Below are 144,179 nucleotides of genomic sequence, written 5' to 3'. Positions count from 1 at the left end.
AACTGTGGAAAATACAGCCTTGTGAGGGTGATGTGTATAACTTAATGAAACTATGAGTCATGCCATGCAGGGGCACCCAAGATGGATGGGTCATAGTGGAGACTTAGTGGAGAGTTCTGATAAAATGTGGTCCACTGGAGGAAGGAACAGCAAATCACTCCAGTATTCTTGCTTTGAGAGCCCCATGAAGAGTATGAAAAGGCAAAACGATATGACACTGGAAGTAGAGCCCCCCAGGTTGAAAGGCATCCAATATGTCCTGGGGATGAGGGGAGCAATAGCTCCAGAAAGAATGAAGAGACTGAGCCAATGGAAATGACACTTAGTTGTAGATGTGTCTGGTGGTTAAAGTAAGAAAAATCTGATGGTGTAAAATATATTGCCTAGGAATTTAGAATATTAGGCCCATGAATCAAGATAAATTGGAAGTGGTCAAGCAGGAGATGGCAAGAGTGAGCATTGACACCTTAAGAATCAGTGAACTAAAATGGTTGGAAATGGGTGAATTGGGAGGAGGGAGAGGGGTTCAGGATGGGGAACACATGTTGATATATGGCAAAATGAATATGATATTGTAAAGTAATTAACCTCCAATTAAAATAAATAAATTTATATTAAAAAATAATTCAGATAACCTTTGCATCTACTACTGTGGGCAAGAATCCCTTAGAAGAAATGGAGTAGCCTTCCTGATAAACGAAAGAGTCTGAAATGCCGTACTTGGGCACAATCTCAAAACAACAGAATAATCTTGGTTCATTGCTAAGGTAAACCATTCAACATTACAGTAATTCAATTCTATGCCCCGTCTACTAATGCCGAAGAAGCTGAAATTGCTCAGTTCTATGGAGACCTGTGAGACCTTCTAGAACTAACACCCAAAAAAGATGTCCTATTCATCACAGGGGAGTAGATTGCAAAAGTAGGAAGCCATGAGATACCATGAGTAACAGACAAATTTGGCCTTGGAATACAAAAATGAAGCAGGGCAAAGACTAACAGAGTTTTGTCAGAACACACTGGTAATAGCAAACACCCTCTTCCAACAACACAAGAGATGACTCTACGCATGGACATCACTGGATGATCAAAACCAAAATCAGATCGACTATATGCTTTGCAGTCAAAATTAGAGCAGCTGTACACAGTTAGCTAAAACAAGGCCAGAAGCTGACTGTGGCTCAGATCATGAGCTCCTTATTGCAAAATTCTGGCTTAAATGGGAGAAAGTAGGGAAAACTGCAAAGCTATTCAGGTATGGCCTAAACCAAATCCTTTATGGTTATACAATGGAGTTTACAAATAGATTTAAAGGATTAGATCTGGTAGACAGAGTGTCTGAAGAACTGTGGATGGAGGTTTGTAACACTGTAAAAGAGGAAGTGACCAAATTCATCCCAGGGAAAAAGAAATGTAAGAAGTCAGAGAAATTGTCTGAGGAGGCTTTACAAAAATAGTTGAGGAAAGAAGAGAAGCAAAAGGCAGGGGGAAAAAGTGAAAGATATACCCAACTGAATGCAAAGTTCCAGAGACTAGCAAGGAGAGATAAGAAAGCCTTCTTAAGTAAACTATGCAAAGAAATAGAGGAAAACAATAGCATGGGAAAGACTAGAGATCTCTCCAAGAAAATTAAAGATATGAAGGGAAAGTTTCATGCAGTGATGAGCATGGTAAAAGACAGAAGTGGTAAGGACCTAACAGAAGCAGGAGAGATTAAGAAGAGCTGCCAAGAATAAACAGAACTATATCAGTTCAGTTCAGTTCAGTTCAGTTGCTCAGTCGTGTCCAACTCTTTGTGACCCCATGAATCACAGCACGCCAGGCCTCCCTGTCCATCACCAACTCCCAGAGTTCACTCAAACTCATGTCCATAGAGTCGGTGATGCCATCCAGCCATCTCATCCTCAGTCGTCCCCTTCTCCTCCTGCCCCCAATCCCTCCCAGCATCACAGTCTTTTCCAATGAGTCAACTCTTCACATGAGGTGGCCAAAGTACTGGAGTTTCAGCTTTAGCATCATTCCTTCCAAAGAAATCCCAGGGCTGATCTTCAGAATGGACTGGTTGGATCTCCTTGCAGTTCAAGGGACTCTCAGGAGTCTTCTCCAACACCACAGTTCAAACGCATCAATTCTTCGGTGCTCAGCCTTCTTCACAGTCCGACTCTCACATCCATACATGACTACTGGAAAACCATAGCCTTGACTAGACGGACCTTTGTTGGCAAAGTAATGTCTCTGCTTTTGAATATGCTATCTAGGTTGGTCATAACTTTTCTTCCAAGGAGTAAGCGTCTTTTAATTTCATGGCTGCAGTCGCCATCTGCAGAGATTTTGGAGCCCAAAAAAATACAGTCTGACACTGTTTCCACTGTTTCCCCATCTATTTCCCATGAAGTGATGGGGAGAAGGAGAGTGAGAGAGTTGGCTTAAAGCTCAACATTTAGAAGAACTATATAAAAAGCTCCTAATGATCCAGATAGTCATGATGGTGTGGTCACTCACCTAGAGCCAGACATCCTGGATTTTGAAGTCAAGTGATATAATATGCTCTAGGTCCATCCATGTTACATATTGACTGTAGCAGTTTAACAGCATCACCTTTTAGGATTTGAAATAGCTCAGCTGGAATTCCATCACCTCCACTAGCTTTGTTGGTCGTAATGCTTCCTAAGGCCCACTTGACTTCACACTCCAGGGTATCTGGCTCTAGGTGAGTGACCACAACACCATGGGTCATTTACTGATATCCGGGTCATTGAAATTTTTTTTTTTTTTGGTATAGTTTTTCTGTGTATTTTTTCCACCTCTTAATATCTTCCCCTTCTGTTAATCCCATACCCAACTTCCAGATGTAGAAGCTAGATTTTGAAAATGCAGAGGAACCAGAGATCAAATTGCCAACATCCGTTGGATCACAGAAAAAGCAAGTGAATTTCAGAAATGCATATACTTCTGCTTCATTGACTTCACTAAAGCCTTTAACTGTGTGGATCACAACAAACTGGGGAAAATTCTGAAAGAGATGGGAATACCAGACCACCTTGCCTGCCTCTTGAGAAACCAGCTACAGCTGGAACCAGACACAGAACAACAGACTGGTTCAAAATTGGGAAAGGAGTACATCAAGGTTATATACTGTCACCCAGCTTATTTAAACTCTATGCAGAGTACATCATGCAAAATGCTGGGTTGGATGAAGCTCAAGCCGGAATCAAGATTGCTGGGAGAAATAGCAATAACCTCAGATATTCAGATGACACCACCCTAATGGTAGTTTATTTTATACAGATCTTTTCCTTCTCATGTTGTTCTTGCATAGAGAAAGAAGTTCCTTTAGCATTTGTTGTAAGTCTAGTTTGGTGGCGGTGAATTCTCCTAACTTTTGCTTGTCTGTAAAGCTTTAGATTTCTCCATCAAATCTGAAGGAGAGTCTTGCTGGGTAGAGTATTCTTGGTTGTAGGTTCTTCCCTTTCATCACTTTAAATATATCATGCCATTCCCTTCTGGCTTGTACAATTTCTGTTGACACATCAGCTGATAGCCTGATGGAAGTTTGCTTGTATGCTGTTTGTCATTTTTCCCTTGTTGCTTTTAATATTTTATCTTTGTCTTTAAATTCTGTCAGTTTGATTACTATGTGTCTTGTTGTGTTTCTCCTTGGGTTTATCCTGCCTGGAACTCTCTGTGCTTCATGGACTTGATTGACTATTTCCTTTCCCATGCTAGGGAATTTTTCAACTATTATCTCTTCAAATATTTTCTCAGGTCCTTTCCGTCTCTTCTCCATCTGGAACCCCTATATTATGAATATTGGTGCATTTAATGTTTTCCCAGAGGTCTCTTAGGCTGTCTTCATTTCTTCTCATTCGTTTTTCTTTACTCCATTTTGCAGCAATCATTTCCACCATTTTGTCTTCCAGGTCACTTATCCGTTCTGCCTCAGCTATTCTGCTGTTGATTCCTTCCAGTGTATGGTTCTTCTGCTGTTTTGTTCTTTAGTTCTTCTAGGTCTTTGGTAAACATTTCTTGCATCTTGTCAATTCTTTTTCTGAGATCCTGGGTCATCCTTGCTAACATTATCCTGAATTCTTTTCCTGGAAGGTTGGCTTTCTCCACTCCAGTTAGTTGTTTTTCATGTGGTTTTGTCTTGTACCTTCACATGGGATATAATTCTTTGCCTTTTCATTTTGATTAACTTTCTGTGATTGCAGTTTTCCTTCATGAGCCTGTGGGACTGTAGTTCTTCTTGTTTCCTCTGTCTTCCTTCTGGTGCATGAGGATAAATTGCTGTTGTTCAGTCCCTCAGTCACGTCCAACTCTTTGTGACCCCATGGACTGCAGCATGCCAGGCTTCTGTCCTTCACCATCTCCTGCAGTTTGCTCAAACTCATGTCCATTGAGTTGGTGATACCATCCAATCATCTCATCCTCTGTTTCCCCTTCTCCTCCTGCCCTCAATCTCTCCCAGCATCAAGGTATTTTCCAGTGAGTCAGCTCTTCAGATCAGGTAGCCAAAGTATTGGAACTTCAGCTTCAGCATCAGTACTTCCAATAAATATTCAGGGTTGATTTCCTTTAGGATTGACTGGTTTGATCTCCTTGCTCTCCAACGTACTCTCAACTTCCTGATGGGAGTGACTTGCAATGGGAAAAAACAGGACCTTGCTCTAGTGAATAGGGCCGTGCTCAGTAAAACTTTAATTCAATTGTCTGCTGTGCTGATGGGTGGAGCTGTGCTCCCTCCCTTTTGGTTGTTTGTCCTGAGGTGACCCAGCCCTGGAGTCTACAGGCTCTATTGTAGGGCTGATGTTGACCTCCAAGAGGGCTTCTGTCAAGGGGCACTGCCAGGACTGCTGCTGCCGGGGAACTGCCAGGACTGCTGCTGCCAGGGCCCCAGTCCTGGTGGTGAGCCAATGCTGACCCATACCTCTGCAGGAGACCCTCCAACATTAGCAGGTAGGTCTGGTTCAGTCTCCTCTGGAGTCACTGCTCCTTTTCCTGGTCCTAGTGCACACAGGATTTTGTATGTGTGCTCCAAGAACAGAGTCTGTTTTCCCCAGTCCTGTTGAAGTACTGCAGTCAAATCCTGCTGGCCTTCAGACTCAGATTCCCTGGGGATTCCTAGGCCCTTTGCAGGACCCCCAGGCTGGGAAGCTGGATGTGGGGCTCAGAACTTTGACAACAGTGTGAGAATTTCTTTGGTATTACTGTTTTCCAGTTTGTGAATCACTGACCCAGTGGGTATCAGATTTGCTTTTACTCAAGGTTGCACCCCTCCTACCATCTTGGTGCGGCTTCTTCTTTGTCTTTGGATGTGGAGTATCTCTTCTGGTGGATTCAGCATCCTCCTGTCAATGGTTGTTCTACAGTTAGTTGCGGTTGTGAGGTGCTCTCACAGGAGGAGATGTGTGTATGTCCATGTGTGCATATGTGTGATAGATCCAAGGGATTGGGTCTGGTAGGCAGAGTGCCTGAAGAACTAGGGACAGAAATTTATAACATTCATTGTATAGGAGTCAGTGACCAAAACCATCCCAAAGAAAAAGAAAAATAGCAAAGTGGTTGTCTGAGGAGGCTTTACAAATAGCTGAGGAATCAAGAGAGGTGAACAGGAAGGGAGAAAGGGAAAGTTATACCTAACTGAATGCAGATTTCCAGAGAAGAGTGAAGAGGGATATGAAGGCCTTCTTAAATGAACAATGCAATGAAATAGAGGAAAACAATAGAATAGGAAAGACTAGAGATCTCTTCAGGAAAAATGGAGATATCCAGGGACCATTTCAAGCAAGGATGGGCACAATAAAAGACAGAAATGGTAAGGACCTAACAGAAGCAGAGGAGATTAAGAAGAGGAGGCAAGAATACACAGAAGAACTATACAGAAAAGGTCTTAATGACTTGGAAAACCATGATGGTGTGGGCACTCACCTAGAGCCAGACATCCTGGAACGTCCAGTCAAGTGGATCTTAGTCAAGTGGGCATTACTACGAACAAAGCTAGTGGAGGTGACAGAATTCCAGCTGGGAGCTATTTAAAATCCTAAAAGATGTTGCTTCTAAAGCACTGCACTCAATAGGTTAGCAACTTGGGAAAACTCTGTAGTGGCTACAAGACTAGAAAAGGTCACTTTCCATTCCAATCCCAAGGAAGGGGAATGCCAAAGCATATTTAAACTGCCATACAATTGAGCTCATTTAACTTTCTAGCAAGGTTATGCTCAAAATCCTTCAAACTTAGGCTTCAACCAAGAACTTCCAGATGTACAAACTGGGTTTCAAAGAGGCAGAGGATCCAGAGATCAGATGGCCAACATTTGTTGGATCATGCAGAAAGCAAGGGAATTCCAGGAAAAAAAAATCTACTTCTGCTTCATTGAATACACTAAAGTGTATGGATTACAACAAACTGTGGAAAATTCTTAAAGGGACAGAGTACCAGATCGTCTTACCTGTCTCCTGAGAAACCTGTTTGCAGGGTCAAGGTGCAACAGTTAGAACTGAACATGGAGCAACTGACTGGTTCAAAATTAGGAGGGGAGTGTGAAAAGATTGTATACTGTCACTCTGCTTATTTAGCTTATAAGTAGATTGCATCATGCAGAAAGCCAGGCTGGGTGAATCACAAGCTGGAATCAAGATTGCTGGGGGAAATATCAACAACCTCAGATATGCAGGTGATACAACTATAATGGCAGAAAGTGAAGAGGAACTAAAGAGCCTCTTGATAGACATCTCATAGGTGTGACAATCAATTTTAAGTCTCTAGCAAGTTAACTTCTATCACATACAAAAACACTATGCTTCAACTTCTCTCCCACACCCACCTCTCCCAGCCAACATTTTATGTTATTGATGTCACAGTTTACATCTTTCATATATGGTGGTGTATCCATTGACAAGTTATAGTAGATTTTCATATCTTTGATATGTTTGCCTTTTAACTTCTATACTAGAGTTTAAAGTGATTTGTGCACCAGTATTACAGTATTTGTTGTTAGTGGTGGTTAGTCACAAAGTCGTGTCCAATGCTTTTTCAACCATATGGACTGCAGTCCGCTAGACTCCTCTGTCCATGGGCTTTTCTAGGCAAGGATACTGGAGTGGGTTGCCATGTCCTTCTCCATGGGATCTTCCCGATCCAGGGATTGAACGCATATCTCCTGCATTAGTAAGCACATTCTTGTTTGCTGAGCCACCAGTGGAGCCCCATTACAGTATTAGGCTTCTGAATTTGACTAGATTCTTACCTCTACAGTGAGTTTTATGCTTTTTCATAAGTTGTTATGTTACTAATTAGCATCCTGTTGTTTCAGTTTGAAAAACTCCCTTTTGTGTTTCTTACAGGGCAGGTCTAGTCGTGGGGTATACACCTGCAGTTTTTGTCTGTCTGGGAAAGGCTTTATCTCTTCTTCATCTCTGAGGAATGACTTTTCTGGGTAGGGTATTCTTATTTGGCAGTGTTTTTCTTTAGCATTTTAAATATGCCTTCCCAGTCTCTCCTGGCCTGCAAGTTTTCTGCTGAGAAACCCCAACTGATAGCCTTATGGGTGTTCCCTTCATGTGAAGATTACTTTCTCTCTTTCTTCTTTCAAGATTTTTCTCTTGTCTTTGATTTCAGACATTCTTATTATGTCTTGGAGAGTATCTTTTCAGATTGAGTCTTTTGGGGGAACTTATGAGATTCATAAACTTAGATGCCCAGATCTCTCCCCAGATTTGAGAAGTTCTCAGCATTGTTTCTTTAAATAAACTGTCTGCTCCTTTCTTCCTTTTCTCTCCTTCCAGGACTCCAGTTATGCATGGATTGTTCTCTTAATGGTATCCAATAATTGACTTAGGCTATCTTTACCAGTTTCTTTCTCTTTTTTTCTTTCTGCTTCCTCTGGCTTGATAATTTCAGATAACCTGTCTTTGAGATCACTGGCTTTTTCTTCTGCTTGGTTGAGTCTGCTGTTGAAGTTCTCTATTGCATTCTTCAGTTCCATCATTGTACTCTTTAACTCTTGGACTTCTGTTTGGTGTTATTTTAATGGTTTTGATTTTGATTTCTCTGTTGAACCTCTCATTTTGTTTATGTATTATTTTCCTAATTTCATTTAGTTTTTAAAAATCTGTGTTTTGTTTCAGTTCACTGAATTTCTTTAAGAGGATTATTCTGAATACTTTGTCAGGCAGTTCATCATTCTCTATTTCCTTAAGGTCAGATATTGGAGCTTTATTCGTCTCCTGTCATGTTTCCCTGATTATTTGTGATCTTTGTGTCCTCGTGTTGGTGTCTGCTCATTTGGAGAAGTTGGCATCTCTTCCAGTTTTTACATGCTGGCTTTGGCAGAGAAAGTCCTTCACCAGTCACCCTGTCCAGAGATTCAGGTCACTCTCTTTCCATCAGTTTTTCTTTTTGCATATGTTAAAATAGATGATTTTAGAGATTTCTACATGCTAAAATAGAAGACTAAAGACTTTGGCTAGTAAGGCCAATGTCTAGGCTTCCTCAGTAATGGTTTCTATTGAGTATGTCTTTTTCCTGTGTTTGGAATTTATTTTCATATATTTTGTATGTCTCCTGAGCTTCTTTTTTTCCCTTGAAAACTACATATTTTGTATAATATATTATGGCAACCATGAAAATCATATGTCTGATCCTCAGTCCCACCCCAGTTTTTGTCACTGTTATTGTTATAGTTCTATTTGTATAACAATTTTCTGAAATAATTACGTAAAGTCTGTATTCTTTGTCATATGTGGCCACAAAAGGCTCTGCTTGGTTAGTCAGTGGTCCATTAACAACTGGACAGACAAAGATGAGTTCCTTAAATACCTGAAATCAGTAAGTTTCCCGGTGTGCCATGGGGCTCTGTGTACCTATTAGGACTTACCTTCAACCCTTCAGTCACAACCCTTCATTGACAATCCTGCCTTAGCCTCCACTTTCTCCTTGCAAGGAGCTTCAAGGTCAGCCTGAATAAGACAGCTTACAGCCTTTTCATGTCTTTCTTGATCATGGGTGCAATCTTATGCACAGCCTTCTACATCCCCAGGAATATATGGGAGCTTATGAAAGCTTTACATGGACATATATATTCTCTAATTTTCCTTTTAACATTTTGGTTATCCTACTCCATCTGTTTATCTACTGCTGGAGGCAGTTGTGGTCCTATTGCCTCTAACAGTTTTTGACAATTGTCCCTGGGGGAAATTTGTTTCCCATTGGGTGAGCTCTGAGTCAGACCAAATAAAGACAACCTTGTGAGTGATTGTCCACCGGGGCTTCCAGGGAATCACCAGACAGGTCAAATAATAACAGTTTTCTGGGAATGGGTCTTTGATGGAATTCCAGTCCTGTTCTGTTCTCTCTGGCAGCTACCAGGCTGTTGGTGTTCACTGCAGTTTCAGGCTGTTGTTTCTCAAAGTTGCCATGAAGCTGGGGACGGAATGGAAACAGGGCAAGTTAAAATACCAGAAAGCTTGCAATTTTATTGCCAGTTTTCTCATTACTTTTAAGAAATAGATAATTTCCCAGAGGTTGTTACTCTTCTCTTTTAACCAATATCATCTTCAGTTTGGGCTTGAAGGAAGGGTAGAGGCTCTCCAGGAAAACAAGGGGGTTTGAGTAAAATATTCTTTGCATAAGAACAGACTTTTCATGGGAAAATTTGTATGCAAGAAAACCTGAGGAAGGAAATAGAACGATGTGAATTCCAAGATAAATAAAATCTGAGCATTCTCAGAATGTACAACAGTGAACAGAGGGGACTTTTCATGTTTCATGCCTGTTTTATTCTCTTCTTTCTAGGCACTTCCCCCTGTATCATGTTGACATCGGGCCTCTTTATACATTTTCTGTGTAAGAGGCACCAGCTGATACTCAGGCTTGCCTCTTTGCTGTTCAAGAGGGGTGAGAGACAAAGAAATAGAAAAAGAAGTTGTCTCATCTTGGAGATAGTGTCTGCCACAAACTTCAAAATAACCTGTAACTTCTGGATCTCTAGAATAATAATGACTACAAAGACAGTGATGATGATAATATAAATAACAGCTAACACCTGCCTAAGTCTTCCTATTTGCCAAGGACTGTTAAAAATGTTGATTGGTTTGGAAATAATATATACCCACAAGGACACTGTGAGGTAGATACTGTATTTTACCCAATGTGAAATGAGGGCCAAATACATTTATTCCTCTCCCTATTCACAAAATTCCTGTGAATTCCAAATCATATCAAATCAGATGTATTGTACTGGCTACTCCAGTACACCGCCACATGTTGCAATTGCCTTTGAGAGATATGATTTTCTGAACGAGTACACAGTTATTGGTGAAACTGTAAAAGAATAAATGCATGTAAGAATTAAAGATTTTAAAATTTAAAAAATAAAAAACTAAAAAAAAATAATTAAAATAAAATTAAAAAAAGAATAAATACAATGTTTCCTCGATTTACATGATCATTTCATATATAATATAGAAATGTCAGTCCATATTGAAACTGTGTAAACTATGATTTGTGGTTATACACAAAATGGAGTTTGTTTCTACCTTGGGATGATTTTAAATGGCTTTTTCACTTCAACTTGTATTCAGTAAGCTATTTGACAACCGTGTTATCTTCCACTTAAGGGATGTTCTGCACATCCCTGATCTTGAACACCAGTAATTCCCTCCCATCTTTTTTTCTTTTTTCTTCTTTAGAGATTGGTTATGGTCTCAGACCTATACTCTCTAATTTTTTAATTTTTTGGGTTTTTGGTCACACTGCACAGCATACAGGATCTTAGTTCCCTGATCAAGGATTGAACCCATGATCCTTGCCATGACCACTGGACCACAAGGCAATTCCCCCCTAACCCCACACCTATCTTTTGACATTCAAAACTGCCCATACACATTTCCAAAACATGCACTAGGGTTGGGAATTATCACTCTATTGAAAGTACTGCCCTGGACTCTGTAATCAATAACTGAAAATCATATCAATTTCAAGCATTGCAATGTCCCAATAAATACTTCCTCTCTCCAACCCACTTCCCAAGTGCCCTGAAACTGACAGTTCAACAAACCCCAATGGGACCTACTCTCCATTAGCCCTGCAAATTTTTACTGTTCTTCACACTTTTTATGTCCTTGTTTCCCTCCTTACCCAGTTTCAGATCAATTATTAAAATACCTCTCCTATGTATATATAACCTCAAATCTCCCTCCCCGTGTTGCCCACCCTCTATCTCATACCAAAGTTCCATTTCTGTCAGATCATCTCCATACCTACTTAAAACCTGTAGCCCTCCAATGCCCAGTTGAATGTAGCTGGAGAAACCATGATGAATGGTATCATCTGAAATCCATGACCATGAATCTCAAGTGGGTCTTTAAAGTTGTCTGAAAATAATACTACACTTTCCTAGTCCAGATCTTTCCAATTGTGGCTGAATATTAGAATAAGATATAAGAGCTTTTAGTAATACCAATGCTGTGAATCTATGTCTAGAAAGTCTGCATTTAATTGGTATGACAAACCATTAACAGCTCTCCAGGTGATTATTTTGTTTGTTTTCTGGTATTTGATTTTTAAAAATTTTATCTTTTTTCTGTTTTATTGAGATATATTTGACATACAGCACTGTATAAATGTATAGTGTCCAGCATAATGACTTTATTTATAGCTACAGTGAAATCATTATCACCACGAGTTCAGTGGTCAACTACTATTTGAGAAGGGAGCCAAGAATATTCATTGAATATTTAATGGAGTAGTCATTCTTCAATAAATGGTGCTGGGACAATTGGATGCTGCTGCTGCTGCTCACAGAAAACTAGTCAATCTAATCACACTAGGACCATAGCCTTGTCTAACTCAATGAAACCAAGCCATGCCTGCGGGGCAACACAAGACGGGCCGGTCATGGTGGAGAGGCCTGACAGAATGTGGTCCACTGGAGAAGGGAATAGCAAGCCACTACAGTATTCTTGCCTTGAGAACCCCATGAAGAGTAGGAAAAGGCAAAATGATAGGATACCAAAAGAGGAACTCCCCAGGTTATTAGGTGCCCAATATGCTACTAGAGATCAGTGGAGAAATAACTCCAGAAAGAATGAAGGGATGGAGCCAAAACAAAAACAACACCCAGTTGTGGATGCGACTGGTGATACAACCAAGATCCGATACTGTAAAGAGCAATATTGCATAGGAACCTGGAATGTCAGGTTCATGAATCAAGGCAAATTGGAAGTGGTCAATCAGGAGATGGAAAGAGTGAATGTCGACATTCTAGGAATCAGGAAACTAAAATGGACTGGATGGGTAAATTTAACTCAGATGACCATTACATTTACTACTGTGGGCAGGAATCCCTCAGAAGAAATGGATTCGCTATCATGGTCAACAAGAGTCCGAAATGCAGTACTTGGATGCAATCTCAAAACGACAGAATGATCTCTGTTCGTCTCCAAGGCAAACCATTCAATATCACAGTTATCCAAGTCTCTGCCCCAACCAGTAATGCTGAAGAAGCTGAAGTTGAACGGTTTTATGAAGACCTACAAGATCTTTTAGAACTAACACCCAAAAAGATGTCCTTTTCATTCTAGGGGACTGGAATGCAAAAGTAGGAAGTCAAGAAACACCTGGAGTAACAGGCAAATTTGGCCTTGGAATGCAGAATGAGGCAGGGCAAAGACTAATAGAGTTTTGCCAAGAAAATGCACTGGTCATAGCAAACACCCTCTTCCAACAACACAAGAGAAGACTCTGCACATGGACATCACCAGATGGTCAACACCGAAATCAGACTGATTATATTCTTTGCAGCCAAAGATGGAGAAGCTCTATACAGTCAACAAAAACAAGACCAGGAGCTGACTGTGGCTCAGATCATGAACTCCTTATTGCCAAATTTAGACTTAAATTGAAGAAAGTAGGGAAAACCGCTAGACCATTCAGGTAAGACCTAAATCAAATCCCTTATGATTATACAGTGGAAGAGAGAAATAGATTTAAGGGCCTAGATCTGATAGATAGAGTGCCTGATGAACTATGGAATGAGGTTTGTGACATTGTACAGGAGACAGGGATCAAGACCATCCCCATGGAAAAGAAATGCAAAAAAGCAAAATGGCTGTCTGGGGAGGCCTTATAAATAGCTGTGAAAGGAAGAGAGGCAAAAAGCAAAGGAAAAAAGGAAAGATATAAGCATCTGAATGCAGAGTTCCAAAGAATAGCAAGAAGAGATAAGAAAGCCTTCTTCAGCGATCAATGCAAAGAAAGAGAGGAAAGGAACAGAATGGGAAAGACTAGAGATCTTTTCAAGAAAATTAGAGATACCAAGGGAACAATTTCATGCAAAGATGGGCTCGATAAAGGACAGAAGTGGTCTGGACCTAACAGAAGCAGCAGATATTAAGAAGAGGTGGCAAGAATACAGGGAAGAACTGTAAAAAAAAGATCTTCACGACCCAGATAATCATGATGATGTGATCACCAATCTAGAGCTAGACATCCTGGAATGTGAAGTCAAGTGGGCCTTAGAAAGCACCACTACGAACAAAGCTAGTGGAGGTGATGGAATTCCAGTTGAGCTGTTTCAAATCCTGAAAGATGATGCTGTGAAAGTGCTGCACTCAATATGCCAGCAAGTTTGGAAAACTCAGCAGTGGCCACAGGACTGGAAAAGGTCAGTTTTCACTCCAATCGCAAAGAAAGGCAATGCCAAAGAATGCTCAAACTACCGCACAATTGCACTCATCTCACATGCTAGTAAAGTAATGCTCAAAATTCTCCAAGCCAGGCTTCAGCAATATGTGAACCGTGAACTTCCAGATATTCAAGCTGGTTTTCGAAAAGGCAGAGGAACCAGAGATCAAATTGCCAACATCCACTGGATCATGGCAAAAGCAAGAGAGTTCCAGAAAAACATCTATTTCTGCTTTATTGACTATGCCAAAGCCTTTGTGTGGATCACAATAAACTGTGGAAAATTCTGAAAGAGATGGGAATACCAGACCACCTGACCTGCCTTTGAGAAATCTGTATGCAGGTCAGGAAGCAACAGTTAGAACTGGACATGGAACAACAGACTGGTTCCAAATAGGAAAAGGAGTACATCAAGGTTGTGTATTGTCACCCTGCTTATTTAACTTATATGCAGAGTACATCATGAGAAACACTGGACTGGAAGAAACACAAGCTGGAATCAAGATTGCCGGGAGAAATATCAATAACCTTAGATATGCAGATGACACGACCCTTATGGCAGAAAGTGAAGAGGAGCTAAAAAGCCTCTTGATGAAAGTGAGAGAGGAGAGTGAAAAAGTTGGCTTAAAGCTCAACCTTCAGAAAATGAAGATCATGGCATCTGGTCCCATCACTTCATGGGAAATAGATGGGGAAACAGTAGAGACAGTGTCAGACTTTATTTTGGGGGGCTCCAAAATCACTGCAGATGGTGACTGCAGCCATGAAATTAAAAGACGTTTACTCCTTGGAAGAAAAGTTATGACCAACCTAGATAGCATATTCAAAAGCAGAGACATTACTTTGCCGACTAAGGTCCATCTAGTCAAGGCTATGGTTTTTCCTGTGTCATGTATGGATGTGAGAGTTGGACTGTGAAGAAAGCTGAGCGCCGAAGAATTGATGCATCACGTTTGTACTGTGATGTTGGAGAAGACTCTTGAGGGTCCCTTGGACTGCAAGGAGATCCAACCAGTCCATTCTGAAGGAGATCAGCCCTGGGATTTCTTTGGAAGGAATGATGCTAAAGCTGAAGCTCCAGTACTTCGGACACCTCATGTGAAGTGTTGACTCATTGGAAAAGACTCTGATGCTGGAAGAGATTGGGGGCAAGAGGAGAAGGGGACGACCGAGGATGAGATGGCTGGATGGCATCACAGACTTGAGGGACGTGAGTCTGAGTGAACTCTGGGAGATGGTGATGGACAGGGAGGCCTGGCATGCTGCGATTCATGGGGTCGCAAAAAGTCGGACGCGACTGAGCGACTGAACTGAACTGAACTGCTGCTGCTGAGTCACTTCAGTCATGTCTGACTCTGTGCGACCCCATAAATGGCAGCCCACCAGACTCCCCCATCCCTGGGATTCTCCAGGCAAGAACACTGGAGTGGGTTGCCATTTCCTTCTCCAATGCATGATAGTGGAAAGTGAAAGTGAAGTCGCTCAGTCGCGTCCGCCTCTTAGCGACCCTATGGACTGCAGCCTACTAGGCTCCTCCGCCTATGGGATTTTCCAGACAAGAGTACTGGAGTGGGGTGCCATTGCCTTCTCTGGGACAATTGGATATTCACATGTAAAAGAATGAAACTAGACCCCTATCTTTCTCCAGGTAATTATACCATGAAGCTGGAGTTAAGAACCAATGCCCTAGCTCATTCATTCTCTTGCTCTCTTGGATGACCCTTTCTTACATTGTCTCTCTCCTCATACCTCTGTCATCCTCTCTCCTATCCTCATTCACTGCCACTGACTTTGTTTTCCACTTCACTAAAAACATAGAGGCAATAAGAGAAGAACATCTACAAACTTCCACCATCATTGCATGCCACCTGTGCTCATAATACTTGGCACTTCGTCCATGTTTTCAAATGAACTCCCAGGGCTTCTATCTAAAGCCATTTCATTCTGCTCATGCACTGGGGTCCCGCTCAATCTTGACAGTTTCCCAAGGAAGTTGCTTTAGAAATTCTCCCACGCACTCCCTCTCTTTCCTTCTTTTTCTCTTTCATTCTTGTCAGTAAACAGACATGCTGTAACTTCTTCCACTTAAGGCCCCCCAGCTGCCATACCATTTTTCTCTTCCTCTTTCTGGCAAATATCCTTCAAATGCACATCTATTTTCACTGTTTCCAAATCCTTTCCTCCCATTCTCACATAAACATACTCTACTTAGGCTTTCTCTCTTAATTTTCCACTGAAACTGCTTGTATCAGGGTCACAAACGACCTCCCTGTTGCTAAATCCAAATGCTTCCCTGGTCTTCATCTTACTTGACCCTCTCAGCTGCATTTGAGGCAATTGATCATTCCTTCCTCCTTGAAACTTTTTCTTCACCTGGCTTCTAGAGAACCACTTTTTTCCTGGTGTTCCTCTTACCTTCTCAGATTTTGCTTGTCTTCTTTATCTTGACTTCTGGATGTGGTTGGCTGTGAGCTCCATATTTAGGCTTCTTAACATCTCTAGTTTCTCTCACTCCCATCGAGAGTTCATCCTGGCTAGTGACTCAGAGCCCTGTCTGGAGCAGGGGTTTTTTGTTTTGATTTTTTTTTTTTTTTGCATTGTGATAAAGTTATGGCCAATTATTTATTCCAGATCCTTTTCTCTGAGTAAAAAGACAGAATCTCACAAGGGAAAATGAACAGACAAATTTTTAACCTCTTCATCTTTTCTCTATATTGCTACTATAGTTAAGACATGACACATAGTATATGCTTGTGTTTTCTTTGTTTTCTTCAATTTTTTATTTGGTTGGTGCTTTTGCCAATTTCCTTTTTACGCTTTCTGCTCATTTGTAAGGTTCTTAGCCTATCTCTTTTTTAAAATGTAATTGATTTACAATATTATATTAATTTCAGATGTATACAGAAACATTAATTCAAAAAGATACATGCATCCTAATGCTCACAGCAGCAGTGAAATTCTGCTATTTGCATCTACGTGGATGGACCTAGGTAACATTATACTAGTGAAATAAGTCAGACAGAGAAAGTCAAGTACTGCATAATATCACTTATATGTGGAACCTAAAAAATGATACAAATGGACACACATGCACACACACACATTTGCCCTATCTTTAACTCTACTCTTGGTGTCTTTAGGTCAGTGGTTTTCAGTGCAAGGCACCTGCACCAGCAGCATCAGCATAACCTGGGAATTTGTTAGAAATTCAGATTTACAGTACCCATCTCAGACTTACTCACTCAGAAACTCTAAATCATAACAATCTGAGTTTTCACATAACCCACCCTCTGCATGTTGCTAATGTATACAAAATTTGTTTGTGTCTCTAATTTTCAGTTACTGTCAGAAATAGAACAGTATATACTGGCTATCCTGTATGAAAGCTGAAGATTTAGTGCCTTTATCCTTCTCATATCTACCCATTTCCTGCCCTCCCTGTAAATGTTTTATTGGTTGCTATCCTCTCAGATTGAGGAACATGTTGTCATGTTGGCATGATTATCCCTATAGCAGCTTCTTCCTTGCCCACTCTTAGTCATACTATATAGGTTAAACACTTAGGTTGTTTGCTATCATTAATATTACAGGGATGCCTATTTGTGCTGTCATTCTATACTGACCAGAAGCATAGTACCTATGTATAGCTTAAATTGCTCCAGCTAGTTTATATGGTTTACTCTCCTTAACATCTCAGCATACTCGCCTGGTTGGGAGACTAGAAACTAGCCAAAAGTAGTGTTTGTACCCCTGTGGTCATGTTTGTGGAAGAGTCTGGCCTGCTTTCCTGGTGGAATTCTCTGTGCTTTGTTAAACTTCTTTACAGTGTTTCTGTTGCGGTCTTTCTTCTCTAAGTACACAGCTTTCCCCAAAGACTGAGGTTAGAAATTTACATGCCTGCAGTAAATCATACCTGGGCCAACGTTACTGGCAATCTGTATGCTGCAATTTTGACTCTGTGGAAGGGAAATCCTGACATTGTGTGAGCTCCTGTGAGAGATTCTCTCCATCCTCAGTGTATGTATTGTGGCAATTAGAAACTTTGGGGAAGTACTGAGATGACTGCATTCACCACCCAGAATCTTTCTGCCCAGAGAAAATCACTGCAAAGATGTTACTGTATTTCATTCTCTCCTTTTCTCCAGAAATGCATGTATGTATGTAGGTATATAGATATAGATATAGCTATCTATAGCTATCTATATAGGTACATACCTACATACATATGTATACATAATGTATTTACACTACCTTTTGGAATAAAAAGAATTTAAAATGCTCTTTTATCATTCAATACAATGAAAAGCTTAATTGTATGGATACCCAAATATCCATAGTCCATCAAATGTTTTAGCATAATTATTTAACTACTTCCCTAATTATTTCTACTATAATTAGTACTATAGTGAATACCTTTGTTCATAAATATTTCAAGGAATATATTTCTCTCATTAAAATAATCAAGTAGAGATTAAAGGTTTAAGATCTGTTACAACAAAATGATATGTGATTCAAATAGAGGTTTGTGGCTGTATTCCACTGACATGTCTCAAGGAGCAAATGAAGAGTAAGTGACAATTTAAGCAAGGTCAGAGTTTTATAGGGTAGCAGGAAAGATGTTCTTGCTGTTTTGGATTAGGCAGCAGTTTTCTTCTTTTAGCTACAAGTCACAGTTGGTGGTTGTTCCTGGTTGTGTACCATGATTGCTTCAGGTGATTGATGCAATCTCAACAAACAACAGAGCAGTATTTTCTGAGAACAGTTTTTGCAAGCCTTGTAGCCAAAGTTTGCAAGGTGGGGGAGGTAGAGAGGAAAGGAAGGAAGGAAAAGATGGGAGAAAAATGAGAGGAAAGGAAAGCAAAGGAAGGAAGGGGAAAGGAGGAAAGAAAGGGGGAAATTGGAGACATTTCATCATGCCTGTTTTAGTCCTTTCACAGTCCCCTTGGCCAAGATGAATTCTTTTTCATTGCTGGACCATCTAGAAAAAGATATAGATAGATATAGATATGGATGTGGATATGGATATAGATATAGACATAGTATGCTGCTGCTGCTAAGTGGCTTCAGTCGTGTCCAACTCTGTGCGACCCCATAGACGGCAGCCCACCAGGCTCCCCCGTCCCTGGGATTCTCCAGGCAAGAAGACTGGAGTGGGTTGCCATTTCCTTCTCCAATGCATGAAAGTGAAAAGTGAAGGTGAAGTCGCTCAGTTGTGTCTGACTTTTCGCGATCCCATGGACTGCAGCCTACCAGGCTCCTCCATCCATGGGATTTTCTAGGCAAGAGTACTGGAGTGGGTTGCCATTGCCTTCTATATTATCTAGACATAGTATAGATATAGATATATTCAGCAAGACTTCTCAGGAGCTAAAGGAATTTCTTGAGAAGAGTTGGAAGAGGCTTGTTCTTTGGCTTTTTGTTTTCTGTAAACATGGCTTGAATCATCTGCTTGGTACTGCTGTTCTTGATTAGATGTGATAAGACTGACTTAATGAGGAGTCACTAGCCCTTGAGGGAAAAAACGTGTAAGGAAGACAGCCCTACTTGGAATCTATAGGAAAAGATATCCCATCCCTACCACCTGAAGCTGACTCAAAATGTCCCGAGAGGTCAGGACAATGTCATTCAGTTATCAAATGTTTTAGTTATCTTCACAGATGTGTTAATACATCAAAAAGGCACAGTAAAGGTTTCTGGGATTCCACTGAATTCTACTTGCAGCAGTTTTCAACAGTGACAGTGCATGTTCTCCCCCTAGTGCCAGAATGATTCCAGTTGATGATGGGAGATAGCCTTTTGTCTGGAGTTTCTGTACTTATCAAGCAAGTATGCCAATACTTTTAATGGTATCAGTGAGTGGCTCCGGTGAATTCATAGATGATGGCATTACATCCAGGCACTGTGTAATTGTGTGGTCTACAGGGTACCCCTCAGGTGGTAGCTGCAGCATAAAATCCATCCCGAGCAATGAAGAGTCCTTCAAAACTGGTGTTTTTTTTTTTTTTTTTTTCTGTCGGCTTCTTCACACAGTTTCTCTTCATCATCAGTGGCAATGGATGTTTTTGAGAAGGGTCTACCTGCCCCTAACCTCAGCTGTTCTTCTGGTTTAGATAATAGTGTCAGATTCATGATCTCCAAAGAAGATTTAGCTTCCGGACCAGGGACCAGGCTTGATCACTCAAGAGCTTTTGTGTAGCAGAGTTTTATTAAAGCATGAAAAGGGACAGAGAAAGCTTCTGACATAGACATCAGAAGGGGGACAGAGAATGCCCCCTCACTAGTCTTTGCAAGGGAGCTATATACTTTTTTAATTGGTTATTACAGTAAATCAAAAGAATGACTCAAGGTTGTAAAGATCTTCCTAGACCAACTCCCATAATTTACATTTTAAGATGACAGGATTAGAACTAATAGTAGAAAGATCTTACCAGACCCACTCCCATAATATACATTGTAAGATAAAATTTAGATAACATTAGATAGTAGGGTCCCTTTTCAGGAGTTAGCCATATGACCTCATCCCATATTTGATAAACATTAGGTAGGAAACCATCAGTTGTAGACCCATTTACTTTCTTATGTGCAGCAAAACAGACATTAAATCAAGATACTGTACGATCAAAGTTGAAAGTCACATTATATCCATAGTTAAGGTACAGAGTGTTACACAAGTCCATCTTAGGATTGCTAGATGTCATTAGATTAAAGAGAGGCATCACATGTGATTGTTGGTGAAGATTTTTTCACAGAGTTGAAGAAAGTCTTTTCCTTGAAATGGAAAAACCCACCATGGGAACCCTTCAACTGATGAAGAGGGGAGCACTCTGCAGACCCAGCAATTAGACCAATTGTGGAATGCAGTGTAAGAATGAGCCCAGGACCAGAAGGCATTGTCTTGAGGGTCAAATGGCAGATTCACGACGTTTGGAGTCAGCAGAAGCAGGCCCATGTAGTTTATCAGGCCCATCTGAAAAGTAAAAGTTAAAAGCATAGAGGATAAAGACATAAAATGACATTGTTTAGTTTTGGTCAGGGTGCCACTTCTTAACTCGAGTGTGGTCCACCCAGGAATCAATTCCTGGCACCTTGACAGTGTGGGAGAAGAAAGAATAACCTGGTAAGGGCCTTCCCAGAGGGGCTCGAGAGATTGCTCTCCAGATCCTGGCTTTTTCAAGACCTCGGTGCCTGGCTCAAACAGAGGCTTATTTGACTCAGGCTGGGTCAGGAGTCACCTCCTGGAATTTCCGTAATGTCTGTTGAAAGGCTGAAAGCTGCGTCACATAGTTAATTCTAAGGCTTCAGGGTCTATAACAATGTCTGTGCGTAAGAAGGGTCTTCCATAGATACATTCAAAGAGGGATAGTGCTTCGTTTTTAGGGGCAGTCTGAGCCCTCATTAAAGCTATGGGTAGAACTTTAAGCCAATCGTCCTGAGTCTCTTAATTTATGTAGATGTCTCTTAATAATGTCATTAGCCTTTTCAACTTTTTCTGAAGATTAGGGTCTCCAGGAACAGTGTAAGTGATACTCTATTCCTAGAGCTTTCGACACCCCTTGAGTTACAGCAGCTTTAAAGGTGGAGCGTTGTTGCTCTGAACTTAAGAGTTTAAGATTGCACTTATATCATGACAAGTCAGTACAGTAAGATTTCGCCCATTCCTTAACCTTGGGCTTTAATGGATACTGCTTTTGATGTGGAAATAGGTGAGGGTGTTTGAGCTTGATAAGGACAAGAAGAGTATTTTGTGCTCGATCCACAGTTTTTCCATCAGCCCACACTTTAGGATTTACATTTTGTTCAATTAATGGGAGAGAAAGAGCAGACTCCGTATTCATGAAAACAGAGGGCTGGACCTTGCTTAGTCTGTCCCTCCTGAGAAGGGGTGAGGGAGACTCTGGCATGATCAGAAACTCGTGAGAAAACAGCACAGAGCCCCAGTTGCAGCTTAAAGGATGACTGAATATTTCAGTCATAGCGTTTGGCTCATCCTGACAGTCCCATTACAGTAGTGGATCAGGAGGAAAGAAGACCAGGGGCTTCAGTGAGCACAGAGAAAGTTGCCCCAGTGTCCAAAAGAAAATCGACTGATTGGTCCCCCGCAGTTATTAATACCTGGGGTTCCTCGGGTGTTATTAGGACAGGAGCTTGTGTGGGGATCCCTGGGCACCTTCAGTCCTGATTGTCCTGAGAGTCTGACCCCTGGGGCCTGTGCCTCTGGGGGCAGTCTCTCCTCCAGTGTGGTCTTTTACAGACCAGACAGGGAGCCAGGGGCGGCTTAGACGCCTGAGAGCAACTTCACTTGAGATGCCCCTCCTTTCCACAGTAATAGCAGGCCCATCCCTTTTCACCTGGGTTTCTCTGGACATTTTTCTCTTCAGGCGGATTCATAGCAGTTTTCATAGCCATCACTAGAGCCTGAGCCTTTTCTTTGGTTCTTTTCTGTTGTCCTTTCCCCTCCTCATATTCTCTACTGTAATATACCGTCTGAGCCAGCTGTAACAGTTTTTTAAAGACTGATTTGGCCCAAACGCCTGTTTTTGTAACTTACAGCAGATATCTGGAGCTGACTGAATGACTGAGTGAGAAAATCTATCTTTTAAGATCATTTCTCCTCTGCACATTTGGGATCAATATCAGGAAACTTGTGGAGAGCCTCCCGCAGTCTATCTAGGAATTTACCAGGAGTTTCCTTCTCTACCTGTTCTATGTCAGCCAACTTAGCATAATTCAGAGGTTTAGTTCAATTTAGAGGCTTAATTCGAGCTCTCTTAAGCTCTTCAATAATGCAATTGACAAAGTGGGTCTGCTCCTATCTCCCTTCCTCTTTGTGATAATCCCAGTCTGGCTCTGCTGTGGGAACTGCTTGGCTCCCTGTAGGGAGGAGGGCTAGCTCGTGTTCCCTCTTTCCCCTTGTCTCACATTCAAGCCATTCATCTCCAAATATAGTAGCTTCCCCCAAAACTCAAGCTCTCGAGTCACAAGTCAGCATCTGTCCCAAGACATACATTACATCTCTCCAAGTAAGCTCATAAAGTAAAGTGAGTCCTGTAAAGGCTTCTATGTACTTTTCTGGATCCTCTAGTCTCCCAGATCTCCCTTTATCTGTTGTACCTCTGGGTAAGAAAAGGGCTTATGGATTTTTATGGATTAGTTATTTTTCCCAATGGGGGCCTCCTGAAGAGGCAGTAAATTGTGTGGCTGTTCCTCAGCCCCTCCAGCTACCCTTCACATACGTTCCCAGGGATAGATTAGAGAAACCTGCTTTTTCTCATCCTCTTCCTCTTTCTCGTATTTCACCCTTAGTTTTGGTTATCTGCATCTTCTCTACTTTGACTGTCTGAGTTCCCATTGAAACCAGAGTAGTCGGAGGCTGCATTGGAACTGGGGTTGTTTGAACTTCTATTGAGACTGAGGCAACCCTTCCTGGAGGGGTGCCTTGACCCTCAGCTTGCTCAGTTGTGATCCATGGATACAGAAGCAGAGGCAGAGTAAGAGGACAGGAGGGAGCTGAAGGCTTTACACCCAAATCTTTACCCTTAGGACTTAAGTCTGGTATATCTCACAGAGAGAAAAAGGGTAACACATATGGCACTTCTACCCATTTCCCTTGTTTTCTACAGAACCGGTCTAGATGTAAAACAGTTTCGTAATTAAGAGACCCTTCAACTGGCCACCCTTATCTGCCACCCTCCAATGGATATTGTGGCCATGCAGATTTGCAAAGGAAAGTCAGGTGTGTCTTCTTTAAGCTCTGGGGGTCAAACTTATCTCAGTTTTTCAGGACACAATCCAAGGGTATGGGGCTGGAACTTTGAGAGTGGAGGAGGAAATGGCAACCCACTCCAGTATTCTTCCCTGGAGAATTCCAAAGACAGAGGAGCCTGGTGGGCTGCCGTCTGTGGGGTTGCACAGAGTTGGACATGACTGAAGCGACTTAGCAGCAGCAGCATCTGTAAGAAAGAAAAAGGTGGCAACCAGCGCCTTTGCTTCTTTCCATCGGAAGTGTCCCTCCCTGTTCTAGATGGGGGTGGAGACAGACTTTCCACCGAAGTTTTTCCTTCCCTGGACGGACTTAGTCTGTCACTTACTGACTCAGGCGCCTTCCCTTCAGCCCACTCATTCTACCATCGAGGCAGGGCAGAGATGCACCGGGGGTAGACCTAGTGATTTCTAGTTCCACACCACCACGACCTTTGTTTGATTTGTCCTTTTCCTCTGATGCCACCTGGGGTGTAACAGAGTAGTTTCCCGGAATGTTTCCCAAGCTGGGACTACTAGGGGAAGCATCCATCTTACGTGTGCCTGTGCACATTCCTGAGTACAGTCCTGACCACAGTAGAAGCAGTGAGTTATAAAGGGACAAACAACAATCAATATGTCCCTTCTGAGTGTCACCACACCAGTGTATGTGACAGCAAAAGAGGTGGTAGAGGGTCGTCCAGTGAGGAAAAAGTGATTTTTGCCCTCAAGCTATTAGGGCCAATCCTTCCAGCTCATTTCCACAGATTCCACAAAAGGAATATCTAAGGAGTTGAGACAGAAGGCACTGGAGAGCTTTCTCTGGTCTGCTAAGAGCTAGCACTACCAAAGGAAGAAGCCCATTGTACTTCCAGTCTGAATTCCTGACCTATGTTCTTAGAAACCTCATGCTCACTAGCAGCACTTCCATCCATGTAGTTCGGAGGCACAGCTATGGCAAGGACTCGCTTTTAGGACTCTGGCCCCATATGGAAGCAGTCAAAAGAGAGATGCTGCTGAAGCTAGAATTTCACATAGTTCCCAAAGGTGCTGTTGGAGCTAGAGTTCCACCTTATTCTCGAATGTGCTCCTAGCAAGTCTGGGTTCCCCATGACTACCAAGCTTGGGGTCTAAGTAAAAGTACACAGTAATGGCATGGATCACAAGTCCCTTGAAAGTCTATGATCTGACAGATTAGGTTAGTAGTTCTAATTCCCCATGCAATTATGAAATGGTCAAAGAGACCAGGAAAAGATGACCAAGAAAGGAAAGTTCAGCCCACGTGCTTTGCCCTTTTCTGGCCACTCCCCTCGCAGGGACGTTGGGTGTCTCTTGGCATTGGCAGGTCGGTATAAACTCCTGACAAGGCTCCCTTTTGGGGGGCTGCCTCAGTCATAACAAGGCACCATGAAACTGCAGAGCAGGGCTCAGTGCTCATTTTGTACTCATTTCAGTACGTCTCTTTTATTCTACATTCACACAGACAGGCACACCAGAGAGTTAGTAAAGTAAAGCAGAAAACGTGTACACTGAGAAAGCAGAGACTAGAGCTCTGTTAGGAGGGATTGGGGGCAGGAGGAGAAGGGGACGACAGAGGATAAGACAGCTGGATGGCATCACTGACTCGATGGACGTGAATCTGAGTGAACTCCGGGAGTTGGTGATGGACAGGTAGGCCTGGCGTGCTGCGATTCATGGGGTCGCAAAGAGTCGGACATGACTGAGCAACTGAACTGAACTGAACTGAAGATCCTGGACGAAGCCCCAAGATGTTAGCTTACAGTGAATGGTATTGGATTCATGATCTCCAAAGAAGAAGATTTCGCTTTGGGAACAGTGCGACTGAACTGAACTGAACTGAAGATCCTGGACAAAGCTCCAAGATGTTAGCTTACAGTGAATGGTATTGGATTCATGATCTCCAAAGAAGAAGATTTAGCTTTGGGAACAGTGACCAAGCTTGATCACTCAAGAGCTTCTGTGTAGCACAGTTTTATTAAAGTATGAAAAGGGACAGAGAAAGCTTCTGACATAGACATCAGAAGGGGGATAGAGAATGCCCCCTCACTAGTCTTTGCAAGGGAGCTATATACTTTTTTAATTGGTTATTACAGTAAATCAAAAGAATGACTCAAGGTTGTAAAGATCTTCCTAGACTAACTCCCATAATTTACATTTTAAGATGACAGGATTAGAACAATAGTAGAAAGATCTTACCAGACCCACTCCCATAATATACATTGTAAGATAACAATAAGATAGTCAGAAGGTCCTCAAGAGGGAGAAACATGTCCTCAAGCAGGATACATTGCTGTTATGTAATTCTTGGTGTGTGAAGTCACTCAGTCCTGTCCGACTCTTTGCAACCCCATGGACTGTAGCCTACCAGGCTCCTCCCTCCATGAGATTCTCCAGGCAAGAGTACTGGAGTGGGTTGCCATTTCCTTCTCCAGGGGATCTTCCTGACCCAGGGATCGAACCCAGGTCTCCCGCATTCCAAGCAGATACTTTAACCTCTGAGCCACCAGAGGTACAGAGTTTAAGCTGAGTTGTTTTGTTGTATTATCATGAGCTCCGGGCTTACAGGAAAAAATGTTTTATGTGACTGAGGCTAAGGAGTGTAGAAAAAACAAACAATCAAACACATTTGTCCTTTTTTCCTCCTTGAGAACTCCAGATCCCTATTTCCTTTTCAAGAACCCCAGGCCCCTCTCTCCTCCTCAGGGACCCTGGACGTCTCATCAACCTTGAAATTGACTCTCTCAGCAGTGAGGCTTGAGCTCTGATCTAAAGAGATAGCAAACTGATTAAACTGGCGAGATTATATGTCTTAAAATGGAAAATGCTAGGAAAGGAAACAGGACCTCATTGGCAGAGAAACACCAGTAGCCATTTGAGCCTCAAATAAAATTCGAGTCATTTGGGGCTCTCTAGGGTATGTAGAAACTTGTCAGAGAATCTAGTTTTTTGCCTGATTTAGGCTATGTGTAGGCTTCTCCTTCAGTAGGGCCTTCAGTCAGAAATGTTTCATCAATGCAAACTAATCTCACAAATTTGGTATTAAAGACCCAGGCTACATGTCTAAAAAGCATGTCTAAAAGTACCTTCTCTGAAGATACATAGTGTAAAGAGTGTTTATTATGGAAAAGTTATTATTGAAGTGCTGACTTGGGAGGAGTTGCATCCTAATCTGCAGTGGTGATGAGAGAAAGACTCCTAGCAAAGTAAAGGACATGTATTTGCAAAGGGACCACAGAGGCCTGGCTTAGAAAATGCCAACAGTTCTGTATATTTGGAAAAGGATAAGAAATGAAAGAGGCAGAAAAAGAAAGGATACAGAGAGGAAGCAGAAAGAATAAAAAGGAGGTTTGGAAACATCTTTTCGATCAGCACTTGGAGGTGACTGTGCAGAGATGCATGAATTCGGACTTGAGGTTGTAAATAATGAGTAGCAGATTTATGATAAAAAAGGCAAATTAATGTAGTGGGAACAGAGATTTTATTCTGTTCTCTTGTGTGGCAGGTATTCACTTTCCAAGGTCATCTGCTTGTTCCGATTTTTGTGGTAACGCTGTCCTCTTTTTGTAGTTGAATACTTTAGGGTATTCCTGGAAGTCCTCAGTTTAAGGTTTTCACTAAAGTAGAAATACCATCAGTCTGAAGTCAGTGTTTTCTTAGCTAGGAAACGTGAGCCAAAAGATCTACTGCTTGTAGCTTGACTGCCGTGTTGGCCATAAAGGGCAACTTAATAAAAGGCCCTTCCAATGAGGCTCCAGAGTTGTTTTTGTTTTTGTTTTTGTTTTCCCCAGTGTCTCTTACAGGATACAAATACTCTTGGTTTTAAGTTGTGTAATGGCAGCTGACTCCAGTACTCTTGCCTGCAAAACCGCGTGGACAGAGGAGCCTGGTAGGCTGCAGTCCATGGGGTCGCTAAGAGTTGGACACGACTGAGCGACTTCACTTTCATTTTTCACTTTCATGCATTGGAGAAGGAAATGGCAACCCACTCCAGTGTTCTTGCCTGGAAAATCCCAGTGACGGGGGAGCCTGGTGGGCTTCCATCTATGGGGTTGCACAGAGTCGGACATGACTAAAGCAACTTAGCACATACTTACTCAGAAGATGGCTCTGACAGAAGGATGGCCTATACCTATTGGGAATGAGTCTGAGTATACAGTATTAGCCCCTTATGAAATGTGGCCATATTTGCTTGTGAAAAAGTGGAGTTCTAAGACACAAGGCACTATGTTCAATCTCATTTTGTCTGCCTGTGACAAACTCATGAGGTGAAAACCTATGCTTGGCAGAGTGAGATGACTGGAAGGCCTTTGATACCAACAGGTGTAGCTTAGGCTATAGTGGTTGTCTTTTCTTTTTTTAATTATTCAGTCACTGAGTCATGTCTGAATCTTTGCCATCCCATGGACTGCAGCATGCCAGGCTTCCCTGTCCATCAACAACACCCAGAACTTACTGAAACTCATGTCCATCGAGTCAGTGATGCCATCCAACAATCTCATCCTCTGTGGTCCCCTTCTCCTGCCTTCAATCTTTCCCACATCAGGGTCTTTTCTAAAGAGTTAGTTCTTCGCATGAGGTGGACAAAATATTGAAGTTTCAGCTTCAGCATCAGTCCTTCTATTGAATATTCAGGACTGATTTCCTTTAGGATTGACTGGTTTGATCTCCTTGCAGTCCAAGGGACTCTCAAGAGTCTTCTCCAATACCACACTTCAAAAGCTTCAATTCTTGGGCACTCAGTTTTCTTTGTAGTCCAGTTCTCACATCCGTCCATGACTACTGGAAAAACTATATGTTTGACGAGATGGACTTATGTCAACAAAGTAATGTCTCTGCTTTTTAATAGGCTGTCTAGGTTGGTCATAACTTTTCTTCCAAGTAGCAAGTGTCTTTTAATTTCATGGCTACAGCGCCATGTGCAGTGACTTTGAAGCTCAAGAAAATAAAGTCTGTCACTGTTTCCATTATTTCCCCATATATTTGCCATGAAGTGATGGGACTAGATGCCATGATCTTTGTTTTTTGAATGTTGAGTTTTAAGCCAGCTTTTTTCACTCTCCTCTTTCACTTTCATCAAGAGGCTCTTTAGTTCCTCTTCACTTTCTGCCATAAGGGTGGTGTCATCTGCATATCTGAGTGAGTGAGTGAGTGAAGTCACTCAGTCGTGTCCGACTTTTTGCAACCCCATGGACTGTAGCCTACCAGGCTCCTCTGTCCATGAGATTCTCCAGGCAAGAATACTGGAGTGGGTTGCCATTTCCTTCTCCAGGGGATCTTCCTGACCCAGGGATCGAACCCGGGTCTCCTGCATTGGAGTCAAATGCTTTAACCTGAGGTTATTGATATTTCTCCTGGCAAACTTGATTCCAGCTTGTGCTTCATCCAGTGTGGCATTTCGCATGATGTACTCTGAATAGAAGTTAAGTAAACAGGATGACAATATGCAGCCTGGACCTACTCCTTTCCCAATTTGGAACCAGTCCATTGTTCTATGTCCAGTTCTAACTGTTGATTCTTGACCTGCATACAGATTTCTCAGGAGGCAGGTAAGGTAGTCTGGTATTCCCATCTCTTGAAGAATGCTCCACAGTTTGTTGTGATCCACATAGTCAAAGACTTTGGCATAGTCAATAAAGCAGAAGTAGATGTTTCTCTGGAACTCTCTTGCTTTCTCTGTGATCCAACGGATGTTGGCAATTTGATCTCTGGTTCCTCTGCCTTTTCTAAATCCAGCTTGAGCATCTGAAATTTCTCGGTTCACATACTGTTGAAGCCTGGCTTGGAAAATTTGGGGTGTTACTTTCCTAGCATGTGAGATGAGTGCAATTGTGCGGTAGTTTGAACATTCTTTGGCATTGCCTTTTTGGGGTTAGAATGAAAACTGACCTTTTCCAGTCCTGTGGCCACTGCTGAGCTTTCCCATTTTGCCAGTGTACTGAGTGCAGCACTTTCAGAGCATTATCTTTTAGGAATTGAAATAGCTCAGCTGGAATTCCATTACCTTCACTAGCTTTGTTCGTAGTGATGCTTCCTAAGGCCCACTTGACTTCGCATTCCATAATGTCTGGCTCTAGGTGAGTGATCAGACCATCATGGTTATCTGGTTAATTAAGATCATTTTTGAATAGTTCTTCTGTGTATTCTTGCCACCTCTTCTTAATATCTTCTGCTTCTGTTACATCCATACGGTTTCTGTCTTTCATTGTGCCCATCTATGCATGAGATGGGAGAAGGCAATGGCACCCCACTCCAGTACTCTTGCCTAGAAAATCCCATGGACAGAGGAGCCTGGTAGGCTGCAGTCCATGGGGTCGCTAAGAGTCGGACACGACTCAGTGACTTCACTTTCACTTTTCACTTTCATGCATTGGAGAAGGAAATGGCAACCCACTCCAGTATTCTTGCCTGGAGAATCTCAGGGACAGGGGAGCCTGTTGGGCTGCTGTCTATGGGGTTGCACAGAGTCGGACACGACTGAAGTGACTTAGCAGCATGCATGAGATGTTCCCTTGGCAATTCTTAATTTGATTGATGAGATCGCTAGTCTTTCTCATTCTGTTGTTTTTCTCTATTTCTAAAAATGCATTGATCATTGAGGAAGACTTTCTTATCTCTCCTTGTTAGTATTCACATGTCTGCATTCAAGTGGGTTGATCTTTTCTTTTCTCATTTACTTTTCACTTCTTTTCTTTTCTCAGGTGTTTGTAAGGCCTCATTGACAACCATTTTGCCTTTTTAAAAACTTAATTTTTATTGAAGGATGATTGCTTTACAGAATTTTGCTGTTTTCTGTCAAACCTCAACATGAATCAGTCATAGCTATACATATCAGTTCAGTTCTAGTCAGTCACTCAGTCGTGTCTGACTCTTTGTGACCCCATGAATCGCAGCCCGCCAGGCCTCCCTGTCCATCACCAACTCCCAGAGTTCACTCAGATTCACGTCCATCAAGTCTGTGATGCCATCCAGCCATCTCATGCTCTGTTGTCCCCTTCTCCTCCTGCCCCCAATCCCTCCCAGCATCAGGGTCTTTCCAATGAGTCAACTCTTCGCACGAGGTGGCCAAAGTACTGGAGTTTCAGCTTTAGCATCATTCCTTCCAAAGAAATCCCAGGGTTGATATCCTTTAGAATGGACTGGCTGGATCTCCTTGCAGTCCAAGGGACTCTCAAGAGTCTTCTCCGACATCACAGTTCAAAAGCATCAATTCTTTGGCGCTTAGCTTTCTTCACAGTCCAACTCTCACATCCATACATGACTACTGGAAAACCATAGCCTTGACTAGACAGACCTTTGTTGGCAAAGTAATGTCTCTGCTTTTTAATATGCTGTCTAGGTTGGTCATAACTTTCCTTCCAAGGAGCAAGCGTCTTTTAATTTCATGGCTTCAATTACCATCTGCAGTGATTTTGGAGCCCAGAAAAATAAAGTCTGACACTGTTTCCACTGTTTCCTCATCTATTTGCCGGTTCCAAATAGGAAAAGGAGTATGTCAATGCTGTCACCCTGCTTATTTAACTTATATGCAGAGTAGGTCATGAGAAACGCTGGACTGGAAGAAACAAGCTGGAATCAAGATTGCCAGGAGAAATATCAATAACCTCAGATATGCAGATGGCACCACCCTTATGGCAGAAAGTGAAGAGGAGCTAAAAAGCCTCTTGATGAAAGTGAAAGAGGACAGTGAAAAGGTTGGCCTAAAGCTCAACATTCAGAAAACGAAGATCATGGCATCTGGTCCCATCACTTCATGGGAAATAGATGGGGAAACAGTGGAAACAGTGTCAGACTTTATTTTGGGGGGGGCTCCAAAATCACTGCAGATGGTGACTGCAGCCATGAAATTAAAAGACGTTTACTCCTTGGAAGAAAAGTTATGATCAACCGAGATAGCATATTCAAAAGTATAGACATTATTTTGCCGACTAAGGTCCGTCAAGTCAAGGCTATGGTTTTTCCTGTGGTCATGTATGGATGTGAGAGTTGGACTGTGAAGAAGGCTGAGCACTGAAGAATTGATGCATTTGAAGTGTGGTGTTGGAGAAGACTCTTGAGAGTCCCTTGGACTGCAAGGAGATCCAGCCAGTCCGTTCTGAAGGAGATCAACCCTGGGATTCCTTTGGAAGGAATGATGCTAAAGCTGAAACTCCAGTACTTTGGCCACCTCATGCGAAGAGTTGACTCATTGGAAAAGACTTTGATGCCAGGAGGGATTGGGGGCAAGAGGAGAAGGGGACGACAGAGGATGAGATGGCTGGATGGCATCACTGACTTGCTGGACGTGAATCTGAGTGAACTCCGGTAGGGAGGCCTGGTGTGCTGCGATTCATGGGGTTGCAAAGAGTTGGACACGACTGAGCAACTGAACTGAACTGAACTGATGGGACCAGTTGCCAGGATCTTAGTTTTCTGAATGTTTAGTTTTAAGCAATCTTTTTCACTCTCCTCTTTCACTTTCATCAAGAGGCTCTTTAGTTCTTCTTCATTTTCTGCCATAAGGGTGGTGTCATCTGCATATCTGAGGTTATTGATATTTCTCCTGGCAATCTTAATAGCAGCTTGTGCTTCCTCCAGCCCAGCGTTTCTCATGACGTACTCTGCATACAAGTTAAATAAGCAGGGTGACAATATACAGCCTTGACGTACTCCTTTTCCTATTTGGAACCAGTCTGTTGTCCCATGTCCAGTTATAACTGTTGCTTCCTGGCCTGCGTACAGATTTCTCAAGAGGCAGGTTAGGTGGTCTGGTATGCCCATCTCTTTCAGAATTTTCCACAGTTTATTGTGATCCACACAGTCAAAGGCTTTGGCATAGTCAATAAAGCAGAAATAGATGTTTTTCTGGAACTCTCTTGTTGTTTCCATGATCCAGCAGATGTTGGGAATTTGATCTGTGGTTCCTCTGCCTTTTCTGAAACCAGCTTGAACATCTGGAAGTTCTCGGTTCACGTGTTGCTGAAGCCTGGCTTGGAGAATTTTAAGCATTACTTTACTAGCATGTGAGATGAGTGCAATTGTTTGGTAGTTTGAGCATTCTTTGGCATTGCCTTTCTTAGGGATTGAAATTAAAACTTACTTTTTCCAGTCCTGTGGCCATTGCTGAATTTTCCATATTTGCATTTGAAGTTTGCATCAAAGTCTTTTCCAATAAATCAACTCTTCGCATGAGGTGGCCAAAGTACTGGAGTTTCAGCTTTAGCATCATTCCTTCCAAAGAAATCCCAGGGTTGATCTCCTTCAGAACGGACTGGCTGGATCTCCTTGCAGTCCAAGGGACTCTCAAGAGTCTTCTCCAACACCACACTTCAAATGCATCAATTGCAGCATGTTCACAGCATCGTCTTTCAGGATTTGAAATAGCTCAACTGAAATTCCATCCCCTCCACTAGCTTTGTTCGTAGTGATACTTCCTAAGGCCCACTTGACCTCACATTCCAGGTTGTCTGGCTCTAGGTGAGTGATCACACAATTGCGATTATCTGGTTCATGAATCTTTTTTTGTACAGTTCTTCTGTGTATTCTTGCCACCTCTTCTTAATATCTTCTGCTTTTCCCTCCCTTTTGAAACTCCCTCCCATCTCCCTCCCCATCCCACCCCTCTAGGTTGATACAGAGTCCCTGTTTGAGTTTCTTGAGTGATAACAGCAAATTTCTGTTGGTATCTATTTTACAAATGATAATGTAAGTTTCCACGTTACTCTTTCCATACATCTCACCCCCTCTGCCCCTCTCCCCATGTCCGTAAGTCTATTCTCTATGTCTGTTTCTCCATTGTTGCCCTGTAATTAATTTTTTCAGTACCATTTTTTAGATTCTGTATATATGTGTTAGAATACTGTATTTATCTTTCTCTTTCTGACTCACTTCACTCTATACAATGGTTCTAGGTTCACCCACCTCATTTGAACTGACTGAAACGCATTCCTTTTTATGGCTAAGTAATATTCCATTGTGTATATGTACCACAACCTCTTTATCCACTCATCTTTTGATGGACATCTAGGTTTCTTCCATGTTCTAGCTATTGTAAATAGTGCTGTAATGAAGAATGGGATACATGTGCCTCTTTCAATTTTGTTTTCCTCAGGGTATGTGCCTAGGAGTGGGATTGCTGGGTCATATGGTGGTTTTATTCCTAGTTTTTTTTTGTTGTTTTTTTTTAAATGATTCTTTTCTTTAATGGTTCTTTTTTTTTCCTGGCTTCTTTTTTTTTAAATTTTATTTTATAAAGGAATCTCCATACCATCTTCCGTAGTGGCTCTATCAATTTACATTCCCTTTTCTCCACACCCTCTCCACTCTTTATTTTTTGTAGACCTTTTGATGAGGACCATTCTGACTGGTGTGATGTGATATCTCTTTGTAGTTTTGATTTGCACTTCTCTAATAATGACACCACCCTTATGGCAGAAAGTGAAGAGGAACTAAAAGCCTCTTGATGAAAGTGAAAGAGGAGAGTGAAAAAGTTGGCTTAAAGCTCAACATTCAGAAAACGAAGACCATGGCATGTGGTCCCATCATTTCATGGGAAATAGATGGGGATACAGTGGACACAGTGTCAGACTTTATGTTCTTTTGCTCGAAAATCACTGCAGATGGTGACTGCAGCCATGAAATTAAAAGACGCTTACTCCTTGGAAGGAAAGTTATGACCAACCTAGATAGCATATTAAAAAGCAGAGACATTACTTTGCCAACAAAAGTCCATCTAGTCAAGGCTATGGTTTTTCCAGTGGTCATGTATGGATGCGAGAATTGGACTGTGAGGAAAGCTGAGCGCCGAAGAATTGATGCTTTTGAACTGTGGTGTTGGAGAAGACTCTTGAGAGTCCCTTGGACTGCAAGGAGATCCAACCAGTCCATTCTGAAGGAGATCAGCCCTGGGATTTCTTTGGAAGGAATGATGCTAAAGCTGAACTCCAGTACTTTGGCCACCTCATGGGAAGAGTTGACTCATTGGAAAAGACTCTGATGCTGGGAGGGATTGGGGGCAGGAGGAGAAGGGGACGACAGAGGATGAGATGGCTGGATGGCATCATGGACTCGATGGACCTGAGTCTGAGTGAACTCTGGGAGATGGTGATGGACAGGGAGGCCTGGTGGGCTGCGATTCATGGTGTTGCAAACAGTCAGACATGACTGAGTGACTGAACTGAACTGAACTGAATAATGAGTTATGTTGAGCATGTTTTCATGTGTTTGTTAGCCATCTATATGTCTTCTTTGAAGAAATATGTTTAGGTCTTTTTCCCATTTTTTGATTGAGTTGTTTATTTTTCTGCTATTGAAGTGTATTAGCTGCTTGTATATGTTGGAAGTTAATCCTTTGTCAGTTGTTTCATTTGCTATTATATTCTCCCATCCTGAGGGTTGTCTTTTCGCCTTGCTTATAGTTTCCTTTGCTGTGCAAAAGCTTTTAAGCTTAATCAGGTACCACTTGTTTACTTTTGTTTTTATTTCCACTACTCAAGGAGGTGAGTCATAGAGGATCTTGCTTTGATTCATGTCAGAGTGTTCTGCCTACATTTTCCTCTAAGAGTTTTATCCTTTCTCATCTTACATTTAGGACTTTAATCCATTTTGAGTGTATCTTTGTGTATGGTGTTAGGAAGTGTTCGAATTTCATTCTTTTACATGTAGCTGTCCAGTTTTCCCAGCACCATTATTGAATAGGCTATCTTTGCCCCATTGTATATTCTTGCCTCCTTTGTCAAAAATAAGGTGCCCATAGGTGCATGGGTTTATTTTTGGGCTTTCTTTATTTTTGGCTTTCTGTCTTGTTCCATTGGTCTATAATTCTGTTTTTGTGCTAGTACCATACTGCCTTGATGACTGAAGTCAGGAAGGTTGATTCCTTCAGCTTCATTCTTTCTGAAGACGACTTTGGCTATTCGGGGTCTTTTGTGTTTCCATGTGAATTGTGAAATTTTTTGTTCTAGTTCTGTGAAAAATGCCATTGGTAATTTGATAGGGATAGCACTGAATTGTAGATTGCATTTGGTAGCATAGTCATTTTCACAATATTGATTCTTCTTACCGAGGAACGTGGAATATCTCTCCATCTGTTCATGTCATCTTGATTTCTTTCATTAGTGTCTTATAATTTTCTGTTTACAGTTCTTTTGTCTCCTTAGGTAAGTTTATTCCTAGATTTTTAATTATTTTTGTTGCAGTGGTGAATGGGATTGATTCCTTAATTTCTCTTTCTGATTTTTCATTACTAGTATATAGAAATGTAAGTGATTTCTGTGTATTGATTTTGTATCTTGCAACTTTGCTGAATTCACTGATTAGCTCTAGTAATTTTCTGATACTATCTCTAGGGTTTTCTATGCACAATATTATGTCATCTGCAAATAGTGAGAGCTTTGTTCCTTCTTTTCCAATCTGGATTACTTTTATTTCTTTTTCTTCTCTGATTGTTGTAGCTAGGACTTCCAGAACTATGTTGGATAATAGTGGTGAAAGTGGACACCCTTTTCTTGTTCCTGATCTTAGGGGGAATGCTTTCAGTTTCTCACCATTGAGAATAATGTTTGCTCTAGGCTTATCATATGTGGACTTTACTATGTTGAGGTAGGTTCCTTCTATGCCCATTTTTTGGAAAAGTTTTAATCATAAATGGGTGCTGAATTTTTCTGCATCTGTTGAGATGATCATATGGTTTTTATCTTTCAGTTTGTTAATACAGTGTATCACATTGATTAATTTGCATATATTGAAGAATCCTTGCATTCCTGTTATAAACCCAACTTGATCATGGTGTATGAGCTTTTTGATGTGCTGCTGAATTCTGTTTGCTAAAATTTTGTCGAGGATTTTTGCATCCATGTTCATCAGTGGATGTCCATGTTCATCCAGGGTCATCAGGCCCATAGTTTGTGTGTGTGTGTGTGTGTGTGTGTGTGTGTGTGTGTGTGTGTGTGTGTGTGTGTTGTCTTTGTCTAGTTTTGGTATCAGGGTGATGGTGGCCTCATAGAATGAATTAGGAAGTGTTCCTTCCTCTACAATTTTTTGAAAGAGCTTTAGAAGGCTAGGCATTGGCTCTTCTCTAAATGTTTGATAGAATTCTCCTGTGAAGACATCTGGTCCTGGGCTTTTTTTTTTTAGGGAGATATTTGATCACCGCTTCAGTTTCAGTGCTTGTAATTGGGTTGTTCGTAATTTCTGTTTCTTCTTGGTTCAGTCATGGAAGATTGAACTTTTCTAAAAATCTGTCCATTTCTCCCAGGTTATCTAATTTATTGCCATATAGTTGTTCATAATAGTCTCTTATAATCTTTTGTATTCTGCATTGTCTGTTGTAAGCTCTCCTTTTTCATTTCTAATTTTGTTGATTTGATTCTTCTCTCTTTTTTTCTTGATGAGTCTGGCTAAAGGTTTGTCAATTTTGTTTATCTTCTCAAAGAACCAGCTTGTAGCTTTATTAATCCTTACTATTGTCTCTTTCATTTCTTTTTCCTTTATTTCTGTTCAGATCTTTATGATTTCTTTCCTTCTACTAATTTTTGGGGTTTTTTTGTTCTCCTTTTTTCCAGTTGTTGTAGGTGTAAATTTAGGTTGTCTATTCAATATTTTTCTTGTTTCTTGAGGTAGGATTGTATTGCTATAAACTTGCCTCTTAGAACTGCTTCTGCTGCATCCCATAGGTTTTGAGTTGTCATGATTTCATTGTCATTTGTTTCTAGAAATTTTTTTATTTCCCTTTTGGTTTCTTCAGTAACCTGTTGGTTATTTAGAAATGTGTTGTTTAGTCTCCATGTGTTTCTGTTTCTTACACTTTTTTTCTTATAATTGATATCTAGTATCATAGCATTGTGGTTGGAGAAGATGCTTGATACCATTTCAATTTTCCTAAATTTACTGAGGTTTGATTTGTGACCCAAGATGTGGTCTATCTTGGAGAATGTTCCATGTGTACTTCAGAAGAAGGTGTATTCTTCTGCATTTAGATGGAATGTCCTGAAGATATCAATGAGATCCATCTCATCTAATGTATCATTGAAGACTTGTGTTTCCTTAGTAATCTTCCATTTTGATGATCTGTCCATTGGTGTGCGTGGGGTGTTAAAATATCCTAAATTGGTGTGCGTGGGGTGTTAAAATATCCTACTACTATTGTGTTACTGTCAGTTTCTCCTGTTATGTCTGTTAGTGTTTTTCTTATGTATTGAGGTTCTCCTATGTTGGGTACATAGATATTTACAATTGTTATGTCTTCCTCTTGGACTGATCACTTGATCGTTATGTAGTGTCCTTACTTATCTCTTGTAATCTTCTTTATTTTAAGGCCTATTTTGTCTGATATGGGGGTTGCTACTCCAGCTTTCTTTTGCTTCCCATTTGCATAGAATATATTTTCCATCCTCTCACTTTCAGTCTATATGTGTCTTGAGGTCTGAAGTGGGTTTCTTGTAGACAGCATATATACGGGTCTTGCTTTTGTATCCATTCAGCCAGTCTGTGTCTCTTGGTTGGAGTGTTTAATCCATTAACATTTAAAGTAGTTATTGATATATGTGTTCCTATTGCCATTTTCTAATTGTTTGGGGTTGATTTTATAGATCTTTTTTCTTCTGCTGTATTTCTTGACTGTATAAGTCCCTTTAAAATTTGTTGCAAAGCTGGTTTGGTGGTACTGAATTCTCTTAACTTTTGCTTGTCTGAAAAGCTTTTTATTTCTCTATCAGTTTTGAATGAGATCCTTTCTGGGTACAGTAATCTTGGTTGTAGATTTTTCCCTTTCAGTACTTTAAATATATTCTGCCATTCCCTTCTGGCCTGCAGAGTTTCTACTGAAAGATCAGCTGTTAAGCGTATGGATGGAGTTTCCCTTGTATGTTACTTGTTGCTTCTCCCTTGCTGCCTTTTAATATTCTTTCTTCGTGTTTAGTCTTTGTTAGTTTGATTAGTATGTGTCTTGGCGTGTTTCTACTTGGGTTTATCCTGTATGGGACTCTTTGTGCTTTTTGCATTTCTTTTTCTTGGGGATGGTTTTGATCACTGCCTCTTGTATGATATGGCAAACCTCTGTCCATAGTTCTTCAGGCACTCTGTCTATCAGGTCTAATCCCTTGACACTATTTGTCACTTCTACTGTATAATCGTAAGGGATGTAATTTAGGTTATACCTGAGTGGTCTAGTGGTTTTCCCTACTTTCTTCAACTTAAGTCTCAATTTTTTAATAAGGAGTTCATGATCTGAGCCACAGTCAGCTCCCAGTCTTGTTTTTGCTGTCTGTATAGAGTTTCCCCATTTTCAGCTGCAAAGAATATAATCGGTCTGATTTTGGTCTTGGCCATCTCTTGATGTTCATGAATAGAGTCATCTCTTGTGTTGATGGAAAAGGGTGTTTGCTATTAAATTAATTATTTAATTTATTTTAATTGGAGGATAATTACTTTGCAATATTGTGGTTGTTTTTGCCGTACATCGACATGAATCAGCCACAGGGGCACATGGGTCTCCCCATCGTGAACTGCACCCCCCACCTCCTCCCCACCCAGTCCCTTCAGGTTGTCCCAGAGTACAGACTTTGTTTCCTGCTTCATGCATCAAACTTGCCCTCATCATCTACTTTACATATGGTAATAGGTTTCAATGCTATTCTCTTAAATCATCCCATGCTCGCCTTCTCCCACATAGTCCAAAAGTCTGTTCTTTACATCTGTTGTCTCTTTTGGCCCATTCCATATAGGATCATCGTTATCATCTTTTTAAATTCCATATATATGCATTAATATACTGTACTGACTGGTGTTTTTCTTTCTGATGTACATCACTCTGTGTAATAGGCTCTGGTTTCATCCACCTCATTAGAACTGACTCAAATGTACTTTTTTATAGCTGAGTAATACTCCATTCTTTATATGTTCCACAACTTCCTTGTCCATTCATCTGCCAATGGACAGCTAAGTTGCTTCCATGTCCTAACTATGGTAAACAGTGCTGCAATGAACATTGGGGTACATGTAACTTTCAATTCTGGTTTCCTTGGATGCATGCCCAGCAGTGGGATTTCTGGGTCATATGGCAGTTCTATTTCCAGGTTTTTAAAGAATCTCCACACTGTTCTCCATAGTGGCTGTACCAGTTTGCATTCCCACCGATAGTGTAGGAGGGTTCCCTTTTCTCCACACCCTCTCCAGCATTTATTGTTTGTAGACTTTTTGATGGCAGCCATTCTGACCGGCATAAGATGTTACCTCATTATGATTTCGATTTGCACTTCTCTAATAATGAGTGATGTTGAGCACCTTTTCATGTGCTCATTAGTCCGTTAGTATGTCTTCTTTGGAGAAATGTCTGTTTTGTTCTTTGGCCCATTTTTTATTGGGTTTTTTGTTTTTTTCTGGTATTGAGCTGCATGAGCTGCTTGTATATTTTGTAGATTAGTTCTTTGCCAGTTGTTTCGTCTGTTATTATTCTCTCCCATTCTGAAGGCTGCATTTTTACCTTGCTTATAGTTTCCTTCATTGTGCAAAAACTTTTATGTTTAATTAGCTCCCATTTGTTTATTTTTGTTTTCATTTCCATAACTCTGGGAGGTGGGTCATAGAGGGTCTTGCTGTGATTTATATCAGAGAGTGTTCTACCTATGTTTTCCTCTAATAGTTTTATAGTTTCTGGTCTTACATTTAGATCTTTAATCCATTTTGTGTGTATTTTTGTGTATGGTGTTAGAAAGTGTTCTAGTTTCATTCTTTTACACGTGGTTGGCCAGTTTTCCCAGCACCACTTGTTAAAGAGACTGCATTTTCTCTGTTGTATATTTTTGCCTTCTTTGTCAAAGGTAAGCTGTCCATAGGTGCCTGGTTTTATCTTTGGGTTTTCTATTTTGTTCCATTGATCTGTATTTCTGTCTTTGTGCCAGTACCATACTGTCTTGATGACTGTAGCATTGTAGTATAGTCTGAAGTCAGGCAGGTTGATTCCTCCAGTTCCATTCTTCTTTCTCAAGATTGCTTTGGCTATTCGAGGTTTCTTGTGTTTCTATACAAATTGTGAAATAATTTGTCCTAGTTCTGTGAAAAATACCGTTGGTTGCTTGATAGGGATTGCATTGAATCTGTAGATTGCTTTGGGTCATATAGTCATTTTCACTCTGTTGATTTTTCCAATCCACAAACATGGTATATTTGTTTGTGTCATTTTTGTTTCTTTCATCAATGTTTTATATTTCTGTATATATAGGTCTTTTGTTTCTTAAGGTAAATTTATTCCTAAGTATTTTATTCTTTTTGTTGCAATGGTGAATGGGATTGTTTCCTTAGTTTCTCTTTCTGATTTCTCATTGTTGGTGTATAGGAATGCAAGGGATTTCTGTGCATTAAATTTATATCTTGAAAGTGAAAGTGAAGTTGCTCAGTTGTGTCCAACTCTTTGCGACCCCATGGACTGTAACCCACCAGGCTCCTCAGTCCATGGAATTTTCCAGGCAAGAGTACTGGAGTGGATTGCCATTTCCTTCTCCAGGGGATCTTCCCAACCCAGGGATTGAACCCGGGTTTCCTGCACTGCAGGCAGATGCTTTACCATCTGAGCCACCAAAGCTTTACTATATTCATTAATTAGCTGTAGTAATTTTCTGGTGGTATCTTTAGTGTTTCCTTTGTAGAGGATCATGTCATCTGCAAACAGTGAGGGTTTTACTTCTTCTTTTCCAATCTGGATTACTTTTATTTCTTTTTCTTCTCTGATTACTGTGGCTAGGACTTCCAAAACCATATTGAATAGTAGTGGGTACCCTTGTTCCTCATTTTAGAGGAAATGTTTTCAGTTTTTCACCATTGAGGATAATTTTTGCTGGAGTTTTCGTCTATGGCTTTTATTGTGTTGAGGTTTGTTCCTTCTATGTCTGCTTTCTCAAGAGTTTTTTTTGTTGTTGTTAATCATAACTGGGTGTTGAATTTTGTCAGAGGCTTTCTCTACATCTGTTGAGATAACTTTATGGTTTTTATCTTTTAATTTGTTAATATGGTGTATCACATGGATTGATTTGCAAATATTAAAGAATCCTTACATCTGTGGAATAAAATCCACTTGGTCATAATGTATGGTCTTTTTAATATGTTGTTGGATTCTGTTTGCTAGAATTTTTTTGAGGATATTTGCATCTATGTTAATCAGTGATAATTGGCCTGTGGTTTTGTTTTTTGTGGTAACTTAGTCTGGTTTTGGGATTAGAGTGATGGGGGGCTCATAGAATGACTTTGGGCATTTACCTTCTTCAATTTTCTGGAAGAGGTTGAGTAGGAATGGTGTTAACTCTTCTTGAAATTTTTAGTAGAATTCACCTGAGAAGCCATCTGGCCCCGGACTTCTGTTTGTTGGAAGAATTTTCATTACAGTTTTGATTTCTGCACTTGGGAGGGATCTGTTCAGATTTTCTACTTCTTCCTGGTTCAATTTTCTAAGAGTTTGTCCATTTCTTCCAAATTGTCCATTTTATTGGCATATAGTTTGCTCACGGTAGTCTCATATGATCTTTTGTATTTCTATGTTGTCTGTTGTGATTTCTCCATTTTAATTTCTAATTTTATAGATTTGATTCTTCTCCCTTTCTTTCTTGATGAGTCTGGCTAATGGTTTGTCTATTTTATTTATCTTCTCAAACAACCAGCTTTTAGTTTTGTTGAGCTTTGCTATACTGTCCTTCATTTCTTTATCACTTATTTCTGCTCTGATTTTTATAATTTCTTTTCTTCTACTAACTCTGGGGGTTTTTGTTTGTTTGTTTGTTCTTCTTTTTCTATTTGTTTTAAGTGCAAAGTAGGGGTTGTTTGTTAGATGTTTCTCTTTTTTTCTGTGGTAGGCTTTTATTGCTATGAATCTCTTAGCACTGCTTTTACTCAATCCCATAGGTTTGTAGTTCACGTGTTTCATTTCCATTTGTTTCTATGCATATTTTGATTTCATTTTTTATTTCCTCCATGATCTGTTGGTTATTCAGAAGCCTTGTTGTTTAGCCTCCATATGTTTTTGTTTTTTATAGTTTTTTTTCCCTGTAGTTGATATCTAATCTGACTGCACTGTGATCAGAGAAGGTGCTTGAAATGATTTAAATTTTCTAAAATTTACTGAGGTTAGATTTGTTGTCCAGGATGTGATCTATCCTGGAGAATATTCCGTGTGCACTTGAGAAAAGGATGAAATCTATTGTTTTTGGATTAAATTCCCTGTAATTATCAATTTGGTCAAACTGGACCATCGTATCATTTAAAGCTTGTGTTTCCTTGTTAATTTTTTGTTTGGTTGATCTATCCATAGGTGTGAGTGGGGTATTAAAGTCCCCCATTATTATTGTATTACTGGAACTTCCACCTTCATACTTGTTAGCATTTGCCTTATGTATTGAGGTGCTCCTATGTTGGGTACACATATATTTATAATTGTTATATCTTCTTCTTGGATTGATCCCTTGATCAGTATGTAGTAGCCTTCTCTGTCTCTTATCACGGTCTTTATTTCAAAGTTTATTTTATCTGATGTCGGTATTGCTACTCCTGCATTCTTTTGGTCTCCATTTGCGTGAAATATCTTTTCCCAGCCCCTCATTTTCAGTCTGTATGTGTCCCTTGGTTTGAGGTGGGTCTCTTGTAGACAGCATATATAGGGGTCTTGTTTTGTATCCATTCAGCCAGTCTTTGTCTTTTGGTTGGAGCATTTAACCTATTTACATTTAAGGTAATTATTGATAAGTATGATCCCATTATCATTTACTTTGTTGTTTTGTGTTCGTTTTTATAAACCTTTTCTGTGTTTCCTGTCTAGAGGAGATCCTTTAGCATTTGTTGAAGAGCTGGTTTGGTGGTGCTGAATTCTCTCAGCTTTTGCTTGTCTGCAAAGCTTTTGATTTCTCCTTCATATTTGAATGAGATCCTTGCTGGGTACAGTAATCTGGGTTGTAAGTTTTTCTCTTTCACCACTTTAAGTATGTCCTGCCATTCCCTTCTGGCCTGAAGAGTTTCTATTGAAAGATCAGCTTTTATCCTTATGGGCATCCCCTTGTGTGTTATTTGCTGCTTTTCCCTTGCTGCTTTTAATGTTTTCTCTTTGTGTTTAATTTTTGTTATTTTGATTAATATGTGTCAATCAAGCCAGTAATCAAGTCCCTAAGTGCTCTCCACAGCTAGGAACATCCAGAGAGATTCACAGAGTTATATAGAGAAGAGAAGAGGCAGAAGAGAGATAGAGGTGACCAGGAGTAGAAAAGGGAGAGTCAAAAGGGGAGAGCACAATGAAGCCAGTAATCAAATCCCTAAGTGAAAATGTATACTGAAGATTATATTCTTAAAGGTAGAAAATTGATAACAAATATCAAAAAGCAAAGGTTAAAAACCTAGAATAGAGGTTAGACTCTCAAAAATACAATATAAAAAAAGAAAAAAGACAGTCACAAAAATTTAAAAAATGTATATGGCAGTTGTTTTTTTTAATCTTTTTTTTAAAGAAACGTAATAGTAGGCTATGAAAATGAAAGTTAAAGAGTAATAAAGAAATAAAATTTCTTAAAAATTAAAAAGTGATCATAGTAAAAATATATCTAGGAATTTATCTGGAGTTGTTGTGGGCAGTGTGGGTTCTGTTCAGTATCAGATAGTCCCTTGTTCTGGCTTATTCTCAAGGTCTATAATTGCCCCTCACATGCTCAGCCTCAGCATTAACTTCAGGGTTTTAATCTGTTGCACCTGTCACTTCTGGAGCAGTTTCCCCTTCTTTACTTTGGCTTCCTCTGTTTGCCAGCCTCTTTGTGTCTAATTTCCGCCCTGACACAAGGGGACCAAGGTGGCCACTTATTTAGGCTCACTTGTTCAGGCATGTACTCCCTGGGTCCACACTGCTCAGGTTCCAGGGTGCTCTGCAAGGGCACTGTCCTAAGTGGGCCCTGCATTTCAAGCACTTCCCAGGTCTAAGCCTCTCAGGTTCTCGGGTGCTCCACAAGGACACAGACCCAGATGAGCTGTGTGTTTTGTGCCCTTCCCAGGTCCAAGCTGCTCCAGGTGCTTGGTAAGTCCACTGTCCCTGGTGGGCCATGTGTCTTATACACTTACCCAGTCCCAGCCAAATGGTTTCTTGGGTGCTCCATGTGGGCACAGTCCCAGGTGTACCATGTGTCTCCTCTGAGGTACTGATCTCAGGCTGTGACACTCCTGACAGATGTGAACCGTCCAGGATCCCAAGAAGACGTGGTTAGCAACTGTCAGCCTGCTCACAGTTTGGTGAAAGATGTGGTCTCTGGGGCTGAGATTGCATTAGCCCCTTACCTTCTGGTTAGGGGGCTCTGGCTATAGCTCTGGCTATTGCACTCTTGTCTCTGTGCCTCCAGGGAAGGAGGGTCCTAAACATCAGCTGCTTGCTCTCTGGTATTTGCTAGGGATAAAAGTCCTTTGTTCTGTGAGCACACCAGGGGTGACCATGCAGCATTACAGCCTTTTGCAGGAAAGGTTCCCCCCCCTTTTTTGGGGGGGTCTCTCTGGCGATCCCATGGTTTGGGTTGCTATGTCGCATTAGCCCCCTCAGATTGTCCTCATGGCATTCAAGCCTTGTCCTTACCCTAAGGACCAGTGGTGCAACCCATGCTTCCCTGCCCAGCCCCCACTCGCATGCTGGCCTACGCAAACCTCTGAGCTGCTCCTCCACAAGTAGTTACAGTTAGGCGTGTATTCTGTGTGTATGTGTGTTTTTCCAGTTGTGTGGCCCTCTGAGATTCCACTGACACACATGTGAGAGGGTTTCCTATTGTGTGGAAACTTCTCCTCTTTCATGACTCCCTCTGCAGGATGGGTCTCTGTACCTAAATTCTATGCCTCTGTTTCTGTCGTTTATATTTTGTCCTACCTCCTTTAGAAGAGATTGGGCTGCCTTTCTTGGTGCCCAGTGTCCTCTGCCAGCATTCAGAAGTTGTTCTGTGGAAGTTTCTCAACATTCAAATGATCTTTTTATGAATTTGTGGAGGGGGAGTGGAAAGTGGTCTCCTCATCCTATTCCTCCACCATCTTGGGACTGCCCCTGGTTGTAAGTCTTTAGAGAATTCAGGCAGTTTTAATTTTAAAGTAGTATCATTGAATGCACACACACGCACACACACACACACATACACATATACACACATATTCTTCCCCTCCCTCCTCCCCCAAGAGTATGAAGGATAGTCAGGATGATGTAGCTTTTGGCCAATGGGAAAGACCTTACAAATTTTTAAATTCTGGTCACAGTAAAATGAGTACCTCTGTCACTACAAAGATGAGTTAGGTATTCTGCAAGTAGGGAAAACAAAAATGTAATAGAATTTTAACCCATTACCTTAGGCAAGTGGAAGCTTCTAGCCATCAGAGGAAGGACAGACAAATTATGGGGAGTTGTGTAAATTTCACTTGCAAATATTCAAAGGATCTTGAGGCTGTGGCTCCTGTCCATGTGCCATCTTTTCAGATTTTACAGATTTATGAATTTTGCAGGTTCAGTATGCACTGGGAATATCCTATTCTATCCAGTTAACAATGTTGCCTCAGAATAATTTTCAAGTCAGTTTACTTCTTGGGTCATGGTATGCAAGTTTTTTGTTATTGTTTTGCTTTCCCGATCTCCAAAGGGGTTTTGTGACCAAAAAGCTGTCTTGGTGACTCCATAACCCACCTGACTAGAGGGTAAACCCGGGTTTCTCCAATATATGGTAAAAAAAAAGAAAGTGGCGTTTGTGCTTGAAGATTGCTCAAGGTTTCATAAAAGCGACCCAAACTGTTGTTAAATTTGCTGAACCTATTGGGCTTGAGTGAGACTAGCCTCTTTAGAATAGTGGTCAATCAAAATGCTTTCTTTTGCTTTCATGGGTTTGTTCCTTAGTATGAGCTTTCAGGTTACATGCCATTCCTTAGGAAGGAGTAAGCCATCTAGTAAAGCTTACACTTGCTTACTATGCTTAATGGGAGTACAACAGCTAGGAAAGAAACCTCAATTATTTTTTCCCTACCTGAAGGGTTAATAGGATAGCAGAGATGTGCCTGCAAACAGGTCTCTCTGCTCGGGCTAAACGTCTTTGCAAACGAGGCATTCTGCCAAAGAGTCTGGACACAGCCTTGAGTTTAATGGTCCCTTGCAAACGAGGGAGCATTCCCTTCTTGTGATAAGAAGGAAAAGAGGGCTTTGGACAGACTCTGCAGTAGACAGAGATTTCACTCCCCTTTGCTATACAATAACATGAGTGCACCTGCACTGTACTGAAAAGGCTTATTCATGCAGTCTGGAATTCTGCCTAGGGGGCTTTTATAATAATAAACTGCAATTAGTTTGTGTAGTTCTGTTCCTCCGGCCGGAGTGTGTATTGTCTGTCTCTTGTGTGTCTCGTGTTTTGTCTTTGTGTCATTTCGCTCGCAACATCTGGCACCCAACGTGGGGCTCGAGTGAAACCGAAAGGGTGAATAACCCCGGGGGGGATTTTAAATCCATAGCAGGGGAACTTTCGGGTAATTCATGGGGAATTCCTCACCCTAGCAGGGGAACTTTCAGAAAATCATGGGGAATTCCTCATCATCATTGCAGACACAATACATGGAGTTAGTCAAAGGACTTCTCCACTCCATAGGCATTAAAGCCTCGACTCGTCAATTGAGTGAGCTCTTTCGCTTGGTAGAGCAATATTGTCATTGGTTTCAATATCAAACTAAGTTACAGTTAAACTTGAAGAAATGGAAAATAATTCAAAAGGAATTGAGAAAGCAACATCAGAAGGGTAATGTGATCCCATTGAACTTATGGACTTTGTGTAGTGCTATAACACAGGCTTTCACCTTGCTCTCTATTGATAATGAAACTAAATCTAATGCTTCAAGGAGGGGAGAAATAATTTATGAGGATGTGTCAGACCTTGGTGGGGCTTCTGCATCGCCTGAAGGCAAGGATACAAATGAGCCTCCTCCTGTAAATGGTGAAACATCTGATAGTTCAGAATCAGATTCAGAGGCTTCTTTGGTTTCATCAGAGGAGGGCAAAGAGATTAAAGAAATGACCCATCTATTCCAGGAATGGTGGAAATCCCGTAAGGAGGAGAAAAAAATCTACACCTTCTGCTCCTCCTTGTGCTTCTTTTTTCCCCACTGCAGTTAATCGGCCCGATGTGGGCAAGGAACATTGTCGGTTCTCCTTTCCTTTGTCTATGCTTCATCATGATGACTTGCCTGCTCCCCCTGGTGGGTTTATCGATCCTCCACAATTATTTCCCATCCAGAGACAGCAAAATGACAATGTGATAAATGTTCAATACACTCCTTTGGAATATAAATTTTTTAAAGATCTTAAAGCTGCAGTAGTGCAGTACAGTCTTCAGTCTCCCTTTGTTTTGGCTATGCTGGAATCATTGGGAAGAGGCAAATTGATCATTCCGTTAGATTGGAAATCTATTGCCCAAGCTGTCTTGGAGGGTACTCAATGGTTGCAACTTCGTAGCTGGTGGGAAGAAGAAGCTAGAAAGCAGGCTCGGATTAATGAGGGACAGAATCCCCCTGGTCCTCTCGAGGACAAGCTAATGGGAGAGGGCCCTTATCAGGATTTAAGAGAACAGGCTCAGTACTCTGATCAGGACTTACAACAAGTCCGCCAGGTCTTTTTACGAGCATGGCGCCGTGTGGTGCCTACTGGCCACGCCCAGCCCTCCTTTGTTAAAACAATGCAAGGCCCCAATGAGCCATATACTGATTTTCTAGCAAGATTGAGGGTAGCTGTGGAATGGGCTGTAGGGACGGATGAGATTTCAGAGATATTATTACAAATTTTAGCATTTGAAAATGCAAATCCTGAATGCAAGCATACACTGGGACCTTTCAAGGGACAGGGTACATCTATAGCTGAATATATCAGAGCCTGCTCAGGAGTAGGAGGAGCTGAGCATCAGGCTAATGTCTTTGCTACAGCCTTGGCCAAAGCTATGAGACCACAAAAGGGAGGTAACTGCTTCCATTGTGGAAAACCTGGTCATATGAAAACAGAGTGTTGGAAATTAAAAGCTGATCAAGGTGCAATTCCTAAAGACAGATCTCTTGCTGGGAAGAATAAGACTCCTCCTGGACTTTGCCATCGATGCAGGAAGGGGTTTCATTGGACTAATGAATGCAGATCTAAAACAGACAAAATGGGCAACCCGATACCGGGAAACTATCCTGCAGGCCTAAGTCCTTAGGGCCCAGGAACAATACCGGGGACTTCTCCTCCTTGCCCTCCTGCCATCCCACCTGCCCCAACCCTCTTCCCTCCCAGCAACCGTTACGAGTCGATGCCCCATTAAAAGGACCTCAGATGATGATTTTGGACTTACGGTCTGCTACTTCAGGGAGTGCTGCTGCTGATTTGCCACTAGCTGATAATGTTCTTTTGTCACCAGGGGGAGGCATTTATAAATTAAAAACAAATGTATTTGGACCACTGCCTAAGGGCACTTTTGGCTTGATATTAGGCCATAGCAGTGCAGCTTTGAGAGGTTTAACCATAATTCCTGGGGTAATAGACTCTGATTATGTTGGGGAAATTTTAATTATGGTCTCTACTTCTAGTCTACCATGCTTTCGTTGTTAGCTGGGGAATGTATTGCTCAAATACTTCTACCTTATCACCCCTTTTTGGCTCTTCCTAATGAACGAACATGAGGATTTGGAAGTACTGGGTGGCATATATTTTGGGAAATGCTTATCAAAGTTTCTCGCCCTGTTCTCTCCTTGATTATACAAGGAAACAACTTTGAGGGACTAGTCGACACAGGGGCAGATGTTTCAGTCATTTCTTCTCAACAATGGCCCCAAGATTGGGAAAAAGAAAAAAAAGCCCTTTAATGCTGATGGGATTGGGCTCCATTGCAGATGTCTGGAAGAGTACCCATCTCTTGCAATGTCAATTCCATAATGGAAGATCAGTGTTTGTTACTTTTTATATTGTAATTATACCTATTAATATATGGGGAAGAGATCTTCTCTCTCCTTTGGGGGCTTCTGTAACCATTCCATCGGAAAACTAGTAGCCACTGCTCAAATTCCTCGAGCACTCCCATTAAAATGGTTAACTAATACTCCAAAATGGGTTGAGCAGTGGCCATTACCACAAATGAAGCTCGAGGTGTTAGAACAATTAGTACAAGAACAACTCCAACTTGGTCATATAGAGCCCTTTACCTCCCCCTGGAATTCTCCTGCTTTTGTTATAAAAAAAGATATCTGGAAAATGGAGAATGGTAACTGATTTACAAGAAGTTAATAAATGTATTGAACCTATGGGAGCATTACAATTGGGACTCCTCTCTCCAGCTCTTATTCCTCAGAATTGGTCCTTAATGGTGCTAGATCTTAAAGAATGTTTTTTTACCATCCCCCTACAATTGCAAGATAGACATAAATTTGCTTTTACAGTTCCTGTTCTTAATCATGCTCAGCCTGTTAAGCGTTATCAATGGACAGTCTTACCACAAGGAATGATAAATAGTGCTACCTTATGCCAAGAATTCGTAGCTCGCTCTTTACAATCCCTCCGTCGAGTATACCCCAGTTATATTCTATATCATTATATGGATGATCTCCTATTAGCAGCTCCTAGTGTTGCTGAACGTGATGAATTCTTTTTAAAAGTACAGGAGGCTTTAAGACTATACAATTTGCAAATAGCCCCGGAAAAAATTCAAAAGGACTTTCCTATTTCATATTTAGGGACAATATTGGAAAAACATAGAATAAGGCCCCAAAAGTTGCAAATTAGAAGAGACCATCTCAAAACCTTAAATGATTTTCGAAAGTTATTGGGAGATATTAATTGGCTATGCCCAGCACTTGGGATTCCTACTTATCAATTACACTTGTTTTCTACTTTAGAAGGAGATACAGCTCTAGATAGCCCCTGGACCTTAACCCCATTGGCTTTACAGGAACTTCAATTTGTTGAGCAATGACTAAATGACGGCTTTTTTACTTACTTACATGCATCTCAACCTATTTCGTTTATAATATTTCATGTCCCTTATTCTCCATCTGGTGTAATTGCTCAAGAAAAAGGATTAATAGAATGGGTTTTCTTACCTAACAGTTTTTCCAAAAAATTGACTACATATATGGATAAATTAGCCTTCCTTATACAAAAAGGTCTCCATCGTATTTTACAACTGTCAGGATGTGAACCACACCAGATTGTTACTCAGTTAACAACTGCTCAAATATCTCGATGTTTACAGTTTAATGAGAACTGGCAAATTTGTCTTGCCTCATATCCTGGTTCATTTTCTAATCATTATCCATCATCTAAATTGATTGATTTTCTCCAGACTAACGCTACGATATCTCATTCCCCAATTTCAGATGTTCCAGTTAAGGGACCCACTATTTTTACAGATGCAAATAAAAATACTGCTGGATATTGGACCCCGGAAAGTTCCAAGGTTCTCCCCACTCATTTTCTTCTGTACAGCCCACTGAATTGTGGGCTATCTATTTAGTTTTGCAAGATTTTCCCCAACTTCCTATTAACATTGTTTCAGATTCTCATCATGCTGTTCTCTCTTGCCTACAGCTTCCCCATGTCTCCCTTCCACTGACCCTTAAAACAGCTATTGACAAATTGTTTTACCAAGTACAACAATTGCTCTTGCAGTGTTCAGAGTTAATTTTCTTTACTCACATCCATGCACATTCTGCCTTTCCTGGACCCTTATCATTCGGAAATGCTACAATTGATGCCTTACTTTATCCTATAGAAGCAGCAAAACAAGAACATCTCTTACATCATACAAACTCCAAAGGGTTACAAAAATCTCATGCTATTACTTGAAAACAAGCTCAAAATATTGTTCGTTCTTGTTCCATATGTGCACCCTTTGCTTTACCATTTACCCCACCAGGTGTCAACATGAGAGGACAACAAGCAAATCAGATATGGCAAATGGATGTAATTTACATTTCTTCTTTCGGACAACAAAAATGTGTGCATCATACTATAGATACTTGCACACATTTTCAATGGGCCACTGCATTACATTCTGAGAAGGCTGACACTGTTATTACTCATTTGTTATCTTGTTTTGCAGTTATGGGATTACCAATTGAATTGAAAACTGATAATGCACCTGCCTACCAATCCGCAAAATTAGCTCACTTTTTATCTCAATACCATATAACTCATACTTTTGGTATTCCTTATAATAGTCAAGGGAAAGCTATCATTGAAAGAGCTAATCGTACCTTGTGTGATTATCTTGAAAAAGTAAAAAAGGGGGAACAAGAGAGATTTATGAAACCTAAAGACATTCTGAATAAAACCTTACTTACCCTAAATTTTTTGAATGTTTGGAGCAAGGGAAATCTATCAGCAGCAGAGGTGCATTTTCAAGGGAAAGAAGAGGATAAGAAGATCTTGAATATGCCTATTTGGTATAAAGATAAAGAGAAAGGTTGGATCCCAGCAACATTAATATATTTGGGACGAGGGTATGCTTTCATTTCTGTTAATAATTACAGGTTTTGGACCCCAGCAAGATTGATCAAAATCAACAATGGCTGATCCCTTTGTTCAAAAATTCGAAGAGCTTACTATGCAGAGAAGCTTTTCTTTCCGTACAAGGGAAGCAACACCTCCTACGTGGGGTCAAATGAAGAGGTTGACCCAGGAAGCAGAGAAGACGTTAATGAAGGTGGGGCAACCTCTGAATCCTACCAATCTTTTGCTTGCCATGATGGCGGTGGTGACATGTCAGGTAATCGGTGTATCGGCAAGTAATCATACATATTGGGCATATATACCTAATCCCCCATAAGTAAGAGCAGTTTCCTGGGGGGGACCAGAAGTGCAGGTATGTACTAATGAGACTGCCTTCTTTCCCCCGCCAGCTTGCGGGGGAATAGAACAACTACCTCATCATAAACAACAATATAATATTAGTAATGTGACCATTGCAGTGGAAGGTATTCCTTTGTGCATAGGAGGACACCCCTTTTGTCTGTCCACCAAGGAACATTCTCATCATTCTTATAATACATGGGGGGTAAAGTATAATAATTACCATTTTGCTACCTTTACTGTGCTTGTTTCCACCAGGGGATTTAACACCTCGACAGAACCGATAGACATTCATAATGGAAAACACATGTCGCTATGTCCTGTTAACTTTTTTGCTCCTTCTCTAGAATCTTTGGAGTGGGAACGTTGCCGAGGTCATTGACCCTTTAAAGTCATGAATTATTCTGAGGCCATCATTGTAGATTGGAGTCCGGATCATGGGCAATTCTTAGAAAAATGGTCAAATAAATCTCTTAGGTGGCATCGTGCAAATAGCACTTTGATGGGTAATGGTAATGAAACAGTTAAATGGCAGCAATTTGCACTTGTCCCTCCTCAATTACAATTGCAAGGATATCCGCACAGTCAAGGAGATATTTGGAAACTATGGGCAGTTTCTGGTAATCTCACTATCTGGTCAGGAAACTATACTTTGAACAGTGGTGACTCTTTGGGTCCATTCCATGTTAATTTACATGTTAATAAATCTTATTCTGCAATGGCATGTGTAAAATATCCTTTTGCATTGTTATATGGGAATTGGACTTGGAATGATACTGTGGGGTCTGTGTCATGTGACTATTGTAATCTAATTCAATGTGTAAATCAGTCTTGGTGGGAAGAATTTGAAAGACAAGCCTATAACTCCAATTTCTTGTTAGTAATTGTTAAGGCTCAGACAGAAGTATGGTTACCTATAAATCTGACTCGGCCGTGGTCTGATTCTTTTGCTGTTTCTCATCTAGTAACCGCTGTACAGACTTTGCTACACTGATCTCGACTTATGCTTGGTGTGGTCATTGCTTCGATTCTAGCAGTTGCGTCAGTAACTGCAACAGCGGTGGTAGCAGGTCTTGCGTTACACCAAGGAATTCAAACAGCTGATTTTCTTCACGACTGGCATAAAGACTCTCATTTATTATGGCAACAACAGCAAGATTTGGATGCACAACTTGCTACGAACGTGCTCAATCTTCAACACACCATTTCCTGGCTTGGAGATCAATTGGCTGTTTTATCTACATGAAGTGTGTTGAAATGTGATTGGAATTCTTCTCAGTTTTGTATAACACCTGTACCATTTAACATGAGTGAAAAGTGGGATAAAGTAAAACGATCCTTGACTGGGCATCAAAATCTCACTACGGAGATTATGGACCTGGAACGACAAATTTTGTCTACTTTTAGCAAGACTTTACCTGACATTACAGGGTCTGATTTGCTGAAAAGTCTTCAAGAGGAAATGAATAACTTAAATCCATTAGAGTATGTATCCTCACTAATTGGGACTACCTTTGGGAACACTGTGTTTATATTACTTTTATGTTGTGTTGCTTTTCTAGTCTTCTGGTGGTGGCGGAAAGGGAAACAACTAAAGTGCAAAGCAGAGAAGATCCAGACCATGCTACAATTTATAAAAGCAAATAAAAAAGGGGGAGATGAAGGGTTAATAGGGTAGCAGAGATGTGCCTGCAAACAGGTCTCTCTGCTCGGGCTGAACATCCTTGCAAACGAGGCGTTCAGCCAAAGAGTCTGGACACATCCTTGAGTTTAATGGTCCCTTGCAAACGAGGGAGCATTCCCTTCTTGTGATAAGAAGGAAAAGAGGGCTTTGGACAGACTGCAGTAGACAGGGATTTCACTCCCCTTTGCTGTACGATAACATGTATGCACCTGCACTGTACTGAAAAGGCTTATTCATGCAGTCTGGAATTCTGCCTAGGGGGCTTTTATAATAATAAACTGCAATAAGTTTGCGCAGTTCTCTTCCTCCTGCCGGAGTGTGTATTGTCTGTCTCTTGTGTGTCTCGTGTTTTGTCTTTGTGACATTTCTCTCACAACACTACGTACAAGAATCATGAACCATTCCAAAGGCCTATCTCTGGCTTTTTTGTGGTAACACAGTATGGTATATGCTCTGTGGGCTGACAGTTGCTGCTGTTGCTATTCAGTCACTAAGGCATGTCTGACACTGTGACCTCATGGACCGCAGCATGCCAGGCACCTCTGTCCTCCACTGTCTCCCAGAGTCGATGTTGCTATCTAACCATTTCATCCTCTGCCAACCCCTTCTCCATTTGTCTTCAGTCTTTCCCACCATCAAGATATTCAACAATGAGTTGGCTCTTCAAATCAGGTGGCCAAAGTATTAGAACTTCAGCTTCAGCATCAGTCCTTCCAGTGAATATTCAGGTAATTTTCCTTAGGATTGACTAGTTTGATCTCCTTGCAATCCTAGGGACTCTCAAGAGTCTTCTCTAGCACCACAATTCCAAAGCATCTATTCTTTGGTATTTAGCCTTCTTTATGATCCAGCTCTCATATCCATACCTGACTACTGCAAAAACCATGGCTATATGGACCTCTGTCAGCAAAGTGATGTCTCTGCTTTTTAATGAATTGTCTAGATTTGTCATTGTTTTCCTTCCAAGGAACAAGCGCCTTTTAATTTTCTGGCTACAGTCACTGTCCACAGTGATTTTGTAGCCCAAGAAAATAAAATCTGTCACTGCTTCTACTATTCTCCCTTCTATTTGCCATGAACTGATGCAGCTGGATGCCATGATCTTGTTTGTTTGTTTTTTTCATGTTGAGTTTCAAGGCTGCTTTTTCACTCTCTTCTTTCAACCTCTATCAAGAGGCTCTTTAATTCATCTTTATTTTCTGCCATTAGAGTGGTATCATCTACATATCTGAGGTTATTGATAGTTCTCCCAGCAATCTTTTTAGTTAGTTTGTTTTTATCCTGACTTTTCTTCTCTTTTGCCTGATTTTGTCCTCACTACATCCTGACTCTTTTCCTTTCTATGGCCTGAATCTGTCTTTCATCAACCTGACTCTTTTCCTCTCTAGGGCCTACTCTGGTCCTCACTACATCCTGACTCTTTTCCTCTCTATGGCCTGACTCTGCTTCTCACTGCATCCTTGATTCCAGCTTGTGATTCATCCATCCTGGCATTTTGCATTATGGGCACTGCATATAAGTTAAATAAGCAGGGTGAAAATATACAGTCTTGTTGCACTCCTCTCCAAATTTTGAACCAGTCAGTTGTTCCATGTAAGGTTCTAACTGTTGGGTCTTGACCCACATACAGGTTTCTCATGAGACAGGAAAATTAAGAATTTTTCAGAGTTCTTTGGGATTCACACAGTCAAAGGCTTTGGCATAGTCAATGAAGCAGAAGTAAATGATCTTCTGGAACTCCCTTGCTTTCTCAATGATCAATGAATGTTGGCAATTTGATCTCTGGTTCCTCTGCCTCTTTGAAACCCAGCTTATACATCTGAAAGTTCTTGGTCAATGTACTGCTGAAAATTAGCTGAAAGGATTTTGAGCATAACTTTGCTAGCATGTGAAATGAGCACAACTGTACAGTAGTTTGAGCATTCTTTGGCATTGCCCTTCGAGATTGGAAAAAAAACTGACCCTTTCCAGTCCTGTGGCCACTGCTGGGTTTCCAAAATTCCTGACCTATTGAGTTCAGCACATTAACAGCTTCATATTTTAGGATTTTATTTTATTATATTTTTTTAATTTATTTATTTTAATTGGAGGCTAATTACTTTATAATATGGTAGTGGTTTTTGCCATACATTGACATGAATCAGCCATGGGTGTACATGTGTTTCCCATCCAGAACCCCCCTCCCACCTCCCTCTTCATCCCATCTCTCAGGGTCATCTCAGAGCACCAGCCCTGAGCACCCTGTCTCCTGCATTGAACCTGGACTGGTGATCTATTTCACATATGATAATATACAAGTTTCAATGCTATTCTCTGAAATCATCCCACCCTCGCCTTCTCCCATAGAGTCCAAAAGTCTGTTCTTTACATCTGTGTCTCTTTTGCTGTCTTGCATATAGGGTCATCATTACCATCTTTCTAAATTCCATATATATGTGTTAATATACTGTATTAGTATTTTTCCTTCTGACTTGCTTCAGTCTGTATAATAGGCTCCAGTTTCATCCACCTCATTAGAACTGATTCAAGTGCATTCCTTTTAATAGCTGAGTAATATTCCATTGTGTACCACAGCTTTCTTATCCATTCGTCTGCTGATGGACATCTAGGTTGCTTCCATGTCCTGGCTATTGTAAACAATGCTGCAGTGAACATTGGGTACATGTGTCTCTTTCAGTTCTGGTTTCCTCAGTGTGTATGCCCAGAAGTGGGATTGCTGGGTTGTATGGCAGTTCTACTTCCAGTTTTTTAAGGAATCGCCACACTGGTCTCCATTGTGGCTGTACCAATTTGCATTCCCACCAACAGTGTAAGAGGGTTCCCTTTTCTCCACACCCTCTCCAGCATTTATTGCTTGTAGACTTTTGGATTGCAGCCATTCTGACCGGCGTGAGGTGGTACCTCATTGTGGTTTTGATTTGTACTTCTCTGAGAATGACAGATGTTGAGCATCTTTTCATGTGTTAGGCATCTGTATGTCTTCTTTGGAGAAAGTTCTGTTTAGTTCTTTGGCCCATTTTTTGATTGGGTCATTTATTTTTCTGGAATTCAGCTGCAGGGGCTGCTTATATATTTTTGAGATTCATTCTTTGTCAGTTGCTTCATTTGCTATTATTTTCTCCCATTCTGAAGGCTGTCTTTTCACCTTGCTTATAGTTTCCTTCATTGTGCAAAAGCTTTTAAGTTTAATTAGGTCCCATTTGTTTATTTTTGCTTTTATTTCCATTACTCTGGGAGGTGGGTGATAGAGGATCCTGCTGTGATTTATGTCAGAGAGTGTTTTGCCTATGTTTTCTTCTAGGTTTTATAGTTTCTTGTCTTATACCTTTAGATCTTTAACCCATTTTGAGTTGATTTTTGTGTATGGTGTTAGAAAGTGTTCTAGTTTCATTCTTTTACAAGTGGTTGACCAGTTTTCCCAGCACCACTTGTTAAAGAGAATGTCTTTTCTCCATTGTATATTCTTGCCTCCTTTGTCAACAATAAGGTGTCCATAGTTGTGTGGATTTGTCCCTGGGCTTTCTATTTTGTTCCATTGATCTATATTTCTGTCTTTGTGCCAGTACCATACTGTCTTGATGACTGTAGCTTTGTAGTAGAGCCTGAAGTCAGGCAGGTTGATTCCTCCAGTTCCATTCTTCCTTCTCAAGATTGCTTTGGCTATTCAAGGTTTTTTGTATTTCCATACAAATTGTGAAATTATTTGTTCTAGTTCTCTGAAAAATACCATTGGTAGCTTGATAGGGATTGCCTTGAATCTATAGATTACTTTGGGTAGTATACTCATTTTCACTCAATTGAGTCTTCCAATCCATGAGCATGATATATTTCTCCATCTATTTGTGTCACTTTGATTTCTTTCATCATCAGTGTTTTATAATTTTCTATATATAGGTCTTTTGTTTCTTTAGGTAGATTTATTCGTTAAGTATTTTGTTCTTTTCTTTGCAATGGTGAATGGAATTGTTTCCTTAATTTCTCTTTCTGTTCTCTCATTGTTAGTGTATAGGAATGCAAGGGATTTCTGTGTATTAATTTTATATCCTGCAACTTTACTATATTCATTGATTAGCTCCAGTAATTTCCTGGTGGAGTCTTTAGGGTTTTCTATGTAGGGGATCATGCCATCTGCAAACAGTGATAATTTTACTTCTTTTTTTCCAATCTGTATTCCTTTTATTCCTTTTACTTCTCTGATTGCTGTGGCTAAAACTTCCAAAACCATGTTGAATAATAGTGGTGAGAGTGGGCACCCTTGTCTTGTTCCTGACTTTAGGGGAAATGCTTTCAGTTTTTCACCATTGAGGATAATGTTTGCTGTGGGTTTATCATATATGGCTCTTATTATGTTGAGGTATGTTCCTTCTAGGCCTGCTTTCTGGAGGTTTTTTTTTTATTATTATTATAAATGGATGTTGAATTTTGTCAAAGGCTTCCTCTGCATCTACTGAGATAATCATATGGCTTTTATTTTTCAATTTGTTAATGTGGTATACCACATTGATTGATTTGCTGATATTAAAGAATCCTTGCTTCCCTGGGATAAAGCCCACTTGATCATGATGTATGATCTTTTTAATATGTTGTTGGATCCTGTTTCCTAGAGTTTTGTTAAGAATTTTTACATCTATGTTCATCAGTGATATTGGCCTGTGGTTTTCTTTTGTTGTGGCATCTTTGTCAGGTTTTGGTGTTAGGGTGATGGTGGCCTCATAGAATGAGTTTGGAAGTTTACCTTCCTCTGCAATTTTCTGGAAGAGTTTGAGTACGATAGGTGTTAGCTCTTCTTTAATTTTTGGTAGAATTCAGTTGTGAAGCCGTCTGGTCCTGGGCTTTTGTTTACTGGAAGATTTCTGATTACACTTTCGATTTCCATGCTTGTGATGAGTCTGTTAAGATTTTCTATTTCTTCCTGGTTCAGTTTTGGAAAGTTGTACTTTTCTAAGAATTTGTCCATTTCTTCCAAGTTGTCCATTTTATTGGCATATAGTTGTTGATAGTAGTCTCTTATGACCCTTTGTATTTCTGTGTTGTCTGTTGTGATTTCTCCATTTTCATTTCTAATTTTGTTGATTTAATTCTTCTCCCTTTTTTTCTTGATGAGTCTGGGTAATGGTTTGTCTATTTTATTTGTCTTCTCAAGGAACTAGCATTTAGCTTTGTTGATTGTTGCTATAGTCTCCTTTATTTCTCTTTCATTTATTTCTGCCCTAATTTTTATGATTTCTTTCCTTCTACTAACCCTGGGGTCCTTCATTTCTTCTTTTTCTAGTTGCCTTAGGTGTAAAGTTAGTTCGGTTATTTATTTGATTTTTCTCTTGTATCTTGAGGTAAGCTTGTATTGCTATGAACCTTCCCCTTAGCACTGCCTTTACTGAATCCCATTAGGAAGGGTTGTTGTGTTTTCATTGTCATTCGTTTTTATGCATTTATTGATTTCTTTCTTTCTTTTTTTTTTTGGAAAAACACCAATACAGTATACTAACGTATATATATGGAATTTAGAAAGATGGTAATGATAACCCTGTATGCGAGACAGCAAAAGAGATGCGGATGTATAGAACAGACTTTTGGACTCTGTGGGAGAGGGAGAGGGTGGGATGATTTGGGAGAATGGCATTGAAACATGTATAATATCATATAAGAAATGAATCGCCAGTCTAGGTTTGATGCAGGGTGCAGGATGCTTGGGGCTGGTGCACTGGGATGACCCGGAGGGATGGTGTCGGGGGGGAGAGGTGGGAGAGGGGGTTTGGGATTGGGAACACGTGTACACCTGTGGCGGATTCATGTTGATGTGTGGCGAAACTAATACAATATTGTAAAGTAAAAAAAAAAAAAAAAGAAACCTGAAAAAACTATTGATTTCTTTTTTGATTTCTCCTGTCATTTGTTCATTATTCAGAAGCATGTTGTTTAATTTCCATATTTTTGTGTTTTTAATAGTTTTTTTTCCCCTGTAGTTGACATCTAATCTTACCACATTGTGATCAGAGGAGATGCTTGAAATGATTTCTTTCTTTTTTTTTTTTTTTTTAATTTACCAAGGCTAGTTTTATGGCCCAGGATGTGATCTATCCTGGAGAATGTTTCATGTGCACTTGATAAATAGGTGAAATTCATTGTTTTGGGGTGAAATGTCCTATAGATATCAATTATTTCTAATGGTCCATTTCCTTGTTTAAAGTTTGTGTTTCCTTGCTAATTTTCTGTTTAGTTGATCTATCCATAGGTGTGAGAAGGGGTATTAAAGTATCCTACTATTATTGTGTTACTGTTAATTTCCCCTTTCATACTAGTTAGTGTTTGCCTTACGTATTGTGGTGCTCCTATGTTGGGTGCAGATATATTTATAATTGTTATATCTTCGTCTTGGATTGATCCTTTGATCATTATGTACTGTCCCTCTTTGTCTCTTTTCACAGCCTTTCTTTCTAAGTCTATTTTATCTGATATGAGTATTGCTACTCCTGCTTTCTTTTGGTCTCTATTTGCATGAAATATCTTTTCCCAGCCCTTCACTTTCAATCTGTGTGTGTCCCTTGGTTTGAGGTGGGTCTCTTGTAGACAGCATATATAGGGGTCTTGTTTTTGTATCCATTCGGCTAGCCTTTGTCTTTTGGTTGGGGCATTCAACCCATTTACGTTTAAAGTAATTATTGATAAGTATGATCCCATTGCCATTTACTTTATTGTTTTGGGTTTGAGTTTATAAACCTTTTTTGTGTTTCCTGTCTAGAGAAGTTCCTTTCGCATTTGTTGAAGAGCTGGTTTGGTGGTGCTGAATTCTCTCAGCTTTTGCTTGTCTGTAAACTTTTGATTTCTCCTTAATATTTGAATGAGATCCTCGCTGGGTAGAGTAATCTGGGTTGTAGGTTTTTCTCTTTCATTACTTTAAGTATGTCCTGCCATTCCCTTCTGGCCTGAAGAGTTTCTATTGGAAGATCAGCTGTTGTCCTTAGGGGAATCCCCTTGTATGTTATTTGTTGCTTTTCCCTTGCTGCTTTTATTTATTTATTTTTTTTTTTAGTTAACCATCTTTTATTCATTGTTGTTAAATGAAGAGTACTTTCATACAGGTTTAACAAAAGGCACTGAAACTTCATTTAACAGCTGTGGCAAACTATCATGAAATAAGAAAGCAATTGGTAACCATACTTTGCAACATGATGTCATTTCTTTTAATTCTAGTAATGAAAATCTTTGCATCTTACCTAAGGGTAATGACTATAATATATGTACATAATTAGAAATTATACAATGAATATATATAGTATATATTTAGAAAAACTCATCTCTCTAACTAGCTGCCATTCAGCTGAATATTCATACTCATCATTCACCACTCAATTCATTCGAAAAGAGACAATATATTGATATAGTTACTGGGAACTTTGACCAACTTAATGTGATAATAACAATCATCATAATAATAGAAGCAATACCAACAAAAAACATAATGACAATAAAAGTATTTTTATTGTTTTAGTTATGGTTTCAGATGTCTAGTATGTGTCAGATACAATGCCAGCCAGACATTATGTGTTTAGTGTGTGTGTGTGTGTGTGTAAAATTCCTAAATCCCAGATAAAACTTATAAGATAGCTCTGACCATGTCCAGTTTACAGGTAAAGAAAATGAAGCACAGGCAAGTTTCCCACCCAAAGTTAGATCTATTCTGGATGGTTGAGCTCTTTTTCCAATACACAAATCATCCCCTTCCAGTCAGTTTGCTGTTTTCTTGGATTTGGTTTCTTCCATGTCATCAATATTCATTTATATCCCTGATATACATATTCATTTGTAAAAGCATTTCCAAAGTATAGATGATAATAACCTATTCTTGGGTTTATAATCATGAACCCTAAATGTTGATATCTAGATTCACGTGGTATTTCGAGATTAATTTGGAATGGTTTCTGTGTACTAATGGAAGAGCCACTCTTGCTGGTGTTTTATCTTATTATAGACAGATTTATTTATTTACAGTCACTGATGGATTATACTCTTTTAGAGGATTAGAGGATATAGAGCTAATTGCAAATGTACTATTAGCTATTTTAATTCATATTACTTCCACTAATTTTCAATTTGCATTAGTGACTAAGATGATTTTCCATTCTCTGAACCTATATTGACACCAAATTAATATCAATGCAGAAAAATGCCCATGTTGAGTACTACTTTCTTAATATGTGCTATTATGTGCTTTATTACAGTTTCTCATTTCCTGCTCTGTCAGTTATTCTAATGTTCCTTCATTTTTATTCAATAGATGCAACGGCTCTCTTATATTTGCTGATGGGTATGTTTCTATCATCTTTCCCCACCAGTGGCCATGGGCTTTTAGTTACCCCAGGAAAATTAAAAAACAACTTCCTGGACACTGTGCTCTTTATCTCTTAATATTCAATAGTATACACAAAATGCCAATCGAAGTTAATTTAGCTTTATCAGATATTCTGCTAATGATTTAGGCACTGTGGCAATTCCCTTCAAGGCCAGAAAATGAGTCCATAAAAAAAGCATATGGGGAGTTTCAGATTAAACTGTAGGTAAGAGCAGAGTAGAAATCAAGGACTACAGTTAAGCTCTCTTGTTCTCAATCCAAGGCTTCTTCCGCTCTGTCTGGCTGTTTCAAGTCCTTTAGCTCCAGTGTTTGCAACAGATTAGCTTGCTCTAGAGATGTGAATTAAAGGGATTAACCATTGAAAAGTTATAGTTTGGGCATAGTTTTGATTTTAAAATTTGGAATCCCTTGTATATAATTGTAGAAATATAGAAATGCAATGAAGTGTTTCTTCTACATTTGCTTAATTGATGTTTTATTGAACAGAAGTAAATGAACTATTTTAACACCCTACATCTCCTTGCTGCTTTTAATATTTGTTCTGTGTGTTTGATCTTCCTTAATTTGATTAATATATGTCTTGGAGTGTTTCACCTTGTGTTTATCCTGTTTGGGATTCTCTGGGTTTCTTGGGCTTGCATGGCTATTTCTTTCCCCATTTTAGGGAAATTTTCAACTATTATCTCCTGAAGTATTTTCTCATGGCCTTTCTTTTTGTCTTCCTCTTCTGGGATTCCTATGATTCGACTGTTGGGGCATTTGACATTGTCCCAGAGGTCTCTGAGGCTGTCCTCATTTCTTTTCATTCTTTTTTTTTTCCATTTTTCCTCTCTGCTTCATTTATTTCCACCATTCTATCTTCTGCCTCACTTATCCTATCTTCTGCCTCCGTTATTCTACTGTTGGTTCCCTCCAGAGTGTTTTTGATCTCAGTTACTGCATTATTCATTATTGATTGACTCTTTTTTATTTCTTCTAGGTCCTTGTTAAACCTTTCTTTCATCTTCTCAATCCTTGTCTCCAGGCTATTTATCTGTATCTCCATTTTGTTTTCAAGATTTTGGATCATCTTTACTATCACCATTCTGAATTCTTTTCCAGGTAGACTCACTATCTCTTTCTCTTTTGTTTGGTTTGGTGGGTATTTATCATGTTCTTTTACCTGTTGAATATTCCTCTGCCTTTTCATTCTTATTTGGATTACTGTGTTTGGGGTCACCTTTCTGTATGCTGGAAGTTTGTGGTTCCTCTTTATTGTGGAGGTTTCTCCCTGTGGGTGGGGTTAGATGAGTGGCTTATGAATGTTTCCTGGTTAGGGAAGCTCGCATTGGTGTTCTGGTGTGTGGAGCTGGATCTCTTCTCTCTAGAGTGCAATGAAGTGTCCAGCAGTGAGTTTTGAGGTGTCTATGGGTTTGGTGTAACTTTTGGCTGCCTTTGTATTAATGCTCAGGGTTATGTTCCTGCATTGCTGGAGAATTAGTGTGATATGTCTTGCTCTGAAACTTGCTGACTCTTGGGTGGAGCTTGGTTTCAGTGTAGGTATGGAGGCTTTTGGATGAGCTCTTGTTGATTAATGTTCCCTGGAGTCAGGAGTTTTCTGGTGTTCTCAAATTTTGGATTTAAGCCTCCTGCCTCTGGCTTTCAGTCTTATTCTTACAGTAGCCTCAAGACTTTTCCATCCATACAGCACTGATGATAAAATATCTAGGTTAATGGTGAAAAGATTCTTCACAGTGAGGGACATCCAGAGAGGTTCCCAGAGTTACATGGAGAAGAGAAGAGGAAGAGGGAGACAGAGGTGACCAGGAGGAGAAGAGGGAGAGTCAAAGGGGAGAGAGCAATCTAGCCAGTAATCACTTCCCTAAGTGTTCTCCCCAGCCCAGAACACTCAAAGAGATTTCACAGAGTTAAGTAGAGAAGAGAAGGGGGAGGGAGGAGATAGAGGTGACCTGGGGGAGAAAAAGGAGAGTCAAAAGGAGAGAGAGCAATCCTGCCAGTAATCACTTCCCTAAGTGTTCTCCCCAGCCCAGAACACTCAGAGAGATTCACAGAGTCAAGTAGAGAAGAGAAGGGGGAGGGAGGAGATAGAGGTGACCTGGAGGAGAAAAAGGAGAGTCAAAAGAGGAGAGAGCAATCAAGCCAGTAATCATACCCCTAATTAAAAAATGGGTATTGAAAATTAGATTCTTAAAGGTACAAAATGGACAACAAATGCCAAAAAAGCAAAGCTTAAAATAAAAGTCTAGAGTAGAGGTTAGGCTGTCAAAAATACAGTATTAAAAATACAAAAAAAAATCAGAAAAATTACAAAATATATATTTATGAAATTTGCTTTAAAAATAGGGTCTTCTTTTTTGCAAGTTTATAAAAATGAAATGTATGTTATAAAAATGAAAATTAAAGGAGTAATAAAGAATTTAAAAATTAAAAAAAATTAATTAAAAAATGACAATAGCAAAATATATCTAGGAATTTCTCTGGAGCTGTTGAGGGCAGTGTGGGGTCAGTTCAGTTTCAGATAGTTCCTTGTTCCAGCTTATACTTCTTCTCAAGGTCCATAGGCCCCTTCCAATGCTTAGTCAATGCTAACTACAGGGTTTTAATCTGTTGCACCTGTCAGTTCCATAGCAGTTCCTCTTTGTCTATTTTGGCTTCCTCTGTTTGCAAGTCTCTTCAGTGTCTAATTTCCGCCCTGACACCAGGGGGCGAAGGTGGTCACTTCTTTAGGCTTATTTATTCAGTTGTGCTGTAGGTGGGAGGAACACTGCAAACCAATATCACTGGCATGTGTGGGGAGTGCTCACAGCGTAGGAACCACACTCAGTTTGCCCCAGCTCATGGCGCATGTGCTTTCCTGGTCTACACTGCTCAGGCTCCAGGTTGCACTGCAGGGGAACTGTCCAAAGCAGGCCCTGGGTTTCGTGCACTTCCTAGGTCTTTCGTGCACTTCAGGTTCAGGTTCTTGGGTACTCCACAAAGGCACAGACTCAGTTTGGCATACATTTTGTACCCTTCCCAGGTCCAAGCAGCTCAGGTGACCAGGTGCTTGGCGAGCGCACTGTCCCAGGTGGTCTCTGTGTCTTATTCACCTCCCCTGTCCCAGCTGCTTGATTTCCTGGGTGCACCCCAAGAGTGCTGTCTCAGGTGTGCTATGTGTCTCCTCTGGGGAGCTGATCTCTGGCTGCGACCCTCTTGGCAGATGTCAACCGTCCAGGATCCCAGGAAGACTTGGTTAGCAACTGGGAGCCTGCTCACAATTTGGTGGAGGATGCTGTCTCTGGGGCAGAGATTGACCCTTGCCTTCCTGCTCTGGCTGTCGCTCACCTGCCTCTCTGCCTCTGGTGGGGGGATAAGCCAGTCTGTAGCCCGCTAGCTCTCCTCTGGTATTCACTCAATCCTTTGTTCTGTGAGAAGACCCGGCTGTGCCTTAGGTTAGAGCTTTTAGCAGGAAAGTTCTCTCTCTCTCTTTCTCTTTTTTTTTTTTTTCTTCTCTCTCTCTCTGGTTATCCTACAGTTTGGGTTATTATCTCATGTTAGCTCCTTCAGATTGTCCTCAGGGCATTCAGGCCTGGTTCTTACCCTAAGCATGCAACCCACGCCTCCCTGTTCAGCCCTGGCTCACCAGTGGCAGATGCAAGCCTCTGGGCTACTTCTCCCCTGGGAGTTGCGATTAGGTGCATATTCTGTGTTGCCTTTTTCCCCCCTCCCAGTTATGTTGCCCTCTGAGATTCCAAAACTCCCCACAGACCTGCAGGTGAGAGGGTTTCCTGGTGTTTGGAAATTTCTCCTTCTTCATGACTCCTTCCCCGGGATGGGTCTCTGTCCCTAACTCTTTTGTCTCTCTTTTTGTCTTTTATATTTTGTCCTACCTCCTTTTGAAGAGAATGGGCTGCCTTTCCAGGTGCCTGGTGTTCGCTAGCATTCAGAAGTTGTTTTGTGGAAGTTGCTGAGCATTCAAATGATCTTTTGATGAATTTGTGGGAGAGAAAGTGGTCTCCCCATCCTATTCCTCCGCCATCTTAGGACCGCCTCCTAAACCTTACATTTCTGAAATAAACCTCATTTGGTCTAAATGCATTGTCCTTTACATATATTGTTGAATTTAGATCACTAATATTTTGTGGAAAACTTGCGTCTCTGTTAAGGATGGTTATTGGTTACTGATTTATTTTTATTCTTGTGTGTGGGGTGTCATGTTTCTGTCAAGTTTTGGTTTCAGGATTCTCCTAACCTCATAATAACAAGATAGGAATTATTTCTTCATCTATTTTTTGAGAAGGTTTGGTAGGCTTTGTATTGTTTCTTTACCTATTGTTTAATAGAATTCACCAGCTCATTGTTTGGTTCTGGAGTTCTAGTTGAGGGAAAAAGATTATGATATCAAACTCAATGTATTTGGAAGATATAAATCTACTTTTATTTCCTCTAATGTCAGTTTGGGTGAGTTATGTTTTTCAATAAATTTTTGTATTTTGCTTAAGTTGTTGGATATATTGGTATAAATTTGTTCAGACCATTCTGTCATTATTTGTTTAATATCCATTAGATCATTTATTGTAGATACTGTCAATTTTCTTAATCAATCTTGCTAGGGGTGTATTTGTTATTTCCCTGGTGGCTCAGTGGTAAAGAATCTGCCTGCAATGGAGGAGCCACAGGAGACTCAGGTTCAGTCCCTGGGTCAGGAAGATCTGCTAGAGGAGGGCATGGCAACCCACTCCAGTATTTTTGCCTGGAGAATCCCATAGACAGAGGAACCTCGCGAGCTACAGTCCTTAGAGTTGCAAAGAGTTGGGTGCGACTGAAATGACTTCATACACATGCACGGGGTTTTTTTGTTTGTTTTTTTCAGAAAACCAAAATTTTGCCTTGTTAATTTAAGCTATTGTTTATTTTCTTTTTTGCTTATGTCAGTCCTTACCTTTATAATTGCCTTTCATCTATTTACTTGAGGTTTAATTTGCTTAACTTCTTCTAGATTTTTAAGGTAGAACATTAGATTCATGGTAAACCTTTTTTCTTTTCTAATATAAATATTTATAACTATAAATTTCCATCCAAAAACCTCCTTAGCTACATCCCACAAAATTTGGTGTTTTATATCCTTATGATCACAATTCAAAGTATCTTCTAATTATCCTTGTGATTTCTCTTTTCAATCCATGGTTTATTTAGAACTGAGCTGTTAAATTTCTAAATATCTTAGAGTTACTGACTTCTAATTTAATAATTTTGTGATCAGACGAATTCTGTAATATTTTCAGTCCTTTTGAATTCATCAAAAGTTCATTTTTTTTAACTTTCAAGCATATCATTTGCTTTTATCATTCCAGGTACACTTAGAAAGAATGTATTTCTGCCATTGTTATGTGTGATGTTCTTTAAATGTCAGCTAGTTCAAGGTGAGAGAAGGAAAGGCAACCCATTCCAGTACTCTTACCTGGAAAATCCCATGAACGGAGGAGCCTGGTAGGCTACAGTCCATGGGGTCATGAAGAGTCAGACACGACTGAGCGATTTCACTTTTACTTTTCACTTTCATGCATTGGAGAAGGAAATGACAACCCACTCCAGTATCCTTGCCTGGAGAATCCCAGGGACAGAGGAGCCTGGTGGGCTGCCATCATGGTGTTGCACAGAGTTGGACACGACTGAAGCGACTTAGCAGCAGCAGTTCAAAGTGGTTCATAATTTTGTCTGGATTTTTATACCCTTACTGTTTCCTCTGGTTGCTCTATCAGTTACTGAGAGATAGGTATTAAAATCTGTAGCTATGATTATGGATTTGTCTGCATTCCCTTTAGTCCTGTTAGTTTTTGATTCATGTTTTTAAAACCTTGTTATTAGGAGCATATGCATTTAAAATTATTTAATTGTTCTATCTTCCCAATGAACTGGCCTGTTTTGTTGTTTTAAATGTTCTTCTTTTCTCTGGTTATCTTCCTTGCCTTGAAGTCATTATTTGTTATTATTATTATTATTATTATTATTAATTTGCTGACTCAGTTTTCCTATGTGTACTATTTGCATGGTACATATTTTTCCATTATGTGTTTTACTTTCTACCCCTCTGGATCTTTACACAAAGTAACTGTTTTAAACAGCATGTAGTTAGGTCTTGTAGTTAGACTTTGACCTAGTCTGACAATCTCTGTTTTTAATGGGAGTGTTTCATACATTTATATTTAATGAAATTACTGATATGATTGGATTTAGGTGTACCATTTTAATTTGTTTTCTATTTGTCTGATCTGATGTTTGATTCTTTGTTACTCCTTTCCTACCTTTTTTAGGTTTTATCAACAATTTTTAATGTTCAATTTTAACTCATCAATGGGCTTTTCACTTATTCCTCTTTGCCTTATTTTTTTATTAATAGTAGTTTCTCTAGGGATTAAAATATGCATGCTTGTCACAGTCTTTATGTGAATGTTGACAATGATGAAGAACCACCATTGAAACAATACCAATTCTGGTGAAGAAGTGAATCAATGTACTGCTTCCACTAGGCCTTTAGTACCACTAGGAAGAAGGCAGGTACAAGAGCATTCACTGAAGCACTGTTGTTGTTTTCTAAAAGGAAAAATAATTAAAACTTGAAGCAACCTATATGTCAATTAGTAGGGGACTAGATAAATAAACTGTGAGCTATTTATTCAATAGAATAGTACACAGAGTGAAATGGAAAAATTAGAACTATAAGAATAAATATAAATTTCAAAAAATGTATTGAATGAAGAGAAATTTGCTGAAGGTCACAAATATATGATATCTTTCATAGGAATTATAACAGGACATACTGTCTATGGTTATATTGGAGTGGGTGGCCTATCCCTCTTCCAGCAGATCTTCCCAACCCAAAATAACCCTAACCCTAACCCTAACCCTAACCCTAACCCAGATCTTTACCAGCTGAGCTACCAGGGAAGCCCCATACACATATATAAATGTACACCAAAATTCTCCCACAAATCCAAAGGCATGCTAAATGCAAAATTCACAGTATTTGTGCCTTCTGCAAGAGATGGAGAGAGGAAAGAATAAAAAGAGAATCAGGAGTTCAAGCTGTATGCTACCATGGAGAACAGTATGGAAGTTCCTAAAAAAAAAAAATAGAACTAACATGTAATCCAGCGATCCCACTCCTGGGCATATACACAGAGAAAACCATAATTCAAAAAGATACACACATCCGAGTGTTGATTGCAGCATTATTTACAGTAGCCAGGACATGGAAGCAACCTGAACTTCCTGATGTTCAAGCTGGTTTTAGAAAAGGCAGAGGAACCAGAGATCAAATTGCCAACATCTGCTGGATCATGGAAAAAGCAAGACAGTTCCAGAAAAACATCTATTTCTGCTTTATTGACTATGCCAAAGCCTTTGACTGTGTGGATCACAATAAACTGTGGAAAATTTGAAAGAGATGGGAATACCAGACCACCTAACCTGCCTCTTGAGAAATCTTTATGCAGGTCAGGAAGCAACAGTTAGAACTGGACATGGAACAACAGACTGGTTTCAAATAGGAAAAGGAGTATGTCAAGGCTGTATATTGTCACCCTGCTTATTTAACTTATATGCAGAGTACATCATGAGAAATGCTGGACTGGAAGAAACACAAGCTGGAATCAAGATTGCCAGGAAAAATATTAATAACGTCAGATATGCAGATGACACCACCCTTATGGCAGAAGGTGAAGAGAAGCTAAAAAGCCTCTTAATGAAAGTGAAGGAGGAGAGTGAAAAAGTTGGCTTAAAGCTCAACATTCAGAAAACGAAGATCATGGCATCCAGTCCCATCACTTCATGGGAAATAGATGGGGAAACGGTGGAAACAGTGCCAGACTTTGTTTTTGGGGGGCTCTAAAATCACCGCAGATGGTGACTGCAGCCATGAAATTAAAAGACGCTTACTCCTTGAAAGAAAAGTTATGACCAACCTAGATAGCACATTCAAAAGCAGGGACGTTACTTTGCCGACTAAGGTCCGTCTAGTCAAGGCTATGGTTTTCCTGTGGTCATGTATGGATGTGAGAGTTGGATTGTGAAGAAGGCTGAGCGCTGAAGAATTAATGCTTTTGAACTGTGGTGTTGGAGAAGACTCTTGAGGGTCCCTTGGACTGCAGGGAGATCCAACCAGTCCATTCTGAAGGAGATCAACCCTGGGATTTCTTTGGAAGGAATGATGCTGAAGCTGAAACTCCAGTACTTTGGCCACCTCATGTGAAGAGTTGACTCATTGGAAAAGACACTGATGCTGGGAGGGATTGGGGGCGGTAGGAGAAAGGGATGACCGAGGATGGGATGGCTGGATGGCATCACGGACTCGATGGACGTGAGTCTGAGTGAACTCCGGGAGATGGTGATGGACAGGGAGGCCTGGCGTGCTGTGATTCATGGGGTCGCAAAGAGTCGGACACGACTGAGCGACTGAACTGAACTGAACTGAAATGTCCATCAACAGAGGAATGGAGAAAGAAGATGTGGTACATGTATACAATCGAAAAATCCTCAGCCATAAAAAAAGAACAGATTAATGCCATTTGCAATAACATGGATGGACCTAGAGATTGTCATCTTGAGTAAAATAACTCAGTCACAGAAAGACAAATATCATGTGATATTGCATATACGAGGAGTCTTAAAAAATGGGGTACTGTGCAAATAAACTTATTTATAAAACAGAAGTAGAGCCACAGATGAAGAAAACAAAGTTATGGTTACCAGGAGATGGGAGGAGGGGTTAAATTGGGAGATTGGGATTGACATAGTCACACTACTATATATGTATAAAATACATAATGAAACAGAACCTGCTGTATAGCACAGAAAACTCTACTCAATACTCCTATAATGGCCTATATGAGAAAAGAATCTATAAAAGAGTGGATATATGTATATGTATAACTGATTCACTTTGCTGTACACCTGAAACTAACACAACATTGTAAAGCAACTATACTCCAATAAAAATTGTTTAAAACTATACAGGTTGATTGTAAATGAAAATGTTTTAATTAATATTTTAAAAATATTCTGTGCACCTCTAGTTCTGAGAGAAGACGGAGTAGACACACTACTCCCCATTCCTCTCACTCAGTATAGCTAAACATCCTAGACAAATTATACACACACATGTGCGCTCAGTTGTGTCCAACTCTTGGCGACGCTATGGACTGTAGCTTGCCAGTCTTCTCTGTCCATGGCATTTTCTAGGCAAGAATACTCGAGTGGGTTGCCATTTCCTCTTCCAAGGGATCTTCCTGATCCACGGATCAAACCTCTATCTCCTGCATTGGCAGGCAGATTCTTTTTTTTTTTTTTTTTGGCAGGCAGATTCTTAATCAATGAGCTGCCTGGGAAGTCTTATTTATATATAAACAAGACTCTGAAAGGGAACGAGAAGAATACTAACTAGGTGGGAACCTTGGGACTGAATAAACAACAGGGTGGCAACTGCCCTGGCTTTTCCTTTTGCCTCATATATCCTGGACTGGGGTGCCAGAGCAGGCAGCAACTTGGAAATGAGAGTGAACACAAAGAAGGAAAGCTTGCTCTCACTAGTCAGAAGACCAATGAAAGGGACAGCCTAGGAAGACCACAAAACTTTTAAATAATAACTGCCTTACTCCAGCCAAACACCACTACAGAAATAGCAGTGGCCACACTCCCATTCCTGCCCAAGAACACTGGGTTGGGAATCTAGATTTCTGCCCTCACATGGCTGCATGAAGGTGCTCCAGCCTCCCTCCCTCTTTCCTGTGAAAGTGGTGTCAAAGAAGGCAGAGTGGAAAGCCAGACCATTAGTCCATACCAAACAAAAATGAGGTGACCCTCACCCTCTCCGCTGGAATGGTGTCAGAAGAGGGCTAGTGGAGGGTCATGACATATACCACTACTGTAGTAGGCAAAACAATACCTCCCCAAATATGTCTGTGTCCTAATTCCCAGAACCTGTGAATATGTTGCGTTACATGGCAAAGTGGAAATAACTTTGCAGATGGAGTTAAAGTTGCTAACCAGCAGACCTTAAAATAGGGAGATTTTTCTGGATTATCTAGGCAAACCCCATGTAACCACATGAGCTCTCCAAAGTATAAGTGAGAGGCAGAAGAATGGGTAAAGATTCTACTGTGTGCTGTGCTTAGTTGCTCAGTCATGTCTGACTGTTTGCAACCCCATGGACTGTAGCCTGCCAGGCTCCTCTATGCATGGGATTCTCCAGGCAAGAATACTGGAGTGGGTTGCCATGCCCTCCTCCAGGGGATCTTCCCAACCCAGGATCGAACCCAGGTCTCCCATATTGCCAGCAGATTCTTTACCATCTGAGCCACAGGTGGGGTTTTCTGCCACATCAAGCAATTCTCAGGCGCCAGCTGGGTATCCTAAAATTCAACTCAATTCTGACACTATCTATCTGGGGACAGGGTCAGGTTCCACAAGTTAGGGCTTTGGTCCTACAAGACTGTTCCCTCACCCCAGTTCAGACACCAGTCTCGAGTCCATGTTGTCACCTGGGCTTCTGATCCACCAGCTATAGATTGGAGAATCCAACAACTCCCTCCTTGGATTTGATAGTGGCTCACAGAACTCAAACATTTTACTTACTAGGCTACATGTTTGTTGTAGAAGCCTATAACTTGGGAACAGCCAGATGGAAGAGATGCATAGGGCAAGGCATGGGAGAAGGGGTGGGTGCGTTCATGCCCCCTCTAGGTGCCCTACTCTCCCCACACCTGCAAAGTGCTCACTGTTATGCCCAAGTCGCGAAATCACCCAATGACCACCAGGGAGCCGATATCCAATGCAAAAGCAAGAGAGTTGTTATTACCAAGCTCGAGCTGGGGCTCCCACCGATACTGACACAGCGGCTATAGGGGGGAGCCCCGGGTTTTGGATTACATTGCTTATATAGGGAGTAAACATGGAAGAAAAAGGATTTCTAGGTAGGGGAATGTCTGACTGGTCATTTTCTTTCAAAGGGTTGTGTGTTGGTTCTTGATTGGTCCCTATTGTCTAGGTAGACCACAAATTCCTGAGTGTTAAGTCAGGAGATTTTGGTCTGGGGTCTGATTGGCTCATGGGCAGTGGGGTGAGGTCAGGGAATTTCCAAAGGCTCTTTTCCTGGAATCTTACAAAATGGAGTTTTTCTATTAACAAAATGGAGTAGCTTAGATTCTTCATTCCCCTCTTCTCTAGGATCCAGGACAGACCCAATCATGGGTCTGAGGTCAGCTCTATATTGTCTCCCGCTAAGGGGACTGTTGGCAAGGCTATATATTGGGATCTGAGCACCATGAGCTGCACCGCGTTGATGCGGCTTTTAATGAAGGCTAATTTGTTTAGTAAGCATGGCCCGAGGGTGAGTAGCAGTAACAAGATAATCAGGGGCACTACCAAGGAAGATGTGAGAGTTGTGAACCAGGGGGATGAGTTGAACCAGGATTCAAACCAATTTTGAGACATTTCTCTTTCTCTTTTTCTCTGACTCAGCCCTTCTCTTATCTTGGCCAGGGACTCCCTGACTACCCCCGAGTGATTCACATAAAAACAACGTTCTTCCCCTAACGCAGCACATAGGCCCCCTGAGAGACTTCATACTCAAGATACTTCTTGGGAATTGGGGTGGAGGTTTCTTTCTTCTGTAACTTCTTCTGCTGTGCATGGGCATAGGCCTGCCTAGCAGAGCAGAAGTCTGTCTCTACCTGATCTAAGTTGGGGTTTTCCACATCTGAAACCCTTGTTCAGTTCAGTTCAGTCGCTCAGTTGTGTCTGACTCTTTGCGACCCCATGAATCGCAGCACGCCAGGCCTCCCTGTCCATCACCATCTCCCGGAGTTCACTCAGACTCACGTCCATCGAGTCTGTGATGCCATCCAGCCATCTCATCCTCGGTCGTCCCCTTCTCCTCCTGCCCCCAATCCCTCCCAGCATCAGAGTCTTTTCCAATGAGTCATCTCTTCGCATGAGGTGGCCAAAGTACTGGAGCTTCAGCTTTAGCATCATTCCTTCCAAAGAAATCCCAGGGTTGATCTCCTTCAGAATGGACTGGTTGGATCTCCTTGCAACAGCAATTTAGTTGGCCCCTCTCAGAGATAAAATAGACAAGGGCCAAACAAGAGACCTAACAGGATGGTCATCTCTGGTCCCTGGAAACAGAAAGCAACATTTGGCGTGAGGGTTGCAGGGTTTGTGACCCCTTCTGATTGGCTGGTGGTGAGGCAACAGAGCTGTGCTCCAGGAATCTTGTGTTCAGTCTGAAGTTACCATCTTCCACCTGGGTGGGGGCTCAAAGACATTGTTATGCATATTTCTTTGAGTAGGAACCAGGACTCTGTCTGGAGGCTGTACCAAGTTGTTGATTGTTTCTGTTTTTGTATCCCTTCCCTTCCCTGATTAGCAATTGTTTGAATCCATGCTTTGGAATTCAGGGAAGGTCAAGGAGGCTGAACAAAGTCTATATCCTACAGATAAGAAATGGAGAACACAGAACAGATCTGTACTCCAGAGCCTCACAGAGTCCCGCTCAGTTTTAATTTTAGGGAACTGGGCAACTATGACTGTGATAACTTACTGTCAAAATGGGGCATAGGACTGCCCCAGCTTGGAGTATAGACACTGAATTGAAAGTATTTCTGAGTTCCAAGTTCTAGATCTGAGTCTTGTATGTTTAAAATCTGAATCCCTTGGTCTGCCATTTTGGTGTAACAGACCCAATTAGAAGTAGTTGGAGGAGTGATAACTGGAATTTAGTAGACAAAATAAATCTTATTTCTTTTTAGAAGAATAGGCCTAAAACCCAGTCTGGACCTGGCACTTCAGGGAGACTTGTAGCCATGTAGCCAGTTGCCTAGTTTTATAAAAAAAAAAAAAAAAAAGTAAGGTTACTAGCTTCCAGCATACATTGTTTTGAAAATGGTGGCATCCAAGCCTGACACGACTCAGAAAACTCAAGTGTTTAGCAATACAAGGTATAATCTGAAGTACACTCATAGCATCACCTAGTTATCTCCCAGGATATCTGAACCATAGCTACTCTATTTTCACTTTTAATTGTAAACTTTTCCTTAATAGCCAAAGCATATTTCACCGTTAATGACGTCAGTGTTTCTCTAGGTACGAGAAGATGCAAGAATTGGGACTCATAAAATCTCCTGAAAAGATCTAACTATCTGAAGGCCTGTTCTGCCAGTTTTTTTCCAGAGCACGGAGTGCCTCATTCCTGATTTCCACCCTGAACTCCTTTCAGCGGCGTTGAAAGTCAGTAGTTGCGGCAGCCATGATTTAATCTTTGTAGGTGTAGATGGCGAATGTCAGTCTTCAGTTGGCAGAGCCCCTTTTGCTCATAAACTTGACCATGATTTTGAGGGGGGCATTTCATGACCATTTTATCCCATGGTGCTGAGAATGTCCATTCTCAGGTTTGGCAAAGATTCTGTTGACAGGCCACTCAATGTGCTGTTACTGGATTAGGCCATAAAACAGTATCCAAAATTCTCTGGACCACCTGTCTTACTAGCTTCTTGGTCCAGGAAAATATTCCCTCCTGTTGCTTCTTGCCATATCTAGAGTTACACTGTTACCATCATCGATCTCATATGGGACTATATATTATTCTATTAGAGGTCTCACACACATATTTGACAGTGTAAGAAACAGCAATTTTGTAAAAGAGGTGAAATACAAATAACATAGCCAGCAGTATTAGTAAAGTCACAAGTAAGACTTATGTTAAGAACTTCCATTAGATGTAGCCCAGTATATCTTCAGGTCATCTGACTTAGTCTGCCCTGTAGAATCTTTATATTCCAGGGAAATTATATATTGGCACCATCTATAAGGCACATAGCCCAGTTTTCTAGTGTTGAAATGAAGTGAAGTTGCTCAGTCGTGTCCGACTCTTTGCGACCCCATGGACTGTAGCCTATCAGACTCCTCTGTCCATGGGATTTTCCAGGTAAGAGTGCTGGAGTGGGTTGCCATTTCCTTCTCTAGGGGATCTTCCTGACCTAGGAATCAAACCCAGGTCTCCCACATTGCAGGCAGACGCTTTACCGTCTGAGCCACCAGGGAAGCCCCAATACTGGAGTAGGTTGTCACTTCCTCCAGGTGATCTTCTGGGCCTGGGGATCAAACTCACATCTCCTGTGGCTCCTACATTGCAGGTAGATTCTTTACCACTGAGCCATTATCTTTAGTATGATTTAATTTTTTTTCCAACACAGAGGAGACTTTAAACCTACTATAGCCTGGTGTTATCTATATAAATCCATCCCATAATTGTGGGAGATTTTCCCCTCCTTTGTGGAAACTTTTCTTGTTCTGATTGAGCGTGGTAATAGAAAAAAGCTCAAATTTATAGCCAGAGTCAGAGCAGGCATTATTAATTGGCCCAGTGAGGAGATCCTATCTAGTAATATCACAGTGACCTGAATATGACTATAATTTTTTAAGTAAATTTTCTCAGGGCCAACCAGTTAGAGTCTGGTAGTAGAGAAATTCACCAAGGTAACCCAGAACTAGACACAGGTAATTGGCCACAAACCCAACAATTGGATTGATTTTTTTTAATTTTTTTTTATTTTTGCTTTATTTTACTTTACAATACTGTACTGGTTTTGCCATACATTGACATGAATCCACCACGGGTGTACATGTTAAAACTAGCATAGGATCAGACCTATGATAGAAAAGCATTTGACTTATATGCAAAGGTCTAAGAAGTCAAGAAAACATAAATGATCATACGAATCAGGTCCAGCATCTTGGGGAAGCTGTCTACCTCTGATGTCGTCGTCTTCTCATCCTGGTATAGTGTAGTTTTCCTGATTAAAAAAAAGTCCTTCCATCCATGTTGGAGACAGTCCCTTAAATTATGTTTTTTTTTTCCAGTCCTGGTTGCAGGTCATGAGGCATCTGATCTTCATCCAAAGATAGATTACTGGGATAAGCTTCAGAAACAAACTTAGGGCGTTCAAGAATTCAATTAAATTTTACATTAATATCACATAACAGCAAAGAACTATCTAAGAGATGAGTCCTACTAGATGCAGACCTCCATTAACAAACTGGTATTTAACATTTTGAAATATCTTTTTCTCCTTAAAGTTACCCTTATTTTTATTAAATATAACCAAATTAAGGCTAGTTTGTTTGCCAAATAGGTCTGTGCTCACTAATTTTGGTCTGATGATTTTTATAACCATAATTGATTATAGGCTTTTTATTTTGCTGAAACACTTATAGAGTCTCAGACTGAACTTTTAAAATAAAACAGGGCTGGGAAACTCACACCAAAGGCTTATCACAGATTTTGCCTAACAAATCTAGGTGAATTCTTCCCTTTTTAAGGTCTCAAAAATTTGAGATTTTTGTACCCATGAGATAACCTTCCTCACTCATTTGATAAACTTACTGGAAACCTAAGAACTTCCAATTTTTGGAGTCAGATAGAAAATATAATTGTTTTGTTTATGATGTTTAATTTTACCAAAGTATTGTCATAATTAGTTTGAGAGGAAGATTTTCCCTACTCCCTGAAAACATAAGATTCAAACCCATAATTTTTCAGATAGAAACCATAAAAGTTATAAGCATATTCGCTGGTTCATTCAGTCCTTTTGTTAACTTTTGCGAAGTCATCAGGTTTTCTATTAAAATACCAGGACATATCAGAATGTTAAAAACTCCATATAATTTCTAGGATATCTGTATTAGTAATTTTACCATACATTATAACATGAGCGGATTTATTACTCATTTGATAATCTTTTCCATGTAATTTAACCAACCAAATAAACACAGTTTAATATCTCTCTTTGGGATGTTCCAGGGGCCCTCTGAAGCACCCCAAAGTTAGCTAGAGATCAAAAGGACTTCAAAAGAGTTCTATTTAGGAAGTTTTATCAAAAAGATCAATTAAAAGCATTTAAAACATTTGGTCAGATTTAGTCAATGTTGAGGGGTGTATCATTTAGCTTGTTGATATGTCACAATAGGCCTAAATACCAAGGCTCAAGGTCTAGTGAAAGTCAGCTCTGCCATCTTGGACCTAGTTGACTCTTACCAGTTTTTTTTTTTTTTTTAATGGCTGTGTCATTCTTAACAAAAATCCATTTATCTAACTAATTGTAGCCCAATTTTAGAAAATCCTGATCATGCATAACTCTTTTTAGTATTTTATCATACCCTTGCTAAGTTTTTTTTTTTTTTACTGAAAACATACTTCTTACTTTCTTTTAGCAACCAATAACTAACTTTTATATTAGCATTTTATAGATTGGTGAGCATAAATACCAGCGATAATTTCTAAAACCCTTGCTTTCTTAGAACATTTTAGGATGGCACCAAACATTATTCATTTATAGTCCCAATCTCTTTAGTTTCTCTGTAAAAGAAAATTACTATTTAGTGTTAAATGTTTCAAAATCTTATTTCATTTGGAAATAAACTAACTATTCAATAGACTTTCAACACTTAGCACAACCCTTAGAAATTTAAGTTATGCCAATCTGGAGAGACAATTTTAGACAGATATTTTTAAAGAATAATTACTCTTAATAGGGTTTATATAAAAGCTCATATCTCATTTACATTTTTTAGAAGTTTCTTCACCTGAAGTAATTTCCTTGTTGACAAACTTGTAACAGATATAATATTTAACTTACATTAAACCTAGGTACAATGAAAATATTCTACTTAACGTTAATTACTCTAAGACATGTCTATATTAGATAGGTCAACAAACAAACATTAATATCAGATATTTAACATTGAATATTTCCCAGTTCACATGAACCTGGAATTTATTGTTTAATTTAGAATTACTTGATTTGTAAGTGCTTACCTTTTTTTAAGCCAAATAAATAAAGCTCATATACAAATTAACCTCAAAAATATTACCCAGAGACAGAGACATACCAAGACATATTTAGACAGACACAGTGCAAGATCTAGCTTCAAGTCTTTTTTCCCTTTTTCTTCAGTGTCAGGAGTTAGTGATGGTCTAGATAAGTGTTCCTGAGAGCCCTGGTCTCAAGGCACAGGGAAAGAAAATCAAGTTCTAACAAAATGGCAGCAGGTCTAAACCACATGGTGGCCAAAGCAAAATTTCCTTCTCCAGGGGATCTTCTTGACCCAAGGATCGAACCCAGGTCTCCCATATTGCAGGCAGATGCTTTAACCTCGGCTCCACCAGGGAAGCCCTTAAATACAAAAATACAGTCTCTCAGAAAACCTCCTATAGAGACACAGAACTTCAGATCGAAGTACTAACATCAAAGATTTCAAGGGAGGAAAGGAAGCCAGGTTGAAAAAGAAGGAGGAGGAGGCGGATGAGGTGGGCAAAAGGGGTGGCCTTACAGATGTCTCCTGCCACCTACAGATACCCAGGCATTACAGGACTGTTCCCTGGGCCTCCAGAGAAGGGAGGACTGGAACTCAGCCCTACCAGAAATCAGAACGAGAATTCGAGTTCTCTGCCAAGAGGAGGTGATCAGTCTCCAATCCTCAGCTCAGGCTGAGGGCCCTTTGACCAGATTCCTGCGTCCAGGACTGGGGGACTAGAAAAACAGGGAAGGATAGGAAGGGTTAAGGAGAGGAAAGAGAGGGAAGGGGAGAGAGATCAATAAACTCTCTTGTTCCTTACTGATTGGGGCACTCTGGCCAGTTGTTTGTGTCAGGAGGAGACCAGGCACAAAAGGGTCCCAGTTGCGGCCGCTGGGTCTGGTCCATTGGCAGGCAAGCTGGCCCCTGAGTACCCCGAGTGTTCAGGATGTCAGTCTTGGCGAAGAAGAGCCCCACCAGAGTCACCATTTGTTGCAGGAAGAGGGACCCCTTCCAGGGCCTGAAACTGGGCTCTTGTCTAACACTCGGAAATGAATTCTCCGAGGAGACACATGTGCTGACAAAGCAAGAGATTTTATTGGGAAAGGGCACCCAGGTGGAGAGCAGCAGGGTAAGGAAACCCAGGAGAACTGCTCTGCTGCGTGACTCGCAATGTCGGGTTTTATGGTGGTTCTGGGAAGTGGTCGGACACTCGGTGTCTCCTTTAGACTTTTCCCGAACTCTTCCGGTTGGTGGAGGCTTATTAGTTCCATATTCCTTATCAGGATCTCCTGTCATAAAACAACTCATGCAAATGGTTACTATGGTGCCTGGCCAGGGTGGGCGGTTTCAATCAGTGTGCTTCTCCTAACAACTCCCCCCTGCAAGATGGGGTATAGCGGCACCGTTGGTTCAGGGTCCTTGGGATTCTTCAGGTTCTTTCCTACATGTCGCCAACACCTGAGTGGTAGAAAATCCCTGTTGAGGCAAAAAAGGTTTTACCCAAGGAGGGGGGCGCAATATGATATTTTCCCATACTATGATATAGGGAACTTGGTCAGGGTGTCTGATCTGCGGTTGGAAGATGATATCTCGGACTCGGTATACAGTTCCCAAGTCAAAGGTGCCTTCTGAGGGCCAGCCTACATGGAAGGTCGGCCATTCTGCGCTGCAAAAAGTGATTAATTTATTCCTTTTAATTTCTACACTGAGGTCATGAGACAAGGATAGAGGTGTGGGGCTAGAATGGTGTTGCCCCATCGTCCCTGGATCAGTCAGATGTTGGTAAATTAACACAGACAATACGAACAGCCACACAGACAGACAGACAGACAGGAGAAATACACCTCCGGGAGTCCGGAGGCAAAACCGAAAGACGATGGCCTCTGGCCGTTCAGCGGGAGCAACCCGCTATTGTCTACAGAGAACAGGGACACTCCATCCCCTCCGAGAGGGTCAGGGACGTCTCCCAACGACCCCCACCGGTGACCCGTCGGCACGTCCACCTGAGTCATATACCAGTCTCAGAAAATAGGCCCTGTCAGAAACGAAAAGAAAGACAGAAAAAAGCTTACCGGTTGCAGATGACTCTCCAGATTGGTCTTCCCGTGGAGCTGGTGGGAAATCCCAGACGAGCCCCCAAATGTTATGCCCAAGTCGCGAAATCTCCCAATGACCACCAGGGAGCCGATATCCAATGCAAAAGCAAGAGAGTTTTTATTACCAAGCTCGAGCTGGGGCTCCCACCGATACTGACACAGCGGCTATAGGGAGGAGCCCCGGGTTTTGGATTACATTGCTTATATAGGGAGTAAACTTGGAAGAAAAAGGATTTCTAGGTAGGGGAACGTCTGACTGGTCATTTTCTTTTGAAGGGTTGTGTGTTGGTTCTTGATTGGTCCCTATGGTCTAGGTAGACCTCAAGTTCCTGAGTGTTAAGTCAGGAGATTTTGGTCTGGAGTCTGATTAGCTCGTTGGTGGTGGGGTGAGGTCAGGGAATTTCCAAAGGCTCTTGGACTTCCAAAGGCTCTTTTCCCAGAACCTTACAAAATGGAGTTTTTCTATTAACAAAATGGAGTAGCTTAGATTCTTCACTCACCAACCCAGAAGCTCTCCAAACCCATCCTTTAGGGTTTTGATGGGGCCTTCATTACACAGCCATGACTGGTTAAATCATTGGCCTATGGCCACTGAGTCAACTTCCAGGCCCTCTCTGCTCCCTGGAGATTGGAATGGGACTGTGGGGGTGGGGATGGGGTAGGACCGAAAGTTTGAACCCTCTAATCACCTGGTTGGCTTCTCTGGCAACCAGATCCCCCACCCCTTAGGTGCTTTCCAAAACTCTCTCATTAACATAACTAAAGATACCTTTCTGATTCTCATCACAGGAAATTCCAACGAGGCCAGGGACTAAATGTATTTTTCTTATTATAAATCACAATATCACAGTGGGTTAGAGGGGTGTAATGTGAGAAGGACTTGGTCCATCATTGCTGGCTTTGAAATTGAAGAAAGGGGGCCTCTAAAAGCTGGGAATAGCCCTCAACTTGCAGCCAGCAGGAAAAACAGGACCTCAGTCCTACCACTGCAAAAAATTCGTCTGCCAACAAACCAAATAAGCAAGAAATGGGTTTCCCCTGGAGCCTCCAGAAAGGAACACAGCCTGCTGACTCCCGAATTTTAACCCAGTGAAACCCCTACCAGACTTCTGACCTAAAATAAACAACAACAACAACTGGGAGATAATAATTGTATACTGTTTTACTGTTTTAATCCCCCTCAATTTCTGGCAATTTGCTGCAGCAGCAACAGTGTTGCTGGTGAATTTAAGGCTTTTTCTTCATCATGAAGAATTCGGAAATGAAGTGTTGCAGGAAGGGGGACCCTTTTCAGGGCCCAAGAGTGGGCTCTTCTCTAACACTTGGAAGTGAATTGTCCAAGGAGACACACATGCTGACAAAGCAAGAGGCTTTATTGTGCAGGGGCACCCAGGCAGAGAGCAGTAGGGTAAGGGAACCTAGGGGAACTGCTGTGCCATGTGACTTGCAGCCTTGGGTTTTATGGTAATGGGATTCGTTTCTGGGTTGTCTCTGGCCAATCATTCTGATTCAGGGTTCTTCCTGGTGATGCACTGTTCAGCCAAGATGGATTCCAGATAGGAGGATTCTGGGAAGTAGTAGGACATATGGTGTCTCCTTTTGACTATTCCTGAACCTTTCTGGTTGGTGGTGGCTTATTAGTTCCATGTTCCTTAATAGGACCTCCTGTCTTAAAATAACTCACGCAAATGATTACTATGGTACATGGCCAAGGTGGGCAGTTTCAGTCAGTGCATTTTCCCTAACATCTCCCTGCTGAGAAACTTCATACTCAGGATACTTCTTGGGAATTGGGGGTGGAGGTCTTTCTCTTCTGTTAACTACTTCTTGCTGAGAGTGGGCATAGTCTTGCCTGGCAGAGCAGAAATCTCTCTCTATCTGATCTAAGTTGAGGTATTCCATATTTGAAACCGGCTTCCACCCTTGTATTAACATCGTTTTGGCCTGAACCTGTTGGAGTCTGTTGGAGATAAACTTTGCAAGGAGGAGTTGAAGCATACAGGGGCCAAATAGGAGGCCTAGTAGGATAGTCATCACTGGACCCAGAAATGGCAGGAGCCAAGAGTGGAAAGGAGGACTCCACACACCTGTCGAACCCGAACCCCAGATATTTGTGGCCTGTTCTGAGATCCCCTTGTATCTTCTTGGACCTGTCCAGACTAGTGATAATAAGGGCAGCATTCTTCCTTCAAATAAAGACATGTGCCCCCTGCCCTCCAGTCAGTAAGTCTAGGGCCCAGTGATTTCGTAGAACCATAGTGGCTAGGGAGCCTAACTGGGGTTGTAGACGTCAGAAGGTCCTTGCAGTTTTCTTCTATGGTTCCAGCAGTGTCGGTAGAAAGCTGCTGGAATTTATGCAAAGAAATTCCCCCAGTGGCAGCCCCTGCCAAACCAGTGGCCGATCCTGGTGCCGGGAACAAGGGGGTATGCACTGCTACATGATGTATACTCTGGTGGGTATATACTGGTAGAGGCAAGGAGGCATTACTCCTGGCCAGATCTTTGTGGGGCATGACATACACTAGAGAGCAAGTTCCTGACCAAAAAGGGGGCAGAGATAAGATAAGAGTTAAGTAGGTCTTGCATATGAAGTAGACACCCTGGCTGGGTTCAAGCTGGGCAACAAAACAAGTCTGCCAAAGGGGGACACGGTTTGCATCAGCCTTACAACTGGAGCATGGCATAATGGAACAGGGAGGAGACCATCACCCCACTTGCTGCAAAGCCAGCAGCAGTGAGGGCATTTAGAAAGGGATTCAAGTATTGAGAGGCATCCTGGGACTTGTCCTCAAGGTAGAGAGTATTTCATTTGGGTTCCCACCATAGAGTTAGGTTCTCATGGGTGGGGACCCCCTACAAGGGAATGAAGAGTGGTCAGAGTTGCCCATCCAGTTTAGAAACCAGGGTGTGGTGTTTTGGTCGTCTAGAACAGAACATGGATTTTCGAGATCATTTGGTTAATGGGGTCCGAGGAGAGCCTCATGCCTGGGGATAGGTATAGTGTGTCAGTTTTGCCAGAGCTGCTTAGTTCCCAGGCTTTGGGCTAAATCATAATACCCTAGAGAAATTTCTAGATCCCTATTTTTTTCTGCTAGTTCTGACATGGAAAGTTACTCCACACTGTGAGCTGTCCAGATCTCCCATAGACACCCCTGTCAGGGAGTTGTTTTTGAAGCAAATAGGGAAGGTCACTTGGGGAATGTTAGTCACGAGAGAAAATAAGGGATCGAGTGGGATTGCAGATGTTATTGTGGGAGTAAATATAGCCAACTGTCGCTGGTAGCAGGGCATGAAGTTTTCATCCCCTTTTACCCAAAAGACTATGCCATGACCAGATGGGGTGTGTTGAGTGGTAGCATATCACTGGGCTGGAAGGGTGGGCCACTGATACTATGGGATAGGTTAGACATATCCCTAACTTCTGCTGCTAATGCAGGTCTAACAAGGGATAGTAATGTTAAGTTGAGAAGCAGTGTGGTTTACAAGTGTATATGCATCATTAAGGGAGAGATTACTAGCTGTACAGGGAGGCATAATCAGGAAGAAGAGGGACATCATAGGATACATTTTTACTTATCTGATGGTGTTCTGCCTGTATAAGTTTCTGAGGTCTTCAGTAGGTGCACAGGAATAGTCCTCTGGTTTGGGGGTCTCAGTCCCGATCTCCCTATCCTGTAAACCACAGGATTTTATTCTAGAATTGTGGACACAGGCAGACAGGCCCTTTGCTTTTATAGCAGTTGAGGTTACTAGAACAACCTGATATCACCATGTCCATTTCTCTGACAGCTGATTCAGACTCCCTTTCTCTTGCTAGGTCTTCACTAACACATGGACCCCCACTCTACTTGGGGGTTTTTCAAGTCTTCCTGTGGCTTAGGGAGAACTTGCTCTCCATATCGCCAGAGTCCTTACCAAAACATTCCCAGGTCAATTATATTCTTTAGGAATGCATTGGAGAAGGCAGTGGCACCCCACTCCAGTACTCTTGCCTGGAAAATCCCATGGACAGAGGAGCCTGGTAGGCTGCAGTCCATGGGGTCGCTAAGAGTCGGACACGACTGAGTGACTTCACTTTCACTTTTTACTTTCATGCACTGGAGAAGGAAATGTCAACCCACTCCAATGTTCTTGCCTGGAGAATCCCCGGGGTGGGGGAGCCTGGTGGGCTGCCGTCTGTGGGGTCGCACAGAGTCAGACACGACTGAACCGACTTAGCAGCAGCAGCAGCAGCAGCAGCAGCAGCAGCAGGAATGCATTGGTGTCCTCATCAGAAAACAAATCAGAAGTTAAGAACGGGCGTCCATACATCATTTCATAAGGGCTTAATAACAATGGCTATTTGAGGGCTGCCTGTACCCTCACATGGCTTCCCTGGTGGCTCAGATGGTAAAGTGTCTGCCTACAATGCAGGTGACCCGGGTTCGATCCCTGGGTCGGGAAGTTCCTCTGGAGAAGGAAATGGCAACCCACTCCAGTACTCTTGCCTGGAAAATCCCATGGACAGAGGAGCCTGGTAGGCTATAGTCTATGGGGTTGCAAAGATTCGGACACGACTGAGTGACTTCACTTCTTTTCTACCTTCACGAAAGCTATGAGTAGCATATGGATGTGGTGGTGTCTCACTGAATTAATTCTCGCAACCACACAGGATTATGAGACAGTGCAGGGAGAGGTCACCGAAGAGCAACTCCCGAAGAAAACGCTGAGTGCATATTTATTGATAAATTATCTGGAATTCAGTAACAGAGCTCAGCAAAGCAATAGTAAGGCTTTGAAGATAAGGAAGTTTGTTCTCTGTGCAGAACATTTGCTGAGGCTGACAGTATCAAGGTATACCTTGGCTGATGGTCAGCCAAGGTATCTGTCTTAGGAGCATGAGAAAGAGTACGTAAGGAAAGGGAGAGATAGAACAATCTCCAGAAAACGGCCTTGAGAAAGTAACATTATTTATATTCCCACAATTCCCTTCTTGTTTTATTAAGGAGCATATTGATTCCCTTCTTGTCGGAGAAACAGCATCAGCATAGCTTTGGTGCGAGTGAGGCATGAAAACTAGGAGATTAATGTTCAGACTAAAAATAAGACACAAAAAACAATTATGAGCAATATGCATGGGAAAAAAACATAATTCCAAGTTAAGTTTAGAGGTACAACTTTTAGGATTCAGTCAAGTAGCAGTATCAGAGAGTGTTTGGAGAGTGGCATCAGAGGAATGTTGTTGGAGAGTCTTTATTTGTTCATTAAGTATATTTTGTAAGTGTAAGATGGAATCATTAATCATAGAACTTGTCTTAGGGTTTAAACGTTGTTTTAAATTATTCCAGGTTTCAGAATAATTATATACTACTTATACTGTAACACAGACATGTGAAAACGTGCTATCACAGTCCAATTGAGAACGAGTCCATAAAGCTTGTTGACTTTTCACCAAGCCAAAGGATGGCAGCCTCCAGATTTGCGAGGTGAGACAATATCATTTGGTCAATTTCAATTTGTTTAGTAAGATCAGAAGTGATATTAGACATAAGGGTTTGTACCTGATTGACAGTCTTTAATGAAACAGTGAGAGCAGTAGCCGCAGTTGCAGCTAGGGCAGCAGCTGTAGTAATAGCTACAATAGAAATCACGTGTGTCCCTAAAAATCGTTTTTTATGTGTAACTAATTTAGATAAGGTCTGCACTATTTGAGCTAGGGGTGAGCCAAGCCAAGGTCGATTTATAGAAATGGGTATCCAGATCTGAGCTTGTTGTTTAAGGATAAAAAGAAAGGAATGATTAATTAAAAGGGAATAGTTATAGCAAGGAGTAAGAACAGTTCCAGGAGGTAGGGTTAAAGAAAAATTAGAGTAAAATCGGGTGCTAGTGCAAAGATGTATGGTCTGGTGGTACAGATATTGATATGTGTGAAGATCTGTGAAATTCCAGATGAAATGACCATTGGAAAAAGTGGCAGGATTTCATCATAGAATGTGTGGAAAGAATGGGAGTGCAAAGTGCCACATGAAAATTTTATTGGGAGAATACCATAAGGGAGCATACCAGAGCCTAGATATAGGGCCAGCAAAACCAGGATTCCATAAAGGATTCGATTTATAATAATGAAATGGTAAAGGCCAGTTCCAAATCTGTCCATGTCAAGTCTTATTACTGTCTTGTATCAATAATGCTTGAGGTCCCCAATTTTGTGTAGTATATTTGTAGGGGGAAAGGAGTTGTGTAGAGAAATTACTGGAACGGCAGACATGCCAACTGAAACCATCAAATATATCCATCTCCACCCAAGAATAAGCACATAAAGGAATAGAAAGTTTAGGGTAGGACATGCCCAGAGTCATGTTACCGTGAAAGCCAGCAGTAAAAACAAAAGTTTGGTGCTTAATAGTAACAACTCAAGATTCAGATTTTGGAGGCCATTTTATATTGTTCATATACCATTGTGGGCCTGTATAAGCACATATTTGTGCATCTGTAAGACTGGTAATATAGAAAGGCAGATGAGGAGTGCCATTAATAGTCCAAGGGTCATCTAGGATGTGTATAGGCACGTCAGGAGGGGGTGGGAGTCATTTACCTCCCGTAGTGGCAGAATCATTAGTGGAAAGAGGAATTTCAGGATCTTCCCAAGGGACAATGGAAAGTAAGGGAGGATTCAATAAACAAGCCCAATAAGTAAGGCTGAGACAGGAAGCTTGAGTGGTGTGAAGGAAAAGAAGAAAGGCTTACATAATTTTACCTTACTGGCAGAGTTTGTGGTTATAGTAGCTAAAAGGGAAAGCAATATCTTTTCAGGTGTAATGGGAGTGCCAGTATTAACAAGAGCATTTTCAGCCCTTGAAGTAAGGCATTTAATATCACCCCAAGTGATGTCAGTGGCTGGTGAGGAAATCCGAGGTCTCTTCGGAGGAGGCATGCCTGGAGGTGGTACTGGATCGGTAGTAGGTAGTTGAGTCAGGTAGTGGATTCTTGAGTCTGGGGTGCCAACTCATGGTAAAGTTTAATACAACGAGCAGGTATCCAGAGAGGACCTGATGGAGATAAAACAGTGGCATATTCTCTTCCCCCTGTTAGTAATTTCACTGGACCCTGCAAGACAGGAGACGGGGGATGCTTATACAAAACCAAAGGGTACTCGTGAGATTGTGGAGGTGCAAAATGTCAATGTGCTGTGGAATGTGAAAATTTTTGTGAAAGTGTTAAATAATTAGTGGTAACATGTAGCAACATGTAGCCTTTTTCTTGTGGGGACTAATTCTTTCCTCTTTCTTTTTTTGTTTATTGAAGAATAATTTTCATAAACCATTTAGCTTGACCTGTAGGGTTATGAGGAATTCCAGTCACATGCATCATATTCCACAAGTATAATAAGAACTATTTTGATTGGGAGGATATATAAGTAGGGGCATTGTCAGTTTAATTGTTTTACAGTGGCTCAAAACAGCAAAGCATTCCAAAAGATGTGCTTGAATGTGTTTTGCTTTTTCTCCATGCTGAGCTGTGGCCTAAGGGAAACCAGAAAGTGTATCAATAGTTACATGGATATAAGTGAGAGGTTTAAAAGGTGGATAATGAGTAACATCCATTTGCCAAATTTCATTTGTGGAGAGTCCTCTAGGGCTGACATCAGTAGCTGAAAAAGAGGGAATTAGAGATGGACAAGTTGGACAAGTGCAAACTATTTCTTTAGTTTCAGTATTAGTTAAAGAAAGATGTTTGCTTAAGGCTGTAGCTCCTTGATGAAAGAACTGATGTGACTGAAAGTGAAAGCAAAAGTGAAGTCCCTCAGTCGTGTCTGACTCTTTGCGACCCCATGGACGGTAGCCTACCAGGCTCTGCAGTCCATAGGATTTTCCAGGCAAGAATACTGGAGTGGGCTGCCATTTCCTTCCTCAGGGAATCTTCCCAACCTCTTAGCAATATGACATAAACACAAGGAAGTGTCTAAGTGAGCCTTAGTAAACACAGACCTTAATTAACAAAACTAGAACTTAATATTCAGTGAAACATAATAGATACCATGGGCCTGACATTAGTTGGGTGGATTTTTCTTTTAGAGCTCCCCGGTATACTTTGAGATTTCCGTATATGTTGGGAGACAGTTTTTCTTACCTTGATAAGGCTGTTCAGACCCCAAGTGTCTCCAATTTCTGGAGGAACAAGGCAGAGAGAAAAGAAAAATGTTTAAATTTTATCCATTGGTGTAAATCATTAAATTGTTTTAAACCATCAGTAACTTGAGAGGAGCTTCTGAGCTTCTTTATATCTAAAAACAAAGATTAAAAGCCAGTAATATGTCAGTCAAAAAGTCATGAAAATTATTATCATATTTAGTAGTCTATTTAATCCCATGTAATCAATCCCTTTGATCGATCCCTTGCCATCCTTTTCTGATGACTGAGGATGTCAGTGAAAACAATAGTCTCCAAGAAGCTCATGAAGTATTTGCCAATGTCTGTATGACCTGTCCAGCAAAGTGGGTGCCCCGATTGTTGGAGACTGTAGAAAACATCTTAGCCATTTTTTTCCCCTCCATTGTGAGATATTAACCTTGAAGCCAGGAAAGGCTTTATCCTATCAAAATAAAGGTGAGGTTTGTCAGAGAGCTGAGAAAAGCCAAGCAGGCAAGCAGTCTTGGACTTGGATTTCCCATAGCCCCAGCTCTGGTTTATAGCTATCGTTTATTCATTTTAAATTCCCTGATGAGGGGTTAATTTTAGTAGAAGTGGAATGAGCTTTGTCTATGTGTGCCATAGTCTATTATCAAAAGCCACATTCCAAGGAAACTTTGTTTTTTCAACAGGGCAAGAAAACTAAATTTTAGTTTGGTATCAGCCTATGTTTACTGTGAAACAATAGTTATTTACTTAGTCAAAGTAACAATAAAAGACTTTAAAGGCAGTTTAATGTCTTGTATCATGTATAAAACTCTCTTCCATTTGTCATAAACTTTTTTTACATTTTCTGTATCCATCATTTTGTCTGTTCAGAAAATAGCCACCTATAAGTTTAGATTTACTTTCTTTCTCCTTAATGTGATTTTATCCCTTATACCCTTTTATTAAAGACATGCATCTTAATTTTCTTTAGCAACTGTGACAAATTAATCTTAGCAAGACAAAGACACACATTGAGACATATGTAAATCTGGACAGACAGATCTCATAGTTTTCTCCTTGAAATTTAAAATGGTTTTTTTTGCCCCTCCCCTTTTTTTAATTGGTTTAAAATTCTACCAATTTGTTCATGGCTGGAGTCCCAGACAGAGTGGGCTGTGTGTCTTCAGGACATGATAAGAGTTAACTTTAGGTTTCCTTCCTCCGCCCCTCCCAGGCATATTTCTGTTTTCTCAGGCAGGGTTGGAGCTCCAAAAGAAGTATTTTGATAAGCTATCCTTTTCCTAGTTGCATGTGCGAAAAGAACCAGTTTTGTACTTTCAAAAAGATTTCATTTTAACCAGTTTTCTCTGAGTCTAAAGAGTATCATGGCCATTCAGTGTCAAAAATGTCATCTGTCCTTTTCGTAGTCATAGTTTCATAGCTAAAATTTAAATAGAGTGTTCAAATTGGTTCTGATGACAGGGGTAGACTGACTGATAAGATGCTTTCCCAGCAGGGATTGTCTCTCTGGGGAGGTGAAGTCTTCGCTTAAAGCAAAGAAAGCCTGCATAAAAGGGACTTCTTAGGCTCTGGGGATCAAACTTATCCCAGTTTTTTGAGATACAATTTAAAGGGGTGATTTTGGAATTGTTAGCTCCCATCTGTAAGAGAGAAAACAGTGGCACCCAGTGCTCTGGCTTTTTTCTACTGGAGGTGTCCCTCCCGGCCCTAGATGGGGGTGGAGACAGATCTTCCATTTAAGTTTTCTTCCTGTAACATATTTTCTATCATAGAACATTGAGGTTGAGTTAAGAGCGAGTCAACAAGTGGAGGAGCAGATTTGATAGGCTCAATAGAAGCAGATTTAGAAGCTTCTGGAGGAGGTGGTGGAGGCAATTCGGGGGGAGGAATAAGATCAGCCCATGAAACCTTGTCCTTTTCTATAGCAGAGAGGGCTTTGTGGCATAAATTCCAAGTATTCAGGTGTTGTACATTAATAATACCTACTCCATTTCTCAACCAATGGCTTATTGCTCCCAATCAGACACTTTCAAGGTAGCTTCTTGTGGATACTAAGGACAATGAGTACTAATAATGGTAAGAAGTTCAGTTAAATCTAAATCAGAAATCTTGCAACCAGCAGCAGCAAGCAAAAAAGAAAGCTGGTGTTTATGAGCACACTGTTTAGGGGGATAACGAGTTACCCATAGGCAAAAGCCAAAGTACTGCACGTCAAAAAGACTTCATTCCAGCCGTGGTGGATTCATATCAATGTATGGCAGAAATCACTATAATATTGTAAAGTAATTAGCCTCCAATTAAAATAAATTAATTAAATAAAAAATAAATCCCCCCCCCCAAAAAAAAAGACTGTTCCATCACTAGCCTTATAGGCTGTAGTTCCTACCTGGATGAGCAGGCATCCTTTTCTCTTGCTCAGGCTTGAGGAACAGGTGCATAGCAAGCCTTCAGGTCCCTGTTCAGGCTCCAGATGTGGCAGATTCTCACTGAATTACTTCTCACAACCAGACAGGGAATATGAGAGACAGAACAGGGAGAGCTTGTGGAAGAGCAGCTCCTAGAGAAAACGGTGAGTGCATATTTATTGAGAACTTACCTGGAATTCAGTACCAGAGCTCAGCAAAGCAATAGTAAGGCTTTGAAGATAAAGAAGTTTGTTCTGTGTGCAGAACAACATTTACTGAGGCTGACATGTCAGCCAAGGTATCTGTCTTAAGAGCATGAGAAAGAGTACATAAGTAGGAAAGAGAAAGACAGAACAATCTCCAGAAAACAGGGCCTTGAGAAAGTAGCAACATTTAAATTCCCATATATCAGTCAGTTCAGTTCAGTCCTCAGTTGTGTCTGACTCTTTGCAACCCCATGGACTGCAGCACGCCAAGCCTCCCTGTCCATTGCCAACTCCCGGAGCTTGCTCACTCACGTCCATTGAGTCCGTGATGCCATCCAACCATCTCATCCTCAGTCATCCCCTTCTCGTCTTGCCTTCAATCTTTCCCAGCATCAGGGTCTTTTCCAATGAGCCTATTCTTCGCATCAGGTGGTCAAGTATTGGAGTTTCAGCTTCAGCACTAGTCTTTCTAATGAATAGTCAGAACTGATTTCCTTTAGGATGGTCTGGTTGGATCTCCTTGCAGTCCAAGGGACGCTCAGGAGTCTTCTCCAACATCATAGTTCAAAAGCATCAGGTCTTTGGTGCTCAGCTTTATTTATAGTCCAACTCTCACATCCATACATGACTACTGGAAAAACTGTAGCTTTGACTAGACGGAACTTTGTCGGCAAAGTAATGTCTCTGCTTTTTAATATGCTGTCTAGGTTGGTCATAGCTTTTCTTCCAAGGAGCAAGCGTCTTTTAATTTCATGGCTGCACTCACCATCTGCAGTGATTTTGGAGCCCAAGAAAATAAAGTCTCTCACTGTTTTCATTGTTTGCCCATCTATTTGCCATGAAGTGATGGGACAGGATGCCATGATCTTCATTTTTCTGAATGCCGAGTTTTAAGCCAGCTTTTTCACTCTCCTCTTTCACTTTCATCAAGAGTTCCTCTTCACTTTCTGCCATAAGGGTGGGTATCGTCTGTGTATCTGAGGTTGTTGATAATTCTCTGGGCAATCTTGATACCAGCTTGTGCTTCATCCAGCACAATATAGTCCTACATATGGATCTGTTTATTGTGTGTTTCTTGACATAGTGTAGCCAGAGCCCTTTTAAGATTCTGGTTGGCTTTCTCTCTACCTTCCCTGAGGCTTGAGGCCACCAAGATGAGTGGAGGCAATATTTGATTCCTAAGCATGCAGCCAGGTTCTGGGATATCATGGCTGTAATTGAGGGCCCACTGTCACCCTGAAGAGATGGAGGCAGCCCAAACCTGGGCACTATCTCCTTTAACAGAGCTTTGCAGACTTCTGTAGCTCTCTCTGTCCTAGTAGAGAACACCTCAATCCATCCTGTGAATGTGTCAACAAAGACTAGAAAATAAGAAAACCCTTGTGGTTTCAGCATAGCTGTAAAATCCACCTGCCAGTCTTCTCCTGGGTATGACCCTTGATGTTGGACAGGTTTAATTAGGGGAAGTGGCAAGGGTCTGGTGTTTGGATTGTTTCTTAGACAGGTATCACAACTCTGTGTGATCTGCCAAGTAACTTTAGCCAACCGGGGGTGGCAGAGAATGGGCTTAAGCAAGGTTTCTGGTTCATCTCTTCCAAAATGGGAACTTTTGTGTAAGGAGTTAATAATTTTCCAGACTTGAGAGTCAGGGGGTATTATTTGAGCCTAGTCAGTCTGGAACCACCCACATTACCCAGTCTCCCAGCACTGCTTGGCACATCAGGAATGTTCCTCTGGGGTATAATTCAGAGTCAGGGTTTCCTTGGGGAAAAGGGAGCAGATAGCAGTGACAGGGGTAGCTGCCCTAATGGTTCATTTTGCCTCCTGATCAGCTTTCCTATTCCCTGGGCCTCCTTTTCTTCTTCCTTTTGGTGACCCTTGCAGTGGACAGTATTTAATTTAGCAGGAAGTTTGACCGCCTCCAGAAGCCTGAGAATGAGTTCTTTGTGTTTAATAGGAGAGCTTCTGGCACTGAACATCCCTTTTTCCTTCCAGATGGCTGCATGGGTGTTCAGGATGAGAAAAGCATATTTAAAGTCTGTATAGACATTAGTCCTTTTTTCTTTCCCTGGTTCCAGAGCTCTTGTCAGCTTTCTGGGCTGAGGTGCCTGGGGGAAGAGACCCACTTTTTCTGGTTTCTTCTAGGCTCATTATGGCATATCTTGCTTTCCTCTCTCTTTTTCCCACAAAAGCACTGCCATCTGTGTACCATTCTTCCTCTGGGCTGGATAAGGGTGTCTCGGATAGGCTAGGGGAGAAGAGTGTAATTCATCTATGACTTGCATGCATTGGTGGTCTAAAGGGGAAGTATAGGGGCCCAGCATTAAGGTGGCTGGATTTAAAGTCTGACAGACTGTTAATATTATTTTTGGAGTGTCAAGGAGGAGGGCCTGGCATTGGGTGATCCTTTCCCCTATCATCCATCTATCCCCTTTAGTCTCCAAGACTGCTTGCATTTGGTGAGGTGTATACACTGTGGTGGGCTGACCCAGGGTCACCTTGGAGGCCTCTTTAACCATAAGAGTGGTGGCTGCTACTGCCTCGAGCCAAGCAGGCCACTCTTTGGATACCTTGTCTAGTTGTTTTGAGAGGTAGGCCACAGGCTGTAATGTGGGCCCCACCATTTGTCCTAACATCCCAAGAGCAGTTCCTACTCTCTCAGAGACATACAGCCTGAAAGGCTTTTCCATGTTTGGGACGTCTAAATCTGGACCCATACTGACAGCCCCTTTCCAGGCATTAAGGCAACCTTGCAGGTCTCCATTCCAGTCAAGTGGCCCTTCCTCTTTCCTTCTTAGTTTCTCATACAGGGGTCAGGCCAGATTCCCATAACCAGAAATCCAGATCCAGGAAAATCCAGTCATTCTTAAAAATCCCCTAAGCTGTTTCCTCATTTGAGGGTAAGGGGTATTTAAGCTGAGGGATTTCCTCTGGAGGGTCGAGCCTTTTCTTTTTTTCTCCTCTGTGATTATAAATCCTACGTATCTTATTTGGGTTAAACTAAAATCCAATGCCAAAGAATGCTCAAACTACCACACAATTGCATTCATCTCACACACTAGTAAAGTAATGCTCAAAATTCTCCAAGCCAGGCTTCAGCAATACGTGAACCGTGAACTTCCTGATGTTCAAGCTGGTTTCAGAAAAGGCAGGGCGGGGAGCTGTTCTCAAGCTGTTGGGCATCCTCAGCCCTGGTCTCCTAGAACTAACACAGACAGAGCAGGTATAGGGGTCTCAACATGCCTTCCCTTAGGGTGATATGGACACTGCCCCTTCCAATGTCCATCCTCTTGGCAGGAGGCACACTGGGTGCATCTCAGTGGTGGATCCCTAGGATCCTTTTTTCTTTCTCACTCTCTTCATAACTCTCGCATAGTGGTACAGTGAACCAAGGTCAAGATTTTAGCCTGTTGTTGGGCTAAGGCTTGTATCAGCTTCTCTATCCTTCCATCCTTTTGGGCTTCTCTTTCCTCCCTTTTGACCTCCTCCTCCCGGTCCCTATTGAAAAACACTTTATTTGCCTTCTCCACTAGCTCATCTCTTTGCCGGAGGATGTGGTGTGGTGGTACAGTGGGAGCTATTCTGACATGGCCACTGGAAGTTGTGAAAACATGGCTGCAGTCATCTTCTGTGGCACTTTATACCTCTGAAGTTCAACTGATCATGGCTGGAGCCAGCATCAAGCTGGATCCAGGTCCTGGACCTCTCCATTGTCTAAAGTGAGAGCACTGCTGCTACTGCTACTGCTAAGTCACTTCAGTCATGTCCGACTCTATGTGACCCCATAGACGGCAGCCCACCAGGCTCCCCCGTCCCTGGGATTCTCCAGGCAAGAACACTGGAGTGGGCTGCCATTTCCTTCTCCAATGTATGAAAGTGAAATGTGAAAGTGAAGTCACTCAGTCGTGTCTGACCCTTAGCGATCCCATGGACTGCAGCCCACCAGGCTCCTCCGTCCATGGGATTTTCCAGGCAAGAGTACTGGAGTAGGGTGCCATTGCCTTCTCCGAAGTGAGAGCACAGTATTCATGAATTTTTTGTTGTTGATTTAACCTTAATGATGGCCATGGTTTTTTTTATTTGTATTCTGCCATATTTTAAAAAGTTTTTACAAAGTTTATGACAGAATCACTTTCATATATTCATTAGAAACAGTAATTCTTAATGGAGAGGAAGAGTAAGTTGGATAATATAAAATATTATGTCTAAATCACATGTATTTAAAATATTTTTCTACATTTATCCAATGGATTTATCTTCTAAAGATATAAGTATTTTGTTTTAGATTATGAATTCACTTATTTTGGAAATCTGATAGTGTCAAATGCTAACTCTTTGTGTGTATTTTTAATTTTCAAAGTACTCACACAGGTAAGTACATCCAATTCATGGCAGTCTGATTTTTATATAAATATAACTAAGATTTAAAGCAGAGTTCTACTTATTTTAAAATATAATTCAAAGTTTGGTATTTCTTGGTGGCTTAAAAAAGATGTGTTTTTACATTTTACCACACACCAATATGTTGCAAATTAGATTTGAAATTTCAAAAGTATTGAAATTGGGTTTTACATGTTTAAACATAGGTATGTGACTGAATTTCTGTATTATCAGCTCACTTGGGATATAATCTATTTGGGTTTAGCTCAGTAGTGTTTATTTTGTAGTAGCAAGTAAACTCATACTGTGTATTTACCTTCACTACTAAAAGATGTCATCACTCTTTTCTTTTTTCAAAGTTACCTAAGTACATGAGTAGGGAGAATAAAATTGTTAACAATTTTGGGTTAAGATTCCACAGTTACAGACAAATATTTTAATCTGATTAATAGTAAGTATTTTAATATCATGATTTTTGACATTACCTCTGATGACCTCGCCTTAAAATTCCTCCTTGACTTTTGTGACAATGCTATATATTTTATTCCATTTTCAAGTAGTTTGGACTTCTCTGGCTTTCCTCAGAGGAAGTGTAGGAATCCCTCTGGGCCCTATTTTCTCAGTTTTTCAGGCCCTGTTATATAAGAGTCAGTTTAACATTTCACCTGTCATCAATATCCAGATGACTTCCAAGCCTGCGTTCTCTCACCTTAACCTCTCTTCACTCTTAATCCCTTTTTTCCCCCTAGTCTGGGGCTCTGTCATAATCAATCTGTTTCATGGTTTCTTCCTTTTTGCCCAACATCTCTATTGAGAGATAATTTATATACCATGAAATTCACCCATTTAAAGTGTAAATTCAATTGTTTTTAGTATATTCACAGCATTGTGCAAACCATCACCACACTCGGAATTTATAACATATTCATCATCACCACAAAAAGAAACCCTTTTCTGTTAGCAGTCACTCTTATTTTCTTCTTTTTCTCTCCCCTTAGTCCTAGGTAACAACTACTAATCTACTTTCTGTCATTAAGGATTTGCATATTCAGGGCATTTTATATAAATGGAATTATATAATATGTGGTCTTTTGTGACTGATTTCTTTCACTTAGCATGTTTTCAAGGTTCATCTATGTTGTAACAAGTGTCTTTTTATTAACAAATATTCCATTGTATAGGTATGTAAAACAGTTATTTATCCACCCATTGGTTGATGGATATTTGCATTGTCTCCCCTTTTGGAGTATTATGAATAATGCCATTATAGGAATATACATTTTCTTTTTCTTGGAGATATATTGTATTTGGAGTGGACTTGCTGGGTTATATGGTAACTTTATAATATTTAACACTTTGGGGAACTGCCAAGCCATTTTCCAGAGTGGATACATCATTTTACATTCCCACTACCAATGAATGAGATTTCTAGTTCCTTGCCAAAAAGTAAAATAAAATATAAAATAAAATAAAAATCCTCACCAACCTTGTTTTACTCCATTTGTCTTTTTGATTGTAGCCATCCTTGTGGGTATGAAGTATTTCATGGCCTCTTAACCAGGAACTTTGGGAATCCTTCCTCCCAAATACCCTCTTCTGTTAGTTTCTTAGGAACTCATCAACAAACTTCAGGAGGCTTATAAGTTAGGTGAGATCATATGCAAAATTGTGAGTGTTTGCAAATACGTATTTATTTTTTTAAAGGACACTTACTTTCCTTAACTTCTCGAAGGGGTTTATAACACAAAGGGGTAGCAAACAGTGAAATTTGCAAAACATGCTCTACAACTTGTCATTCTTAATTCTGCTTCTGTATCATCTGTGTCAGCCATCTGGCAGCATGGTAAAAAATGAAAATTGCTGGGCACTGTCCTACACTTACTGAATCAGAATACTCTGAGGGTGGGATCTAAGAAATTTACATTTTGAACAAATGCTCCAATAATACTGATTATAATATTAAGATTTATCAAGTGCTTACGGTGGGTTGAGTACTCTTTTAAGCTCTTTTTTTAAAAATTAACTTACTTATTCCTCATAGTAACCACCACCCTACCTCCCTCCAAAAAAGTACTGTTTTTCTCTATTCACTGCTGATGAAAAATAAGGATAAGAGAAAAGTCATGACTTCATGTTCTTACAACTAATCATTACCAAAATTGGGCTTTTTATTGAGAAGTCTGCCCCCATGATTCAAGCCCTTAATTAACCATTAAGCTTAGCTACCTTTCAAATGATCATTCTTAAGCAAATAGATGTTTCAGAACCACTGGCCTCATTTATTAACTCTGAATTAAAATACCTACATACTTCCTCTATCTGTTTCTTACTCTAAAATTTCTTTCCCTGCTTGGGTGGGTGGGTGGGTGGGTGGGTAGGTGGGTGTGTATGTGTGTGTCTGTGTGTGTCTGTGTGTGTGTGTGTCTGTGTGTGTGTGTCTGTGTGTGTGTGTCTGTGTGTGTGTCTGTGTGTCTGTGTGTGTCTGTGTGTGTGTCTGTGTGTCTGTGTGTGTCTGTGTGTCTGTGTGTGTGTCTGTGTGTGTCTCTGTGTGTGTGTCTGTGTGTGTGTCTGTGTGTCTGTGTGTGTGTCTGTGTGTGTGTGTCTGTGTGTGTGTGTCTGTGTGTGTCTGTGTGTGTCTGTGTGTGTCTGTGTGTGTGTGTCTGTGTGTGTGTGTGTTTCTGTGTGTCTGTGTGTGTCTGTGTGTGTCTGTGTGTGTCTCTGTTTGTGTGTCTGTGTGTGTCTGTGTGTGTGTCTGTGTGTGTCTCTGTGTGTGTCTCTGTGTGTGTGTGTCTGTGTGTGTCTGTGTCTGTGTGTCTGTGTCTGTGTGTGTGTCTGTGTGTGTCTGTGTGTGTGTGTGTGTATTTGCTTATCAATATGGTCTGTTAAATTACTTATTTCAATATAATTCTTTTTTCCACAAATGGACAGCAGATTTCTCAATGGCAGAGGCCTTACTGTTTTTTCTATCTTCTTACTGTGCTTAGCCTTTTACAGTAACTATTCAATTCAATATAGTGTTAACTAACTAGAGGGAGAAATAGTAGCAGACTAATCATTTTAGTACCCTGAAAGATGATAAGGTGATAGATTGCGCCATAGCATTTCGCTAGAATGGTTGGAAACAATAACGCTGCCAGATGTCCAATATCAAGGAAAGGATCTCAAGTACTAGGAGGGAACTACATTTCTAACTGGGAATTGAATTTGCTGGTAAAGATAGTAAAATGGAGGCGATTGAAGATAGGAGTAGCATGGTCATATGAAAATAAATATAGAAATCTATATTGATAATTATGTTTTTAAAACTTTCAGGAAAGAATCTGAATTGAGTTCTTTTTACTATTACTAGTAAATCTAAATCTATTATCAATCTTTATTATTTTATGCTTTGTCAAGAAAAGTCAACACCAAAATCAGATTGATTATATTCTTTGCAGCAAAAGATGGAGAAGCTCTATACAGTCAACAAAAACAAGACCAAGAGCTGACTGTGGCTCAGATCATGAACTCCTTATTACCAAATTCAGACTTAAATTGAAGAAAGCAGGGAAAACCGCTAGACCATTCAGGCATGACCTAAATCAAATCCCTTATGATTACACAGTGGAAGTGAGAAATAGATTTAAGGGCCTAGATCTGATAGATAGAGTGCCTGATGAACTATGGAATGAGGTTGGTGACATTGTACAGGAGACAGGGATCAGGACCATCCCCATGGGAAAGAAATGCAAAAAAGCAAAATAGCTGTCTGGGGAATCCTTACAAATAGCTGTGAAAAGAAGAGAAGCAAAAAGCAAAGGAGAAAAGGAAAGATAAAAGCATCTGAATGCAGAGTTCCAAAGAATAGCAAGAAGAGATAAGAAAGCCTTCTTCAGCTATCAATGCAAAGAAATAGAGGAAAACAACAGAATGGGAAAGACTAGAGATCTCTTCAAAAAAATTAGAGATCCCAAGGGAACATTTCATGCAAAGATGGGCTTGATAAAGGACAGAAATGGTATGGACCTAACAGAAGCAGAAGATATTAAGAAGAGGTAGCAAGAATACATAGAAGAACTGTACAAAAAAGGATCTTCATGACCCAGATAATCACAATGGTGTGATCACTCATCTAGAGCTAGACATCCTGGAATGTGAAGTTAAGTGGGCCTTACAAAGCATCGCTATGAACAAAGCCAGTGGAGGTGATGCAGTTCCAGTTGAACTATTTCAAATCCTGAAAGATGATGCTGTGAAAGTGCTGTACTCAATATGCCAGCACATTTGGAAAACTCAGCAGTGGCCACACGACTGGAAAAGGTCAGTTTTCATTCCAATCCCAAAGAAAGGCAATGCCAAAGAATGCTCAAACTACTGCACAATTGCACTCATCTCACATGCTAGTAAAGTAATGCTCAAAATTCTCCAAGCCAGGCTTCAGCAATACGTGAACCGTGAACTTCCTGATGTTCAAGCTGGTTTTTGAAAAGGCAGAGGAACCAGAGATCAAATTGCCAACATCCACTGGATCATGGAAAAAGCAAGAGAGTTCCAGAAAAACATCTATTTCTGCTTTATTGACTATGCCAAAGCCTTTGACTGTGTGGATCACAATAAACTGTGGAAAATTCTGAGAGAGATGGGCATACCAGACCACCTAATCTGCCTCTTGAGAAATCTGTATGCAGGTCAGGAAGCAACAGTTAGAACTGTACATGGAACAACAGACTGGTTCCAAATAGGAAAAGGAGTACGTCAAGGCTGTATATTGTCACCCTGCTTATTTAACTTATATGCAGAGTACATCATGAGAAATGCTGGACTTGAAGAAACACAAGCTGGAATCAAGATTGCTGGGAAAAATATCAATAACCTCAGATATGCAGATGACACCACCCTTATGGCAGAAAGTGAAGAGGAACTAAAAAGCCTCTTGATGAAAGTGAAAGAGAGTGAAAAAGTTGGCTTAAAGCTCAACATTCAGAAAACGAAGATCATGGCATCTGGTCCCATCACTTCATTGGAAATAGATGGGGAAACAGTGGAAACAGTGTCAGACTTTATTTTGGGGGGCTCCACAATCACTGCAGATGGTGACTGCAGCCATGAAATTAAAAGACGCTTACTCCTTGGAAGAAAACTTACGACCAACCTAGATAGCACATTAAAAAGCAGAGACATTACTTTGCTGACTAAGGTCCATCTAGTCAAGGCTATGGTTTTTCTTGTGGTCATGTATGGATGTGAGAGATGGACTGTGAAGAAGGCTGAGTGCTGAAGAATTGGTGCTTTTGAACTGTGGTATTGGAGAAGACTGTTGAGAGTCCCTTGGACTGCAAGGAGATCCAACCAGTCCATTCTGAAGGAGATCAGCCCTGGGATTTCTTTGGAAGGAATGATGCTAAAGCTGAAACTCCAGTCCTTTGGCCCCCTCATGCGAAGAGTTGACTCATTGGAAATGACTGTGATGCTGGGAGGGATTGGAGGCAGGAGGAGAAGGGGACGACAAAGGATGAGATAGCTGGATGGCATCACTGACTCGATGGAAGTGAATCTGAGTGAACTCCGGGAGTTGGTGATGGACAGGGAGACCTGGCATGCTGCAATTCTTGGGGTCGCAAAGAGTCGGACACGACTGAGCAACTGAACTGAACTGATCTTCTCTCATTCTGAGGGTTGTCTTTTCACCTTGCTTATAGTTTCCTTCATTGTGCATAAGTAGGTCCCACTTTTTTATTTTTGTTTCTATTTCCATTACTCTAGGAGGTGAGTCATAGAGGATTTTGCTGTGATTTATGTCAGTGTTCTACCTATGTTTTCCTTTTAAGAGTTATATAGTTTCTGATCTTATAGTTTCTTTTTTTTTTTTTTCAATTTGAAAGATTACTTTATATGAAACAAAAGGCAGTCTAGACCTCAGGAATAGTACAGCAAATTTATTTTAATATCCTCTCCAGGAATTGTTTACTGAATTTATTTTTTTAATATAAATTTATTTTAATTGGAGGTTAATTACTTTAAAATATTGTATTGGTTTTGCCATACATCAACATGAATCCACCACAGATAAACACGTGTTCCCCATCCTGAACCCTCCTCCCTCCTCCGTCCCGGTACCATCCCTCTAGGTTGTCTCAGTGCACCAGCCCCAAGCATCCAGTGTCATGCATTGAACCTGCACTGGTGATTCGTTTCATATATGATATTATACATGTTTCAATGCCATTCTCCCAAATCATCCCACCCTCTCCCTCTCCCACAGAGTCCAAAAGACTGTTCTATACATCTGTGTCTCTTTTGCTGTCTCGCATACAGGGTTATCATTACTATCTTTCTAAATTCCATATATATGCGTTAGTATACTGTATTGATGTTTTTCTTTCTGGCTTACTTCACTCCGTATAATAGGCTCCAGTTTCATCCACCTCATTAGAACTGATTCAAATGAATTCTTTTTAATGGCTGAGTAATACTCCATTGTGTATATGTACCACAGCTTTCTTATCCATTCGTCTGCTGATGGACATCTAGGTTCGTTCTATGTCCTGGCTATTATAAACAGTGCTGCGATGAACATTGGGGTACACATGTCTCTTTCAGTTCTGGTTTCCTTGGTATGTATGCCCAGAAGTGGGATCGCTGGGTCATAAGGCCGTTCTATTTCCAGTTTTTTAAGGAATCTCCACACTCTTCTCCATAGTGGCTGTACTAGTTTACATTCCCACCAACAGTGTAAGAGGGTTCCCTTTTCTCCACACCCTCTCCAGCATTTATTGCTTGTAGACTTTTGGATTGCAGCCATTCTGACTGGCGTGAAATGGTACCTCATTGTGGTTTTGATTTGCATTTCTCTGATAATGAGTGATGTTGAGCATCTTTTCATGTGCTTGTTAGCCATCTGTATGTCTTCTTTGGAGAAATGTCTATTTAGTTCTTTGGCCCATTTTTTGACTGGGTCATTTATTTTTCTGGAATTGAGCTGCAGGAGTTGCTTGTATATTTTCAAGATTAGTTGTTTGTCCATTGCTTCATTTGCTATTATTTTCTCCCATTCTGATCTTATAGTTTCTGATCTTTAATCCATCTTGAGTTTATTTTTGTATATGATGTTAGAAAGTGTTCTAATTTCATTCTTCTACACATAGCTGACCAGTTTTCCCAGAACCACTTGTTGAAGAGAGTGTCTTTTCTCCATTGTATGTTTTTGCCTCCTCTGTCAAATATCTGACTCTAGAGAGGTTGCAAGCTCTCTCTTGGCCCCAGATCACCTGGTTGTCCATGAGCCAAAGGAAATGCTCAGCAGTAAGCACAATCAGAGGGGCTGTAGGACTGGCCCCAAAAGGTAGACATATGTCTAGGGTATTAACTTTCACCCAAGACCAGGTGCAACTATACTGAGCCCCATCAATCACTTCCATTTGAAGCACTTGGCCAAATGAACAATCAAACGGCTGAATTTATAGAAATAGGGCACCTGATGGAGGGCTCCTAGTGCCCGATTATCTCCCCAAGAACAAAAAGCACAATTTATGGGGAGGAGAGATCATGGTCTCTCAGAAAATCTCTCACAAAGACTCAAACTTCAGGTCTGAGTATTGATAGACAGAGTAAATAGAAATACCTTGGGTCTTCAAAGGAAGGGAAAGAGGACAGGTTGAAAGAGGAGGAGGGGAGAGAAAAAAAAAAACGGTTAGGGTTGGGAGGGGACAAGAAAAAAAAGAGGGAGTGGCCTTACAGTCGTCTTGCCACCTGCAGATGCCCAGATGTTATGGGAATTTTCTCCTGGGCTTCCAGGAAAGGAGGACTGGAACTCGGCCCTACCAAAAACCAGAAATCAGGCCATATCAGACCAGAACCAGAATTCGAGTTCTCTGCCAACTGGAGGTGATCAGGCTGTGATCCTCAGTTCAGGCTGAGGCCCTTCAATCAGACTCCTGAGTCCAATACTGGGGGAGAAGAAAAGAACAGTAGGATAGGAGGGGTTGAAAAGAGGGATGAGAGAAGGAGAAAAAAAAAAAGGAAGGGGCAGGGAAGTCAATAAAGTGTCTTATTCCTTATCTGGTCGGGGCACTCCAGCCATTGTTCAGGAAAGAGATCAGGGACAAAGGGGTGCTGGTTGTGGCCGCTGTGTCTGATCCGTCAGCAGGTGAGCTGGTTCTTGAGTACCCTGAGTGGCCAGGATGTCAGCCACAGTAAACAGGGGTCCCTTCATGATTGCCAGTTGTTGCTGGAAGGGGGACCCCTTTGAGGACCCGAGAGTGGGCTCTTATCTAACACTCAGAAATGAATTGTCCAAGGAAACACACATGCTGACAAAACAAGAGACTTTACTGGGAAGGGGCACCTGGGTGGAGAGCAGTAGGGTAAGGGAACCCAGGAGAACTGCTCTGCCACTTTTTATGGTATTGGGATTAGTTTCTGTGTTGTCTCTGGCCAATCATTCTGACTCAAGATCTTTCCTGGGGGCACACGTGTTGTTCAGCCAAGATGGATCCCAGCGAGGAGGGTTCTGGGAGGTGGTAGGACATGTGGCGTCTCCTTTTGACCTTTCCTGAACTCTTCCAGCTGGTGGTGGTTTATCAGTTTCGTGTTCTTTAATAGGACCTCCTGTCTTAAAACAACTCACGTGAATGGTTACTATGGTGCCTGGCCAGGGTGGACGGTTTCAGTCAGCGTATTTCCCCTACCAGAAGCAGAGAGGTTAAGAAAGTAAAGTAAAAGTGTATTTAAGCAAAGATACATTCTCAGAGGGAGAGCGGGCAAACAAGTGAAGAGATGCTGCCCTGGGCCTCATTGGCAAGCCTGTTCTGAGGGGTAAGCAAGTGAAGTGGCAGAATATTGTCTAGAGAAGGAGGGGTTTGGGAGTTGACTTCCTTGACTTCCATCCCAGCTCCATTTTTCCAAGATGAGGAGTGATTTCTGTTCCCATTTAGCTTAGATTAGAAGTGTCATGTGTCGGTACATGGTGAGTACTTCTTATCTGTAAGGCTAATCTTATTGTAATGAGAGCACAGATGAGGGAAAGTTTCCATTGGGATGCAGGAGATTCCCACAGTTCCCCAGCTTTCTTTGTCTGCTACTCAGATCCTTACCACCCAAAATGTGTGGCCTCCCTTCTGTCTGAAGGTTCCTGCTTCCCTCTGTCTGCCCATGGACCCCCGCTGTTTACAAGATGTATGGTTTCCTGCCACCTGGCCCCTGCCCCCCATTTCTCTTCTCATGCCTAGCTACATGCTTGCTGTAACAATAGGAAATACAACTTCCCAGGGGTAACAAGCCCTCTGCATACCATGCGCTTTCAGTGCAGGCCAGATGAGGAGCAGTGCCAGAGGCATCTCCCTCCCCCATGGTATAAACACAGGCCTAAGTGGGGAACCTGGACTTCCACTCCTGCCTTCACCTGCTGGTACAGTGTCAGAGGAAGTCTGCTGAAACAGAAGAATTGAATAATACCCAGACTCTCAAATCAACCAAAATGTCCAGGAAGGATAAAATCGAAAATCATTCATCATGCCAAAATCCAGTAAAAGCTCAACTTGAATGGGAAAGACAATCAACTGATGCCAGCACCAAAATGGCACAGATGTTAGAATTACCTGACAAGGATTTTTAAGCAGCTATCATTAAAATGCTTCAGTGAGGAATAAATAACAGTTGAAAAAATGAAAAAGAATAGGGAAAGTCAGCAAAGTTTATAGAGGATACAAAGAAGATCCCAATGGAAATTTTAGAACTGAAAAAATATTTGTGAAAGTCAGTTAACAACTCAATGCATGGATTCAGTAGCAAAATGGAGAGGAAAAAGGAAAGACTTTGAGCTTAAAGTCAGAACAATAGAAATTACCCAGTCCAACTAAGAGAGAGAAAATAAACTGGAAACAAAGATGAACAGAGCCTCAGAGACCTGTGAGACTATAAAAAAATGTCTCTCAATGGATTTTTCATCAGAAGCCGTGGAGGCCTGAAGGAAGTGGTATAACATTTCTCAAGTGCTGACATAAATGAACTGTCTTCCCAGAAAATCATAACTGGTAAAAATAACTTTCAGGAATGAAGGGGAAATATAAACACATTCTCAGATGAAGAAAAACTAAACTAAGAGAATTTGTTGCCAGCAGACCTACTTCAAATAAAAAAAAAAAGGACTAAAGGAAGTTCCTGAAACAGAAATTAAAGGATAAAACTAGGAATTGTCAGAAAGGAAAAGGAAACAGCAGAAAGAGTAAAAATATCTGTAAAGACGATAGAGTTTCCTACCCATCTTGAGTTTTCTAAATTGTGTTTGGTGGTTGGAAGGAAAAATTTACATTGTGATTCTCAATATAGAAAGAGTACACAAAAATGCAATATTTCCATTAACAATGTTATAATAAAGATGATGAACAAATTTCCACTGTATTGAGTACCTACTACATGTCAGAATTATTTTCTGTTGTCTCTAATTTTCTTTACCTTACTTTGCAGATATGGGACCCACGGCTTTTTGCCCCCTCCCCCAGTGTGTGTGTGTGTGTGTGGTGTGAGCAGGTGGGAAGTGGTTTACTAAGCAAGGATGTTAGGTGAATGACTTAAGATGAACTTTTGGGAAGAAGGCAAAACACTGATGAAGAAATAGGTATTTGTGAATATTCAAGAACTTGCATACTATTTGTGTATATACTTCTTGTATCTGTACATGTTGCAATCACTAGAGACCATCTCTCTGTCTCTCTAAGGAAGCAAGACTTCAACAGGTAGCAGGTAAAGGTGGACCAAGTGATGGCATATAACCCATGAAAGGTGTAAAACATAAGTTTTCTCTTTTCTGTGAAAATCGATGGAAAATGGGTTATCTGCAGTTGTGTGGCAGTGCCAATTCTGAGGGAAAAAGAAAAGCTGAGTTGTGAGACAGACAAATGGTCCCTTTGCTGGGGTTGAACACAGCCCCGGACCTCATAAGTTTAACTTATTCAATATGAGAGGCTGCAGGTGGCTCCATTTTATGTTTCTACCTTTGAAGACAGTGTGGAATATTGGAAAACCCCTGAAGTTCACCATCAAAGGGACCTAGATTCACTCCAGAAATTATTAGCTAATGTAAGGGAAAGGTTACTTAACCTCTCTGATTCTCACTTTTCTCATTTCAAATGAGGATGTAAGAATGCATACCAAGTATGGTGTTTGCAAGGGTCAAATGAGAAAATGCACATGAAGTGCTTGGAATATTAAAGCTGTTCAGTAAATGTCATTTCCCTGCTCTACTACAACCTTTCCACCTCCAAATCAAAACAACTGGATTTAAATCATTGTCGTGATGTTCAATAGATTCTGTTGATGTCTTGAATTTTGCCCTAAGGAACACTGGGTAAGCATAAAGCAGTCTATGAACAACTCTTTACTCATAGCATCACACTTGACTTGGCAACTTTGGAGAGCACGATAAAACATCACTGGTGAACTTGACAAATAGAAATAGGATACATTATTCCCAACTCACTAGAGGAAATACAGTACTAAAGGACACTCAATCCATCTGACAGAAACTCAATCAATCTGATGGAAAACAGATAAAAGAGAATAATACATAAGAAGCATAGGAAAAAAAAAAACCCAATCAATAGGAAGCAGAAATAAGATGACAGAAACAACTGCAAAATAGAGATTACTAGGAAAAATTCAAAATGGAGCCATATGATCTTAAAAAGAAGAGGGCACGAAAAGGTTAAAAGGAAGCAGTTGTGGACTTTCAGCTCATAAATGATTAAAAGCAGGGATTCAGGGCTAATTACTGTGATTATAATTCTGAAGGCTCAAATATACATATGGCAAAAATTCACTGAAATTGGCAGATTCATAGAGTGGGAACTTTTAGTATATCTCTCAGTAACTGATGGCTCAGATGGTAAAGCGTCTGTCTACAATGCGGGAGACCTGGGTTCAATCCCTGGGTTGGGAAGATCCCCTGGAGAAGGAAATGGCAATCCATTCCAGTACTATTGCCTGGAAAACACCATGGACAGAGGAGCCTGGTAGGCTACAGTCCATGGGGTCGCAAAGAGTCGGACATGACTGAGCAACTTAACTCACTAACACTGATCAATTAAGAAAACAATAACTATTAGCAATGATAAGGGAGATTTGAAGAACCCTATTAAATCTTGTTCTAATGAGCAGGTATAGAATACTAGGTCCAAAGATTAGAGAATATATATTCTTTGGGAGCACAAATGGAACATTTAGAAAAGATGATCATTCACTAGTCCACAAATATATGTCAGCAATTTTCAAGCATAAAACAATGCTCTCTGAATACAGTGGAATTGAGTTAAAAAAATAATAACCCAAGGGAAAACAGAAACAAACCACTTAGGGTAGGAACATTAAAAAGAAAAGATATGACCAGAATCAAGTGATACATATGACCAACAAGGGATAAATAGTAATTATTAATCATAATAGAAATTAGGAAATATTACAACCAAATGATAATGAAAATAGCACCTATAAAATCTTGTGGGATACACGAAAGTGGTAGTTTGAGGGACATTTATAACACCAAATGCTTATTAGAAAAGAAGAAAGACCACAAATTAATGAGCTAAGCAACCAAAATATGAAATTAGAATAACAGAATGAATGCAAGAAAGTAGAAGGAACATTTACCAAAATTAAAGAGAAAACAAAACAAAACAAAAAATCCATAAAGAAGTTCAAGCAGACCAAACTTGCTTCAAACTAGATTCAAACAAACCTAGCTTGTTGCTAGGGAATGCAAAAGAAACTGATAAATGTACAGCAACAGTTATTGAGAGAGAGAGAGAGAGAAGTAGAAGATATTAGGAATAAGAAAAGAAGTAATCATTATGAATATGGTAGATGTTTTTGTTATACCAAATTAATTTGAATTACTTTATTTTAAAACTCAGATGAAATAATTTTCTCAATCTATCAAAGTTAAACAGAAATAGACTGATCATTTCTATATTGCAAATGTATTCCATAATAAATATGGAATGCTAAAACTAAAGTTGGTAAAGCCCTTGGACAGTTTTCCATGGCCTCAAATATTACCATTAACTTTAATGTATGTAAGATCAACCCCATCTGGGACTCATAGTTTATCTACTTATTAATTCACATGAGGCCAGCCCATATACTTGGGAATCTCATCCGCAATTTTTGATTCTACCATTTTTACAAGCTGATAAGATTAATTAATTGAAAGCATTCATACAACACTTCCAGCTTTATCACACAGATATGAGCAAATCTCCCGAACACTCACCTAAACAGCCTTTCCGTGATCTTCAACCTGGAGACTCCTTGGTCTTCTGAAATAAGCATCAGAAAAATCTGCCCTTGAGCCTAGGTTAAAAAAAGAAAGAAAGAAAGAAAAAAGTTTACCAGGTACTATTAACAACTAACATCACTAAAACTCCAGAGTGCTGATCCTTGAGTTGTTCCTCATCACATCCCCGTGGATACTGGGTATCCACTCCATCTGAAGACCTTAAATTGAGGATTCTTAGCAGCTTTCCAGGTGTCACTGACTTCAGAAAGTGGACAGATTCCTCCCCAAGATGACAGAATGACATTAATTTTCTGATTCTCTGGGAACTTTTCCTCCCCTTTTACTAATACTGTTGCCTACCATTACATTCTGATGTCTTCCAGCACATTACTATGAGCTCCCCTTATTTTTATTGTATTATTTTTTAACTCCAGTGGTCTCCTTCTGCCACTTAAGGGAAAACATCTGACATTCCCCATCACACCCTGCTGACAAAAGAAACAAATGCTATTTGTCAGTTTCCCTTAGAGCATTAATCCCAACCTCCAGACGTTAAAAACTGGACACTGACCTAATCTCAGCAAAATACTGCAGAGGTCATTATAATCCTATCGGCAAGTCCTACTCAATCAAAAGTAGGCTCCATTATTGGGGCCACCCTGACCCTGATAGTCAAATTTGCTCATGGTATTCCATTTGTTCATGATAGTCAGCCTGCTTTGTGAAACTGATTGAAAGTGAAAGTGAAAGTCACTCAGTCGTGTTCAACTCTTTGCGACCCCATGGACTATACAGTCCATGGAATTCTCCAGGCCAGAATACTGGAGTGGGTAGCCTTTCCCTTCTCCAGGGTATCTTCCCAACCCAGGGATCAAACCCAGGTCTCCTGCACCACAGGTGGATTCTTTACCAGCTGAGCCACACAAGGGAAGTTCTGCTAAATACATCACTTACCCTGAGGAACACAAAATCGGCTTTCTCTAGTTGTGATAAATGATGCTTATTCTGCTGATAGAGGCCGTGCCACAATGAGGTACTATTTGTTATGTAACATCTTATATAACACCCATATGGCATATGCTAACTTATCTTGTGTGTTCAGGATAGTTGCTAGAGACTTGGTGATATGTTAAACTAAACATTCCAGCAGATCTTGTTTCCCAGAAACCGGTGGGGGAGGGGGGAGGGGTTACAGAGGGGATTATCCAGTAACAGTCAAACCAGTTTCTTTTAAAAACTCACCAGGCAAAACACTCTCAGACATAAATCACAGCAGGATCCTCTATGATCCACCTCCCAGAATTCTGGAAATAAAAGCAAAAATAAACAAATGGGATCTAATTAAAATTAAAAGCTTCTGCACAACAAAGGAAAACATAAGCAAGGTGAAAAGACAGCCTTCTGAATGGGAGAAAATAATAGGAAATGAAGCAACTGACAAACAACTAATCTCAAAAATATACAAGCAACTTATGCAGCTCAATTCCAGAAAAATAAACGACCCAATCAAAAAATGGGCCAAAGAACTAAATAGACATTTCTCCAAAGAAGACATACGGATGGCTAACAAACACATGAAAAGATGCTCAATATCACTCATTATTAGAGAAATGCAAATCAAAACCACAATGAAGTACCACTTCACACCAGTCAGAATGGCTGCGATCCAAAAATCTACAAGCAATAAATGCTGGAGAGGGTGTGGAGAAAAGGGAACCCTCCTACACTGTTGGTGGGAATGCAAACTAGTACAGCCACTATGGAGAACAATGTGGAGATTCCTTAAAAAATTGCAAATAGAACTACCTTATGACCCAGCAGTCCCACTGCTGGGCATACACACCGAGGAAACCAGAATTGAAAGAGACAAATGTACCCCAATGTTCATCGCAGCACTGTTTATAATAGCCAGGACATGGAAACAACCTAGATGTCCATCAGCAGATGAATGGATAAGAAAGCTGTGGTACATATACACAATGGAGTATTACTCAGCCGTTAAAAAGAATTCATTTGAATCAGTTCTGATGAGATGGATGAAACTGGAGCCGATTATACAGAGTGAAGTAAGCCAGAAAGAAAAACACCAATACAGTATACTAACACATATATATGGAATTTAGGAAGATGGCAATGACGACCCTGTATGCAAGACAGGGAAAGAGACACAGATGTGTATAACGGACTTTTGGACTCAGAGGGAGAGGGAGAGGGTGGGATGATTTGGGAGAATGACATTCTAACATGTATACTATCATGTAAGAATTGAATCGCCAGTCTATGTCTGACGCAGGATGCAGCATGCTTGGGGCTGGTGCATGGGGATGACCCAGAGAGATGTTATGGGGAGGGAGGTGGGAGGGGGGTTCATGTTTGGGAACGCATGTAAGAATTAAAGATTTTAAAATTTAAAAAATAAAAAACTAAAAAAAAAAAAAAATCTCACCAGGAAGGGCTTCTCTGGTGGCTCAGATGGTAAAGAATCTGCCTGCAATGCAGGAGACCTGGGTTCAGTCCCTGGGTCAGGAAGATCCCCTGGAGAAGGGAATGGCAACCCACTCCAGTATTCTTGCCTGAAGAATACCATGGACAGAGGAGCCTCGTGGGCTATAGTCCATGAGGTTGCAAAGAGTCAGACATGACTGAGTGACTAACACACACACACACACACACACACACACACACAAAGAATAACTGACTCCCTATTCATATAGGCTTTGTGACTTGCTATTCTCACATTAGGGAAAATAATAGCTAGCAAGGGTGGTCCAAAACTTGTCTTTGATTCTGACAAAAGTCATGTGGTGCTCAAAGGTGAACCCAGCTGGATTCATTGCCTGGTTTTTATAACCCAAGCCCTTGACTTCAAGTCTTGTTTCAAGGACTAATAATCACTGTGTTTCGTTTGATTACTTGTTTTGCAGTTGGCCAGTGCATCCTGTCTGGAGTCTTAAATGCTATTGCACAGCCCATGTCACACCAGAGTATTCAATGATGCATTCTACGGCAAGAGGAGCAGGAGAGACCAACCCATGTCCTACTACAGACTACATTCTCTAAACAAATTCCTGATCATCAAAATCAGAGCAGTGTTGATAATCTAGATAACATGGATTAATGGCTTGTGGCCAAAAGAGGGTACTAAAAAATATCTCTTGACATCCAGGCTAGGACATGTTATTCTCCATGTTATTCTCTTTAGACATTGAAAAAAATCTCAGGGAATGCCAACTTCAGATGAGATCATGAGATCTTGTCACTCTGAGATCATGATTAAGACAAAACAAAGGCCACTTCATGATTTTTTTCCCTAAGCACAGACAAAAGCAAAATCACTGTACAAATCACCATATATCCCTCTCCTAGCTAGTATGAGTGACTGCTAGTTTGGGGGGTTTGTTTTCCCCTTTGCTTTGTTTCTTTGTGTGTTTTCAGCAATTGCAGCTTTAACCTCACTCTAATCTGGTCTCTCTATACAAAAGGTTTATTAAGATACTGTAATAGGAATACCCTGTCTTCCTGACAGTATCCAATCCAGATCAAAACTCTGCTTCTTTAAAACCTCACCCAAATCACCGAAAATAAGCCCACCTCTTTAAAAAAATTTTTTTAATGTGGTCCCTTTATTTCTTTATTTAGTCTTTATTGAATTTGTTACCATATTGCTTCTGTTTTTTTTTTTCTTTTATGTTTTGGTTTTTGGCCACAAGACACGTGGGACCTTAGTTTCCCCAACCAGGGAGCAAATGCACACCACCTACTTTGGAAGGCAAAGTCTCATCCACCGGACTAGCAGGGAAGTCCCAAGCCCAAATCTTTTAACATCCCTTTTCTATCACCCATGTACTTATGTGGCCCACAGTTCCTTCACTGTGTGTGTTCTCCTTCATTGCAAAGAATAATAAACTCAAATTGTTCAACTATAAATGTGTTCCTGCTGGTCTTTAGCTGGGAGGCACTGAAATATCATATCACATTAAACCTGATGACAAAGCAAAACAGAAGACTCAAATGTATTTATGTACTTGTATCTAAATGTATTTACAATAACCTCACATGCTATTATTTCTAATGTAATTTTCAGTTTACAAAGACATTTATTTTGTATCCTTTCAACCAGCAATTTCAAGGCCTAGAGACTGAGAAGAAGGCTGGTATACTGGTGGAGATATTAACAATATGAACAGTAAAAGACCAACCATAAAATATATTGAAAATAGATATTAATGATAGTGGAATGGGAGAAAGAAAGCAAAGGTTGAGTTTTGGACAATGAGTTTGAGATGATGGCCTGACCACCAGGTCAGATGCTATATGGGCCGCAGAAGATAAGACCCAAATTCTTCACATTCCAAAGCACAGGGTTTCCTTTGGGTGGCTACCAACCTTCCTCAAGCCCTGTCCCCAGCCTCCATAACATCTCAGTAAGCACAGTGAGATGAATAAAACCCTGATGAGACCCTGTAAATCCAAATGTGACCATTCTGTATCTCCATTTTTCTAACTCCTCCCCATCCCCACAAACATCACCCACCCCTACATAGGTTATCCAGGCGACCTATGTATTCAGAAGTAGAAAGAAATGTAAATTTTACTTGGAATGACTAATGATAGAACAGCGCTATCTAACAGAATTCTCTGCACTGATAGAAATGTTCCATATCTGCACTGCACACAGTATAGTAGCCACTGGTTTACATGTAGCCATTGAGCACTTCAAATGCTGCGAGACTGAGAGACTGAATTTTAAATTGTATTTAATTTTAATCAATTTAAATAATCACATATGACTAGGGGCTACCATTTTTAAGAATATACCTCTACAGGAAGTCTCCTCACCTGTGGTGGACCATACTCACCCACTTGCCTTCACCCAAAACACGCTCTTCGTGACTGCTTGGACGATTTTAATTCACTTAGAGTCACCACTCTTCATAAAATCCCATGTACTGCAAACATGCTAATCAAAACCATCAGCTGCTTGTAGATTCTTATTTTTGCCATCACCATGTACTATTTTTATTTTTTTAAATAATTGACAGACGTCACCAATGTAATGCAGTGTGTTTATGTGATGAATACTTCTCAGAGAATTAAGGATCTTTTGGGTATTCAAATCTTACCTTGAATTTGCCCAGATAGTTTTTGTTCCTTCCATTGCATCTTATTACCCTGCTAGTCTTTAAACCAAGTTTGATAGTTGAATTTTGCTACAATGTGGAGTGAAATTTATCCTCTGGTGTCTGATCTCAGAGTCTAATCATAGCAATTGACATGGAAAATGTGTTCACAGACTAAACCAAACTTTCATCTACATTGTTAGAACAAATCATTCCCAAAGACTGTTAATATATCAATTGGCTATTGTCTAAATAAATGAGGTAAATTTCAGTTCTCTTACCTACTAGAAAAAAAATTGCCACCTTTCTTTAGAATGTCATGAATAGACAAATTTTACTTCTGAAACACAAACACTTGAAGAAGTATAACTTTCAGCTAACATCCTGGTTATTTTCTCCTTACCAGCATCAGTGTCTTTCTATTTATTTACTCAAATGAGGAAGGAAGCTACATTTAGATTAAAATTGGTTGCCTGGACTATAAGTTATATTTTGTTCCTTTGTAGACTGCACCACCTTTGAGATTTCCAAGTGGTGGGGCAGACTGTTAGTTATAAGTCTGAATTCAAAGGTCTGTGCATGGGCTATGAATTTGAGAGTCTATGACATATAGATGGTGCCTGGAGTCAAGCAAGTAAACCTTACAACAGGGGGAAGATGACACACCCCTTTCAAGAGATTTATCTTGAATAAAGGGAAGGGCATCAAGGCCCAGGTAGCTGAGTGGACAAGGAAAGGGTGGAACCTCATATGGGCTCATAAAATATAAATGTGTGTGTGTGTATGTGTGTGTGTGTATGAATGTCTTAGGAGTCATGTTACTAGCTGAACAGTTGATGACATAAAAACCTTGGATCCTGCTTCAGTCCACTTATTTCAGTGTGTGTGTGTGTGTGTGTGTGTGTGTGTGTGTGTGTGTGTGTGTGTGTGTGTTTGCTTACCCCAATTCAAAAGTTTAAGTTTAATTGCATGGTTAAACTTATGTGATGTGCTTATATAAAATAAGTGAATTTTGCTATTTTAACTCTCATCAGGCAGTTTCATGTCCAAATTCTGTGGCTGAGACTTGGCAAGTACCTTCCTGTAGACCTTGTGGCTAGACACTCCCTCTTCTTTTTTATTTTTCTCTTAAAAAGATGGTTTTCTTTTTCCAGCACATGATTTATCTTTCATTAAAATTCCAATGTCATCTTTGTGCTATTTATATATAGATCCTTTCCACAGTAGCAAAATTTACACTGGTCTGCTGTCTGTGTCCATCCCACTTACATCCCTGGGGCACTGCTTTCTCCTTCATAAGTCATTGTTTATTTAAGTCTCTTGTGTCTTTGAACACGAATGCTAACCTTTATCTTCTTACAGCATCTATCTTTAGGACACCACTGGAAGGGAAGATGAGAGAAGAGGGTTTGTCTACCAAATTGTAATAACATTTCATTCCTGTCTCCTTAAGACAGGCAGAAGCAGAGATGGACTATCAAAAGATGCAACAGAGCCAGATGTAGAAATAGCCAGAGACAGGACAGCCTGACAGAAAAACAGAGATAGCTGGTCAGGCAGGCTGAGAAAGCCCAACAGATGGACAGACTCAGATATTATACCTCCTCCCACAAAAGAGACAGGTAGAAAGGGATACACAGAAAGGGGCAGACAGAGACAGGTAGAAATAGATGGAAACAGATAGGTAGAAATAAATGGAGACAGAGACAGGGAGGCAGAGGAAGCCAGGCACAGACAGGGACAAACAGACACACATTCAAACTAAGGCAAAGAATGATGGTTACAGACAGAGACGGGGAGACAGGCAGAGGCTGACTGACACAGAAAGACAGAGACAGACTGAGAGACAGAGAAAGACAGAGGCACACTGAAAGAGAGACAACAGATATAGAGATAGTGATGGAGAGAGAGAGAGTCAGAGAGGCACACTGAAAGAGAGACAACAGACACAGAGATAGTGATGGAGAGAGAGAGTCAGAGAGAAACAAGGTGGGGAGGGAGAAAGACAGAGACAGATCGGGACAGCAAAGGAAAGACAAAGACAGATGGATGGAGAAAGAGACATGGAGAGATGCAGATACAGACAGATACAGAAGCACTGGAGAAATACAGAGACAGAGACAGAAACATAGAGACCCAGACACAAAAGACTGTCAGAAACGGAAAGATATGGACAGTAAGATAGAGACAGAGAGTGACAAAGATAGGCAGTCTGAGACAGAGACTGAGGTAGACAAAGACAAAGGTAGATAGAAATTAGACAGGGATGCAGACAGACATAATGGAGACAGAGATAGGGGATGACAGAGAGCGGCAGACATACAGAGAGGGAAAGACAGAGACAGGGATAAATCCTCATCATTGTCAAGGACCACATGGTATCCCATAGGGGTACATCTCCTTTAGTGTGGCATTTAGTTTGCTGATATTTAGCTTGATGGCTTCCTATAGCATTACCATGACTATACATTTTGTCCTGCCTCCCCATCTCCCCATGCCTTTACGAAGAGGCTAACAAAATGAGTATCAAGGTGGGAAAAGCTTTCTTCCTCATCCTGAGCAGCCAAAAAGAAAAGAAAAAAAAGTGAAAAAATAGAGACAGGTATTGGATAAATTGCCCAAACCGGCAAATGGCAACAGTCAGGGTTTGTGAGAGTTTAAATGTTTAAATGAGTGTATTTCAGCTATCACTGTTTGTACATTATTGAACATCTTTCTATTGTAAGCAGCAATAAGCAATTTAAGGATTTAAAGCTAGTTGGGTAGGAAAACAAAAGCAGATCTTTCAGTCAAGGTACACTTGTAGCTAAGTAGTCTCTGAATTTCCTAAGTGAGGACACCTCTGTTTAGATGAAATGGCATCTTGGCATTCAGCTCAAGAAAAAGTAATTTCAAATTGCTTAGAGAGTTTATATAAAGAAAGTGAAATTCTTACCAAAAAAATAATAATAATTTTTACCTTTCAACTGAATCATGACTTACTCTTCTCCCCAGTTATTTTAAAAAATAAATAAAATGAAGTCTATTGTTTGTAGTTGGTTAGGTATATGGAATATAAGGGAACACAAGAAAGGGTAGGGGGATGCAAAATTAAGGGCAAACATCGAAGGATACAACAGCAGCTTCCTGGTTGAACCATTTCATATAACTAACTGTCATGTAAATATTACTCTAATACTAGTATGTGGGTTTGGGATAACGAAGCCTTTCAAATTTCCTTAAAGAGTAAAAAGGAATGAATGAATGAATAAAGTCAAAAGTAATTTGTTCACTGAATGACAACGGATAAAATCTAATTGGGAAGAGAAACATAAACCACTGGTAAAGAAAATTCTGATTTCAACTAAGTAAAACATTAAATCTGGTGACTATTTTTTTTAATTTGTTCATCTTGTATTAATTTATCACACTCTTTCCTAGCATGTATTTATTATTTGTATGGGTTCTTATATAGAGTTTTCCATTCTTTGACCTCAAAATGACTCAATGGAGGGAATGGGATGGTGACAATTTGTAAGTTAACAGTAATCAGAAACTAACAAATTCAAGTCATGACTAGTGTGCTTCTCCTTTTGTGACAAAAACACTTTATCTTACCCTTTTGATTACTAGTGTGGACTTCTCACGATCCCACTTCCAGATGCCAAATAATTCCCATTATAATTCAAAAGCATTCCTTTCCAGACCTGTTTTTAAGCAGGAAAGAGTCTTTCCAAGTACAATTCAAACGTCAAATGTTTCTGAAGGGCAAAGGCCATCAATGTGCTTCAAGAGTGCATTCTGGTGCATAAATAATTCATGACTGTATGCCACAGAAAAAGTCTATCTAGTACGGAGATGTCCTCATAGAATCAATCTGCTGCCTTCCACTCCACCCCCAATATAGGGCTGTATAAGATTTGAGACAGTGGTACATATACACAATGGAGTATTACTCAGCCATTAAAAAGAATTCATTTGAATCAGTTCTGATGAGATGGATGAAACTGGAGCCGATTATACAGAGTGAAGTAAGCCAGAAAGAAAAACACCAATACAGTATACTAACACATATACATGGAATTTAGGAAGATGGCAATGACGACCCTGTATGCAAGACAGCAAAAAAGACACAGATGTGTATAATGGACTTTTGGACTCAGAGGGAGAGGGAGAGGGTGGGATGATTTGGGAGAATGGCATTCTAACATGTATACTATCATGTAAGAATTAAATCGCCAGTCTATGTCTGACGCAGGATGCAGCATGCTTGGGGCTGGTGCATGGGGATGACCCAGAGAGATGTTATGGGGAGGGAGGTGGGAGGGGGGTTCATGTTTGGGAATGCATGTAAGAATTAAAGATTTTAAAATTTTAAAAATAAAAAACTTAAAAAAAATAAATTAAAAAAATAAATAAATGAGAAAAAAATAAAATAAAAATAAATGAGGAAAAAAAAAGATTTGAGACGTCTTTCTAGGGTTAAAATGCTAGGAAAGTCAAAATAAAGCTGAACTAACATCAAGATATGATATAAAGTCAACTAACCTAAGAATATTGAGGAACAATCAATAAACAGAAGATCATCAGTGTAGCCTGGGTGTGTTCACATAGTGAGAGATCATGGAAATGGGGAAAGGGAAACAATCCAAACTAAGCTAGAAGCTAGCGGTAGTGGTGGTAATGAGTGGGGCAGAGCGGCTCTAAACACATGAACTGACAGAGAAACCAAACTGTTTCTTTAACATTCATTTAATCAAGCTAAAGGAAATGCATATTTTAAGAGTTTCAATAACAGTAGTAGAGTAGGTAGGTTCACAGCTCCTCTGTAAAGTCAGCTGGTCTTTGACTTTGCAGAAATGATGGGAGGGGGCATTGATGGATGGTAAACCAGGACGACAGGTTGCCACATTAACAGCACAAATAAGTTCTAAAGGTGTTGGGGGAGGGGAGCTTTAAAATTTCTCCTCTTCATAGGCTCAGGTAAACAATCTCAAGTATTATGAGCTACAGTTCAACAAAGACTGACAGAGTTGGGCCACCAGAGGTGGGCAAGTCCGGTTGGTCCCACAGAAGGAGTTGGCATCTGGACAAAGCTGGTCGCCCTGACCCCAGGAAAAGAGCTGCTCACCTCTCCTAGATTTTGTTTTCAGGAGTCCTTACTCAGAAAAACGCCCCTTTCTGGGGAGGTACAGGAAATTACAGGTCACATATATGGGGAAACCCACATCTTCGTTCTCTAGATTCATCACCTCTAGCTCTTCATCCTTTCCCAGGGAAAGCACCTGGTATTCTGTCTCCTTCCGGAAAATGGCTCTTCCAGCCCTGTCCAAAGAGGCCAGGCGCAAGCGGAACGCGACCTTTCTCTGCCAGAGTAAGCTGACCCCGAGACCGCAAGAGTTGTTCAGTGCACTGCGCTTGAAAATGATACGCCGGTTGGCATAGCACACTACCAAGTCCCAGCCGAAGTTGAAGCCTGCCCACCGCCAGGTGCACTGCTCATCCCTGAGGAGCTGGCCTCCGCACCGCATGCTGGTCCTCTGGAGGTCGGACACGTAGACATCCACGGGCCCGCGGTCTCTGGTCTGCTCAGCCCGGAGGAGGGCAAGCCACTGCTCTTTGTACACTGGGGTCAGCCAGGTAGCAGGGATCAGTGCATCCTGGTCGATGATGCGTGCTGACGGCAGGTCGCAGATTATGTAGGCAAGCCGCAGCTGCTGGAATGCTGGCACGAAGGCTCTGCCCTGCTCGGTCTCCAAAAAAGGGGTGCCTTCTGACTCCTGCCTGGACCCGGCAAACCACGAGTTGGCGTCAGACAGTAGGTCTCTGCGGGGGCCTCTCCATGTCGGCTGCAGCTGCAGGAACATCCACTTTTTCAGCGTCGTGTACACATCCATCTCTACCTCCATCACGAAGAGGTCTGAAGAGGCAATGATCTCTTTCATGAGATCCAGGCTAACTTCTCTCAATAACTCCTCACTGTGCTGGGTCATCAGGTTATCCAGCAGCCACTGAAGACACATGGCCCTGATGTTCTGGAGTCCGTAGCTCTCAGCAGAGTAGTAGTAGCTGCACACGGTCTTATCACTGACGGTCTCCTTCATTATCTCTCCGCACTGCCAAATCAGCTTGTCCAGCTGCAGCATGCTGGCTGTGGCCAGCATGGGGACCACTCGACCGGGTGGGACGCGCACAGAGCCTCGGTACAGGGAACCTAAAGCCTCGTGTAGCGCCTCACAATCAATGTTCTCGTCAGGCATCTGCAACTCTACAGTATTCATGGATGTCTCACGCCACGCACCACTGAACATGCTAGCAAAGTATGCTGACTGGCACAAGTAGACCTTGTGCAAGTTCCACGCCTCCCCCAGGGCACGGATCTGCACGTCACTCCCTTCTCCTCTCAGAAAAAGTGTCTCATAAATGTACTCTAAACTGTCTTTTGCTCGCTTCCGGTGGGGTGCTTTTGCGAGCTGCCCTTCTGGGCCTGTCTTCCGCTTGTGGCGCCCTTGACTAGTGCTGGGTCTGGCCTCTTCATTCTCCTCCCCTTCCTCTATCACTGCCTCCTCGGCCTCCTCCTCCCCCTCAGGGGCACCTGGCTCGTCTGGGGCATGCCCCACTCTGTTCCAGGGCATCCGACTGTTTAGTGCTCCCATGGCTTTTACCTTAGGGGTACAAAGGGCAAGCTTCCTCACCAGACGCAGCTGTCTCTGGCGCCAGTTCAGCCCACGGTGCCGTTGGGTACGGTTGATGTTTGTGACGTCATATTGGACGCCACGCAAGGCCACACCCACTAGGCTTTCCGCTACCCCTCCCACTCCCCATCACAGGATAAGTACACTCTGTACCAGGAATTCCACTCTGTGTATCTTTCCCTCCAGGGATGATTTCTCTGGGGCTCCCTTCATAGGATAATGGTGGAACAGAGAACTTTGTGTATGAATTTTCCCCATGAATTTTAAGAACATAATTTCCTCTTCCCCATTTGAAATAATTAGTGATCACTCCTTTTTTAGATAATTACATCTTGGTTCCAGCTCTGTGCTCTATGCACCTTAATTTCTGTAATTATTTTCTTAGGTTATCCCATCATTTGTGGCTGTGAAAACATTTTCTGTGATAAAAGTGGCAATGTTTGCCCAGTCTTTGCTTTTGTCTCTAGCTTTTGTTTTTAAATAGCATTTCCAGTCATAGAACCATTTAAAACTGTGTGTGTCCATATCAGCTTCTTGAGGCTCATGTCTCCATTTTCCATAGGTACACAAACCTTAACTTTGGGGAATATCTTAAGTTCCATTGGGAACTTTTAGATGTTTTTTGTTTTTTCCTACCCCACCTGTGTGTGCATCTTGAGTCCTCTGGCACTTTCTTTGATTCTTGCTACTACTACTCATTCCTCATTGTCTGATATCTGGCTAAAAGTCCACCATTTCTCACACTTCCAAGGCAGATATACATCTTTTCTCAACTGTACTCCCATCAGACCTTAATCAAACATTCTCCCCATAAGGCTGCAATTATTTCATTATATCATTTTCACCACTAGACTTTTGAATGTGTGAGGCAAAGGTTTTGGATTATCAGCCCCAGACACCAGCTAAGCATGTAACAAACTTAATCAGTGAAAGAAATGAGGAATGAATGAGATGGATTTTGATTTTTGAGGAAATTAATAATATTAAATACTGACAAGTGTTATATGCTAAACAAATTATATGGTGTAGAGAGAGTCTGGACCTTTCAATGACAAGGAAAGTACAATATAAGGGAAAAAACTTTGAAAATGGTAAGTCTCTCAGGTCATTTGACCTTGCCTAAGTAGAATGTTTGGGGCTTCCCAAACATTCCCAGTGCAGGAGATGCATGAGGCATGGGTTGGGAAGACTTCCTTGAGGAGTAAACGACAACCCACTCCAGTATTCATGCCTGGAAAATTCCATGAATAGCAGAGACTTGCAAACTAGTGTCCATGGGGTCACAAAGATTCTGTCCTATTCAAATTATGTGAGTAGAATGTTTACACAATTTGAATAAGACAGGATAACCTTAAATCACATTTTAAATATTCTCTGTTAGATGGCTATAGAAAGTTGATAAGAAGGTCTATATAATGCTTCAGCTTCTGTGGTGCTTGGCATGAGACAAACATGAATACTGACTGTAGAGTTGTGACAGCTTATGGTGAATGGTAACGGTGCCACCGGATTCGTGGTCTCCAAAGGAGAAGATTTAACTCTGGGACCAAAGACGGTCTCAGTCACTTGGAGCATTGTGTAGATTTTATTTAAAGTGAAAGTAACAGAAAAAGCTTCTGACATAGACATCAGAAGGGAGGAGAGAACCCACCTCACTAGTATAAGCAAGGCTTTATACACTTCTCAACTAGCTGCTGAGAATAGATAAAAGATACCTCAAGACTGCAAGAATTTTTCCAGACCCTTTCCTGTAACATACCTCCTGGGATGACATCAGCACGAGATTAGCCAGAAGGAACAGATTAACCCAGAGCTACAGCTGTGGAAGTTTTTATCCAGATCTTCTCCCATAACATATATCCAAAGCTTTAAAAAAAAGGGGGGGGGGGGCATGTCCTTGAATAAGAGATACTGCTGCCTACAAGGCCTACATATCTAAAGCAAAGAATGTGAAAAAGAAAGAATGTTTATCTCCTCCTTAAAAGGGCCTTAGGCTTTGACTCCTTATCAACATGCCTAAGTTAACTCTCTCATTTCCCCCTTTTTATTTTAGGAGAATATTGTTGCTGAGGGGAAAGGGGCAGAGAAATCTGTCAGTAACTGCTTCCTGCAGGTGAGGGGTTGACCCTAAGTGGTTGAAGCAACATATTCTCCTTACCCTTTTATTTAGGGTTTCTGATCCAAGGGCCCCAAGTAATAAATACACAGTTATATATGTAAGGAGCAAACAGCAAAAACAGAATGATTACAATGATTATAGTCAAGATAGTTTTTCACAAAGGAGAGCTTGTAAACCAAGATTGTATCTGTAACCATGGCGGAACATCAGGGGAGTCCTTTTTGAAGAGTGACCAGAATCTCTGCATCACTTTTACTTTGTCTGGGAAGCCACTGTATCCTTTAGGAAGAACAAACTAGATAAGTAGATTAAAAGGCAGAGACCAAATATCAGTAGATGAATTACTGTAATCAGCAGTCCAAGCAAGAATATGAATCAGGTTAAATTTGGTAGTAACTTTGATCCTGGTCTAGATAGAGTCAACACTTGGGCTGCCCTATTTTTAAGAATGGAGCCATCTGGTGTGTTCACATACATTTTGAATGTAGGTAAAACAAACCTAGTTAGAAGTAGTTGAAATAATGAAAACCTGAAATTTAACAGACAAAATAAATCTTATAATTTCTTTTCAGGTGAATGAGTCTATAACCCAATGTAGACAGGTGCTTTACCTAGCCAGTTGTCAAAGTTTGTCCAGGTAGGCCTTGGCTTCTTTTTTTTTTTTTTTTTTTTTTTTAGGCCTTGGCTTCTTACTGTGGTATTAATGTATCAGCCAAAGTAGTTGTCACCGTTAACAATTTTAGTATTTTTCTAGGTATGAGAAGATGCAAGAATTTGGGCTCAAGAAAATCTTTACCTGAAAATATCTAACTATCCAAAGGCCTGTTTTGTCCATTTTTCCAGAGCACAGAGCGAGTGCCTAACTTCTGATTTCACCCTGAACTCCTTTCAGGGGATGTTGAAGGTCAGCAGCTATAGTGTCCATGAGTTAATCTTTGTAGAGGCAGATAGCAAGTGCCAGTTACCAGAGCAGAGCCCTTTTATGGCCATGAGTTTGACCATGGTTTGTAGAGCATTCATTACCATCTTGTCCCATGGTGCTGGGAAGGTTCATTCCCAGGTCTGTCAAAGATTTCACTGATAGGCCACTCAATGTGTTATTACTGGACTAGGCCCTGTGAGTAACAAAAGTCTCTGGACCACATCTATCTCACTAGTCTCTTGGTCCAGGAAAATATTCTGTCTTGTTGCTTCTCATATAGAGTCACACCATTATAATTATGGATTTCATATGGAACTGTACACCATCATTATATCAATGGCTCAGTCACACACTTGATAATGTAAGGAACAACACTTCTTGAAGCAGGCAGTATAGAAAACAATATAGTTAGAAGTAATAGTAGAATCATCAGTAAGAACTTCAGTCAAGAACTTCAAGGTGTAGCCCAGTGACATATTCATAACATCTGATTTACTTTGCTAAATGACTATAGCCTGTTGTTAATCTCCTGGTTGTAGATCCTGGAGCATCTGATTTTTATTCAAAGACTGCTTACTGAGATAAGCTTCAGAAACAAACTCAGAGTGCCCTTTTTAATAACTTAAACTTCTTAGCAATATAACATAACCACAAGGAAATACCTTTAGAAATCAGTCTTAGTAAATACAGATCTTAATTAACAAAACTAGAACCTAATATTCAGTGAAACTTAATAGATGCCTTAGGCCTGACATCAGTTGGGTGAATTTTTGCCTTTTCATACTCTTCATGGGGCTCTCAAAGCAAGAATACTGGAGTGATTTGCTGTTCCTTCCTCCAGTGGACCACATTTTATCAGAACTCTCCACTAAGTCTCCACTACGACCCATCCATCTTGGGTGCCCCTGCATGGCATGACTCATAGTTTCATTAAGTTATACACATCACCCTCACAAGGCTGTATTTTCCACAGTTTGTTGTGATCCACACAGTCAAATCTTTAGTGCAGTCAATGAAGTAGAAGTAGATATTTCTTTCTCAAACTCCCTTGCTTTTTCCATGATCCAACAAATGTTGGCAATGTGATCTCTGATTCTTCTGCCTCTTCAAAAATCCAGCTTGGACGCCTGGACGTTCTTGGGTTCATATCCTGCTGAAACCTAGCTTGAAGGATTTTGAGGGTTACCTTGCCAGCAAGTGAAATGAGCACAATTGTACAGTAGTTTGAACATTCTTTGGCATTGCCCTTCTTTGGGATTGGAATGTAACCTCATCTTTTCCAATTCTTTGGCCACTGCTGAGTTTTCCAAATTCACCGACATATTTAGTCCAGCACTTTAACAGCATCATCTTTTAGAATTTTAAATAGCTCAGCTGGAAGTCCATCACTTCCACTAGCTTTGTTCATAGTAATGCTTCCTAAGGCCCTCACACCACACTAAGTGACCTCACACGCCAGGATGTCTGGCTCTAGGTAAGTGACCACACCATCTTGGTTATCTGGGTCACTAAGAGCTTCTTTTGTGTAGTTTGTCTGTGTTTTCTTGCTACCTCTTCCTAAGCACTTCTGCTTCTTTTAGGTCCTTACCATTTCTGTCCTTTATCACGCCCATCCTCGCATGAAATGTTCCTTTGATATCTCCAATTTTCTTGAAGGGATCTCTAGTCTTTCTCATTCTCTTGCTTTTCTCTATTTCTCTGCACATATACCATCTCCTTGGATTGAATGAATCAATATTGGGGAAATGACCATACTACCCAAAGCAATCTATAGATTCATGGCATTCCTTATCAAATTAGCAATGGCAGTTTTCTAAGAATTATAATACTTTTTAGAAATGTGTACGGAAGCACCAAAGACCCTGAATAGACACAGTACTCTTGGGAAAGAAAATTGGAGCTGGAGAAATCAGGCCCCATAACTTCAGAGTCCAGGACAAAGCTACATTAATCAAAACAGCATGATGTTGGCCTCAAAACAGAAGTATAGACCAATGGAACAGGATAAAAAATCCAGAGATAAACCCATGGACCTCTGGTCACCTAATCTATGACAAATGGAGCAGGAATTAACAATGAAGAAAATAATATCTCTTCAATAAATGGTGATGGGGAATCTGGACACCTACATGTAAAAGAATGAAATAAGGACACTCCTTAACATGCTACACAAGGATAAAGTCAAAGTGGATTAAAGACTTACATGTATGACCAGATACTACAAAATTCTTAGAGAAAAACATAGGCACAGCACTCTCTGACATAAATTACAGCAAGATCTTTTTTGACCCACATCCTAGAGTAAAGAGAATAAAAATAAATTTTGATTAGTGAGATCTGATTAAGCTTAAAAAACCTTTGCAGAGCAAAGGAAACCATAAGCAAAATGAAAAGACAGCCCTCAGAATGGGAGAAAATCCTTGCAACAAAGCTACCGAAAATGGATTAACCTCTAAAATATACAAACATCTCCTACAACTGAATACCCCGCCCCGCCAAAAATGGATGAAAGATCTAAATAGACCTTTCTTGAAGGAAAATATACAAATGGCAAAATACCACATGAAAAAGTACTCAACATCACTAATTACTAGAGAAATGCAAATCAAAACTACAAAGTATCACCTCACACTGGTCAGAATGGCTATCATCCAAAAATCTACAAACAATAAGTCCTACAGAGGGTGTGGAGGAAAGGGACTCCTTCCACATAGTTGATGGGAATGCAAACTGGTACAGTCCCTGTTGGAACACAGTGTGGCGATTCCTCTAAAAACTAAAAATAGAACTACTGTATGATCTAGCAAATCCACTTGTGGGTATATATGGAAGAAAAAAAAGTGAAACACTATTTTGAAAAGGTTCATGTACCCAAATGTTCATAGCAGCACTATTTACAATAGCCAAGGAATCAATGCAATCCAAGGGCCCACCAACAGATGACTGATGATTGGAGAGGGTAGCCATGTTGTCAGTGTAGAAAGTCTCTGAGCTCACTGCCTCTTATGAGCACACCAAAATCACAACTATCTGCAGAACAACAATTAATGAAATGGACTGGAGCCTTCCAGAAAATATCTTCTACAACAAGAGACAAAGAAGTAACCACAAGGGGATGCATAGGAGGGGTGAACTGGCAATATTATCAAATCCCGTATGTCCCAAGAGGGCAACCCTCAAACTGGACAATAACAACAATATATTGCAGAGTTTTCCCCACAGGACAGAGAGTTCTGAGCCCCCCCCCCCACCCAATCAGGCTCCCCAGCCCAGGGGTTCATCCCTGGAAAGATGAGATTAAAATAAAATCTGGTTTTGAAGGCCACTGGGGCTTAATTACAGGACCCCACAGGACTGGGAGAAATAAAGACCTTACGCTTAAAAGGTGCACACAAAATCTTATGCACATAGGGACCTAGGGCAAAAGCAGTAATTTGGCAGGAGCCTAGGCCAGAACTACCTGCTTCTCTTGGGGAGTCTCCTGGAGAGGCAGGGTTCAGCTATGGCTCACCCTTCGGACATGGACACTGGTGACAGACATATTTAGGAACAGTTAACTACTTGAACACTGAAGCTGGTGGCTTCCACCTTCACCTTGATTCATTAGCTCCAAGACCTAGTCCCACCCAGTAGCCTGTAGGCAACAGTGATGGTCCACATCAGGCCAAAACACAACCTGAAGGGGACACAATCCCTCATCAGCAGAGAGGATGTCTAAAGACTTCCTGTACCCGTAGTGTCATCTAAACATGCCCCAAGGCACAGCCTTGCCCTCCACAGGGCTAAGACCCAGTTCCACTCATCAGTGGACAGGCATTGGCCCTTTGTTCCAGGAAGCCTGCACTAGCCTCTAGAGCATCCACACCCACAAAGGAGCAGACACCAGAAACAAGAAAATTACGATCCTGCACACTGAGTCTGACAATAGTAGGCCAGACCATAACCTGGGGACAGCTGGGTCCTGGCTCTGTCCACCATCAGGCCAACGCAAAGTGTAGGACTTCCTGGACCCCAAATCCCACTCTGTCAGGACTCCCTCGTCCAGTAAAGATTTGAAATGAGTTCTGAGATCCCTGGGCCTATAACCAGACTCCTGCCTGCCAGTAGTCCAATACGGTCCTCAGGATATGACTCCACTTGCCCTTGGGTGGAAACAACCCTAAAGTCTTTGGGATCCTGATTCCATTCACCAGCGAGTCAGCACTAGCCCCAGAGCCACCTTGGGTTCTACAGCCAGGCACTTGTGACCAAGTTCTGATGAATAGCAACCAGCACCACCTGCACAAAACAGGCCCTCATAACCAACAGGACTTGGGGTCAACCAAGCCTACCAGACCATCTATGTAGTCAGCCTGCGATAACAGAAGCACATGTGCAGCCCCATTTGGGGGAACCCCTAGATCATAAAACATGAGTGCTCAGAGGGGAGTACATGGCTGAGACATATAAGACTTCTCCTACATAAGGCCACTTCTCCAAGATCAAGAAATGTAGCTACTTACCACATATATGAAAACACAAATAGCAACTTGGGCAAAATGAGGCAGCAGAAGAATATGTTCCAGATGAAGGAAAAATATAAAACCCCAGAAGAAGGACTAAGTGAAGTGGAGATAGGCAGTCTACATGAAAAAGAGTTCACAGTAATGACAATAAGATAACAAAAGAATTCAGAAGAATGAATGCAAAGGATAAGAAGTTACAAGTTTTTAACAAAAGTTAGAAAATACAAAGAACAACCAAGCAGAGATAAAGAATACAATAAGTGAAATAAAAAATACCTTAGGAATTTTTTACATACCTACTGTAGGAATCAACAGTAGACTAAATGTTGCAGAATGGATCAGTGTGCTGGAAGACAGAGCACTGAAATTCACTGCTGCTGGATGACAACAACAAAAAAGGACGAAAAGAAATGAGGGCACTTTAATAGACCTCTGGAATAGTGCACTAATATTCACATTATGCAGGCCCCAGAAGGAAAACAGAGACAAAAGCCCTGAGAAAATAATTGAAGAGATAATAATTGAAAATTTTCATAACATGAGGAAGGAAAAAGTCACCCAAGTCCACGAGTTGCAGGAAGTCCCTTAGAGGATTATCCAAAAGAGAATCACACCAAGACAAATTGTAATCAAAATGAAAAACATTAAAGATAAAGAGAAAATGTTAAAAGATGCAAGGGGAATGCAAGAAATAAGAAACAAGGAATTTCCCATAAGGCTATCACCTGATTTTTCAGCTGAAACTCTGCAAGCCAGATGAGAGTGGCCCTATACATTTAAACTGAGGAAAGAGAAAACCACCACCTAGAATACAACCGAGAATTACTCTCCTGAGCAAGGCTCTTGTTCAGATTTGATGGAGAAATCAAAAGCTTTATAGACAAGCAAAACCTAAAAGAATTCACCGCCACTAAACCAGATTTACAACAAACAGTAAAGGAACGTCTCTAAGAAAAAAGAAAAGGCCACAACTGGAAACAATTAGGAAATGAAAAAGCTCACTGATAAAGACAAACATATGGTAAAGGTAGGCAATCATCCACACAAAGTTGGTAGGAAGGTTAAAAGGAATTGAAAAAAAAAAAGAGTAAAACTTACTGTCTCCCCACTAAGCAGTTACTGCTACTGCTACTAGGTCGCTTCAGTCGTGTCTGACTCTGTGCGACCACAGAGACAGCAGCCCACCAGGCTCCTCTGTCCCTGGGATTCTCCAGGCAAGAATATTGGAGTGGGTTGCCATTTCCTCATCCAATGCACGAAATTGAAGTCGCTCAGTCATGTCAGACTCTTCGAGACCCCATGGACTGTAGCCTACCAGGATCCTCCGTCCATGGGATTTTCCAGGCAAGAGTACTGGAGTGGGTTGCCAAGGTATCCACAAAGCAGTTAGATGCAAAATATGATTTCAAAAACAGTCATCATGAGGCAAGGAGAGTACAAATGCAGGGTTTCTAAAATGTGTTTAAAATTAAAGAGATCAGCAAATTAAAACAATCATGTATATATATATATGTATATATATATATATATATATGGACTGATATAAAAAAGCCTCATGATAACTGGAAGATGAAAATGTATAATAGATATAAACACAAAAAAGAAATAGAAACATAACACTAATTATAGTCATCAAACCAAAAGAGAAGAGAACAAAAGACCAAAAAGGAAAACAAATCCCAAACAATTAACAAAATGGCAAGAAAAACACACTTATCTATAATTACCTTAGATATAAATGGATTAAATGCTCCAACCAAAGACAGAATGGCTGACTGGATCAGAAACTAGACCTGGATATAAACTGCCTACAAGAAACTTACTTCAGATCTAGAGGCACATACAGGCTGAAAGTGAGGTGATTGAAAAAGGTATTCCAACAAATGGAAATTTTTAAAAAATTAATTGGAGAAGCCATACTTATATCAGGCAATATGTACTTGAGACTGCTACAAGAGGCAAAGAAGGACACTACATAATGTTCAAAGCATGAATCCAACAAGAAGATATAACAATTGCAAATATATACACCCAAAAAGGAGCACCTCAATATATGAGACAAATACTAACAGAAATAAAAGGAAAAATCAACGCTAACACAATCATACTAAGACACTCTAACACCCCACTTACATCAACCCCACATCATCCAGACAGAAAATGAATAAGAAAACACAGGCCTGAATTAACACATTACATATTAAATGCTCTTAATTTTATCTTAATTTATATATATATATATATTTATATTTTTATATATGCTGCTAAGTCGCTTCAGTCATGTCCAACTCTGTGTGACCCCACAGACGGCAGCCCATCCAGCTCCCCCGTCCCTGGGATTCTCCAGGCAAGAACACTGGAGTGGGTTGCCATTTCCTTCTCCAATGCATGAAAATGAAAAGTGAAAGTGAAGTCGCTCAGTCCTGCCTGACTCTTAGTGACCCCATGGACTACAACCTACCAGGCTCCTCCATCCATGGGATTCTCCAGGTAAGAGTACTTGACTGGGGTGCCACTGCCTTCTCCGATAACATATATATATATATATATATACACACACACACACACACACACACAGAGAGAGACAGAGCGCATTCCATCTGAAAGCAAGAGATTACACATTCTTTTTTATATGAACATGAACCATTCTCTATAAGAGATCACACGCTAGGCCACAAGAAAGCCTCAGTAAATTTAAGAAAAATTTAATCATACAAACATCTTTTCTTACCACAGACCTCTGAGACTAGAAATCAACTACCAAAACAAACGAACAACAACAACAACAACAAAAAATGAGAAAATCCAACAAAATCACATGAAGGCTAAAAAAATTATGTTACAAAACACCCAATGGATCATTGAAGTGATTAAAGAGGAAACTAAAAAATATCTAGAGACAACTGAAAATGGAAACATGGCAATCCAAAATGTATGGGACATAGCAGAAACAGTTCCATTATGGAAGTTTTTAGTGACACAAACTTACCTCAGGAGACAAAAATAATCTAATATAAAAAACCAAAGCTTACAACTAAACCAACTAGAGAAAGAAGAGCAAACAAAACCCAATGATAGTAGAAAGAAAGAAATCATAAAGATTAGAGCAGAAATAAATGAACTAGAAGCTAAAAAAAGAAGCCAGTAGAAAAGGTCAATAACACTAAAAGCTGGTTCTTTGAAAACATAAATAAAATTGATAAACGTTGAGCCAGACACATGAAGAAAAAAGGGAGAGGGCCCACATCAGTAAAATCAGAAATAGAAAAGAAGCTACAACCAAAACTACAAAATACAAACGATGATAAGACACCACAATGAGCAACTATACACCAATAAAATGGACAACATAGAAGAGGAAGACAAAGTCTTAGAAAGGTACTATCTCCTAAGACTGAACCACGAAGAAATAGAAAATAAAAACACACCAGTTACCAATACTAAAATTGAATCAGTAATTTAAAATTCTCACAAAACAAGGACCCAGGCTTCAAAGGTGAATTCTATCAAGCATTTAGAGAAGATTTGATATTGATCCATCTGAAACCATTCCAAAAAATTGCAGAGGAAGATATTCTCAACAAAATACTCGTCAAGCAAATTCAATAATGCATTAAAAAATAACACCGCACACAAAAATAAACTCAAAATGGATTAAAGATCTAAATGTAAGATCAGAAACTATAAAACTCCTAGAGGAGAACATAGGCAAAACACTCTCAGACATAAATCACAGCAGGATCCTCTATGATCCACCTCCCAGAATGCTGGAAATAAAAGCAAAAATAAACAAATGGGATCTAATTAAAATTAAAAGCTTCTGCACAACAAAGGAAAATATAAGCAAGGTGAAAAGACAGCCTTCTGAATGGGAGAAAATAATAGCAAATGAAGCAACTGACAAACAACTAATCTCAAAAATATACAAGCAACTTCTGCAGCTCAACTCCAGAAAAATAAACGACCCAATCAAAAAATGGGCCAAAGAACTAAATAGACATTTCTCCAAAGAAGACATACGGATGGCTAACAAACACATGAAAAGATGCTCAACATCACTCATTATTAGAGAAATGCAAATCAAAACCACAATGAGGTACCACTTCACACCAGTCAGAATGGCTGCGATCCAAAAATCTGCAAGCAATAAATGCTGGAGAGGGTGTGGAGAAAAGGGAACCCTCCTACACTGCTGGTGGGAATGCAAACTAGTACAGCCACTATGGAGAACGGTGTGGAGATTCCTTAAAAAATTGCAAATAGAACTACCTTATGACCCAGCAATCCCACTTCTGGGCATACACACCAAGGAAACCAGAATTGAAAGAGACACATGTACCCCAATGTTCATCGCAGCACTGTTTATAATAGCCAGGACATGGAAACAACCTAGATGTCCATCAGCAGATGAATGGATAAGAAAGCTGTGGTACATATACACAATGGAGTATTACTCAGCCGTTAAAAAGAATTCATTTGAATCAGTTCTGATGAGATGGATGAAACTGGAGCCGATTATACAGAGTGAAGTAAGCCAGAAAGAAAAACACCAATACAGTATACTAACACATATATATGGAATTTAGGAAGATGGCAATGACGACCCTGTATGCAAGACAGGGAAAGAGACACAGATGTGTATAACGGACTTTTGGACTCAGAGGGAGAGGGAGAGGGTGGGATGATTTGGGAGAATGACATTCTAACATGTATACTATCATGTGAATTGAATCGCCAGTCTATGTCTGACGCAGGATGCAGCATGCTTGGGGCTGGTGCATGGGGATGACCCAGAAAGATGTTATGGGGAGGGAGGTGGGAGGGGGTTCATGTTTGGGAATGCATGTAAGAATTAAAGATTTTAAAATTTAAAAAAATAAAAAACTAAAAAAAAAAATAAAAAATAAAAAAATATCATACATCATGATCAAGTAGGATTTGTCCCAGGGGTGCAAGGAATTTTCAATATCCACACACACACAAAAATCACTGTGATATACCACCACAGCAACAAATTGAAGAGTAAGAGCCCTATGATCATTTCAGTATCTGCAGAAAAAGCTTTGGACAAAATTCAACATCCATTTATGATAAAACCTCTCTAGAACATATATCAACAACACATTAAAAGAATTATACACCATGATCAAGTGGGATTTATCCCAGGGATGCATGGATTCTTCAATATATGGAAATCAGTCAATGTGATACACCACATTAACCAATGGAAGAACAAATGCCATATGATCACCTCAACAGATACAGAAAAACGTTCAACAAAATTCAACACCATTTATGATTAAAAACTCTCCAGAAAGTGAGCACAGAGGGAACCTACCTCAACATAATAAAGGATATAAAAGACAAACCCACAACAAGCATCATTCTCAACAGCGGAAAACTGAAAGCATTTTGTCTAAGACCAGGAACAAGACAGAGATGGCCACACTCGCCACTACCACTCAAAAGAATTTTGAAGTCTAGCCATGGCAATCAGAGAAAAAGAAATAAAGGGAATCAAAAATGGGAGAAAAAAGTGAAATTGTCATTGTTTGTAAATGAGATGATAGTAACCATGGAAAATCATAAAGATGATACCAGAAGACTACCAGAGTTTATCAATGAATTTGGTAAAGCTGCCAGATATAAAATGAACACACTGAAATTTCTTGCATTCTAATACACTAATGACGAACGATCAGAAAGAGAAATTACAGAAACAATCCCACTTTACATCACATAAAATATATAATAAAAATACCTAAGAAGAAAACATATCTAAGGAGGCAAAAGACCTGTACTGAGAAAACTATAAGGATTTGTAAATGAAATCAAAGATGACACAAAAAGGTGGAGAGATATACCATGTTCTTGGAGTGGATTAATCAATATTGGGAAAATGACTACACTACCCAAACTGACTAACAGATTCGATGCCATATCTACCAAATTACCAATGATATTTTTCATGGAAATAGAACAAAAATGTTTACAAATTGTTTGGAAGCAAAAAAGACCTAGAACAGTCAAAGCAATCTTGAGAAAGAAAAATGGAGCTAGAGGAATCAGGCTTCCTGACTTCACAATACACTACAAAGCTACAGTAACCAAAACAGCATGGTAGTGGCACCAAAACAGAAATACAGACCATGGGATCACAATAGAAATCCCAGAGATAAAACCAGTCACCTATATCAACAACCTCAGATATGCAGATAATACTACCCTTAATAGCAGAAAGTGAAGAGGAACTAAAGAGCCTCCTGATGAAAGTGAAAGAGGAGAGTGTAAAGCTGACTTAAACCTAAAAAAAAAAAAAAAAAAAACCTCAGTCAAGAAAACTAAGATCATGGCATGCAGTTCTATCACTTCATGGCAAACAGAAGGGGAAAAGGTGAAAGCAGTGACAGATTTTCTTTTCTTGGGCTCCAAAATCACTACAGACAGTGACTGCGGCCATGAAATTAAAAGACGCTTGGTCCTTGGAAGGAAAGCTGTGACAAACCTAGTTCAGTTCAGTCACTCGTTCATGTATAACTCTTCGCACCCTCATGAACCGCAGCACACCAAGCCTCCCTGCCCATCACCAACTCCCGGAGTTTACCCAAATTCATGTCCATTGAGTCGGTGATGCCATCTAAGCATCTCATTCTCTGTCGTCCCCTTCTCCTCCTCCAGCCTTCAATCTTTCCCAACCTCAGGGTCTTTTCAAATGAGTCAGCTCTTTGCACCAGGTGGCAAAAATATTGGAGTTTCAGCTTCAACATCAGTCCTTCAAGTGAACACCCAGGACTGATCTCCTTTAGGATGGACTGGTTGGATCTCCTTGCAGTCCAAGGGACTCTCAAGACTCTTCCCCAACACCACAGTTCAAAAGCATCAATTCTTCGGTGCTCAGCTTTCTTTATAGTCCAACTCTCACATCCATACATGACCACTGGAAAAACCATAGCCTTGACTAGACGGACCTTTGTTGGCAAAGTAATGTCTCTGCTTTTGAATATGCTGACTAATTGGTCATAACTTTCCTTCCAAGGACTAAGCTTCTTTTAACTTCATGTTTCTGCAATCACCATATGCAGTGATTTAGATGCCCCCCCAAAAAAATTATTCAGCCACTATTTCCCCATCTATTTGCCATGAAGTGATGGGACTGGATACCATGATCTTAGTTTTCTGAATGTTGAGCTTTCAGCCAACTTTTTCACTCTCCTCTTTCACTTTCATCAAGAGGTTCTTCAGTTGCTGCCATAAGGGTGGTGTCATCTGCATATCTGAAGTTATTAGTATTTCTCCTGGAAATTTTAACTTCAGTTTGTGCTTGATCCAGCCCAGCGTTTCTCACAATGTACTCTGCATATAAGTTAAATAAGCAGGGTGACAATATACAGCCTTGACGTACTCCTTTTCCTATTTGGAAACAGTCTGTTGTTCCATGTCCAGTGCTAACTGGTGCTTCCTGACGTGCATACAGGTTTCTCAAGAGGCAGGTCAGGTGGTCTGATATGCCCATCTCTTTCAGAATTTTCCACAGTTTATTATGCTCCACACAGTCAAATGCTTTGGCATAGTCAATAAAGCAGAAATAAATGTTTTTCTGGAACTCTTTAGCTTTTTTGATGATCCAGTAGATGTTGGGAATCTGATCTCTGGTTCCTCTGCCTTTTCGAAAACCAGCTTGAACATCTGGAAGTTCACGGTTTGTGTATTGCTGAAGCCTGGCTTGGAGAATTTTGAGCATTACTTTACTAGCGTGTGAGATGAATGCAATTGTGCAGTAGTTTGAGCATTCTTTGGCATTGCCTTTCTTTGGGATTGGAATGAAAACTGACCTTTTCCAGTCCTGTGGTCACTGCTGAGTTTTCCAAATGTGGTGTCAGATTGAGTGCAGCACTTTCACAGCATCATCTTTCAGGATTTGAAATAGCTCAGCTGGAATTCCATCACCTCCACTAGCTTTGCTCATAGTGATACTTCCTAAGGCCCACTTGACTTCACATTCCAAGATGTCTGATTATCTGGGTCGTTAAGATTTTTTTTTCTATAGTTCTTCTGTGAATTTTTGCCACCTCTTCTTAATATCTTCTGCTTCTGTTAGGTCCATACCATTTCTGTCCTTTATTGAGCCCATCTTTGCATGAAATGTTCCCTTGGTATCTCTAATTTTCTTGACGAGATCTCTTGTCTTTCCCATTCTATTCTTTTCTTCTATTTCTTTACATTGATCGCTGAGGAAGGTTTTCTTATCTCTCCTTGCTATTCTTTGGATCTCTGCATTCAGATGCTTATATCTTTCCTTTTCTCCTTTGCTTTTCACTTCTCTTCTTTTCACAGCTATTTGTAAGGCCTCCTCAGACAGCCATTTTGCTTTTTTGCATTTCTTTTTCTTGGAGATGGTTTTGATCCCTGTCTCCTGGACAGTGTCAGGACCCTCCATCCATAGTTCATCAGGCACTCTGTCTATCAGATCTAGTCCCTTAAATCTATTTCTCACTTCCACTGTATAACACAGACAGTGGATTAAAAAGAAGAGACATTACTTTGCTGACAAAGGTTCCTATAGTCAAAACTATGGTTTTTCCAGTCGTCATGTACTGATACAAAAGTTGGACCATAAAGAAGGTTGAACAACAAAGAACTAATGCTTTCGATTATGGTGCTGGAGGAGACTCTTGAGTGTCTCTTGGACTGCAAGGAGATCAAATCACTCAGTCCTAAAGGAAATCATCCCTGAATATTCATTGGAAGGACTGATGCTGATGGTGAAGCTACAATACTTTGGCCAGTGGATGCAAAGAGCCAACTCAATGGAAAAAACACTGATCCTGATAGAGATAGAAGGCAAAAGGAGAAGTGGGTGACAGAGGGTAAGGTGGTTAGATAGCATCACTGACTCAGTGGACATGGATTTGAGCAAACTCTGGGATATATTGAAGGGTGGGGAAGACTGGCATGATGCAGTCCATGGGATCGCAAAGAGTTGGACTCAGTGACTCAGCAACAACAAATGGTCAAGTAATCTATGGTGCAGGAGGCAAGACTATACAATGAAGAAAAGACAGTCACTTTCAATAAGTTGTGCTGGGAAAAGTGGACAGCTACATGTGAAAAATTAAATTAGAACATTCTCTAACACTATGTCCAAAGATAAACTCAAAATGGATTAAAGACCTAAATGGAAAACCAGATACATTAAACTTCCTAGAGGAAATCATAGGCAAAACACTCTTTGACATAAATCGTGGCAATCTTTTCTTTCTTTCTTTCTTTCTTTATTTTGGGGTGGGGAGGAGCTGATTCATCTCCTAAAACAAAGGAAAGCAAAGCAAAAATAGACAAATGGAACCTAATTAAATTTAGAAGTTTTTACACAGCAAGGAAACCATCAAAGAAAAGACATCAAATGTCTTTTCATCATTGTATAGTCTTGCCTCCTTCATCATAGATTAATTGACCATTTGTTGTTGTTGAGTCGCTAAGTCATGTCCGACTCTTTGTGACCCCACGGACTGCAGCACACCAGGCTTCCCTGTCCATCACGCTCTCTCAGAGTTTGCTCAAATTCATGTCCAGAATGAAAAGACAACTTACAGAATGGGAGAGAATATTAAAAATGATATGACTGACAAGGGATTAATTTCTACAATATACAGAGCTCATCCAACTCAATATAAAAAAAAATGAACAATCCAATCCAAAAAATGGGCAGAAGACCTAAATAGACATTTTCCCTAGAAGGACAACCAAAGGGCACATGAAAAGACGGTTCGCATAACTAATTATTAGAGAAATGCAAATCGGAATTACCACAAAGTGTCACCTCACACCAGTCAGAATAGCCATCATCAAAAAGAGAAGGTGTGGAGGAAAGGGAACCCTGCTAAACTGTTGGTGGGAATGTACATTGTGCAGCCACTAAGGAGGACACTGTGAATGTACATTGTGGAGCCACTAAAAAGAACACTGCATAGTGTTCTGACAAAGTTAAAAATAGAATTATCATGTAATCCAACAATCCCACTTATGGGCACATATTTGGAAAAGACTAAAATTCTAATTTGAAAAGGTGCATGCACCCCAATGTTCATAGCAGCACTATTTATGATAGCCAAGTTATGGAAGCAACTTAAATGGTCATCGACAGGTGAGTGGATAAAGAAGACATGGCATGTATAAATACATATGCATACATACAAATATATAGATAATGAAACATTCCTTACCATACGAAACAATGAAATAATGCCATTTGCAGCAAAATGGATGCACCTAGAGCTCATCATACTAAATGAAGTACTACAAGTCAGAGAAAGACAAATATCCCATGATATCACATATAGTGGAATCAGAAAGAGACTCACAGACTTTGTCAACAAACATATGGTTACCAAAGGGGAAAGGAGGGGGAAGGGAAAATTTAGGTGTTTGGGATTCACAGATACACACTAATGTATATAAAATAAACAAGCCAAAAGGACCTACTGTATAACACAAGAAACTATGTAATAATACCATGTAATAATCTATACTAGAAACGAATCTGAAAAGCATATATGTGTATGTGTATATATATATGTCATTATATAGTGATTTATGTGTGTATGCACACATATAAAACTAAATCACTTTGCTGTACACCTGAAAATGACACAGTATTGCAAATCAACTATAGTTTAATGAAAAAAAGAAGATATGGTATTTCTGAATAGCCAAAACAATCTTGAGAAAGAAGAACACCGCTGGAGGAATCATCCTCTTTGGCTTCAGACTATACTTCAATGCTATAGTAAGCAAAACAGTATGGTACTAGCACAAAACTAGACATATCCATCAATGAAATAGAATAGAGATCCCAGAAATAAATCCACACACTTATGGTCGATTAATATATGACAAAGGATGCCAGGAGACACAATGGAGAAAAAAGTCTCTTCAACAAGTGGTGCTGGGAAAACGGGAGAGCTACATGTAAAAGAATCAAATGAGAACATTCTCTAATACCATATCCAAAAATAAACTCAATGTGGATTAAAGATTCAAATGAAGACTGAATACTATTAACACTCCTAGAGGAATACATAGGCAGAACCCTCTTTGATATAAATCACAATAATGTTTTGGATCCCTCTCCTAAAGCAAAGGAAACTAAAGCAAAAATAAACCAATGGGGCCTAATGAAATTTAAAAGCTTTTGCACAACAAAGGAAACCATAAACAACAAAACCTACTAAATGGAAGAAGATATTTGCAATTGACACAGCCAATAAAAGGTTAATACCCAACATATATAAGCAGCTCAAATGACTTAACATCAAAACAAACAAACAAAAGTGCTCTGATTTAAGAATGGGAAGAAGAACTGAATAGACATGTTTCCAAAGAGGGAATGCAGATGACCCACAGGCACACGTAAAGATGTTCAGCATCGTTAATCATCAGGGAAACTCAAATCAAAACCACAAGGAGGTATTACCTCGCCTGTGAGAATGGCTATCATCAAAAAGAACAGAAATAACAAAGGTTGCCAAGGATGTGGCAAAAAAGGTGACCCAGGCTGGCGGTTGGGGTGTGGCCAGGGGGAGGACGCTATTCTCCAAGCAAGACAGCAGGTTTTGGGTGTGAATAGGGACTGTGCCCATGAAGGCCTCTGGCAGGACCCAGGCCTGGGGCGGGGATCTGGGTCTGGGGCGGGGATAGCCGACAGGCAGCTGGGGCCCAGCGCAGAGCGGCCCTAGCGGTTCGCGCCGCTTTCGACCCCAGGAGCCTTGGGCCCATCGCGGCCTGCCCCCCTCCACACGGGCCCTGCGCCCCGACCAGCGCCCTCGTTATCTACGTCTCCACCCACCGGGTCCAACAGCACCAGAAAGAAGGCATCGCCGCCGCCACCACCGCCACCGCCACCGCCGCCGCCGCTGCCGCCGCCTTGTCGGGTGCGGCGCGCCAGCCGAGAGCAGCCTGGGATGTTTCCATCTCCGCGTCCTTGAAGCTCCACTGGAACCAGAGCCGCGGAGGAGGCTCAACCCCGCCCCCTGCCGCCGGCCCAGCACAGTCCTGCAAGGGGAAAAAACAATGTGCACTGCGCAGAAACTGGCCCTATCAGATATTAAAATGTGTTTAACGCCACCGTGATTTAAATATCCTTGTACTGGGTCTCTAGAACAGAATAGAAGTCCCAGGGGCAGAGCCTCGTGTACATAAATAAGTTCCACTGTTAATATTAGTAGGAAATCAAGGAGGTCTTCTGAGATACAGGGGAAGCGGCAGTTCACTTCAGTAAAAAGTGCTGGAGTGAATACCTTAGGTATCTTACCTACATAAATCGATACCGCACGGTATAAACATACACACCCCAGCTCTTCCCAGTGCTGAGCATGGCAGTTAGCACTTACCATGTGTTAAACATTGTGTATTGGATGGATGGCTGGATTGATAGGTGACAAAGTTCCTGAGAGAATACACAGTGGAAAATGATGCCTTTTAAAAAAATTTGCTTCCACATTCAGAACTGTCTTGAGCAATGTCCTCAGGACGATAGTTACATTTTTCAACCTGCTGGTGCAGAGTAAGAGGTGAGGTCAAAACAGAGTAGCACTGTTGACCCGAGAAATGCAAGGCCTAAAGGATGAACCAATTTGTATTGAAATCTGGAAAGCCCAACCTACTCCTGGGTTCTCCCTATAAGATGCACAACCTAAACCAACTCTTTGCTCTTCCACCATTGGGTACACCATGCTAAATTTCATGTCTAATCTCACAGCATGATGAGGCCATTGCTCAGGTTACTCTAGATCCTCCAGCACGTGGAGGTCTCTGGACAACAGCACTGGTGAAATGTGACAAGGTTAGACCCTAAGTTACTGTAGTGGGCTCTCCTGAGAAAAAGCCACAGATGCCTTTTGCCTGCCCAAGCAGGTGTGCCTGCTTGCGTTTAAGTGTGGTGGCCTAGTCTCACTGTAATGGATTTGATCTGTGATGCCTAATGATCTTATTAATGTTGATGATGATCTTCCAATTTGTCTGTCATCAGTGAGTTGGAAATCGATATAAATACAGGGTGAATTATCTGGCAAGAAAAAGGTTTCAAGTGATGACTAGATTATGGGATAGCTATAGTTTAAATGGGCTTCCCTGGTGGCTCAGTGGTAAAGAATCCACCTGCCAATGCAGGAGACACAGGTCCATCCCTAGGTCGAGAAGATCCTCTGGAGAAGGAAATGGCAACCCACTCCAGAAATCCCACGGACCGAGGAGCCTGGCCAGCTACAGTCCATGGGGTCGCAAAAGAGCCGGACATGTCTTAGTGGCTAAACGACAGTTTAAATAATTCCTTCTTTCTCCTCTTTTAATGATAAAGGACACTTGCTAATCTCTCGATGAAAAGATCAAGTTTTTCATCCATAACAGTTCAAATCTCATCAAAATTTCTACATTACATATTTTTGTAATGTAATCATCATTACATTTTTTTGGAGGAAGCTTTTTTTTTTTTCAAATAGAGAAGTGCATAAAACATATATGCCAGGTTTAGATAATCAGTTCAGTGCTTTTCTAAAAAAAGATGACCTTACAACTTTCATAAGGGCTTCCCTGGTGGCTCAGACAGTAAAGCGTCTGCCTGCAATGCATGAGACCTGGGTTGGATCCCTGGGTCGGGAAGACCCCTTGGAGAAGGAAATGGCAATCCACTCCAGCATTCTTGCCTGGAAAATACCATGGACAGAAGAGCCTGTTAGGCTATACAGTCCATGGGGTCGCAAAAGAGTCGGACACAACTGAGCGATTTCACTTTCACTTTCTTTACAACTTTTGTATGCTTTCCTATGCAATACAGTTTATTTGAAGTTGTATCAGAGGAATCATACTGCATGCTCCCTTTTATGGCCTGCTTCTTTCACTCTATATTTATTTGAGAGACTCCTCCATCTTGTTCCTAGTAGCCTTAGATCTTTTGTCTCCATCATTGAGTAGCATTCCAATGCATGATTTTAGCAAAGTAATTTTGACATGATTATACCATTCTACACTGTGTGAACGCTAGGATGCTTTTAGCTTTTTTTTTTTTTTTCTAACAATGCTTTTAGCTTTTTCTTATGAACAATGGTACAATGAACATTCTTGGGCGTTTTTCATGGGACTCATGTTTAGAAGTCTCTTAGGTATACATGCAAGAACAGAATCACTGGCCCATAGTTATACATATATTCAGCTTTTCTGCATGGTGACAAATTGTTTTCTGTAGTGGTTGTAACAACATGTAATCCCAGCAGCAACACAGAGAGTTTCTCTGCCTGCACATCTTCATCTACACCAAGTATTGCCAACATTTAATTTACTTGTTTATCACTACTATTAAGTTTTTGCACATTCTCACCTTTATGAACTTTTTGGACATTCTCTTCTATGAAAAGCCTGTTCATGTTGAACTCTTTCGCCATTTTTCTATTCTCTTTTCCATCTTGTTCTTACTGATTCAGTGAGTTATTTATGTGTTTTCAATACCAGTTATATGTGTGGCTAAAATAATCTTTCGCTTTGTTGTTTGTATTTTCTTTTGTGCTGTGCTTTGTGAACAGACTTTAATCAAGACATACTTAATTATATAACATACTTAATGATAACATAGTCAAAATTTATCATTCTTCTGCTTATGGCCAGTGCTTTTCTGTTTTAAGAAATCTGTCCCTGCCCTGGGGCCATGGAACTATTCTCTATCTTGTCTTCTGGAATATTTATGGTTTTGCCTCTCACAGTTAGGTCATAATCCAGCTACAAGTGATGTGTGTGTATAATGTTGAGTAGGGTTTCTTTCCGTTTTTATATTTTATCCTGTGAACAGCTACCTAAACTTCTATTGATTCTCCTAATTTCAGTGAACCACTCATTGAAAAATCTGCCCTTTTCCTACAGATTTGCAGTGCCACATGTGTCATAAATCAAACACCTACCTATGTATGGGCTACTTTGTGTACTCTCTATTAAGCCCCATGGCCCAATTTATCTGTCTATTTAAAATACCACATATCAGTATTCATCACTACAAATCTAAAGTCAATTCTGATATTTGGATATACCTTGTTCTTCAAGAATATATAGGTTATTTTTGGCCTCTCTCGAGTCCATTTCAATTATCAGTTCATCAGAAAAAGTTCAACCAAAATCCTTTCTAGGGTTCTAATTAGGATTGCATTGCACTTTTGGATTTGACTTCTTGTCTATAATGTAGAATGTGATTTAATGGATTTGGTGTACCTTTCCTTTTAATAAAAACTTCCTTAATA

The 144,179-nt window shown here is 40.7% G+C and overlaps 2 protein-coding genes and 1 long non-coding RNA gene across 3 annotated transcripts in view; 2 read left to right on the top strand and 1 right to left on the bottom strand.

Moving 5' to 3' along the window:
* Positions 1-1,500, top strand: part of LOC132658725 (uncharacterized) — a 12,848-nt gene extending 11,348 nt beyond the window's left edge. Inside the window, exon 2 of the long non-coding RNA XR_009598710.1 lies at positions 1-1,500. This exon is cut by the window's left edge and continues 7,340 nt beyond it. This is a non-coding gene — a long non-coding RNA (uncharacterized LOC132658725).
* A 45,994-nt stretch (positions 1,501-47,494) lies between these two features.
* LOC132658724 (endogenous retrovirus group K member 24 Gag polyprotein-like) lies at positions 47,495-71,267 on the top strand. Its single transcript, XM_060407300.1, has 2 exons — positions 47,495-52,098; positions 53,210-71,267. Exon 1 carries the CDS (start codon positions 47,599-47,601, stop codon positions 48,616-48,618), a length of 1,020 nt encoding a protein of 339 aa, XP_060263283.1. The 5' UTR covers positions 47,495-47,598; the 3' UTR covers positions 48,619-52,098; positions 53,210-71,267.
* Positions 71,268-99,089: 27,822 nt separating this feature from the next.
* LOC105605487 (uncharacterized) lies at positions 99,090-143,336 on the bottom strand. The gene is made up of 5 exons (XM_060407984.1): positions 143,273-143,336; positions 140,747-141,142; positions 110,804-110,865; positions 109,556-109,635; positions 99,090-104,237 (listed from the first exon to the last, which is right to left on the bottom strand). The coding sequence occupies exons 1-5, from the start codon at positions 143,334-143,336 to the stop codon at positions 104,180-104,182; spliced, it is 660 nt and encodes a 219-aa protein (XP_060263967.1). The 3' UTR covers positions 99,090-104,179.
* Between the last annotated feature and the right edge of the window lie 843 nt (positions 143,337-144,179).

The sequence above is a fragment of the Ovis aries genome, chromosome X (genome assembly GCF_016772045.2).
Source record: "Ovis aries strain OAR_USU_Benz2616 breed Rambouillet chromosome X, ARS-UI_Ramb_v3.0, whole genome shotgun sequence".
Classification (NCBI taxonomy): Eukaryota; Metazoa; Chordata; class Mammalia; order Artiodactyla; family Bovidae; genus Ovis; species Ovis aries.
This window is presented reverse-complemented; position numbering and strand designations above follow the sequence as displayed.

Excerpts from the sequence above, each read along its gene's own strand:
- LOC132658724 (XM_060407300.1), top strand. The coding sequence starts at position 47,599 with ATGCTTCATCATGATGACTTGCCTGCTCCCCCTGGTGGGTTTATCGAT.
- LOC105605487 (XM_060407984.1), bottom strand. The coding sequence starts at position 143,336 with ATGGCGAAAGAGTTCAACATGAACAGGCTTTTCATAGAAGAGAATGTC. Across the intron at positions 110,866-140,746 it reads TTCTGGTGCTGTTGGACCCG|AATTCTGGGAGGTGGATCAT; the intron begins GTGGGTGGAGAC and ends TTTTATTTCCAG. Across the intron at positions 109,636-110,803 it reads GTCTGAGAGTGTTTTGCCTG|GCTCAAGGGCAGATTTTTCT; the intron begins GTGAGTTTTTAA and ends TTTTTAACCTAG.